Source organism: Sarcophilus harrisii, chromosome 4, assembly GCF_902635505.1.
Source record: "Sarcophilus harrisii chromosome 4, mSarHar1.11, whole genome shotgun sequence".
Lineage (NCBI taxonomy): Eukaryota > Metazoa > Chordata > Mammalia > Dasyuromorphia > Dasyuridae > Sarcophilus > Sarcophilus harrisii.
This window is the reverse complement of record NC_045429.1, coordinates 399,696,786-399,840,964: the sequence shown is the minus strand read 5'-3', so window position 1 is coordinate 399,840,964 and position 144,179 is coordinate 399,696,786. Positions and strand designations below refer to the sequence as shown.

Genomic DNA, 144,179 nt, shown 5'->3' with positions numbered 1-144,179 from the left:
TTACTTGAATTTTAATTTTTCTTTCCTTTTATTAGTCAAGTTCTCCTTCCCTTTGGACCTTTCTCTTTCTTCACTTAATTATCCATGTGGTTCTAAATCTTTTTCACTCCTCTTGAAATAATTGTTGTTGTTGTTTGTTCTTCCTTTCTGAAGAGAACTATGATATCAGGTAGGTGATTCCATGCAAATAATTTGGATTTAAGTGAGAGAGTGTTATGCAAAGTCATCAAGCTTGCTTTCTTCATCAGAGTCATCTGGTTCCAGTGGCAAGATATAGATCAGGATGACTGGAAGTTGCCCTGGATGTAGTGAGAAATGTTGACCTTTTTTTTTTTTTTTTTTTTTTTTTTTTTTTTAAACAGGTCTCAGTTTGATTGAGGAAAAGTCCAATTGGTGATTAAGGTTAGATTAGAAATGAGGCAGAAATTTTCCAATTCATAAATGATCGAAGCACATGAACAGACAAAGAAATTAGAACCATTTATAGTCATATAAAAAATACTATAAATCACTATTTATCAGTGAAATGCAAGTTAAGACAACTTTGAGACACTATTACACACTTCTCAGTTTGGTTAAAATGACAGGAAAAGACAAGAATACGTGTTGAAGGAGATGTGGGAAAACTGGGAAACTAATATATTGTTGGTGGAGTTGTAAAATGATCCAACCATTCTGGAGAACAATTTGGAACTATGCCCAAAGGGCTATCAAACTATTCCTTTGATCCAGCAGTGTCTCTATTGGGTTTGTATCCCAAAAAGATTATAAAAAAGGGAAAAGGACCCATATGTGCAAAAATGTTTGTGGCAGCCCGTTTTGTATTGGTAAGAAACTGGAAACTGAGTGGATGCCCATCAGTTGGTGAATGGCTATATAAATTATGATATATGAATATTATAGAATATTATGTTCTGTAAGAAACCATCAGCAGGATGATGTTAGAAAGGCCTGGAAACACTTACATGAACTGATGCCAAGTGAAGTGAGCAGAACCAGGAGATCATTGTACATGGCAACAAGAAGATTATATGATGATCTATTCTAATGGACTTGGCTCTTTTAAACTGTGAGGTGATTTAGGCCAATTCCAATGGTCTTGTGATGGAAAGAGCCATTTGCACCTAGAGAGAGGATTGTGGGGACAGTATGGATCACAATATACCATTTTCACTCTCTTTGTTTTTGTTTGCTTGTATTTTTCTTTCTCATTTTTTTTTCCTTTTTGATCTAATTTTTCTTGTGCAGCATGATGAATGTGAAAATATGTATTGAAGAATTGCACATGTTTAACATATATAGGAGAGAGGGTGGGGGGAAGGAAGGAAAAAAATTTGGAATACAAAGTTTTGCAAGGCTTGAAATTATCTTTGCATAAGTTTTGAAAAGAAAAAGCTTTAATAAGAATAAAGAACTAAAAAAAATAAAAGTTTGCACAAAAAAATGAGACAGATTTCTTTTACCTAATGAAAACCAAAACTAAAACCAAAACTATCTGGGAGGGAAAATTCTCAGGGTTTCTGGCCAAAACAGAAGCTATTTACATCTACTCTGAGCCTATGGTCCCTAAACAGTGATGGAGTGGGGACTGGCGTGGGACTTAGTTTTGGGCAATCAATGAGACCCAGAGTGATTTGGGCTTAGATGTGCTCCTAGACATAAATCCGAAGATATCTTGTTAGCTTTTAGTGGTCAGAATTTACACTCCTTTGGGCAGAGCAGGTAAGAATATGATGCTCTAGTGGATAGAGGGAAGGGAATGAAAAGAAGAAAAGAAAGGAAAGGAAAAAAAGAAAGGAAAAGAATTTTCCCAACTGGCCCAGTGTTGTCTAACTGGCCAGTTCCTATTGGGTCCCCAGTAAGGAAGCTCCTCCTCCTGTTCTCAGAGGTTGTGGTTTGTCCTTCATTCTAAAAAGGACCTTGACATCAGAGAGATGTAATGACATGCCCTTTGGGCTATGACCATGAAATAATTGAAATCAATCAGGTAACAAGAATTTGTTGAATACCTACTAGATGCCCTGGGGTGGTTAGATGGCTCAATGAATAGAGCACTGAGCCTGAGTCGAGAACACTTGAGTTCAAGTTACTCAGGTACTTATTAGCTTGTGACCTTGAGCAAGTAGTGACTGACCACTTGCCTTAATCCAATGGAGAAGGAAATGGCAAACCACTCCAGTATTGTTGCCAGGAAAATTCCATGGACAATATTGGCCCATAGGGTCACCAACAACCATATGTCAGATGTTGTATTAAGTAATGGGAACATGAAGACAGCAACAAAGTCAGAATCCAGACTTCTGGGCAAACTCAAATAGGGCCCAAAGGTGTTATACCTTAAGCGTGACAGATGAGTGTGTGCAAGCATCAGGATGGCATTGTGCCTCAGGAATATTTGGGAACTCATGGCAAGTACAAACCTGACCTAGTAATATTATGTCTAAGGAATTATAGTGCCCAAAAGACTGTCATCAGAGGAACTCAAGTTGAAATTTGATGGCATTAGTTTTTTTTTTTTTTTTTAATGATTCTAAGTTAATCTTCACTATAAAACACAATTTTAATTTAATGTACTTTTGGGCATCTAGATGATGCTTTAATGTTTGAAGAGTCCTTTATACATGTTATCTCATTCATTCATTGCAACACTGTAAAATAATTAGCTACAAATATCTAACCTTATTTTATGGATTAGAAAATTGAAACATTGAATTTAAGGGACTTTCTCAAGATTATACAAATAGTAATTATCAGAAGTGGGATGCAAATCCAGTTTGTTTCTGACTGCTAATCCATCACCTCAGTGCTGAGGTACATGGTACATCATGATCTCAGATCAATACAAAATTCAGGCAAACCAAAGGCTGGCAAAGTTTTAAAAACTCTATAGTGAATACAAGCAAGCGAATGCACATTACCAATGACATCTTGCACAAGTGAGGTATTATTTTTAGCATCATCAAACACACATATTATATATATATATATATATATATATATATATATATATATATATATGATGGAAAGTACTAAGATCAAAGGATATTTGAGAACTGTGACATATTAAACATATTACAAAGGAAGGTCCTCAATGTGCTGACAATAGAACTTCTAGGACATTCATGTACAAAAATTTCAAAGACTAAGAAAACAAGGATCAATTATAATATTGACTAGTAGAAGGATAACTCCTATTGATGAAACCATATATATCTATCAAAGGACTGAAATAGAAGGACTTAAAAGGTCAATATGAATATTTATATATAAGACCATTTAATAATTCACATCTGTGTTTACTTTTTTAGTTGGAATAAAAATGTGAGTTTCTAAATTTGTGACCATAACCTCTGGAATCTTAAAATATCATGTAGATGTGCTTCAATTTATATAATTGTTATGTTCATGAAATTTTATTTGCAATTCTAATTATTGCAGGTTGAATAATATTTTCTCATTGACTTAAGGGCATATTAGAAACATTTTATTTTCATTTATGATTTATATTCAATTATTAATTGCTCTTACTTTGTTTTCTTATTTCCTGGCCTCTCTAGGCTGTTTGTCAAGTAATGTTCCATAAAGCAACACTTAGAAGAACTACAGAATTTTTTACTTAGGAAAGTACTTTGGAAACTTGAAGAATCTTTTTTTTGGTAACATAATAATTTATCCCACACTTTATTCCATAAGTATGGGTTTCCCACTTTCAATAAACTGAATTCCAAATAACATTTTAAAATGGTTACTCATCTGATTTTAAAAACCTATGTTTTCAGAGACTATTTGTTTGTTAAGAGCTTATATTTTTTAAGAGTTCATAATTTGCATGTAAACTGCAAACAATTACTGACCATAGTATATTTTAGAATCTAATTTCAAAAGTGTAATTAAATAAGGTTAATATGATGTTCATAACATACTGTTGTGAATTCCATTCAAATGCAAAAGATACTCTAGTTCTAATAGATTGTACCATTGCTACAAATGTTTCTATGGCAACTGTTCTCTTTTTATCACTCTAGCAGCAGGTTATAGATCCAGAGGCCACTAGGAAACAAATGAAATATTCATGGATTTCTTACTTAACAGTATCTCCAACTACTTTATTCATTTAAGCTCACATTCTTTTATAAAATATATGAAAGAAATATTTCTTTCTGATTAATCCACATTCTGAGTGTAGTTTGATGATTATATAGACACTGGGAAGAGACTGTCTTTTCTGTTGTTTGTAAAGCATCCTGTGAATTATCAACATATTATAAATAGCAAAGAAAGTTTAATGAAATCTTGGTGTTTTATAGGGCATTTGTATTTGTTTTTTTTTAATTAAAGCTTTTTATTTTTCAATACATATGCATGGATAATTCTTCCACATTAAACCTTATAAAACCTTTTGTTCCAATTTCCCCCCTTCCCCTACCTCTTCCCCTAGATGGCAAGTAGTTCAATATATATTAAACATGATAGAAACATGTTAAATCCAATATATGCATACATATTTATACAATTATTCTGCACAAGGAAAATAAAATCAAACCAGAAAAAAATGAGAAAGAAAATATAATTCATTCAAACAACAACAAAAAGAGTGAAAACTCTATGTTGTGAACCACACTCAGTTCCCACAGTCCTCTCTCTGGGTGAGGATGGCTCTCTTCATCACAAGATCATTGGAACTAGTCTGAATCATCTCATTGTTGAAGAGAGCCATGTCCATAAGAATTGATCATCATATAGTCTTGTTATTGCCGTGTATAATGATTTCCTGGTTCTGCTCATTTCACTCAAGCATCAGTTCATGTAAGTGTCTCCAGGCGTTTCTGAAATCATCCTGCTGATATTTTCTTATAGAACAATAATATTCCATAACATTCATATACCCTAATTTATTCAGCCATTCTCCAACTGTTGGGCATCCACTCAGTTTCCAGTTTCTAGCCACTACAAAGAGGGCTGCCACAAACATTTTGGCACATGTAGGTGCCTTTCCCTCCTTTATGATCTCTTTGGGATGTAAGCCCATTAGAAACACTGCTGAATCAGAGAGTGGCATATGTTTTTGTGAAATAAATAAGGGCTACTAAGATAGGAAGATGATCAGTCAATGGATAAACTCAAGTTGAAGGATAGAAAATAAAAGAAAGGGTTGGTTAGGCATTCTCAGCAGTTATTTGGCATAAGAAATTCTACCACTTAGGAACAAAGAGGAGAGCTAGAAAGTAGAGGAGAAATGGGAAAACTATATGCTCCTAAGAAGGAATCAGTGAGAGAATGGGAAAGAATTCATCTAGATTTTCCCCTACTTCATCTCCCCCAATGCACACTGCAACCTGTGGGTAGAGGAAACCTTTGTGATCTTCAGAAGATCAGGAGCACTTTTATTATTTTCCCATTGAAATCTCAGCATCATTCCTGGGACAACAGTAGCTGGTGATCATACCTATATCATAAGATAAGTAGAATTTATGAAAAAAGGTGGATTCAAGCCTGCAAAGAATCCATCAAAAATATTGCACCATAGCTAAAGGGTATAACTTGAAGACTTTAACAAAAGTACTAGGAACTTAATTCTTCGTCACATAATAGTTTCTAAGCTTGGAATACTTCCCCCATCTCTTTCTATGCTGATGGGAGAGTATCACAGAATTTTAGGGGGCTGTTTAGTACCACCTGTTCTTTTAACATCACCTTATCTAATATACCTTTCCAAAAGTAAATTAAGTTGGGCTGACTAATTGATATCACTGATAATCAATGGAGAGAAAAGCATACCAGTGATAGTTTATGAGCTAATATATTAGAAAAACTATTTTCAATTACTCAAGATTACAGAGAGCCTTTCAGATGTAGTGCTCATGCACTAGGGATCCAACAGTGCAAATGAGAGTTAAGAGTACTCCGCATGTGCTATTTAACTATGAAGGCTGCATTTGAAAGATCTAAAATCATAAATATAGAAATGGAAGAAACATCAGAAATTATCTAATTTCCTTTTTGATAAACTAGGAAGTTGAACTTCAAGGGATTTAAATGAGTTGCCCAAGTTGGTGTTCTTTGTGAAGGTCAGGGATGGGATTTTAAATACACATTCTCTAATTCCAAATGCACCACTCTTCTGTGCTTGCATTAACTGGGTTTTGTGCAGTACTCTGCATATAGGTGCGATTTTATCCCAGATATGTCTTTTAGATTCTTGACATAATAGGAGGAGTTAAGTAAAAGGAAGGACACATAAAAAATTCTTAGCTCACCAAGATTGATTAAAAACTTATTATTCTGGGAGACATAAACTATTTAATTTATAGATGATTGATCTTTTAAGTGTGGTCTTTCCTTTTTGTCATGAATCATCTGAAACTTGCAAAGCAATTAGTCATAGATGATCAAGGAGTTGTGACACAATTATAGTTAAGCTGAGACCCCGTTTTTATGACATCTATATTTCTACTTTCACCAAAGGATTTTGCAGTGACTATATATCTTGAATTTTTAATTGAGGCATTCACTATTCCAGTTGCTGTCTCTTCATAGCTAATTCTCAGTCCAGGGAGCAGCCATAAGGTATCTTCAGGTCAAATTTGAAAGTCAAAATTTGTTTTAAAAGAGTTTGTGGAAGGGCAATAAAGACATATTTCTGATTCTTATTTATTTCTAAATTATAATATTGGAAGAATAGAGGAAGATGAGGAAAACATGACTACATTGGTTGTATACTGTTTCTGTACAAAATATCTTACTTGGTATGTACACAAGCCTGCTCATACAATCATTAGTTTTTATTCTCAAGCTGAAGGCATGAATTGGTTAAATAGAACACTATCACCTTGACTTTATTATTTCCCTGGTACATATGTACCAGTAGGCAGATTGCTTCTGGAATATTATATTTCCTTTCAAAACTAAACATGATCTCTTATGTATGCTTGAAAATGAATTGGATCTTTTCATTATCCAATATTTATGGTATTGGATGGTAGTAGTAGATGAGTAGATTTCTCATTCCTCTTGAAATCGTTTTCCTATGAGCATCAAGAGATTACTATAATAATCAACAAATAACTAGATGCTGAAGAATTGTGAAGATAAACAGCTACAGTACCAACATAAACATGTACACTTTGTTTATATTTTATGTGATAAAAGTCAGATATTTTTGTTAAAATAAAAAAGTTGTGTAATAAATACAAGAATATAAACATATATTTATACATAAAATATATATATAAATATATAAATATATAATAAATAATATAAAAATAAAAAAAAAGTATGTAGTATTCCAGTATCCCTGGAATTTGTAGAAAACAACATGTATATATATATATATATATATATATATTTTTTAAAGTATTTTGGTTTAGGATGCAAGGCCAATTTCTGTGATGTAAGGAGTAGTTGTACAGTTTGATGAGAGAAATTGGAGCTTTATGGGGAATATGAAGAAGAAATTTTCAGTTAGAAGATAAGCAAAAATTTATCAGTGCAAAATAAATCAACATATCACAACTAGAGTGTCTGAAGAAATTGAGACAATATAGTCCCAATTTTCACTCATTCACTAGTTGTTTTATTAAAAAGTATGACAATGATACTTCAAGGTTTCTAGGGCTAATCCTGTAGATTATTTTCTTAATATTATAGTAGTACATAATCCCTCCCCCTTCCAAAGCATGCCTCCCATTAACAATCAGCTAGATTAATTAACTTTTAGCAAAGGCATTTAATATGATAATATAATCAGAACAGTTGATGTGAAACATCCCTCTTACCCACATAAAAAGTTTGGGAACACATTCTCTTACAAATGTATGCAGGTTCATAGAGAGAATGGAGTACAAATATACTGAGCTCCTTCAAAGGGCAAATTACAGCTCCTTGTATTGCAGACTGTTGAGTTTGTGGCTGGCACTTCTCCCTTTCTTGAAAAATCACACTTTCTTAAATTGTCTTCTCTTTCAAGTGATTATCTTCGTCTCAGATGAAGACTTTCTCAGATATATTTCACTGATCCCCCAATTTCAATGCTTTTTGGTATAATTATAAGAGTTTGTCTTTTCTGCTTCTGAACTTGAAAACTCCTAAGCTTGGAGATTTTTAGCCTGGAGAATGCCTGAAATGACTTATTTTTTTTAATGGGCCAAAAAGGTATGACTGATTCCTTCAATTAATCATATTATGCCTTTCTCTACTGAATTAAAGAGTAGACACTATATAGAACAATTTCTTGACCCATTACAAATTAATCATGTGTGATTATATTGTGAGATTTTAAGAAAAATATTTAACATTTATTACTTTCTTGATTGATTCAGCTGAATAGTTAGGCTTTATGTGATTACAATAATATAGGTAAAAGTAGAATATCTTCCCCTTTTACATTAGTGCATTTGTTGAATTAAAAGTGTTACCGATGAGCACAATGCTGAATGCTGAATTCTGTCAGTACTTCTCAGTTAAATGGCAGAATTTCTGTTAATATGAAAGGATAAAAAACCTTTTAATTGACTAAACTGAGATCAGAATGATATTAACTTTCAGAAAGTGAATTCATAATATAAATTTATGGTTTTCTTTTTTTTTTATAAATTCGATTTATTTTATGCATTGCTCATTTAGTTTGATATGATTTTGATGATCAAGTTAACATTCATTAAGGTTATTGAGGCACTGAAAATGGAGTTAAATAGTCCTAAGGAACCTGTCTTTTCTATATTACACAAACAATAATGAAAATATGAAAAAAAAATTCCTAGAAAGTCTCAAAAGGAAATTTGAACAATAAAACATGAGAAAAACAACAAAAAAAAATTTCAACAGGATTAATAAGAAAATAAAATAATCCAGAAATATTTAAATTAGGGTGCATTTAGCAAGCAAGCATAATTCAGAGAATGCCAAATAAAAGATCTAAAAATTAAGAACAGAAATCACAGTTTCACAGTTAGATGGGAACTTATTGACTTTATAGTCCTTCCCATATCTCAAAATGAGCTCTTCTACAACATACCTTGTTTTTGCTTAAAGACTCACTTTGAGAGGAAAACAACTGCCTCATGAAGAAACTCATTGCATTTCTAAAAATCTCTAATAGATGAGATGTTTCATTATTTCAAGCCTAAATTTATGCCTTTACAATTTATACATATTGCACCTACGTAAGTTCTTTGAAGACACATGATATTACTCCAAATACTAGAAGAACTGTATAATAAGACCCATGTAAACTGGTTTCCCAATGCCCAATCAGAAAGGTAGGGAGGACGGATTTTTAGAGGGAAGTTGACTACTTTTCTCTTTATAGTTCTATTGTTGGGTAACCATGAAGGGTAGTGTTTTTCTTTTCTTTTCTTTTCTTTTTTTTTTTTTTAAATAAATTGTTATTGACAGAAGGTGTTTTTCTTAGTATCACTCATGAAAGACTGTCTAATATAGTCTCCCTCATGTCAATCAATTAGTTAATATGAATAAGCTTTTCTAAGAAAGAATTTATTTTAGAAAGGGTAACAAGAAGAGAAGTTACAATATCCCTCAAGAAGAGGGTAAACTCTTATCTCTAGAGGCACATACTAAATCCCTAGAGAAAGTAGGCTCAAAATTCTTTTTTCTTAAAAAAAGGAAGGCAAATGCATAAGGAAAATGTGGAAAGAATAGGGCATCTTAGAACTCTTGGTCCTGGAAGTGCTTTTATTCTCTTGAGAATTCTTCACCAAATTCATTTCAGGCTTAGAATTCTGATGGGCAAATTGCTCTCTACCTCAGCTAGGCTGACTCTTTCTAGGATGCTCCTGTGTCTTGGGTCAGCACTCTATCCTCTGTGCCATCTAGCTGCTCTCATATTTTTGTTTTTAAAGAACTTTTATCTATGAATCTCCATTTATAGAAATATTTACAGAAAGAGGGAGCTTGGTGTATTGAGAAAAGCTTTGAACTTGGAGATGGTAGACTCAAGTCAAATCTAGATTTGAAAACACTCACTACTTTTACATTAAAGTAAATGGATCCCTTTCTTCAGGCTTCAGTCTCACTATCTACAAAGTGAATTAATTGTGCTAGAAAATTTTCATGGTCCTCTCTTTCTCCAAGTTTGTAAACCTATGAATTTGTTTCTCTTTCTCATTTCCTTTCCCCTTTTTATATATCTCTTATTCCCTCATTTGTGGATATAAAAAAATAAAGTGTTAATGCTCCTTAATTAAAGGGAGAGTTAAATTTTCTTATCATTTTACAGCATGTAAATATTGACTTAATTGCTTATTTTTTTTACATTATATCTATAAACGATCCCTTCTCATACGTCTTTTAAAAGATCACATAAAGTTATTGCTGTTCTTTGGTTTCTTCAGATGGAATGATTTAAATTACTCCCTCTTGCTGAAAATACATGTTTTGTATTGATTGTTAAGAATAGCTTTGCAAGATATGCTATTTTGAGGCACACTGTTTACTTTTGCACTGTAAACATCATATTCCAGGTTTTTTTCCTTCATTTATAATCATCAATGAATAATCTTTCATGTTCAAACTTTTTTTCTGTTGCATGTGAACAGTGTCCTATTACCTACTTGGAAAAGAAATTGATATAATGCTGAAGCTCTGCATTGTTGTGATGATATTTCTCAATGATTTGTACTTGGGATGCTTTTTTGTCAGCATATATAGATTTTATTGATCTATATTTTGTCTTGTTTCTAATACTTCTGGATAAGTTTCCTGTATGATTTTCTTATATGTGGTATTCAGACTTTGTTTTATAATTTTTTCCTGGGAAAATAATTCTTATTTTGATTTCTGAGTCTGCTAATATTTTGCAAACTGGAAAGATTCCCCTTAGAAAACTTTGTTTAATTTTAATTTTCATCCTTATTTTTCACTTTAATAATTTTGTTGAGTTTCCAAACCTTCTAAAACCTCTGGAGGTTTTCTGTCATTCCCTTAAAATTTCTGGAAAGTTTGATGTGCTATAGTGTTATTTTTCTCTACTGGGTGGTTTTGGATTACTTTTTTAATTCCACACAATATTTTGTTAATTGCATTAGAACTTTTGAGGGGTGTTTATTCATTTATCTTCAATCTCTCTGTTGTTTTTCTTTGGGAGATTTTTCATGTCAAATTCTTTCATAGATAGACCATAGATTTAGAAATAGAAGGAAACTTAGTCCAAACCTTTCATTTAGTAGATGAGGTAACTGAGACTCAGAACAATTATGACAATTTCAAAATTACACAGGTTGTAAGAGTCAGAACTGGAATTTGAGCCTAAATTTTCCGACTCTAAATCTAGTGTTCATATCACTACATCATCTGTCTTGCTGCTTTCCTCCTCTTCCCATCTTTTTAGTTATTCTTTTACTTTATTTTGTCAACTTCTTACTATATCATCATCTTTCCTAAGATCTTTTTCTCATTAGCTGTTATCTAACAATGACTCCCATTGTATGCTTTATCATTGATTTTTAAAAATCGTACCATATGACTTTATATTTATCCTTGTTAATTTTTACTTTAGTACATTTAGTCTATTAGCCTGTTGGAAAAAAAATTCAGCATATTGCCATTTTTGCTTAACAGAAATACCAGGGATTATTTTCAAGTCTAAACATGCTGCATAATATCTAATGGAAATCCTGTCTATTTCATCCAAAGTATTATTTAGTCCTCCCAGATTTTCTCATATGCAAATATGATAAACATGCCATCTGTGCCTTCATCCAAGTAATTGATAATAAATGTTGAACAGCATATCTCCAAGGACAAATCACTGGAGAATCTATGCCCCTTCAAGTTTTATGCAAATGTGATTTGAATCTCTGTTCCTTCAACATATTGATTCATTAATTTGATAATGGATGAGTCTCATTATTCATCTTCTTCTGAATTCACCAAATTACATTATGATTTAGCCAATATCTCTTCATCTTGTCCATAAAAACAACATAAGTCTTTTTTCAAATGACTTGTTAAATTCAGGGCATACTCTACATTAGACATCTCCCAATCTACAAGTATGGTAATATTTCTATTAAATAAATTATTCTTCTAAGACTTTTTTCTTAGAAAAACTTTTATGCTTCTTAGTTACCACCTTTTAAAATCAGGGGATTAAAATTTCAATGTTCCAAAAGCAGTCCAATAATTGTCCTATTAATAACTTTTGGATTTAAAATCTTAAATATAATGTCTTTTAAATATACATGCTATTGGACTAGATTTATAGGACAATGTATTATATGAGACAAAACATCCAGTGAACTTAAAGTTGGGAAAGGAAGAGCAGAGAATAGTGTGAGTTTGTGTGTGTGTGTGTTTGTGTGTGTGTGTGTGTGTGTGTGTGTGTGTGTGTGTGTGTGTGTTGGAGGAGGTGTATGGTTTAGTGATTCCCAGATGCTGAATTCTAAGTTCTGGTAGGAGGAATAGAAAGCAGCTAGAGTGTAGGCAATATTGTTTAATAGCTTCTGCTATTGGTTAACTAAAGCTGTTGGAAGCAGAGGTAATAAATGTTTTGGGTTTTTTGGGGGTGAGCTTAATTTCCTTTAGGTCTATTTTATTAAAAAAAAAACTCTTTTAGATTCTGGATATAGAGATATTTAATGTTTTAGAAGTGTCATGTAACTCTGGTCATCAATTTGTATCAGGTTCAGTAAAATATCGTCACAGATTTACTGTTGGGAGATTACAGAGCAAGCTCAATCCATCTGGTTTTTCTTGTCAGGAGCCAAGTTTAAATGAAATACGCTTTGGAAACTCTATCTATTACTTAATTCCTGCCTGCCTTAACCTTGTGTACACCTGCCAGCATAATGAACTTGGCCTAGTTACCAGATTGCAGCCATTTGGCACAGGGCCAACTGATGAAAGCAAGTATTTCTGAGCCAACTAAGTCATCAGAGCTCAGATCACACATCTAGTCATGTTAAACAAATGATTATGTAGCTCACTTGATCCTGAATTTATTAACTCATACTTCACCACAACCTAATGACTTTAGTCAAAGGGAGGCTGTCAGTTTAACTCTTCTTCCAGGATACTTGCCTTGGGGGCTCCTATAGAATCCTCTCTAGGGCTCCCTCCTCAAACCTGCCCTCATCTTGACAATTGGAGTCTCTGTATTCTTTACTTCTCAGATTCTAGAGATAACCCTGAGGCTAAGTGGGGAATTCTAGTAGTGATACCCATGAGCTCCCATGGGAGTACTCAGGTAATGGTTATAAATCAGACTTAATTGACTTTTCTATTTTCTAAGCAGGTAATGGCAAGACAGTTATAAAAATAACATAGTTCTGTTACAGGAAGTCATTTATTTTAAAATTATTTTTAAAAATACAGTTACTTCTTTATTCTTGTTTTATTCAGTTCAATTTTTAAAATGAAGGAGATGGAATATATGGTCTCCAAGGTCCTCCCTATCTCTAAATACATGTTTCTGTGAATTTTCTACAATATACTAGGTGATTATCCAACTTTCTTTAGATTTCCAGAAAGAGGAACTGAATAAAACAGGAAGAAAGAAGTAACTGTATTTTAAAAAATAATTTTAAAATAAATGATTCTATTTTTGATCAGTTCTAATTTTGTGTAAGACTTTTTTTCAGCTTTATATCAAGCCTATGTTCACCTCTTTTCAATTTCCACTCAATATTTTCTATTTCTGCCCTCTATGGCCAAGAGTTATCTTCCTGATGACTACCTTTCAAGTATTTGAAGAAAATTTTCATGTACACCTTAAATCTTCTCTTTTTCAGTCTAAGCATTCCCAGTTCTTTGAACCAATTCTCTAATAGCATGGCCTGAAGACCCCACATCAACCTGGCTACTCCCCTAGTTCCTCCCTCTATGCTCTCTATTTTGTCAATGTCCTTTCTAAAATGTAGTACACAGAAAATGCATTCTAAGTAATGGGACTAACCCCTGGTCCCTAAAAGCTATGTTTTGTTTAATGTAGTCTAAGATCTCATTAGATTTCTTGGCTGGAATAGCATGGAATTGATTCATCTTGAGTTTATAGACTATCAAAACTTTCAGATCATTCAAAGGAATTGTCATTTAAAGAAAAATGTTCCATTTTATTCTCTGAAGTTGGCTTTTTGTGTGTCTTGCATTATATAAATACATAAAGTATAAAGCCTTGCATTAATCTCTATTACAATTTGATAGTATTTCATTAGATCTAATGTTGTGATCTACCAATAAATTTTTAATTGCTGAAATTGTCATGTAGTTGCTATGGGTTCTTCTTCAAAAGATAGTGATAGTTTTACTATCATTAAATTTATTGAACATTTTTATGCCCATATCAGAACATTGCTTCTTGTAGACGAGTAGGAAGGAAGTTTTCTGTAGACAGATTTCTCAATATTTCACAGATGAATGTTTTTATACATCACTCATCCATCTTAGTATGACTAGTATTTAAAAAGGGAAAACTAGCTACAAAATCACATAGTGAAATGAAACTATCAAGGTCATTATTTCAGCAGTCATGACAAAAGTAAAAACAAACAAACAAAAATCAAACTAAGGCTAGCATTAGAACCATAGTTTCCTCTCACTTGGAGATTTAATGACCAGTCAGAAGCTGCTTGATGTAAATTCTCTGGCAATGACTTTTCTTCTTTTTAATGTTAGTAAAACTTTGTAGGAAAATAATTTGCTTTGCAAGACAGTAAAACAACATTATTAAGTATTTTCTATGTGCTTTGCATGTGAAATGTCTACTATTTCAACCACATTTTCAAGGATATGATGTATACAGTTATCTTTGCTTTGGCAATTCTTAATGAGGTATAAAACAATCAGTCATGATTGTTTCATTAACAAGAAAATTAGCCAATTCTAACAAACTAAGTTTTCCCCTAAATTTGTGAAATTGGAGATTAAAATACAGTGAAATTATTCCTTGGATTGGACTCCTTAAAGTGCTACCTTCCCCTAATAGGAATTTATTTTCAATTTCTATTTTCATGACTCAGGTTTAGTATATTAGGAGATATCAGGCATATTAAATGGAGTATCCTGGACATATCTTTTTCCCCCTCTGTCAATTGTATTTATTTCTATCTCAGAGTATTTTTAAAATTTTTATTAAAGCTTTTTATTTACAAAACATATGCATGGGTAATTTTTCAGCATTGACCCTTGCAAAAATTTCTGTTTCAAGTTTTTCCCTCCTTTCCCCAATCACCTCACTGGATATATCTTAAATTCAACAAATAGAAAACTGAACTCATTATCTGTTCCCCCAAGCCCATATTTCCCTAAACTTCCCTATTTTTTGAAAGCATATCATCCTCTTAGTCACTAATATCTGCAATTTCAGTGGCATTGTCAATTTCTCACTTTTACTCATTCCGTATATCCAGTCAATTGCTAAGATGCTTGCTATAGCATCTCTCACATATGAATTTTTTTCTTCTATTCACTTAACCCAGGCTTTTATTACCTCTCATCTAGGTAAATCTAGATCAGTTTCTTAATTGGTTTCCTTACCCAAATTTTCCTCCCAGTCCTGTTCATCCTGCTACCAAAGCAATTTTTCTTAAACACGTGTGACCATAAGACAACCCAATTCAAGCAATTCCAGTGGCTTTTAGGATAAAATAAAAAGTCCTATGTTTTAAAGCTCTACATAAAACATATGTCTATTCTCATTGCTTATTAATTTCTCTCTCACTGTGAGATCTATCCCATCTATTTTCCCTATTTCTCATATATACAAGGCATTCCATCTTCCATATTTACAATTGTGTTCCCCTAGGCTTGCAATATACTCCTTTCTTAGATTCACTTAATAGAATTCCTTTCTTCCTTTGTCCTTGTTCCTTTTGTTCTTTTGTATGAAACCTTTCCTATTCTCCCTGAACTACCTTCTATTTAATTACTTCATAATATACTTATATCTGTGCTTATTTTATTTTTAATTATAAAGTAAATTCTTTGTGAGTAATGATTATTTCATTCCTTGTACTCATATCCCTGTCCAGTACCACATGGCTAATCAGTTGTTCTAAAGGATAAAATGATGTGAAGGGTATGGGAGTAGATGTTGTGTTGCTTTTGTCCATGTAGGTTACATGTGTCTACATTGATTTATTTACATGTGGTTTGTAGGAGAGGAAAGAAAAAAGATATTTCTAGCATTTCATCCTCCCATTTTTCTCCAAGGTATCCAGGGAAGAGAAATGGGAAGTTGGGGCTAGAGGTTTCCCACTCTCCTCTCCTCAGAAAGAGAGGAGAAACCGGGTTAGAATTATATCTATCTTCTCCTTTAAATATTGTTTGTCAAAGAGAATTAACTTTTAGGTTTAAGGTACACTCCTTTTTCATTTTAGTAGGTTTTTTCTTTTTTTAATGCACATTGCTTTATAAATCATGTTGGGAGAGAAAAATCAGAGCAAAAGGGGGAAACCATGGGAGAGAAAAAAAAAAAACAGAAACAAGAAGTGAACATAGCATGTGTTGATTTACATTCAGTTTCCTTAGTTCTTTTTCTGGATGCAAATGGCATTTTCTGTCCAAAGTATGTTCAGATTATTTCAGATCACTGACTTGCTGAGAAGAACCAAAGCTTTCATAGTTGACCATTACACATTCTTGCTGTTCTTGTGTACAATGTATTTCTAGTTCTGCTTGTTTTTTTTCAGCATCAGTTCATGTATCTAGTCTTTCGATAATTAGCTTGTTCATCATTTTTTAATAAAACAATAATATTCCCCCCTTCATGTACCACAACTTATTCAGCCATTCCCCAATTGATGGCACCCACTCTTTTTCTAATTCTTTGTTACCATGAAAAGAGCTGCTACAAACATTTTTGCATATGTGGGTCCTTTCCCCTCCTTTATGATTTCCTTGGGCTTGGGCATAGTTCCAGATTGTTCTCCAGAATGGTGGGATCATTTCACAATTCCACTTATGATGCATTAGTGTCTCAGTTTTCTCACATCCTCTCCAATATTTATCATTATCTTTTCCTGTCATCTTAGCCAATCTGAGAAATGTGAAATGGTACCTCAGAGTTGTTTTAATTTGCATTTCTTTAATCAATAGTGAATTAGAGCATTTTTTCATAAAACTATAAAAGGCTTTAATTTCATCCTCGAAAAATTGTTCATAACCTTTGACCATTTATCAATTGGAGAATGATTTATATTCTTATAAATTTGACACAATTCTTTATATATTTTAGAAATGAGACCTTTATTAGAAATACTGACTGTAAAGATTTTTCCCAGGTTTGTACTTTCCTTTTAATCTTGTTTCTGTTGGTTCTGTTTGTGCAATTGTAGAGGGTCACAGACAGTGGGGGAACTCTGGGTGAGGAATAAGACCCTTCAGCCCAGAGGGAACCTGCTGACAATGTCTGATTTGGCTTCTCATCTGCCCTAAGGGTTCTCTGCCTTCCTGAGAAGTCAGAGGGTGGTGACAACCTGTGTTATAATTAAAGTGGATGGCAAAGAGTCATCACACACAATAGCAAGTTGTTTATGTGGTCCTGCATGCGCAGTATATAGTTAGTATATGCACAGTGTGCAATAGTTATATAAGGATACTAGGGTCTATAAAGCTGAGAGAATTTGGAATAAAGACTCCATGTTTGACCATCCATGTGAGTCTTGACTCTTCATTCCTCTTCTAAGACTAAGGACTTGGGCTGATATTGAGATCTTTCAGAGAGCTAGTCTGAACACAACAACACAAAACATTTTTAATTTAATATAATCAAAATTTTCCATTTTATTTTTCATAATATTCTCTAGTTCTTCTTTGGTCCTAAATTCCTCCCTTCTCCAAAAATCTTATAGGCAAATTATCCCTTGTTTTCCCAATTTATTTATGGTGTCATTAAAGTACATTTCTGATATTTAATCCTTAATAGAAAAAGGAAGGACCCAAGATGTATATCCAACTTATTTATTTAATTTCCTTCTTGCCAAATGTGTTTCACAATGAATAAGTGAATCCAATACCTAAGTTGATAGTAAAATAGTAAGGAAAAATATATATATTTGAGAATATATACCAAATACAGATTAAATGAGTTCTCCCTTTAAGAGTGAGACAGCTCAGCTCAATCAAGAGAGAGTCCCATGTTTTACTCAATGTGGATTCTTGTATAGGATAGGGATGTTTCAGAAACTATCAGTTCCTCTTTATGCCAGTTTTTTCTGAGTTTTTCCTCCTCCAAAGTCCTGAAGAGGGGTTGGCATGGTGTGTCATCTCTCAGTGCCAGAAGCCCAAAGGCCCTGAATCTTTCTTCTCCATAGCTCTTGCCAATTTTGCCCACCCCTTATGCAGGTGTGAAGTATTGAATAATTAATCTCCATTTAGGAGAAAGTCTCCTACAATTGATTGTTTGAGCCAATAGATAAAAGTGATCTAGTTTGAGCTAAGAGAACAGGCTTTTAAAAAAAATATATTCACAAGGACTAAAAGACAAAAGGACTAAAAGGTTCAGTTTGTTTATCTTTTTTTTTTTTTTTTTGTCTACCATTGTTTGGACAGTCTCCAGACTACAATTGTCTTTCTTAAACTGTCGTATCCAGTATTTAACATAATACTTCAGATGATTGATGAGAGCAAATATAACAGGACTATAACCTTTCTGTTGCTGGAAGCTAAACCACTAAGTACAATTAAAGATCACATTCAATTTTTAGGCTGCCACATCCCTCTGATGATTCACATTGAATTTCAGCTTTCTAAAATCCTAAAATCTTACTTAGGATAATGCTAATCTAATCATCTCTTCCATCTCATATTTTTGAAGTTGGTGTTTTGTATCCAAGTGCAACACTTTACATTTATTGTCATTATTTTTTTTAAGTCTCAGACTTTGTTAATACCAAGAAAGGATAACAATGAGGACATCAAAATCTATTGTTCCATGTCTACTTTTCCTTTTTAAGAAAAATTTTATTTATGTATTTTTAAAAATATTATAAATACGTTCAGATTGCTTCCATCGCACAACAGTTTTTTTGTATCAATTGAATTTTGTATTTAGATTCAGCTTAATGTTAGCTTATCAAGATAATTTTAGATCTTGACTCTACCATTAATTATATTTAATACATTTCTCAGTTTTGCATCACTAACAAATTTAATGAGCATAATGTTATGCTTCCATCTAAGACATTGACAAAAATAGTTAATACAGGATCAAACATCCTAGGGGCATTCCACTGGAGACATTATGCCAGGTTAACTTTAAACCATTAACAATAGCTCTTTGATTTTCCCATCTGTCCCATGATCCTCTCAAAGTTTTGCCTACATTTTTTGTTTTCATCAGTACCAATCTCTAGAAGGTTTGCTTTCTTGTATAATCATGTCTTTTTATAAATATGGGAAAGTTTTTTTGGGGGGATACTCAATTGTTGGATATACAGTTTCTCTAGTTTACTGTGTAACTCACTATGTGGGTTTCTAATTCTAAATTTATAAAAAATCCCATGCAAAGTTGTAAAGGACTGAAACTCTGAGTTGATGCACTGAGGTTGGACAACCGAACACTTAAGTTGGAGAATACTCTATTAGCATATGCTTGGAAAATGGCCCTTCCTACTATTCTGTGCTGGTTCAATCTTTTGGTGTATACAGAGAATTGTGGGAAAGATTAGGGGGTGGAGTAAGACAAGCTAGAGTCACTTTGGCGGTGGAGGTGGAAAAGGAAGGTCACTGAGATCCTGTGTCCATTCCCTTCACTTCTACTCCTAAAGACCAAGAATAAAGACCAAGGACTTTTGCTTATCCTGACTCTGGCTGATTCAAAGGTATACAGGATGCTACCTTGGTCTTCACACAAAGTCTTTAGTAAATATCAAATAATCTCCAACTGCCTTGATGTATTCTGCAAATAATCTCTTTTGTGAGTTGGGAAGAACAATAATCTTAACTATGAGTGATTTTTCTTTGCTTTTCAACATTAACTTTCTTTAGAAACCCTTAAATATTAATTCAACGTATCTTAATCACACCTCTTAGAGGCAGTTAGGTGGCATATTAGATAGAGTGTTGGGTTTAGAGTCAAGAAAATCATATTTCAAAGCCTTTACAGATATAACCCCAGCAAGTCATGTAACCTCTTCTAGACTCAGTTTACTCATCTATAAAATTAAAGGATTGGACTTAATAAACTCTAATACCCCTTCCAATTCTAAATATATAGCTACATGTAAAATCTGTATTTAAATCTATTTGGTGTCACAGAAGATTTTTTTAGGTGTTAAAAATGAGATAGTCTAGAGAGTAATTATTCATTCAGGGGACTGACTATAAATAAAATGTTACCACTAGACTTTTGATTTAAATGACTTTCATGGCCAATGAGTGAAAGAAATTACTTCCTGTTTAGTAATAAATGGATATTCCTCTAATATATCTTAAGTATGAAAATAGGAAGGATAACTGGAGAATCAAACCAGTGATGAATCAAATAATTGAATGGGATCTATTCTACATTTATTTTCCTGTTAGGTAGAGTCATTCATTAAAGGCTCTTTCCAATGCCTCATTGTAGATTGCAATTATATCTGAAATTTGAAGGCTGTTTAGGATGGAAAAGACTTTAGTAGGCTCTCTCAAATTTCAACACATGGGTCAGAAAAGACTTTTGTTGTCTTGTGAGGAACATAATAGCTTATTTTCAAAATATATGCAAAGATAGTTTTCAATATTTACCCTTGCAAAACCTTATGTTCCAATGTTTCCCTCTTCCTCACCCCTCCTGTAGACAACATGTGCAATATTTCTATGTTAAACATGTGCAATTATTCTATACATATTTCCACATATATGCTTCACAAGAAAAATCAGATGAAAAAGGGTAAAAAATGAGAAAGAAAAAAAAGCAAACAACAACAAAAAGTGAAAATACTATGTTGTAATCCATATTCAGTTCCCATAGTCCTCTTTCTGAATGTAGATGGTTCTCTCCATTACAAGTCTATTGGAATTGGCCTGAATTACCTCATTGTTGAAAAGAGCCACATCCATCAGAGTTGATCATCACATAATCTTATTGTTGCTGTTTAGAATGTTCTCTTGGTTCTACTCACTTCACTTAGCATCAGTTCATATAAGTCTAGGCCTTTCTGAAACCATTCTGCTGATGGTTTCTTATAGAACAATAATATTCATGACATTCATATACTATAACTTATTCAGCCATTCTCTACCTGATGGGCATCCACTCAATTTCCAATTTTTTGCCACTGCAAAAAGGGCTGCCACAAACATTTTTGCATATGTGAGTCTCTTTCCCTTTTTTATGATCTCTTTTGGGATATAGAATCAGTAAAGACACTGCTCAATCAAAGGATATGCACAATTTGATAGCCCTTTGCCCATTGCTCAAATTGTTCTCCAGAATGGTTGGATCAGTGTACAACTCCACCAACAATATGTTAGTATCCCAGTTTCCCACATCCCTTCCTACATGTGTTGTATCTTTTCCTGTCATCTTAGCCAATCCATACACTCCATGCTCTGATTTATTAGCTGCCTTAAAGTAAAGTTTTATTACTGGTTTACAAATTAACCTTCACTTTTGTGAGAAGAACCTTGATTTTTTTTCCTTATAAATGTCCTTCTTTTTTTTGAAGAGGGATGATTGTAGTTAAACTATAATGTTTACAAATGTGATTATAGGCAACTAACACTCTTGTCATGGACTCCAGAGACTGATGAATGGTCATTTCTGTCTTTCATATTTACAAACAATCTGCATTCTTTCAGAGGACAGATTTATCACAGAACAAAACTGTTCCTGAGCTATTATCATTTCATGGACAGATATGCCCTCTACAAATGATCAGAACTGTTTCAAGCATCATTCAATTATGTTGCCATCAATACCCGATTTACTATATGATGGTTGTGGAAGAAGAGAGCTTCCCAGTTTCTTTAGGAATCACTGATCTTCATTGGTTATAGTCAATGGAAGATAATCATTGGCAGTTTGTTATTCACAAGGGAAAAAAAAAGAAATATGCTAATTTCCTAATGTGAAATTGTGGGCTAAAAAGCCAGAGAGTAAATTGTAATGAATGTAATAAGACTAATTTTCAGAGAGAGGAACAATTACAGGGAAAGAGAAAAAAGAAGATATTTTGTACTTATTTTATAGAAACTATGAAATAGAGCAACAAAGCAAAGTTACTATTCTGCAGTACAAGGACAAGGACAAGGAAATAGCTCCTTTATACACAATACCTCTTGGTATAATGATTTATGGTAATAGAGAGTTTTGCCTCTCAATAATCAATTCCCAGAATTCTCCAAGGAATACTCCAAGAAAGAATATGAAACCTATTTAATAAATTGATGATATGAATTGAGAACTATAAGTACAGTATATTCCAAATTATATAGTAAGTAAGTGGAGCTTCTGGACACCATTTTTCCCTGGCTATTTTCCATTTTTCCATTTTCCTTTCTTCTCAAGGAATTCTTCTCATTCAGGAAATAGAAGGGAAAATTACTTTCTTTCCAGTTTTACAACTTCCTGTTTTCCCAGACTCATCCCCAGCTGTGTTTCTTGCAGTGTTAGCATCCAATATGTGTATCACTCTGTTTCTTCCTAAAAGGAGTCATGTGAGGATAGTTTTTTTTTTTTAAACAGGGAGAAGGTTTCTTCTATGGCTTTTCTTTTTTATCATTTCCACGTACAGCTATGGGTAAGAGGTTTCTGAATGCCTTTAGTGAACATTCTCATTAGATTTTTTATCGCTTCAGGAACTCCTCATAAACAATAATTCTCAATAAGTCTCCTTTACCTCCAGGATCATATACATGTCTGTTGACTGCCTGCTGACCAATTGACTTCCCTAGACTGGGGCAACACATCCAGACCATGGGTTATAAACATGCCTATGAAGATAAGAAATTTTCATAGGGACTAAATGATCTTTCTTTCCAAAAATTTTCTTTGTGAATCTTTCTTAAAGTGTTAGGGAAAGGAGAGGAGAGGAAAAGTGAACTCAGACTTTTGTATTGACATATGGTCTATGTCTATAGTCCTTCATTTTTTTGGGGAGGGGGATTGGGGTAGAATAGAATCAGGATGAGTAGGGAGGTTATCACAAAGTGGAAAAATATTAAGTCCCAAAAAGATGTCACATGAGAAATAATGAGTATAAAAGATAGGAAGTCTTTGGAGAGGGCTTCTAATTTGTGGCTCATTTAGAGTCTTGAATCTTTTAGACCTTTTGATTGTGAATTTGAGTGGTCCACTAGGCCTCTTGGAAAGGTATTGTCAACTTTTATCTCCTTTTGGCATGCATGTTGTTATGAATGGGTGTTTAGAATTTGTATCAGAACTGAAACTTTCCTTAAAAATGTTTTTTCATGTTTACTTTTTTATAAGATCCAAGGATCCTCAAAATTCTTTAAATGAATAAACCTTTGAGATAATCGAGTCCAATTTCTTCATTATTTTGATGATACCATCTACTAAGAACTAAGTCATAGAGGGGTGGTGTTCTACACAGATGAGTGTCCTCATTGTTTAAAACATGGGAACTTGAAGTACTGAGATAAAAAGAAGCTGAGTCCCAGAAACAGTAAGTATATTACATAATATACTTGAAAGTTGAGATTTGAATCCAGCTCACAGACTGCAGAGAAAGACTCCTTTTTAAATTCTTTGGGTACCTGAACTATCTCATTTTTGTGTTTTTCTCACTAGCATTTACTATAAGACCCAGCACATAGGTGATTAATATATGCTTCTTGAGTTTTTGAATGATTGATTCAGAGAGAAATATGATAACTATTTTCATGGATCTGGAGGGTTATCAAGTGAAAGAGGAGTGGGGGATCCTTTGATTGTCAGAGAGCCAAATGACAAATAAAGGAAGTTCCAAAGAGACAAATTTAGGCTTGATTTTGGGAAAACAACAAATAACAATAACAACAACAAACTCCCAATAATTAGAAATAACCATAATATGATGTCTCAGGAAACACTGAATTCCCCCTCAATGGATGTCTTTAAGCAGAGGCTAGATGACTACTTGTGAGATATATTGTAAAAAACTATATTGGTTGTTTTTGGATAGTAGTTGGATCAGTTGATCACAGACTTCCTTTCCAATTCTCAATATGATGATTTTTCAACTACAACCTAAGGCTAATATAAAATTTCCCAAAATTAAATTTATCTTGATTCCAGTTCAGTGACATATGTGCTCACACATATGAAACATATATGTGCCTATACCTCTTTTTAAGAAAAATGTATATTGTGAAAATTTGATTAAGATTCATAAAAGTAATCAAATGCTATAATAATATCAAAAATACTAGATCACATAAAAAGAATACTTATAGGGAGAAGGGAGAAATCACTGACTTTTAGAAGACTTTTTTTTTTTGCTGTCAGTTGCTATGCTACAATGGCTTAAGGAGTCTCCTACGGATTGATTGAAATGGTTTAACTCAATATCTAATGCAACCCAAATTTTTTCCTTTAAAAAAATCCAAACCGGGGGCAGCTAGATGGTACAATGGATAGAGCACTAGCCCTAAAGTAAGGAGGCCCTGAGTTCAAATCTAGCTTTAAACACAACACTTCTTAGCTGAGTGACCTTGGTCATGTCACCTAACCCCAATTGCCTCGGGGGGAAAAATCAAACTGGAACAAAACTCATTTATATCTTTCCTTTTTCTATTCCTCAAATGAAAAATTCCATGTTGGTTCCTACCAAATTTATAGAACTTTATAGTTTATAAATCATCCATTTCAACTGTTTTGCTAGGTGAAGTAAAATAGCATTTTAAAATTTATAGAGCTTTTCAGATACACCGTTAGGAGTAGAACCTGAGTCTCTTGACTTGGGGCCCCAAATTCAACTCTTGACTCTATGTTTTTGTATTCTCTGGATCTGTTTTCTGACTTATAAAGTGACTTGATAGCCTACAAAGTTTCTTTCAGCTCTAGATCTGTAATAACTTATCTCGTATGCTTAATACCAATTCATCTTTTATCCTATTACCCAATTGCTACTCATATACTTTGTTTGAATTAAAAAATGACTAATTTTCAGTGAGGAATTTCAATATTTATTTCTATGATATTAACACAATAAACTCACAATAGCATCAATTTGTATTTAAAATACATTTATACCAATTTACAAACTTTTTTTTTCATTCTGGAAAACATTGCATAACATTTTATTAAACACAATACTATATGTATATATATTTTATTTAAAAACATAATTAATTTTCTTTATTCAATACTTTTTTTCTCATTAAAGCACAATCTAATGAAGGAAGACACACTCCCTTCAATAAATAAGACAAATTGAACACTGAGAAGAGATGCCACCTGTTGGTTTGAATCATTTAAATTAAGGTCCCAGTGGAATGTAAACAAAGGTTATTTTATTTTGTACAAAAGACATCTTATCAAATATACATGCAGAGGTCTGAATTCTAATTAATATCTTATTATATTTCTTTAATACTGTCATATAATTTGATAAATTATTATTAAAAACTGTAGCCTTTGGCACTTTGAGTACAAAATAATATATCAATATTTATTTAAAGAAAAAAAAACCTCTCCAATGACTACATAAGTACTTTAAAATATTCTGTTAAGAAATAGGAAAGTTTAGGAAATATTATTCTGCACCTGAAATAATGCAGTTATTTTTTAGAGTACTAAAATCAACCCACCTTCCACCCTTTTACAAGCTGTCAGAAGCTGGGTGGTGTGGGAGAGGGGAGGGAGGAAGGCAACATTTCACTCCCACTCTGAGGACTAAATTATCAGAAAGGACCTTGTTTAGTTTTTGTTTTATTGCCATTTTCCCCAGTTCTCCTCTCTTCACCATAGCATCACTGTCTCTAGGTTTTCAGCTTTCTCAGCTTACACCCCCATCTTTCTGTTTTTGAGGCTGCTAATGACTGAACGTGTCATTCTCCTTAAACAAACAAATCTTGCCTGCCCATTTCACTAGGTCACAGATTGAAGTCAAAGCCAGTAGGCCTTTTTTCCAGAGACCATCAACAAGCCATGTATTTGAATCCTTAGGAAGTGAGTAAAAAACATTTGATATTAAACACTGAGAACCAAATGGTCACTCATACTTTTAAAAAAATTGTAAATTCTTATTTGGAAAATTTTAAAAATCAGTTTATTTCTTTAAGATATATCTCTGTGGATGGGATTAATATCCCTGGATGCAGGCTTACGGCTTCATGGTTGGAAAGGGACATTGATGGGTTATTTCCTTTACAAGCAGCCCCCACATATGCTATGTCCACTCCCAGATTCTTACACCAATCTAAAGGAACTTTGTCAAATATATTAAACTGGCCAGTTCATTTCCTTTTTTTTTTAAAGATCCTGGCTTTTCAGAGTATAAGGAAAAATTTTATTTCAAAGAAGAAATACAAAAACCAACTGTTGTGGCATAAGCTAATTTCTTAAAGAATCCCAGTGTGTTCTAAGTTGAAGAATTTGGAACTAAGTTGTATTTTAGTGGGGGGACTATATGGACTGGATGCCAAGCAAAGCAGGTAGGATAGTTACTTCTAAGAATTGTCTTGAACCATTGCTATTTGGTTGTTGGCAACTACCAAGGACCAAGTTTGGGTTTGGTTACCATGGTTTCTAAGGTTATATTAGCATATATTATTCAGAATAATGTTGACAATGCTTCAGTTTTTAGAAGAAATCATGAGAAGAACCATAAAGCTGACAAGACAAAAGAAGAACATCATGAAAATGTGTCCCTTTGTGTCCCTTAAAAAAAAAACCTTGGGGGAAAAATGTTCAAAACAATCATACAAGTTTACCCACTAAGAAGGAGGGTCTTCATTAGTAGCACCTGTATTTAGATGAAGTTGAGCAGCAATGAAACTGTGCAGAAGAAGGGTTGGTCATGACATCTCAGTGAAATGCCTTTGTAGAAAGCACAATGTCAAAGAAAAAAGACACACGACCTTCTCGACCATTTAATGTGACAGATCCACTACAAGGAAGCAAGGAGGATTTCCTATTCTACAACAATGCAGCTAGCATCCTCATCATAAAGCAGTATTTCTCTACAAGGAACTGCACACCAACATGTCACAGACCAATAACAGTTTAAATGGTCAAATATGTTCACATTAGAACAGCACCACCTGGTATCAAATGTGGGGTGAAGAATAGGTGAAGTCAATATATAATAATGACATTTACATCTATCTATCTCTATATATACATATACATGTACATATATTCTTGATCCCAGGTGTAAATATAAAGCCCCTCCCCCCAAGTTGGCACATTCACAGATAAAATGTCTTTTTAAAAATTATTACTTGATGTTTCTGGGTCTGGAGAAACACATTATAGGAAAATGCTTCACATTGGTTAGGTTCTTGCATTGTGCTTTGTTCCCCCCTCCCCCATCAAAAGAAATACAAAAGCCCATGCAAACGATAGTTCCTTGCCCTTCTTTATCAACAGGTGGGCTGATGATGAACAACTTGGCGCAGTGAGTGGTTTGTTTTGTACCAGCTCAAAAAATACATTGAGAACACTAGTGATATTGACATGTGATCTTCCTGGAGTGGACCTGCTTAAAGCAATGGTCAGCAATGATCATCACTCAGTCTTTGTAAGCTCGCGTTGGGGAGGTCCCCTTATAGAAGATATTCCGAGTATTTTCTGGGCTGGTGCTTCTTTCAGGAATTAAGATGATGTTACCTTTTCTCCTCAACGTGGAATCACGACTTGAGGAGATGGACAATGTCTCAGAGCCAATTTCACTTCCTTCTACGGGAGTGACGCGGATGGTTGTGATTCCATGATGATGGTGCTCATTGCTGTCAATGTTGCTTCTCTTCCGATCTCCAGACCCAAAACTGTCTTTTAAGGACTCACAGCTCTCAGAGTCTCTGTTGAGGTCATTGAGCTCGTAGGTTTGACGAAGACTTCCTTTTTCAGGGGCTTTCCATTTCCAAGATCCACTCCCTTCTCCTTCCGAAGAGGGGATCTGGATGATTGGTCGATTGTTTTCAGGATGGGCTTCAACTCTCACAATCCCACCAGGTTCATGATCTGTCAAGGTTTTATATCGGATCGACCCAGTGCAGGTGACTGTGCTACCTTCAGTGTTCTTTGGACTACTCTGAAGGACTCCTTGTTGCTTTGACATGGCGATGACCTGCATAATACGAGGTTGACTATTGCTCCGGCTACAAGCAACACTCTTCTCAGCAGCTTTCAGCCACTTGGCTCTGGCAGAGCTAGTTTTAGGAGAAGTGTTGATGTTTTCTTGGGTCTCTTCAGGAATGTGTACCAGTTGCGATGAACCTGGTCGAGACTGAATAGACACCCTTGGTCCACCAGGCATACTATTGTTACATACTGGAACGTTTCCAGGCTGGATTTTCAGGTACTGATTTCCAGGTCCATGGTGGTCTCCATTAACCCCTACTCTTGATGGTTCAGAGCTTGACCTCATTTCTATGGATCTTGGTGGAGACTGGCCAGGCTCAGGCTCTAGGACTTGCAGGGATAATTTTCGACTTTCATTCTTGCTCTTCCACTGGGTGAGAAGCTGCTTTGATCGGGCAGAATCCATGGAGGCATGAATTGATGCATTTCTTCTCACAGGATCTTCCACTGATGGGGTATTAGCCCTGGGTAATGTGTTACTGAATGTCACCATATTTTCCTTCCCCATGGGGCTTCGTGGGGTGATGATCTCCACATCAGCATTTGCCCTTTTGAGGTTTGTCAGTGAACTTGCATCTCTTGGGTTTCGGTTTAGGATTGCTTCGGTATGAGCGATCCCATCACTATTGCTACCATTTTTACCAGATAATGCTCGGCTAGGATCTTGGTTGAGGTCAGTCAGAGATCTGAGGCCATCTCTATGCTGAAACATACTTTCTTCACTTGGCAGGAAGTTTCCTACAGCGTACAATCCCTAAAATCAAGACAAAACAATCAATCAGGAAGCAGAAATATAAAATTATTTTAGATATTGTATTATTTCTGCCGCAGTAAATAGATGATAGATACTTTCTATGGTACTTCCAAGGCAAATGCTGCTATATCAAAACCAAGGCAAATTTGTTGTCAACTTGTTAAGTATCACTAAATAAGTTAATATATTATGTTACTGTTATTCTTTTAGAAATATGCAGTACTTCATTAATAATGTTCTTTTCTTTTCTGAAAAATAATCTTTAAACTTTTATAATGCACATACTATGTATCTGATATTCAGGTATGCTCTGAGGAAATAAGGCAAAAAATGAAATTATCCTGACCATCAATAAATTTGTAATTGATTGGCAGAGACAATATGCACTATATATATATATATATATGTATATGAGGGAACATGTGTAAATTACTTTCTGTACCATATACATATGTGTATATATATATATAATATATACAAGTACTATATATATATAGTATACATAGATATATATCACTATATAGATGCTAGCTACTACTATTATTGCTATTATATGCACATATAAAATACAGGTCAAATAAATATAAAAAAAATTGAGGAGAGGGACTAGCTGATGGAAGAATCGGGGAAATCCTCTTCTTCCCCCAATCCAGGAGATTAGATTGGAGCTGAAGTTTATAGAAAACTTTTGAAGATTCAAACAGTTGAAAGTGAGAAACCACAAATTTCAGGCGTGGGAAATCATATAAGTCTTTTTTTTTTTTGGGGGGGGGAAGTAGGTTCTTTGTATCTGTTACCTTAAAAAACTGTCATTTTTCTAATTGCTTTCTTTGCAAACTCCTTAACCTAAATTTAAAGCCCTTGCACAATCTGCCTCCAACTTAACTTTCCAGTCTCAAATAATTTTACTCCTTTTCACATATTCTTCATAGCTAAGTAGCTTATTCCCTAAAATATAATTGTAGTTGAGAAGCCCTAAATTTCAATCCTGCCCTAAATACTTATTAGCCTAAGCAAGCCATTTACTTGTCCTATGCTTCAAGTCCCTCATCTGTAAAATAAAGAGAATAATAACATACAGTTTACAGGATTGTTAGGGAGATCAAATGAAATAATGTATATTAAGTGCTTTGAAAACACTAAACTGTTATATATATGTTAGCTTTCTCAGACTGCTTGCCCTACCAGTTTTCTCAAATTCAACATTCTGTATTCCACTATTATGCAATCTCACAAGATATCCCTAATTGTTATAATGTACATTTCACTTTCACTTTCACCCTCTTCTCTCCCCCAACTTCCTCAACTGTTGACTTTGTCCAATTTAGTAAACATTTAACAACTTGTTGAATTTAATTGAATTGGGGGAAGTATTTTATCCAGTGGCTCTTTAAATGGCTTAAGTATGTTTTGTACATTCCCTTTGCAACTATAATCTTATAATGAAAGCTGGATTTTGGAAATAGAGCAAATCATTAAAAAGACCCAATCTACTTGATTTCTGAACACCCTAGTTTAGTGCTTATATCCCTAGCACTTAGCAAAGTACTTGGCACATAGTGATTGTTTTAAAAAGGCTTCCTTATTGATTTATTTGGAATTGTAAGTGACACATAACAACATTTATTGAGTAGATTTTATGTGTATAGAAATGAGCTAGTTGTTCTGGAGACATACAACTAAATGCATAACTTGGATATCACTTGCTTGGAATTCAGGTCACACAACTACCATTAGTAAGAGACAATTTGTTCAGAATTTTTTAAAACTTAGATTACACAGAGGTTCCCCAAGAAACCAGAAAATGTCACATTAGATGAGTTTTATGTTTCTTCTCTGAAGTAACATTTTTCTTCAGTTGTCAAAAGAACAATGAATAAATAATTTCTTTCTGATTCAGTCAGTCAAGGACCCCAGACAAACTTGGTTCTAGGGGAAAAGCAGCCTTAAGATGCCAGAGAGTATGGCAGAAAACATATGGTCCTGAAACAAGAGATTTTCTTTCAAATTCATTATTATAACCTCAGGCAAGTTATTTTACCTCTCTGTGCTGCCCCCATTTCCTTACTTGTTAGATGAGAGATAATGATCTTTGAGGTTCTTTCTAGCTAAAGATCTATAATCCTTTGAGAATAAAGAGATGATTCTTCAAATTTTTGTTTGATCAATTCTCTCTCCAGGATTTGTTCCCTATCTATATAGTATCATTGTGAAAGTATAGTTTATGCTTTTTAAATTCATAGATTTTCCACCTAATTAAGTTATTAATTTAACCTTTTAACATTCAATTTAATAATTCAGAGGAAAAATATCAGTCCTCTAAGACATTGCCTAAGTAAGGAATCATAAAACTGATGGTTTCATGTGAGAGGAAGTGCAATTAGTAAGTTGGTCAATAAACATTTATTAATTACCTATTATGTACTATGGTTAAATGATGAAAATACAATGAAAGACCCAAATCAATACATGTTACAAAGAGATTACAGTCTAATTGGAGAGACAACATGAGAGATATACTAGCTTCTCTCAGATGTTGATACTGAAAGCTTCTAACCAAATGATGTCCATATCTATAGATAACAAAACTATACCATTCCAGATGGGAGGTGTGGTGGTGGCACCTAGATTTGGAATATGTGTGGAGGGATGATTTAGGCTGTAGAAGTATACTTTGGATTCTTTGAAAATTTTCATGCCTATCACTCTGGATTAGAGTTTCTTAAATTTATTTTTGTGGGTCTGTATTATAGTCCCTTTGACAATATGATGAAGCCCATAAATCCCTTCTAGAAAAAGTTTTTAAATGGTTAAATAAGAGATGTAGAATTTCAAAGGAAACCAATTATATTTAATTATAATTACTGAAATTAAAAAGAAAGCAAACCTCACAGATTCCAATTTAAGAAACCCTACTTTAGATAAGAATTTTTAAAAGTACTTTTCAGCCTCCCTGTTGTTACCATATGTTATATTTTCATTGGTTGTAGCCTTTCCACATATTTTTGTTGTTTTTGTTTTAATGTAAAAATACATATGTATTCAAGTTAGACTTCTGTGTAATGCTGGGAAAGTCCTATAACCTTTCATTGCCCCAGGTAGCTCTCTAAGACTATAATTTGCTAAGAAAGTGCTGAACAACATCATTAGGAAGAATTTCCTGATCTGGCTGGTCCACAAGTCTATAAACTATAGTTATATCCATAATCTCTATATTTCCACACTTTACAAACAGTCAAACAAATGCCTAAAGGTCACATTTGTAATCAAATGCATTTTATTATTCTGAGTTTTTCCCCTTGAAGGAAGGTGGGTGAGGTTATGGATAGCATACTAGATTTCAAGTCAAAACTTTGAAGTTATAAAAAAAGAAAAAAAAACCCTTGAAAAATCAATTCCTGAGTTCAAATCACAATCACATTTCCTAACTGTATGATCCTGGGCATGACACTTAACTTTTGCCTCAATTTTCTAATCTATAAAATGCAAATGACAGTAATATACATCTCACAAGGTTGCGAGAACTAGATAAGAAAATGTCTGTAAAGAACTTTGTAAATTTTGAAGTACTGTATAAATACCAGGTATTACTAAACTACACTTCTCAAGAAAAGAAATATATTTTAGGTTACAGAACTATCATATAATTATTACTGATACTGATTATGTGTAAATAATTTTTACTTAGAAAAGTTTTGATTAGCTGAAATTTTATTTCATCTTACATTTGTTTCTATCAAAAGTTCCTATTCAATATCAGTACCCTAAGTACTCAAGGCTGAGCAGATGCTAGCTTGCATTCCTAACACACAACTGAGAAACTCCTAGACTAAGATTTCTACACACTTCCCACATCCCTACTGTCCAATCTTGGCAGTAAAATATAAACCAAAATGAAAATTATATTAATTAATATGGTATCTTTCTCTCAATTAAATGAAGAGATGTATGTCTACATGATCAGCAGCATAATAATTGTAGGAATCTGGAATGATAAATTTTGGTTGGGCTGATGAGCTTGTCTCATTTTGTTGTATATTTATCTACTTATGTGGTCATTGAAGCAATGGCTACTTCTCGACGTGTGCCAATAATTTTACTTTGTGGATGAACTATAGCTGATAGATTAGTTTAAAAGTTATGGCTGGAGTACTTCTGTAATGTGTATGCTGAACAAGAAGACATAGGCTAAAGACTTTCATAGTCATCTTAGAATTCAATTAAATCATAAATCATAAACAATTGAATACTGTTGAAACTACTTGATATTTTCCTTCTTTTTGGTAAGGACTTTATTAATAGATATAAATAGAAGAAGCATTTATTAAATAGTTGCTATATCTCAAACACCATAGATGTACTGTATAATAAGAGATTATTTACCAAGTATAGAGCAATTCCTCCTCCAATTAAAAAGCCACAATAGACATCGACCGGGTGGTTCTTATACTGTGTTATCCTTGTTAGACCACAGATGATGCCACAGATGATAAATGAAAACACCAGGAGAGGTTTCAGAAGCTTAGAAGAATCCGTTAATGTAGAATTGAAGTACATCTTAAAAGAGAAAAGTGATTGGATTCAGCTGACTGAGCATAGTGATTTTATTTTATTTTAAAACATTCTCACTGTTTCAAAGTCAGAAACCCAAACTGGTCATTGTGAGACCATTGTAACAACTTTGACTTTTGGGGAAGGAAAGGTGAAGTAGAAAACTGAGGCAATTGTCTTTAGAGCAGAAGTAATTTATCATACTAGACTTGAAGTCAAGAAAATCTGATTTCAAATCCTGCTTTAAGACTTACAAGCTACCTTTGTGCAAATTATTTTCCTGCTTAGAGTCAGTTTTCTCCTCTGTAGAACATCACTCAAAACAAGCAGTACTACAGATAATTACCTTTCCAGGAACTTTCTCACAGGGACAGCAACTTAAATGGGATAATATATGTACAGTCGTCTACTACAAAATGCCAAATAATGAATTCCAAGTGAGAGAAAAAAATACTCATTTGTTCCAGTTATACAGATATGCCATGCCAGATTATTATTATTATTATTCAACACATGAACTGTCATAAAATGGAATTCAGTTTTTAAAGTATATCAAAAGAAATATTATTGTTATGTACATAGAATAACTATGATTTCATAGTAACAGAAAATGTTTCAAATACTTGGCATGGCACTGATGATCTGAGAGTAATCCTTTTACACTGTGAAAGTTCTCTATGATTTTATTTCATGGCTATATGATATAGACAATACCTAATAGAAATGGAACTTGTCTCTCACTTTTCTGTAGTACACATAATAAACATAGTCTTTGAGCACTCCTTCTACCTCCTACTAATATGTTGGTAACTGTGTTCGTTTTATAGATTATTTTCTTGTTGTTCAGGAGTTTCAGTTATGTCCAACTCCTTATTACCCATTTGGGGTTTTCTTGGTAAAGATTTTGGAGTCTTTTACCATTTTCTTCTCCAGCATTTTTTTTTTTACAGTTGAGGAAACTGAAGCAGAGTTAAGTGACATGCCTAGGGTCACACTGCTAAAAAAAAAAGCGTCTAAGCCTGGATTTGATCTCACACCTTCCTGATTCCAAGCCTAAAGCTCCATCCATTGTGCCATCTAGCTGCCCTTATGTAGGTCATGAAATAGCTTTTATTAATAGCAGTGGGAAACCAAATAGACATTGTAGATAATATTTTGTACTATATGACACAGGATTAGAGAGGCCTGTGATTTCATGGTGAGGAAAATTTCCCTACCAATATGGGTTGCAGTTTTACTGCAAATTAATAGTTTTGAAGTATCACCTAGACTAGAATTGAGCTTCTTAAATTATGGGTCACAACTCCATATGAGTTCCCATAATTGAATGTAGGGGTCAGAATGATGTTATCAGCAAATTTTGATTTTTATACCTATTTTACTGCCTATATGTAAATATTTCTCTGGTGAAAAGGGTTGACAAGTGGAAGAAGTTAAGCCCTGTATCAGAGCAATGAGAAGATAAATGCATTGCCTATATGTATCACATAATCTATATGTATCAAAGGCAAAATCAGAATCAAATTTTTCCTATCTTCAAGGGTAGCTCTCTTTTCATAATATCTTGCTGGATCTCTATTGTATAACAAAATGGAAAACAATTATAAGGTTTTTTTTTAAACACATATGTTATTCAACACATGAACTAAGTCATGGAATAGGATTCAGTTTTAAAGGTATGTCAAAGAAAACATTACTGTTACATATGTAGAATAACTACATTATATTTATTTTTTCCTGTGATTTTATTTCATGGCTATAGATGAAGACAATCCCTTGTAGATAGTGAACTTCTCTCTCACTTTTCTGTAGTACATATAGTAAAGAAATGACATAGTTACTTACTGAAATGTACACAGCTGCAAAGGCTGCTAGGGTGGCATGTTGAGAAGGGAATGACTTTCTGCCAAAGAAAGACAGTTAAATTATGATACCTTTTAATTCAAATATACAGTTATTATTCATCTTAAAAGACACAGGGTGGTGAAAGTCAGTCTTAAAAGCCATAAACTAATAATCAATAACGTTAATTTCAATTATGTTTTCTGATGAGAGAAGAAAATAAAATTGTGTTGATAAAAATAAATGCTGATAATCATCTTTGATTTGAAAGATAATTTTTTTTCTTGTTACATAAAGTTTGGAAGTGCCAGTAAAGTACCTAATATGGTTGATTGAGAAATGTATGTAATATATATTTACATACTATTAGTAAATAATTAGAAAGCTGAAACTTGTGACATTGTATCATTGAGAATATATTGAAATTATTTTCACTTTAGGTAAATGTTTCTAAAAATTGAGTTTTATAAAACATCCTATAATATATCCAAAATTATAATTTTCTATGAAATAATAAAATAATTTTCTCTCCTTATAATTAAAGATCTAAATGCTAGTATTTTATTTCTCAGATATCCCCCAATTTATCTTCAGAGTAAAGCTGAGTGTTATTATCCTGTTTGTCAATACTTGCCATAACAGGAATTTTGGAATATTCTAACATGACGAAAATTAAAAAAAAAAAAACCTCGAAATGATAAGGGATAGCCAGAGGAAAAAAAGATTTAAAAAATTGATTTTTCAAAACATAGGCTAGGTGGATCATGAAATTACAAAACCACCATCCTGACTCCCTGGAATGATAAAAGAAATTCTCATGTAATAGGAAGAAGACTTTAAGAGGATTGGGGAAAGTCTGGCCTTAAATTTTGAAAAAGAAAAGAACAAAGATCTGTGAAGTGGGTACATCTTAAAAGCAAATACATGCATCATGATGGAAACTAGACAATCTAATCCTTTCTGAAAAGTTCTTAGTGAGCATCTACCTTACACAAAGTATATATATACTTTATATTACCAATGTTTTGATGTTTGTATAACCTTCAGCATAAATTTTATTCTTATATTTATAATTTAAATTTGCTGGATGAAAAAAAGAATTATCCAAGAATTGTTATTGCTACTATCCTCTGATCCTTTTCTTTCATTTTAATCTTGTTTTTGAAATTTGATTTGATTTTATTAAAAAAAAACAAATCTTGATTTGACTGGCAATAGTATTTTTTTGGTATCATCAAAGATTTTTAGTTCAGTTTCCCAAGAGGGGATCTTAAAGGTCCCCTGGATTTATTCAAATGGGGCCTATTAATTCTCAGGCTACTGATCTCTCTTCTTTTGTACTTTATCTCAAGAGATCTGAGGTCCTTGTTAGATAACCCTCTCAAAGTGATTTTTTAGTGCAATGTGACAGCTAGAAAAAGTCAATGGGATTCACCATTGAGAGGTAGGTAGAGTTTCTAGACATATGTAGATGACGTCTCTGTATTCTTTTCTGTTCAGACCATATTTAGATTTACAGAATTCAGCCCTGAGTGTTACCATTTAAGAAAGACATTGACAAGTTGGACAAGGCTTAGAGGAGGAAAATCAGACAGGAGAATCAGTGGAATGACAAAGGGAACTGAGGAACAAAAGAAGCATGATAACTTTTTTCAATTGTAATCCTCCATTGAAATCTGCAACCCTGCTGCCTTCTCCCTTTCCCAATCCCAGCCATGTAGATGCAAAATATTTCTCAAGAATCCTATTGATTGCTGGAATTATGAACATATGTGATGAATTCTGGAATTGTTCACAGGCGCTGGGTGGGAGGGGGAAGGAGAATAAAAAGGAATGAATTCAAAACCATGGCTTTTCTTCCATCTTGGGAACATATGGGGAAGTGCCAGGGCTCAGGATTTCTCCCCCCAAATTTTTGATTCAGAGATAATTTGAGGAATACATGCTATAACAGGTTCCAAGAACAAACACCATAGTTTTAAAAAGACTTACTTTGGTGAGATTGCCCCTTCAGAGACATTACTAACTTCACCCTCCATCCCCTACCTTCCTATAACTCTTATTAGGGAAGAAATCATTTGGCTAGATGCCCTTTTTCAAGGCTCTAATCAAGAAAGCTGTGCCCTGCTTTTGCTATCAGAAGTTTAGCATCAACTGTGATATATCCAATGGACTAGTCTAGCCAGCAATAATTTAGTCATCAAGCACTTATTAAATGGGCCAGTATTCCTCACTCTTCTTTCTTTCTGGTTATTCTTTCTTTATTGTTGGATTGTTTGTCTTTGAGATGTCATCTAGGCAAAGAAAATTGGAAGATAAAGTCTGGAACCAGAGCAAGAGGAATGTTTAGGCCGCTCATCCTGATCTTTTCTCCTATCCCAGGAGGAATCTTGATTGCAATATCTGAACAATTGGTTCTCCCAGAAAACATAAACTTTGTGAAGCTAGCTGGGACTGCAACTTAAGCCTGGATAAAGTGAAAAACTGGGAGAAACAAATAAATGAAAAGCAGAGAAAGGGAAAGATCCATAACCTAAACCTTTATTTTCCTAAACTACACATGTATATTTATAGATATAAATAAAAGCTATATATCTTTTGTTTTCAAAGGGAATCAGGTATATTATGGGTGATGTCTTGACTTTGTATGTGAATTAGATTTAAGTGAGGCAGAGTTGCACAAAGTCATCAGCCTTGCTCTCTTCCAGAGTCACTGAAGTTCAGTGGCAAGAAAAAAGTTGAGATAACTGATAATGGTCTGGAATGTAGATGATCTTGGCATCTTTGATGGCCAACTAATCTCCAAGAGCTCCATAGCACCTGCTTCAGCTGCCTTCATGGATATTGGAACAAATTGTTCTCATCCGCCCATTCTGTTGGGGATAGTCTTCCCATGTAGGGAGTAGACTTTCCCCTAACTCACAAATGGATCTGAAGTCTATCAGTTACCCTCAGTCTGTTCTGTTCTGTACATTGAAATGGTTTTTACTGGATTGTGGTTGCTGTGCATGCTGCACCTTCTTGGAGTCACAGGTGAAACTTAGGTGTCAAGTGGACAACAAAGGTATATGAGTAGCCCTGAAAAAGGCTCAGCAAGCCTTCATAACAAAATTGTTAGTCCTCCCTGAACACTCCATACATCTTACTATATGGGTAGTCCATATCTATAATGTATATATATGGAGTTGGTATTAATCCGTCTAATGTAGTAATATATACATTTGTGTATAGACATATAACCACATATGTGTTGTTGTGTGTGTTTGCACATACATATATAGGGGGAAATTGGAAGGGAGTGAGGAGGAGAGAGAGAGGTCTATGCTGTGTTTTCCAAGGTTCCTCTGCTCCTGGTACCTGATCCTGTTGTAATAGAGTTTACCCATCATTTTGATGGTATGTTCAAAATGCTAGATGAGAAAATGAAAACTGGTCCTTGGCACTCAATTTCCCACTTGATTTTTGTTTTTTATTTAAGTATTTGAAGATTTATTCATGGAGAAGTCATGGAAGATTTGCTCTATTTAGCCCCAGGGGGCAGCATCAGAAGCAATGAATAAAAGTATCAAAAGGGGCAAATTTAGGTTTAATGGCATGAAAAAACACTTCATGACAATTAGGCAGTGATAGATATTGTTGTTTGATTCCATTGATCTTAGAGTTATATAGAGACTGGGAGATCACACTGAGTGACTTGCCCATGCTCACCCTATCTGTACATGTCAGAGATGGTACTCAAATCTTGCTATTCTTAGTTCCAAGCCTAACTCTCTATCCATTCTGCCAAGCTACTTTATGAAAGCAGAATTAAATGTCTCAGTATTAAGTGGTTTAAGGAAAATTCTCAAGGAGAGAAAGAATGAACATATTGGGATTATGTCACAACTTGGAATAATAGTTTGCTGCAGAAGTCTTTTTTAACTTTAAAATCCTTAAAATTGTGAACTATTTAAAAAATCCACTAAAGAAACCTGAGAGAAAAATTTGAGGAATGGCCAGTCAAGAAATAATTCAGCTTCATAAATGAATCTTTTAAACTTTTCCTGAAATAAACAGAAATCCATACCCAAAAGGAATCTTTCCTCTCATATTCCCATGGAAGGGATTTTAGAGAAGCTATCTAAAATGATACCATGACTAATATGAGGATTTTGTTTTTAGTATAGACATTCATAGGTAACTAAATTGACTAAAGATACTCAGACTTATTTTCAAGGAGGTTTTTTTAAAAAGGGAAAATATACAAGTAAAAATGTTGTAATTTCACTGCTACATGGGTTCACTTACAAGGCTCACATGGAGAAAGATGAGGAATGTTTTTGATTAGCAATAGAGATGGATACACAAAGATAAAGATGTTCTCCAATGGCATTTTAAATATAAGATGATGGTAAAATGAAGAGGGAAGGGGATGAAGAACTTTAACAGCAAATACATACAGACTTAGGAAATAAATTTACTCCTCAGAATGATTTGCTGAGTACAAATATGTGAATCACTAAAAAAAAGTTATTTGAAACAAACTTTTCTGAAGACAACAATAACTATGCTCTTGATTTTTATAAGAACAGAGAAAGTATGAAAAATAAATATGGTCTTAGAGGAAAATGGCAAAAAATGATTAAATAGTCAAGGAGGAGAGAGAGACATCGAGAACTTAAACATAAATAATGAAGCATCTTTGAACAAAATGCTTGATAAAGTAAAGTCTTTGAAACATTAATTTCAAGGGAGTGAACAAAATACTAGATTATCAATGCAGGAAATAGTAAATTCAGTAAGCTATTTATTGCTTTAGGAATAATTTGTGAATGCAATGCCAGAAATATCAAAACAACTTCTGGGACATGATGAATGTAAAATAGAAGTCATTCACAATTACATCAGAATATCTCTGAAAAAAAAATCATCATTTAAGTTCCAGAGCTTCTACCTAAGAATTCTGAACATGACTCCAGAAGTTATTAGATAGCAAGAGATTTCTGACAGACTATAAAAACAGTGAATATAAACACACACACACACACACACACACACACACACAAACACATTCTTAAATTTTAAAAGAGAAGAGATGGGTTGTCAAACTTGACCATGTCATCTACTAGCCTGCCTCAGGGGAAAAAAAACATCATAAAAGTCTCAAGAAATAGAAGCAAATATAATTTTATGGGACCATGGTTCAATAAAAAAGATATATGGTCCTAAAATATATTTAGAGTATTTAGAGAAGATAAGTTAAAAATTGGGAAAGGATAAAATAGGGGACATGGACTGCTTCAGATTTTGAAAATGAGTCTTTAACCAATAGAATTTCATAAACACAAACACATTATAAATTAAGTAGAAGAAAATAATAGAATAGTCTTTGGTGGTATCAGCAAGAGAACCCTGCATGGAATTAATTTTTTAAAAAGTTAAAAACAAAAACAGCCTTGCAAATAACTAGAGGAATTCCCAAGTAGAATGGGCCATCAGAGCAGATATTAGATTTCTCTATAACCAGATGTCTTTAGTCAAAGCTGATTTTTAGGTATGACTTGGATTAGGTGTTCAATGAGGACTCTTCTAGCTCAGAAATTCTACAATTCTGTGAAATAGTCACCAAGGGCAAATAACTATTTATGTCACATAATATCAAAGAATGAGCATGATTAAGTTTTACTAGCTAAATATCCTCTAGAGGGACATAAAATACTAACCAGCCCATGGAGATGTTTTCCTCCTGACTTTATATATTGATAATGTAGGCCACAATTTGCAAAAGATCAAAGTTGTATAAAGTTGTATGGATCAGAGATCCATAGATTGATTCTCCTTCTAAAGTAGAATGGGTCACCTTATTTAAGACAAACTGCCATCATGACGGAGCACAGACCTTTAAGTATGAGCTATCATTGATTTTAAACTATCCCAATTAGGCAAATTATATCAGCCAAATCAAACCATGGAATAGGATGATGTGACTCACTGAATGATTTCCAAAGACTGGGAATGAGCCACCAAAAACTGTAAGGATTGTGATCTTTGATTGTTGGATTCTGTTCTTGTAATTCAATGACTATTGGAATCTCTGAGTAAAAGAAATGCAAAGCATCACACTAATATAAATTAGTATGTTTAAGATAAAATATTAAACATATATATATATATATATTTATATATACATACACACACACACACAGAAAGAGAAAGAGAGAGAGAGAGCGAGAGAGAGAGCTCTTCTTTAGATCTCAATGTTTCTAACCTTCCACTGTTAATGACTGTGAGGTCAGATCCTGAGCAGATGTCTTCTACAATGTAGGAATTTTCTTTGCAAGATACATTCAGAGATGTATAATTTGGCTTGCATACAGTCAAAAAATATGGTGCTTGGTATCCTGTTGATAGTTGTATGATATCAGTGATAAGAGCAGTAGAACAAAGTCCAAATACATGAACCCCTATAAAGAAAAAGAAACACAAAATAAAGACTGTTAGCTGCTCAGTGCTTATCTTGCTCCTTTATTATTTATCATGTTTAATAACATTTAGAAATGATCCCCAAATTGCTTGTAATACATAATATAAATATTTACTCTAAGGTGGTCATTTATCCTGGGATTATTTATTTCAGAAACTATCCTCTTTAGAGAATTCTTAATCTTGCAGTGCAGCTAATTAAAAGTATAGAAGCTCAATTAATCCTCTTAAAGTCTATCAATATTTGTGATTTTGCTGTAACATCAAGGGCTTTGTGGAGGTTCCAGAATATTACTAATGGCATAAAAAGATGTTCTCAAGAATGTTCATAGCCAAAAAAGAAGGTGATCAGGTAATGCAATACAAACAACAAATAACAGACGGTTGTTTGGGTTATACCTTCAATCTTGTCATTACCTGCAATTGTTCCTTTTTTATATTCATGAATTGTGAAATAACTTTATCTGATCATAATCTTTGGTCATTCTAATCTTTTCTCTGCCTTGATAATCAACTTTGTTCTTTGTCCTCATTGTGATCTCCAATTACTTTATCTCACAATTCCTTTTTAGGCCATCATCATCCTTGCACTGACTATATTCTCCTCCCTTCCCCACCTGGATTTATTGATGAACCAGTTCAACTGTGTTCTGTCTTCTGGTCAAGTCCCTTGTGCCCTTTTCTCATCACCAATCTTGCCTTGTCTGGCTTCTATCTTAAATAATGCCAAACCTCTACTACTTATTCACTACTACTTATTTACTATTGAATCAAGCTGGAGATAATCATGAAGTTGTGCTGGACTGAGTCTACTACAAATTTATGTTATATAATCTTAACTAGGTCCTTACTCTATAGCAAGGCAGTTATTTTACATGCCATTAATCAATTCACTATCCTACTTATCACAGTGTCTTTTCATTTCTACCCAACCTTCTCATAGCTTCCCCTCCCTTGCTCCATCCACCATATCAGCTGAGGATCTTGGCCATATTTCATTGAAAAAAAACTGAGGCCATCCATCAAGAACTCCCTATTTTTTTTTTTTCCTTAGGTCTCTCCCTCCTTTTCATTCTCGTTTTACTTCAATAAGATACTTTTTTTGTTTTATCATCTCCTCTTTTACTCCATCTCACATGAAGAAGTAGTCCATCTCAAGATAAATGCTTCTAGATGGAAAAATCATCTCATTCTAATCCTGTTTTCTTAACAGATTGAGTTTATCATCCTCACTCTCATTGATCTTCAATCTCTTCCTATCTACTGGCTACTTCTTTTCTGCTTATTAATCACCCTTTTACAGGGTCAAAAAACCTCAGACCCTTATGTTATTCATGAACTAGCATTCTATAACTCTCCTCTTTTTCACAGCTAAACTCCTTGAGAACCATAATAGATGCACCCATTTCCTTTTTTCACACACTTTTTTTTAACTCTCAGAAGTCTAGCTTCCATCCTTTTTGATTTCTTTTTAGAATTTTGGCATTTTGAATCACCTTTTTCTCCTTCATAATCTTTTCTTTCTAGCATTTTGTGGCACTTCTATATCCTATCAGGCTGCTTCTTCTCATTTTCCTGTAGTGTTTTCTTCTCTAAAATATAATCATTCTCTGGGAGCAGATTTCTTAGGGGGCTTCTGGATGCAGCCTTTGTTTCAGTTCAGAGTAATAATCACCTCAAATGCAGCCAGGAATTAAAGTCCAATCCTTTATTGTTTCTTTTCCAAGTCTTGTCCTTCCTTGGGCCTAGTTAGCTTTCTTAGAAGCATATCTCTCTCCTTGGTTTCTGAGAGTTCTTGCTGCTAGTCTTTTGTCTCTTCAAGCTTCAGCCTCTAACTCCTCCAAATCTAAAGCCTCCAGCCAGCACAAAAGTGGAAGTTGGAATGAATCTTGACTCCTCCTCCGAGAGTGGGCTTGTGGGCTTCTGACTTGTGAATCTCCCAAAGTCTCTCTTGGGCTGTGGGAGCTCCTCCTTATGTATGCTCTCTAAAGGTGTGAATTCTAATTTGTGAACTCTCGTGAAAGTGTGAACTCTAATGTGTGAACTAATGTGTGAACTCTCTTAAAGGTATGAACTCTAAAGGTGTGAACTGAATACATAAGCATTGTCTGTATCAATTGTAGTGACTTAGCTCCTTGTTTCAAGTTCTGGCTCATAACATTTTCCTTTACTGGATCTTTATCCTGGGTTCTGTATTGATCTATCTTTTCTTCTAATTTTATATGCTTTTCCTTGATGATCTCACCAGCTCCCATAGATTCAACTTTCCTCTTATATTGGTGATTATGTTGTATCTACTTAGCTAATCTTAACTTCTTTCTTGACTTTGAGTTCTGCATCTTAAACTGCCTATTGGACATCTCAAACTAGATATCCTGTAGACATCTTGAACTAAACATGTCTAAAACTTAATCTGTTATCTCTGCCCTGCCTCTTCCTAATCTCCTGATCACTGTTTAGGACACTACCAATTTCCAGTAATTCAAATTTTCAATCTAGGCGTGATCTTTGAGTGTTATCTTCTCTTACCTCTTATGACCGATCAGTTCCAAAATCCTTTCAGTTTTGCCTTTACAACATCTTTCATATATGTTGCCTTCTCTGCTCTGACACTGCCACTGTCCTAGTGCAGACCCTCATCACCTCATCCCTGGAATATTGTAATGGCCTTCTTGTTAGTCTTCCTGCCTCAAGTCTCTCTCAATTGTACTCTCTAGGAAGAGTCTCCCTAGAGCAAGAGGAGTTCCTGAGTTATTCACCTTACATCTAGGTCATTCCCATATGTGCCCACTTTTCTATTGCATTTAAAACTATGCCAAATTAAGTCAATAATCTATAAAATAAGATAGTTGGACTAGATAACCTTTAATATTTCTTTTTTAGCTAGAGTCGTAAGATTCTTTGACTCTGAAATTTGATCACAATCTCCCGTTTTACTCAAACATTTCTGATTCTGATTTCTTCATCTTTAGGATTTATACTGCTGCATGATTCCTTTCTATGAGAACAGGTCATGACTTTTAAGTCTCATTCCATTTGACTAGCCTAGTTCTGAATTGTATCCCCTTCTGTAAAGTCCTTGCCCTGTGGTCTCCCATATCTGAGTACTGATGGAATATGAAATGGAGAAGCTCCAGGAATGCTAAAAATTGGGCATTCTAAGAAGATTCTCCCTAGAGCAAGAAGAGTTACTGAGTTATTCACCTCATCGTTGGATTGTTCCCATATTATCTGCCCACTTCTCTATTGCATTTTAAACCTATGACACATCAAATTTACAAACCTCTATTAATGGTTACTATGTATAGCAGGCTAATGCCTATTCTGTGTCTGGTACTGTGTTAAGCACTGACATTAAGAGATATTTTTTCTTTTAGAAAAAATAATTCAATTCTAGATATCATATCTGCTCTTCCTAGTTTCTGACCTTTTGAGAAATTTTTCTGTTCTCTTCCCACTAGCTTAAGTTGCTTCCTCAGGATTTCAAATCTCCTAAGACAATGCATAACTGAATTCTTTTTTCTTTTTTTGTTTGGGAGGTGGAAGAGGGTGGAAGTGAGTCATGTTGAATAAATAATGTATTAAGAAAAATGCCTTGGTAGTATAAAAGTGATGCATTTAATTTGGTATTTCATAGAAAAAGATCTTTTTCCTGACTATTTTAGAGGTAAAATAGGTAACTTGGTAGTTATTTATTATTACTATTATTATCTTACATTTACATAGTGTTTAAGGTTTGCAAAATCCTTTGCATATATTATTAAATTTTATTAAGTTTTTATTGATCAAAGTAAATCATATAATCCCATCATGTCATACCATCTTTTGTATTCACAGCCTTGCTACACAGAAATGCCAGCTGCATTGTTCACATAGTATTGGGGCTTCTTAAACCAATCTGACTGCCTAAAGGTTTCAAGTCTGGTCTAATTTCATTGCTTCTTAGTCTAAGCCATTGCTTACTTAGACTTAGACTAAGTATCTTAGTCAAATTGGCTAAAGTTTATCCAATCAGTAGCAAATCTAGATGATAAAGACTAATTCTTTGGAAAGGGACAATCCTTTCCTTCAATGAGCCCAACTACCAAATAATGTTAAAGCAAAAAGTACTCAAAAGTTATTACCTGTGAATCTTGCTAATAGGGAAAATGGAAACTGTAAATACTACATTTTAAGTGCTAACTCTAGGATTTTGGGCTAACTAATGGCTTCTTGCTCAAGAACTATTTTATACTTGAAATTATACAACTTAATTATAGCTTCAAAACTTAGAATCTGTAATTAAATAAAACATTCTCTTTGAAAAAGCATTCCTTTTTTTTTTTTTTTTTTTTTTTTAACAGTTAGTTCTCTAACCCACCAACAAATCTGACGGCTCTTCTAAGGAAAGAGTTGAAGTTGCAGCCTCCTGCATTTATATTGGGCTCCATTCCAATCCCATTTCTCCTTTTGGACAGGCAACAGTAGAGAATTCCTTCTCCTACCATTATCTGCAATGACAAAAGGGCGTTCATAGTGAATTTAACAGTTACAAATGAATTCAATAGGGCATGAAGAGAGTAGATATAATTTAACAGGGTAAAATGTAAAATGTTGCTGGCTTAAATGTACTTGCATTTAAAAGCTTTCAATTGGTAAGCAATTTTCCCTGAGTACCTGAACCCAGGAAGAAAGAAGAGGGTGAATGGGGTCATTACAAATAGTATTAGGAGATTTTGGATTCCTACTTAATGGTCAAGAGTTTAAGGTACATCTTGGCATTTGCCAGAGGTGGAAACACTCAGCCTTTGGCCTCTTGCCCAGCAACACCCTGTGATGTCTAATTGATAAATTGCATGGTGATCCAGGCTGCCCTACAACTGTTAGAGTCTTGGCATTTTATCACTATTACTATGAAAAAAAGATGAGTGAGAGCTAGAGGATGCAAGTTCTCTATTAGTTAGATTGGGAACATTTTACTGACTGGTTAATGCAGTGAACCAGATGGTCATTCTAACTCCTGGTGCCACTTGAAATCTTTGTCTTGTCTTTTAATTTTTGTTTTGCCTTCTCTTTTATTACAATTATGGGAGAGAAATTTCCAGTCCAGCAATGCTTGTTTCCTAGCTAGGTAGTCTAATTGTGACACAGATGTGGAAAAAGTAGAACAATATTTGGAACTGAGTTATATTTGAGGATTTTTTCCCTGTAGAGCTGTAATATGGGATTTTTTACCTTATAGAGGAAGAAGGTATGTGGTGATGTCATAGAGACAGTTTGACCATAGTCAGAAGGGGTAGCTTGTAATCCAGATAATGTCCTGTACCATGAAAGGTTAGAGGAAAAGCATCCCATTTGAGGATTACCAAGATAATGGAAGCCAGATGTCATTTGTAGAGATAAGGTAAAAGGATAGATAATATCAGGGGTCCTCAAACTACTGCCACGGGCCAGATGCAGCAGCTGAGGATGTTTATCCCCCTCATCCAGGGCTATGAAGTTTCTTTATTTAAAGGCCCACAAAACAAAGTTTTTGTTTTTACTATAGTCTGGCCCTCTAACAGTCTGAGTGATAGTGAACTGGCCCCCTATTTAAAAAGTTTGAGGACCCTGGTCAATTCTCTGACTTCTTTGATTCTCTTATAGTAATTATAGGCATAATAATATTAGCATAATACATTACTTGAAAGTGATATAAGTATCAGTATGTATAGGAATGAAGAGGGAAAAAAGGACATGATGACATATTTGCTTGCTAGATTTGTAGCATTCTTCTAGGAGAAAAGAAGTTTATCCTTGTTACTTTCCCTTTACCAAATATTATCTGGACCTTTCATTTCATCAGTATGGGGCACAGTTGTTGCAGAAATCACCTCCACTGATTTAAGTCAGCAATGAGTTCATAAATTCTTACATTAGAGAAGAGCATCATGGTTATAATGGTGGATAGGAAGCTTGGAGTCAGAAATACTTGGGTTCAAGTCCTACTTCAGACACACAATAGGTCTGTGACCATGCATAAGGCCTTTTAACTTCTCAGTATATTTCAACACAACATGCTAAAAATTAGTATAGGTATAGGTATAGATAATATAAGGACCCAAGTTTTATATTTTGCTTCATTCTAAAACAAATTGAGTACTTCCTTGTCCTGTTTTTTAGGAGGAGAATGATATGGTTAAGTATTTACTTGACTTTCTTCTTCTCTTGATCTTGATCTAGAAGCCAAGGCATGAACTTTGCAAATTATTTCAGTTGCTTTAGTATAGACCTCTCTCTGGGGACGAGCAGTGTTTGCCAGTTTATTTTCTAATACTACTGATATTCCCCCCTTAGTAAAATTGTTGTTGTTATTTGTCTTTCATTCTCAAAGTGGACCATGACACCAGGAAGGTCTTATCATGACTTGCAAGTAATTTGGTTTTAAGTGAGGGACAGCTCTGCAAAGTCACCAACTTTACTATCTCTTCCAGAACCACCTGAGTCCAGTGGCAATATATAGATCAGGATAACTGGCAATGGCCCCCTCAGTGAGATAACAGCAGGATTGCAGTGTGTTTCCAGGATCAGGGATTAATTGCCACTTGCCATATGAAAGTGAAAAGCATTTAATTTCCAATAAGGAGAGCAGCAGAGCAAAATTGCTGTCATGGAAAATATCTATATGTTGGCTTTGGTAGGATATTAAACAGTGACTAATTTTAAGGGAGCTATTGTGCTAAATTTCTTCTGTAAAGCAGGATTGCAGCATTTGAATATGGCTTCTGCCACAGCAAGGAGAACTTTCCCTTTCCAAATGCTTTGTGAACAATTATTATAATATCTCCTGGGTTTCAAATTGCAATGAGGTCTCAGCAAACTTGAATATACTTATGGTCCAACATTCTGATTATATAAGCTTCTAAAGCTACGATTATCACCACAGGAGCTATAGACAAATCCAGACAAGGTTTGCTTTTTCTGCATAATAAATGGATTAATTATGCTGAGACATGCAAAAATGAAGATTTGCTAAAGAATGTATCTCTCTTTCCTATATGAATTCAGGGGAAAAAAACTATATGGTGAGCACAACCTTGCTAAGATTTTTTTTTTGAGATTGCTATCCTCATTGGATCTAAACAAATCGGTTCCCCTTCCTCCTTCTCCATCCCATACTTGACTCTGAGCTTATTTTTTTCTCTCTTTAGATTATACTTGGGGGTGGTAGTGGAGAGAAATCTAATGGGTTGAGAGTAACAAAGAATAGAGGGAAACATGCTAGTTATAAGATCTGAATCTGATTTAATGTGTCACTAAAGAACTGCCTGTTATTAGTCAGTTATAGAATCATGCATTTAGAGCTGAAAGGGATTTTAGAAGCCAATAAGTGCAACCCTTAAATTATAGATAGGAAATTGAGTCATAGAAAGGTTAAATGTTTTGTCCAGGGTTATATAATTATTAAATGTTGAGACAGGATTTGAAATCATGTCTTCTTTTAGGTACAGTTCTCTATTCTCTCTACTACTTTGCTTCTTTTATTTAACTTCTCTGAGCCTCAGTTTACTTATCTGTATAATAGTGATGATAAAAGCAATTGATATTCATATAACACTTTTAAGTTTTGCAACATGAAGCAGAATAGCATAGTTGGAAGCAAGCCTCCAAATCAGAAAGATATGGCTACAAGTTGTATTCTATCTTAAGCAATGGCCCTATGAATATAGAAAATCATTTAAGTTTCAGGAATTCAGGCAGGTCTCTAAAACTATAAATTGCATAGTTATTTCCAATATGCAGTAGTAGAGGGAATTTCCCCATTGGGAGTTCTCTAAACCAATTAAATCACAAGTCTCTCCTAAACAATTGCAAAGAACTTCACATTCATCTGAGAGTCAATAAACTCTTGGAACAACTTTGTAAGATAGTTACTATAATTGCTGGTAACTTTGGTTGGCCTTTATATAATTCTTTATGTGGATTTATTTAATGTGGAATGAGCTAAGAATTATGTAGCTTAGAAAAGGGGGTCATTGCAGAGGATCTACGCAACAAATTATCTCAGGCAAGCATTCTAGTTCCCAGGATTGTTTTGGGGATAAAATATATTTTAAATGCTTAGCACAGTTGCTGACACAAAGTAGGTACTATAAAAATAATAGTTATTGTTAGTTAGTATTATCTTATTGTGACTGTGATTCTGAGTGGCTCAAGGGCAGAGTTTCTTAATCTGAGCACCATACTTTAAAAAAAATATATACTTTGGGGGGGGGGAGGTAGCTAAGTGTCACAGCCCTGAAGTCAGGAGGACATGAGTTCAAATTTGACCTCAGACACTACACTTCCTAGCTGTGTGACTCTGGGCAAATCACTTAACCCCAATTGCCTCAGCAAAAAACAAAAAAAACAAACAAAAACTTTGATAACTATTTCAATGTAATTTGTTTTTTCTCTAAACTCATCTATCTTATTTTATACATTTTAAACCATCATTCTTGCAAAAATGATTGAATGAACTATGATATCTATATATCTATAAGTAATGGAATACTGTTAAACTATAATAAATAATAAAAGGTTTAATTTTTAGAAAAGGTTTAATTTTCTTTCTACCCAGGAAGACTTGCAAGAAATGATGCAGAGTAAAGTGAGCAGAACTAGAAGAACAATTTTTACAATAACAATAATATTGAAAAAAAATCACCTTCTATATGCTTAGAAACTCTGATAATCAGATAATAAACCATGATTCCAGAAATAGGCAGCTCAAAACCTGACAGAGAGTGATAAAGTTGGAGTGCAGATTGATACTTTTTCTTTTTTTGTTGTTTTTGGTCATGTACAATGCAGGCATCTGTCTTACTACACATATTTCTAAATAATGCCTTCTCTATTGGGAGATGGAGGTGGAAAGGGCTGAAGGTAGACCTTCATTTAAAAATATTTATTTAAAACAAAAAAAAAAAATCATTCTGAGAATGGGTCTATAGACAACCAAACTGCCAAGAGGTTCATGACCCTCAAAAGGTTAAGAACCCTCTCAAGGATTAGAATACCTCAATTACTTCTTCCCACAAATTGCAATTTAAAGCTAATTCAAAGAAGTGTGATTCACATGGGCAACAATTCGGTATTGAAATTACAAGCCTAATTAAAATACTAAGACATATAAGCAATGTTAAGAGAGAAAGCAATGACATCAGCTGTACTGAGAAAATTCTCCCTCTCAGCTATATCAATGGCAGTTGTGATAGAAGAAGAATTGTGAATGTTCACAAAGCCAAATCTTTAAATTCTCAAAATGTGAGATGGTAATTACAGCAACGTTAAACTCATTAAAAAAAAATCTCAAGTTTTGTTTATTTATTTAAATTAAAATCAATATCGGCACTTTAGCCTTGGGGGGTGATTTTTATTTTGTTAAATGTTAAAAGTACTTTCTGTCTCTCGAATGTTAAACTCTCTATTAGAGAGTTTGAGAAAAGAGACATGGGATTCTGTGCATAATAGTACATACCTGTAATTGCTGCTATTGGGAAAGCTGAAGTAAGTGAATTACTGGAGGATCAGGAATTCATATTGGAGCAGGGTTAAAGGCAGATTGGAGATATATATAAAACACAAATCTGGCATCAGGAATTGGGGATTATGAAAGGCATATAAGAGTGAAGTACCTGAACCACATAAGGAGGGACACAATGACCTACATTAGAAAAATGAAGTAGTTTTCAGCTTCTATGATGAACATTAGTAGGACTGACTTGTGAATGGTTGTACTTCCAACAAAGGTGAGATTGGAGGACCCAGTTTCAGAAAAATAAGAGGCAAGAAAATATTTTATTATTCTGGGCCACAGTAATCTCTTTAAAAGTGAATATTTGCATATGTGTACAGATAAGTACACACAAGCCTATGTGGTATTTATGCATATAACTGCATTTTTTTGAATGTAGTCTGAACTACTTTCAAATACAATGTTACTGTTCTAATCACTTCCACTCATTGTAGTAGGAGTAACATTAATTTGGAAAGCCTTTTGAGATCCCCTGAATATGAGAAGTATAATGGAAAATTAAATTCCAATTTCAGCTTTTGATTCTATTAGTAAACTCCAAAAGGCTCTGTATAATGTATTTTAATTACTCAAAATGAATTATATCTATTTAGCATTAAGGGAAAGATTTATGAAGAAAAGCCTATGCTAAATATTGGCTATAGAAACATTTTATTCTGAAATCTTTGTTTCTAAAAATGAAGACTCCTAAAACCCCTAGACTCAGAGTTAGAAAGAACCTTAGAGACTGCCTAGCCCAACCAACTTCTTTATCCAAACAAAAAATCCCTTCCACAAAGTCGCTGACAAGAGATCATCAAACCCATATGCTTAAAAACTTTCATTAACAAGCCACTCATTAGATTCTAAAGAGAGTTGTGATGATCTGATGACATTATAAGTAGATCATTTTGCAAACTCTAAGTTCAAATTAGTGTTAAGCTTCTTGAACACGGGGGACTTTTTTCCTTATTGTCTTTATTCCAAATATTTAGCCCAGTATGCTAGATGTATATTTTCACTTGAGGAAATTCTTTCCTCCAAAGCAGATCAGCAATTTTTCAACAGCCTAATGTCTTAGAGAGGGCTCTGGATCATTGAGAGGTTAGATGACTTTCCCTTAGTCACACAGTCAGAAGCTGTTAGCTAGACTTTATTCCAAGTTTTTAATGGCTTAAAGAAAACCTGGCTCTCTATGCAGTTTGCTACAATGCCTTTCTCCTTCCATGTAAGACACTGTCAAACTGAATTAAATTGAATGGAATAGAAAGTATTCCATTCCATTTTTGGATTGTCCTAATTACTAGAAAGATTTTCTTTTGAGATGATCCAATTTTCTTCCCTTCCATTCCCTCACTCTTTTATTTCCTTTCTTTTTTGTTGCCTTCTCCCATTTAAAAAAGTAAGGTGAATCTTTCAGGAGAGACTATCTTATCTGTGTGTTTGTCTGTGTGCTCCCCAGAGTTTATCACAACACCTGAAAATACTAAGAATTTAATATTAATTCAATCAATCTATCAACATCTGCTTACCACTTTACTCTTTAGAACTACTTCAAATAAGTTTAATACTTTTTTACATGGCATTCCCTTAAATATTTGAAGATAAATAAATCATATCCTCTTTAAGTTTTTTTCCCATCCAACTAAATCCTATTCATTCTTTGAGGTCTGTTTCAAGCCTTTTCTTATGGTCTTTCCTGATTGCTCCAGCCCACATTGATCTTCTTTGGAGACCCCATGGCATTATTTTGTTGGTAGGTATACATATTCATTGATTTTTCTCATAATTTTTATTTCAGCAACAAAGAAGAAAATCCTTCACTAGATGAATGATGCTTATCTTCTTTTTCTTAGGAGTATACCTTGCTGACAATAAATATGGCTTTTCCCCAGGAGAAAGCGGTTTCAAAAATGGTAACGGGAGTAAGTCAATTCATAAGTGAGTTTTATTAAAAACCTGGTTTAAATATAACTTTAATTAACTGAGTCAATATCTACTGACTTTAATGAGAAGTAAGGAGGCCAAGAAGGAAAATGCTTTTTGTGATGTGAATGTAAATTATTTATCCTTGAAACTCAAATTTCTTTACTGCTAGGTACTTTATGGATACAAATTGGTGATCTTTATCAAATTCTTATAGATGCTATTGAAGAATAGTCACTATAAGCTCTGCCTGTGTTTGCTCATCTGAGATGCAATGAAAAGTTAAGTTTATTGCCCAGGGTTACATATTTAGTACATGTCTGAAGCTAGTTTTGAACTCATGAGGATGAGTTTCTTGATTTCAGGCCTGCCACTCTACTCACTGCCCTTGTCCTAAAGTTAAAACTGTCTAAAAATAAAATGGATTGCTCCACTGAGTTATCTTTCACTGGAATTCTTCATGTAGAAATTAGATGGACGACACTTTGGGAATATTATTGGTTGGATACATACTTTTGATGGGATTCATATTTCACAAGTTTTCAGTCATCTTTTTTCCAACTCTGGAATTCTGTGCCTGAAAGAATATAATTGGAAGTCTTTTCAAGGTAACATTTAAGGAAGTCCCAGTCTGGCCAAGTTTTGTTATCAGTGTTCTAAGCTTCAAATGCTACAAGAAATGATATAGCACTCTAGGAGTTAGTGTGGAATCTTGGACCCAGGTGACCTTGGATGTAACCTCAGATACTTTCATGTGACCCAAGAAAATTAATTTGATTTCCCAGAAACTCAGTTTGCTTATTTTTAAAATGCAGATGATAACATTGGTAGTACCTACCTCAGTGTTATGATGAGGAAAATGTTTAGATAATCTTAAAACACTAAAATTGCGACGTGTTATTATTAAACGAAAATGAAATAGGCTTTGAAAGACTGGGAAACATTTTCCAAACTGAATTATTCTGTGAACTAAAAGCAACCCTTTCTAATGAAATTCAACAACTTTTTTCAAAAAGGGAGAACAATGAATTTGCTAAAGTGTTTTTAGAATGTATGATTAGACAGTTCTTGTGAAAGCAAATTATAATCTGTCCCCTTTCAGTAAAGTGTATTTGGTAGCACCATTAAAACTTACTTAACCTTTCCATGCCTGATGCAATGATAAGCAGTATTTAGTCAGATTGCTTGCTTTTGGGGGAAAGGAAAAGCTAAGGAAATGGTGGAGGAAAAATTGAGAACTCAGAATCTTTTGAAAATGAATATTGAAAATTATTACAGGTAATTGGAAAAGTAAAATATTATTGAATAAAAAATGAATCACTAAAAAGCAGTATATAGAATTATAATATTTGTGATCTTGAGGGTCACTTTTAAAAAGTGCTTCTATCTAGGACTGTTTTTATTCTTGTAGATAGCTCCCCAATATGCATCAGTAAATGTTCTACAATTTATCCTCTGAGAAAATAGTTGCTAGGGGCATTGAGAAATTTACTTAAGGGATTTGCCCAGAGTTTTATGGGCAGACTATTTCAAAAGTGGAGATTTGAATCCTGGACTTCCTGATTCTGAGGTTGGTTCTCAAACCACTACATCAATCAACTTCTTTAAAAATTTCTTATAATCATAAATAAGAGGCAAGTAGGTGATAAAGTGGATAGAAGGCTAGACTTGGAATCAGGAAAAACTGGCAAGTAATTTTTTTCGCCTCATTTCCTCATCTTTAAAATAAGAATAACAGTAGCACCTATGTCAGAAGGATCAAATGAGATAACATGAAAAGAACTTTGCAAGATTTAAAGTGCTAGAAAAGTTAAATAGGATTAGGATGCTGTTGCTGCTGTTGTTCATTTTGTTTCATTTTTAAGAACCAAGCATAGATGGAGTGGAAATGACAAGGAAAACATCGCATCTTCTTACCGTAATTGCAGGTCCAGCAAAAGCTAAGCTAAGCAACATGAGGAATGGGATAGCTTCCTGGGTGGGCTCAATGTAGGGCATGCTGAGACTCCGGTCATAGCAGCTGAATCCCGAGTGCACCGGCTTGAAGACATCTGTGAGCTCCAGGAAGTAGAGACTGACCACAGAGGAAGCCAAGATGGGCAGCTGTGAAGGGAGGGAAAACACTCACTTCAGTCAGGTGAATTTTCGCTTTAATTCAGAGAACATGGAAAGTCAGTGGGCAGGAAAAAGGCCTATGGAGAGAGCTTTCTTTATTCATCTGCAGATCGTTTTACAGAGAGAACCTGTGTACATTTATTCTACACTTAAGTGAGGATATTTAATCAAGGGACTGAGCCTGGAGTCAGGAAGATTTCAAGGTAAATCCACATCCAGATATTTAGTAGCTGTAGGGCTCTGGGGCTTAATTTCTGCCTCTCAGTTTTCTCAACTGTAAATTGGATATTATAATATGCAGGATTATTATATAGAGAAAACATTTATAAAGTACTTAGCACACAGGAGGCACTTAATAAATGACTCCTACCTCCCCTTTTCCCTCTCTTCCTTCTTCCCTCCCTCCTATGCTTACTCCTTCCTTCCTTCCTTCCTTCCTTCCTTCCTTCCTTCCTTCCTTCCTTCCTTCCTTCCTCCTTCCTTCCTTTCTTCTCCTTCCTTCCTTCCTTCCTTCCTTCCTTCCTTCCTTCCTTCCTTCCTTCCTTCCTTCCTTCCTTCCTTCCTTCCTTCCTTCCTTCCCTCCCTTCTAGCAAGGCAATTAGGTAATCCAGTGTTGAAGAAAGAGGGATTTGCTTGTTCATCCAATTTCTGTGACTTTGTACAAATTGCCCCAATATCTTCAGTGTCTAGTTCATGAGCCATTATTATTTCTCAATTCCCTTAATTATTTTAAAATTTTTTTGTTAAAATTTTCTTTTTATAATTATGAATTTCATAACTCCTAACAAACATGGACTTCTTCATGAAAAAAGAGCAGAACAAGAAGAACAATGAATTTATATTATACAGTTTTTTAAAGCATATATTTATTTAGCACATGATATGTAACATTTCCTTACCTGGAACTTTCCTTTTGAAATTCCTTATGTTTTCTTTTTCTTAAAAACATTTATTCTTTAATTCTTAACTTATCATTAATTTATTATTTTTATTTATAGAAATTATATCCAAATATATCTAATTAAATATATAATGTATTTATATATTATATATAAATAAATATATCAAATATCTAAATAAATAAATAAAACATAAAATATATGTATATGTATATATATATATATAAATATATTTAAATTATTCCTTAAAAATTATCACCACTTTTTTTTTCTTTCTGGTATCATTATCAGTATCCCACTTACTCTGGATAATCCACCTATTCCACCAAAAAAAAATCATTTTCATATAACAATTTAGGATAGTCATGAAAAACAAATCAATACATAGTTTATGTCTGAAAATATTTGTCTTGTTCTATATCTGTCAATAAATGTACATTCAAGAGATGCAGTATATTATGTGAAGAGCAGCAGGATGTCAGTATTCTTGGATTGCATAGGATATGGAGAATAGTAAAGTGTGAGAATACTGGAAAAATAGAAAGGGGCCATATTATGAAAGATTTTGGAGGCCAGACAGAGGATTTTACATTTGATCTAGAAGATGATGGGATGTCACTTGGATTTATTGACTCTATTTACATATCTGTTTGTTTGGGGGAAGAGAAGGTGTTTGACATGGTCATGCCTGAGATTTAGGAGGTTCACTTTGATAACTGAATTAGGAAAATACTTGAGACAGGATGATCAGAAGATTACTATACCCAAAAGACTATTGTAATAGACGAGGTATCTGGTGAGGAGGGCCTGGATCAGGATAATAGCGGGGTTAGAGGAGCGAAGGAGTCATACACAGGAGATGAAACAAAGATAGAATTAATAAGAATAAGGCAACAGCTTAGATGTGGAAGGTTGGAAAGTCTGAAGAGTTGAGGATGAACTCAGGTTGTAAGTTTAGGTGACAGCTCTTAGAGGAAGAAGATATTTTCAAATACCAAGATCTTGTAAATGCCAAATTTCAATTCCTCCCATATCCTGGAACTGCTGAATTATATAACATAAAAAAGATTGATTTAAGGTGTTGTCATATGTGGAGGACAGTAGCTTTTATATAACTAAAGAGGATATTTTTGACTTCTTTTTATGTCAATTCACTGTTGGAAGTGAAAATTCTACCTAGTAGAAGAAATTCAAATTCCTGACTCTTTACAGCATTTTGGAAGATACCATGCTTCAAAATCGTTCTCCTAAAAAGTTCTTATACATTGAATTCTGAAAGACTTCCTTTCTTTCATAAAAAAAAGATTATTCTTCATTTAAGATATCTGGCAGTACAGGGAGGTTATTTCATTCTCTATCTATTTTCTTTTCATTTATAATTTTCTTAGTTTCCACAAAGGGGAATATAGATTTTAGTAAAAATGTCCTGCAAAATGACTGGGGAACATTTACTACTAAGAAGGACTTAGGACATAATAAACTCTGGCTGAATTTATCTGAACAATTATGAAAAGATTGAACCATAAATATTCAGGGAGTGATTCTTTTTTTTTTTAAATAGACTAATTTGAACTAGCTTACCAAATGTTGAAAATATAATTAAGTTCAATTAGCAGGCTTTGACAAACTACCAAATGAATGGCAATATACCATTCACATTATGAAAATAAGTACAAATCTGTATACATAAAGGCCAAAAGAAATGAGAATGAGTCGAAAATTGGATATCGACTTAAATGGTTATATAAAGTCACAGTCACAATCATGTACCTCTGCCACCTATGAGCCTAGAACTTGATCAGGCTTCCGGGGGGAGAGGGTAACATTTAAGGCTTTTGTATCAGATATGTGAAGTTATTGATTCTGATGCACATCTTCATCATAGTTTTTCTTTTTTGGTTCGATTATCTCCAAACTTGTAGGTAATAGGAAAGCATATCTTTCACTAACAAGACAGTAAGTGGGAGATGGGACAAAAAATATGGAAAAGGAAGAAATATACCCATCATTCCTTTTCTATCCCAGATCCCTTGAGGGATTTTCTAACTAACAAGACACCTTAGACACCAAACAAATGAAAATATCCAAATAATCAGCCCTACCTCCCCTTAAGTTAGTATCCTACCAGAGTCTGTCATATTCTGTTCTCTCAAATAATGCCTTTGCATCAACAAGGTGCCATGTAATCGTATCATTCAGTCATTAAGTTCAATCATTGCTTCCATTTTTAAAGTATCTTGACCGAATGCATCTCTGATCTCAATAGAAAAGTCAATTTATTCATCCAAGAAATGACTCCAGCTATTCTCTTCTTATCTCTGAAGACAAGATGATACCCCACCTCCCATGATGTGTGGATAGTTTTTCCTCTCAAACTCTTCATTTATATCTAAGAAAATGTATGCACTTTTCTTTGCACTCAGTAGTTATAGATATTTTCTGAATTGAAGTGACTGTCCACAGATAGTCTCTTGAATTCTTCACAATTCAAAGCATATGCATTGAGAACACATGCTATTACACTAGTGAGGTGAGAGGCAGTGACTGGAAATGAGAATATTTGATAAGAATGTACTTAGAAATTGTGGGAGGTAGATCCAAGAATCAGTATATAATTTCTTAGAGAAAAATAAAATTTTGATTACCTGAGTAATTTTGGAAAATTCTACACAAAATTATATGTGTTCTTATTAATTCCATAAACATTTTCCCTAGAATTATGTAGAAAAGAGTAGAGATGTTGTAACCTGGAATTTTTATTCTACTCTTAAATCATAAGATGTGGTATTTCCAGGAAATAGTAAAATTGTTACAATTCACTAAGTTGGAATTTTAAAAATTTGGACTTTTTCAGATGTCTGATTCTTTTCCATGAGTCAAAGAGTGATACTATAGATAGTATCCTTGGAATTGGGGAGAACTGAGTTCAAATTTTGTCTCTGGCACTATCTGTCATGGCAGGCAAGTCATTGAACCACTTTTGACTACAGTTTCCTCATCATGAAAATTATAATTGCAATAACTATATTACAAAGGATTTATGAAGTTCAAGTAGTTTAACATATGCAAAGTGCTTTACAAAAATTAAAGCAATATATAAATGTCAGTTATTATTACTATTCTTATTTCCATATTGAAGAAGATATAGTAACAGTCCTTATTAGGTATTCTAGATTTCCTAGGCAATATCAATATGGATAATAATAAATTTATTTTAAGTCACATTTCAGTGTATATATGAAGTTGGGTTGTATTGTATAGTAAAATATACCCATTTAATTGGGATAATTAGTTCCTACACATAATAAATAAATGCTTATTGAGCAGTGAATAGAATGGGATGATATAGTTAACTAAGAGATCAAAATCATCATAATTTAACATTTTCTGAATGTTTCTGCTTGCCTTTTTATTTTAATTTCAATAAAGTATACAAACCATGACTCAGCATAGCACCTTCAGATTTACATGCCAGAACTATATCATAGGAACATCTCACATAAATCTTATTTTTTTCTTATAGCATAGCACCACAGGTACCTCAGAATTTGATTTGTTTTGTTTAGTTTCCCTAGGGAAAACAGGAATTTATTTGAATCTCTCTCTCTCTTCATCACAAAAAAAAAATAAATAAAGCACTCAGTTCCCATAGAATAATAACATATTACACAAATCAAGGTTTTAGTTCATCTGATTAAAAATACAAAGGGACTCATGTTCAAAACTACTCTCGTTCCATTTTGGTGAACCATCTTTCTTGGAGATAAAACTAAGTATTCCTTCTCAATTTATATTACTACTATATCCAGATCACAAGGCAAAAGGAAAAATACTCAAGAATTTGTAGCAAGTCAATCTCTATAGTCAGCGCCTTTATAGGGACCTTTATAACATCCTGACATATGTTTTGAGTTTCTGTCACAGATTTCCTCATTTAAATAACCTAAATCCAAGACACATAAAAAGAAAGTTCTAACTTCCTTCTATATACTTTAAAAAGCAGTGACATTGGTAACCTTATTATTTCTTAAGCATAACAAACCATTTCCCAACTCTGGGCATTTTCCTGGCTCTACTCCATGCTTGGAATTCTGTCCTTCTCATTTCTATTTCCATGGTTTCCTTCAAGTCCAAGTTAAAGTCCCACTTTCTTTAAGAAACCTTTCCCAATTGCCCTTAAATCCAGTGCCTTTCCTTTGAGATTGTCTTTAAATTTGCTTATATGCACACATATATGTATACACACATATACACATACATATATATAATGTGCATATGTGTATATAATGTAAATGTTGTCCATCCCTATTAGAATGTGAGTTGCTTGAACCAGGAATCATTTTTACCTTTGTGTTCCCAGCACTATGCATTCTCTGTCTTGCACATAGTAAATGCTTAAAAAATGCTTATTGACTTGACTTGACTTGATTTCACTTATCAGAAACTCAAGCAAGAGCTAGGTAATCATTTGTTGACCTATATTGGAGGAGGGACTTTTGTCCAGATATAGGGCAATCTTGGTTTTGTTCCAACTTTGTGATCTTGTGAAATGATTTTAATTTAATGAGCTCCAGTTTTCTCATCTATAAAATAGGGATAAAAATATTTGTATCAGTCTCACAGAGACATGATGATGAACCATGATGAATCATTCATGGTGATGAATTTTTATAAAGCATTATAAATATAAACTATTATTAAGAAAAAATTTGAAGCCAGATAAATGCTCTATATCCATCAAAGCAATAGAAACTTCATTTCCTACTTATTATACAGAAATGAATTGTGGGAGCAAAATTATGAAATTGTGGTAATAAATTAACATTATAGATGGAGTGTTAATCCTGGTGTCAGGAAGACCTGAATTCAGATTTTGCCTCAGAAATTTACTGTATGAACCTGTATTAACTTCATTCAATCTCAGTTTTTTATATATAAAAGGGGGATGATAATAGCACCTACATTCTAGGGTTGTGAGGACCAAAAGAGATTATATAGAGATATATGTGTATATATTTATATATATATAATATATATACATATGTATCACATATATATATATAGTATTTTGCAAACCTTCAGTAATACATAAATGCTAGCTGAACATTTGATCATTAGAAAGACACCGTTTATAAGAAATGATGAGTAGATGCTTTTAGAGAAAAGACTGGAAAGATTTACATGAACTGATGCCAAATGAAGTGATTAGAAGCAGGAGAACATTTTGCATAGTAACACAATATTGTATAATGATCAAGTGTGAATCTATTCTCAACAAAACATGATCTAGGACAATTTCAAAGCATATATGATGAAAAATGCTAATCACTTCAAGAGAAAGAACTGATGGAGTCTGAATGAAGATCAAAGCATACTGTTTAAAAACTTCATTTTTATTTTCTTTTATGAGAGAGGCTGCCTATATTTTCTTTTACAGCATGACTAAGATGGAAATATGTTTTGCATAATTTCATCTGTATATAAGCTATATCAGATTGCTTACTATCTTAGGAAAGAGGTATAGGAGACAGGAAAGGAGAGAATTTGAATTCAAATTTTAAAAAAATGTTAAAGTGTTTTACATGTAATCAAAAAAAATTATGTATATGTACAGGCATATTATATCTTTGATTTTAAAAAAAGAAAGCTTTCAAAAAGGAAAAAATAACAATTAAAATAACAGCTCTAAAGTCAATATTCAAGAAAATAAGAACACAATTATTAGGAAAGGAAACAAAAATTTATAAATATCTAGATAACAATGTAAACATGGAAAAAAAAAAGTTCTATTCCAAAGTCCTTTTATGGTGCATTATATTTCTCAGATTGTACATAGGACTTTGTGTGTGTGTGTGTGTGTGTGTGTGTGTGTGTGTATGTTTGAAGACAAGCTTAGTTATGTGTACAGTCTTATTATTATGTTAGTCACTGAGTAATATGTAATTTTTGACCACAGAAAATCAGGAAGATTGTCAACAAATGCATCAAGGGTTTTAAGACTTACATTGGTTGCAGTATTCACAATGGTGAAATTGTAAATCTGTTGAAGTGTGATTTTTTTCTAACCAAAATTGAAGAAAAGTCTTAAATACAAGATGAGTTTGACCTTCAGTAATTCATTTTATTTAATTTACTTTGGTCTGTACTTTTAATGTATCTATGCTTGTAAAGCTCTGAAAACTTATTCAGTTAGTACCATAAATATAAACAATATAGTGCCTGTTCTGTGCCTGGTACTGTTAAGCCATGGATTAGTAGGACTACAGTATAGTATGTTCTTAACCCTAGTTGACCTTCTGCAAAGTGATGACCTTAATCACAAGGGCATACAAGAAAGAGAGTATGGATTGTCTGTATACATATTGCCACTACCAAAATACACACAAACTATATCCCCTGTTTCTGATGTAGTACAATGGGCAATGATAATTTTCATTTATATGGTGCTTTACATATCATAATAATACTTTAGATTCTCTATAATAATAATCTAAATTCTCTCATTTGAGTTTTGATATAATTCTTTGAATTTGGGATTGCATATGACATTATGCTCTTTTTCTCAATGTGAACACCAAATAATCTTTTCTTATTTCATCAATATGTTTGTATTCTAAATGGATATATGGATATGTATAAACATGTCCATAGGATTATATAATATGTGATCTAGAAAGGATTTTGGAGGTCATTCAGTCTAAGCTCTTCCTTTCAAAAATAAGCAAACTGAGGTCTGGGAAGGCTGGAATTTTTTCAGGATCATACTGATGATAAGTTACAGAGTAAGAATTGATCCCAATGCCTCCAACTCTTAATTTATGTGAGTAGTGTGTCATACTATATAGTCTTTTGGATTTGTGGCTGGAAGGAAGGGTTTACTTTTTGCATCTGCCACTTGTGACTAACTATGAAGAAATCATGATACGCCTCTGAGCTTTGACTCTTCATCTGGAAAATGGGCCAATAATTCAAAGAATATCACACAGAGTTGTTCTGAGGTTTAAATGATATAATCTATGAGAAGTACTCTACCATTTAAAAGCACAATATAAATGTCAATAGGAGAGGAATTGGTATTGGACCTGTGATTCCACTGGCATAGGAAACTCCTATATGAGAAATTTCCTCTATTGATAAAGATTGGCATGTGGTAGGTAACTTATAGCTATTTACCTAAGGCACTGAGAAGTTATGTGACTTGCCTAGGATCACCATAGCCAGTATGTATCAGAGGTATACTTCAATCCAAGTCTCTGATTCTAAGATTGGATCTCTCTATATATTATGTGACATTGCCTCTCATCAATAACACTAATTATTTTTAGTTTCATTATAACACAACTGTTTTTTCCCATTTTTCTTTGTCTCTTATCCATGATAAAGGCTTTCTCATCTAAATGTTTATCATCACTAACAGTGTTTTAAACACAGTAGGTGCTCAGAAAAATGTCACATGGAAATGAAGTAGGAGAATCAAAATTCATAGAGGTCTTATGATGTTAAAAAATGCCCAATGTTGTTTTTGCTTGCTGTGCTTATAGAAGAAACATGACACATTTTAATGAAATTTCAGAATTAAATTACCTTGGTGTTGACATAATCCTGTTAGACAGAGAATGATCTTCAAGCAAGCAAAAGTGGCATGTGGTTATGTGCATTCACATATTCACAGGGATTGTATAAAAGGAATTGGCATGATACTGTCAAAGTCACCAGAGAAGAAGGAAATTGTGAAATCTGCCAAAGTATTCATCTGGGAGATTGGAATAAACTAATAAATGCTATAATATAAACACTGGAAGCAAAATATTAACAAAATATTTCAAAATAAAATTCTAATGGAAAGAATCAAGTGGGGCATATCAAAACAAACTTTGTAGGGATAAATTAAGGGCCATTGCTGCTAAAACAACTATTGAGGATCCACTCTACATGTTAAATTTTTCTTCTCTCCTCATCTCAATTTCCCATTTCCATTCCACTATCAATCCCCACTGGCAATGCACACTAAGAGAAATTGAGCACCCAAGCATAGCTGTGAAGTTGGAAGAAAACTTAAAAGCTTTCTAGTTGAATTATTTCATTTTATAGTTAAGGAATTATAATTCTGGAGAATCAAATGACTCATTCAAGGTCATATAGATATCGTATAGCTAAGTGTTGAACCTAGGTCTTTTGACTCCAAACACATTGCACTTGTCATAGGTATAAATTCATATGTCACTGCAGAGAAGGCAACATTGAGGGAAAGGTGCAGAAGTTCCTTTAAATTAACCAGGCTAGGAGGATGTAACAATAACTCTGATGTGGCCTCTCTGATGTAAATTGTTAATTATTAAGAGTTTTCCTAATTTTTTTGTGAGGGCAGTTAGGTAGCACAGTGGATAGTGCCTGAAGTCAAGAAGACTCATCTATGAGAATTAAAATTTGGCTTCAGGAATTATTAGCTGGGGAACCAAGGGCAAATCAATTAATTCTGTTTGCCTCAGTTTAGCCATATGTAAAATGATTTGGAGAAAAAAAATAGCAAATCAGTATCTTTGCCAAGAAAACCCCAAATGGAGTCATAAAGTGTCAGACATGACTGATATGACTCAATAAGAACAAAAGTTACAAAAATCTGTTGATATAAACTTAAAAAAGTAACTTCTTTCCAGAATGCATCTAGACCTATGTCCTTCTCTTGTAAAATTTATAATGAACAAGATCACTTGCTTAAAAATTGAATTTGTCTTATCAGAGATTAAAAAAATGCCATTAAAATGAAAATGTTTAAATTGTCCATCTATGGTTGCAGAAAAAAAAACTTCAACTAAACAGAGACTTAAACTCAAAACTTTGGATTAAAAATCTTATGTTCAAACAGACGCTGAATAGAAAAGAACAGGAATAATATCCTATGTAGTAACAGCAACATTGTGCAATGATCAACTATAACAGACTTAGCTCTTCTCACCAACACAATGATCCAAGGGAATTTCAAGACCTGTGCTAGAAAATACCATATACATTCAGAGAAAGAATTGATGGAGTCTGAATGCAGGTGGAAGCCCACTATTTTTGCTTTTTTGCTGGTTTTTTTTTTTTTTTTTTTACTTTCTCATACTTTCTGGTTTTTGCTCTCATTCTTCTTTCACAACATGACAAATGTGGATCTATGATTAATATAATTATACATGTATAACCTATATCAGATTGCTTTCTGTCTTGGTGGAGGAAATGGGAAAAATTTAGAATTCAGAATTTTGTAAAAGTGAATGTTGAAAATTACCTTTACATATTATTGTGAAAAAATAAAATACTAGTAAGTGGGGAAAATAAAAATCTCATGTTCAACAAATCGAATCCCTGGGCTTCAGAAACAAATATAACTTTATACATGTCAATCTAAGAAATTTTACATTGATACAATGTATCTATTATACTGCCCATAGTCTATCAATAATCAACAAATATTTGCTTAGCCTATTTTTATAATAGCTTTTTATTTTTAAAAATATGTACAAAGATAATTTTCAACATTCACTTTTGAAAAACCTTGAGTTCCAAATTTTGCTTTCTCCCTCTTCCTTCTCCCCCTTTCCCTAGATAGCAAGTAATCCAATATAGGTTAAACTTGCGCAATTCTTCTAAACATATTTCCACATTTATCATGTTGCACAAGAAAAATCATTTCAAAAGGGAAAAAAGTGAGAAAAGAAGCTAGCAGACAACAACAACAAAAAAAACGAGTGAAAATAGTATGTTGTGTTCCACATTCAGTCCCTATAATCTTTTCTCTGAATCCAGATGACTTTCTCCATCATAGAAGCATGGAACTGGCCTGAATCACCTTGCTGTTGAAAAGAGCCACGACCATCAGAGTTAATCATTGTGTAATCTTGCTGTTAACTATGTACAATGTTCTCCTGGTTCTGCTCACTCAGCATCAGTTCATGTAAATCTCTCTAAGCCCCTGTAAAATCATCCTCCTGATCATTTCTTACAGAACAATAATATTCCATAATATTTATAAACCATAACTTATTCAGCCATTCTCCAAGGTGCTCACTCAGTTTTTAGTTCCTTGTCACTACAAAAAGAGCTGCCACAAACATTTTTGCACATGTGAATCATTTTCCCCTTTTTAAGATCTCTTTTGGATACAGAGCCTGAAGAGACACTGTTGGATCAAAGGGTATGCAGAGTTTGGTAGCATAGTTTCAAATTGCTCTCCAGAAGGGTTGGATTACTTTACTGTACCAACAATGTATTAGCACCCCAGTTTTCCCACATTTCTTTTATCATTTTCCTACATCTCCACATTACTATTTGCTATCATCTTAGCCAATCTGAGAGGTGTGTAGTGGTACCTCAGAGTTGTCTTAATTTTCATTTCTCTAATCATTAGTGATGTAGAGCATTTTTTTCATATGATTAGAAATGGCTTTAATTTCTTCATCTGAAAATTATCTGTTCCTGTCCTTTGACTATTTATCAGTTGGAGAATGGCTCGTATTCTTATAAATTTGAGTCAGTTCTCTATGTATTTTATAAATGAGGCCTTTATCAGAAACCTTGGATGTAAAAACTTTTTACCAGTTTTCTGCTTCCCTTCTAATCTTGTCTGCATTGGTTTTGTTTGTGCAAAACCTTTTAAATTTAATATAATCAAAATTATTTGTTTTGTATTTTATAATGTTCTCTAGTTCTTTTTAGGCCATAAATTCCTTCCTTCTCCAAAGATCTGAGAGATAGGCTATTCCTTGTTGTCCTAATTTGCTTATAGTATCATCGTTTGTATCTAAATCATGAACCCATTTCAAGTTTATCTTGGTATATGATGTTAGGTGTTGGTCAATAACTCATTTCTGCTATACTATTTTACAATTTTCCCAGCAATTTTTGTCAAATAGGGAGTTCTTATCCCAAAAACTGGAGTCTTTGGATTTATCAAACATTAGATTACTATAATCATTGGCTACTGAGTCTTGTGAACTTAACCTATTCCATCAATCCATTACTTTATTTCTTAGCCAGTATCAGATGGTTTTGATGACTGCTGCTTTACAATATAGTTTTTAGGTCTGGTAGCTAGACCACCTTTTTTGCACTTTTCATTAATTCCCTTGACTTTTTTCCTTCCAAATGAATTTTGTTATTATTTTTAACTCTATAAAATAATTTCTTGGCAGTTTGATTGGTATGGCACTGAATAAGTATGTTAATTTAAGTAGAATTGTCATTTTTGCTATATTAGCTCGGCCTACCTATGAGCACTTGATATTGTTCTAGTTGTTTAGGTCTCACTTTATTTGTATGAAAAACATTTTGTAATTGTGTTCATATAGTTACTGGGTTTGTATTCTTGGGTAGAATCCCACATATTTTATATTATCTAAAGTTATTTTAAATAGAATTTCTCTTTCTATCTCTTACTGCTGGACTTTGTTGGCAACACATAGAAATGCAGATGACTTACATGGGTTTATTTTATATCCTGCAACTTTGCTAAAGTTGTTAATTGTTTCATAGTTTTTTTGTTGATTGTCTAGGATTCTATAAGGATACCATTATATTATCTATAAAGTGATAATTTCGTTTCCTTATTGTCTACTCTAATTCTTTCTATTTACTTGTCTTCTCTTATTGCTAAAACTAACACATCTAATACAATATTGGGTTATATTTACTTAATCTAATCTGTTTAAGGTGCTGTGCTAAATTCTAGAAATACTGACAAAAGGAAAAACTGTCTCTCTCCCCAGGGAACTTACATTCTAATGGGGAGGTAAAATATAAATAAATAAATATATAAAGATGTAAGAAGGAGATGTAAGATGTAAATATAAATAAATGTAAGATATAAGATGTAAATAAATAAATATATAAAAGATGTAAGGAGAAGAAGTTGCTGACTCATCATTTACCACTCAAACGCAAATTCAACAACAATTCATTATGTTTCCGTTGTTTATAGAGCCCTCTGCCAGGCCAGGGAAATGGCTAAATTTCAATATAACATGGAACTTAGATTCTAATATCAGGATCAAACACAAACTGAATAAATAATGAAGAATAAAACAGTGCACTGAATTACATGATAAATACATTATAGATGTCTAAAATACAGTGTAATATGAGCTCCTGAAAGTAGTCACTACTTATCAGGAAAGAAGTCATGGCATATGACATTTGATTGAGACTTTAAAAAAGGATTTCACCAGGTTAAGGGGACAAGGAAGATGTTTTATATATATATTACAAATTATAATTCATCTTTAGATAGTTCATTAAATTTAAATACAACTTTAAACAGTTGTTTTATTATCCCCATTTTACAGATGAAGAAAGTGAGGGTGAGAGAAATTAAGTGACCCAGCTAGATTCACAGAGCTGTTGTTTATCCTTCATTTTTGACGGGGACTAATGACATTAAGAGGGAAATGTTTTGATTTGCCTGTGAATTTTGACTAAATGATGTACTGCTGGGCAAAGTCATCAGTCTCATTCTTTCCTCCAGAGATATTGGAATCCAGTGACAAGAAAAAAGTGAAGATGACTGATGATAGCCCAGAGGTCACAAAGCTAATCAGCATCTGAAGCAGGATTTGAACTGAAGTTTTTCCATTTCCAAATATTCTTGTCCACTCTACCACTTTGGTGCCTAGATGTATGAAAAAAGTAGGTAATGCAATTTCCTTCACCATGCTCAGTTTCTTTTCTAAAAAGGAAGTTACTCTGATTTTGTGTTTGGTGGTGTTTATTTTCAATTCACTTCTATCCTGACTAAATAATTAACTTTCAAGATACAGGAAGCTTCAAGTCTGTGTGTGTGTGTGTGTGTGTGTGTGTGTGTGTATTATTGTACTAAGCTTTGGCAGAAATAATATTTTTTCATGTATTTCTGTAATTAACATTATTCACAGTAAACTTTTAAAAATAAAACTCCACTGTGCAAGCTTCATTATATATTTCTACCACAAGCAAGATGCTTCCTAATTTGGGTTCCTAGCATTCTCATGATTCTTGTTAACATCAGGGAACACAAAAGACTCTAATTGGTCCTAAAAATAGCATTGGTAATTAATAGGTAATAGCTAGTAGGCATAATATGTATGTTAGGTCTAATGGGGCAAGAAAAATCTGTGCTCTTATCTCTTTATGCCAGGAATACGAACTACATTTACTACATCAAAAAGACTAAAGAAAAAAAATCAAACACTGATCTAATAATGAAATCTAAAATTTAAAGTTGGTTCATATGATTATAACAGACCATATTATACATGTAATAATAACTGATATTGCTTTTGCATTATATTTTATACTATATTTGCGAAAAAAAACCCTTTCTATTCACTATCTTATTTGAACTTTTACAAGAGACATGTGAAATAAGTAATCCAGACATTGACATGAATATTTTGCAGATGAGTAAATGGAGGTCTAGAGATCTTCAAATTTGTCTTTGGTCGCAGAGTTAGTGAATATCTAAGGTTGAATTTTACAAAAGTATAATTATTCATTTTCTAAAAAAATTAATAACTATATTTCAATATAATTGGTTTCTTTTATAATTCTACATTTTTATGCATTTAAAAACCTTCTGAGAAGCATTTTTTGGTTTTGCCAGACTGACAAAGAGGATATATGACTGTCAAAGAGTTAAGAATCCCTGTTGTTGTTCTGGCTCTATGTGACCCTATTGTTTTCTAAATAAAGATACTGGAGTGATTTGGCATTTTATTCTCTGTGTCACCATTTTACAGATATAGAGCTAAGGTAAATAGGAATAAAGTCACTTGCTCAGGATCACACAACTAATAAGTGTCTGAGGCCAGATTTCAACTTAGATCTCCCTGAGTTCAGACTGGGTGATCTATCCACCATACCACCTAGCTGCCTGGCTTAGAGTAACATTAACCACATAATTGTTAATTATTACTTCAGATATTAAGACCATATAATAGTACAGTTTGTTACCAAGTATTTGGAAGGATATCATATGAAAGAAAAATAAGAATTATTCCATGTAATTCCAGAGAGCAGAACCAAAAACCTACAGAAGAAAGCAGGTTTTAACTCAATATGCAGAATACCTTCTTAACAATAAGAATTTTCTTTTAGAACATATATAGGACAGGGAACACTTTTTCTTTCACCATTTTATCACTACAACTTAACTCACTTCAAAAAACCTATTAGTCACTTAATAAATGCTTGATGGATTTAGTGATTGAAAATGACATGGACTATCACATTGGATAGCGAGGTCTCCATCACTGGAGGTATTCAAGTCGAAGCTAGATGTACTTGTCAAATATGCTGTAAAAGATGATTACTTCATCAAACAAGGAATAGCAAGATGGTTGTTTAAATCTCTTCCAACCTGAGCTTTTCTGATTCTAACCTTCCTTGATTTTTCCATACCACAACTCAAAATATTCTCTCCATTTTCGCATTTTTCTAGAGCCATGTTTGAAGGTCTTTGTCTCCATCATTTCCTCCATCATACACTTTTTGTATTATATTTGTCTGTGTTTATACCATATCCTTCTGTCCCTCCCCAGTAAAATCTATTTATTGAGAGCAAAGATTGCACCATTTATTATTTTTCTTTTGTATCCTTGGTCTCTAGCATTGTACATGTTTTATAAATATCGTTGAATAAATGATAATCAGACACTAAAATAGATACTTTCTTTTAAATAAGAATTATTGTTAGAGGAAAGACTTTCCTCCTACGTTTTCCCCCCTTCTTTGTAACTTCAGCATTATTCTGGGCATATAGTAGGTACTTCAAAATTCTAGCTGGCTGACTAACTTTACTGATGAATGCAACCTGAGATACACTGTTTATTTAATTTGTAAATGATAGCAATCTTTAAATCCTTTCTTCATATGGAATTTTTTTTTTCAATGAGCACATAGAAATGATTCATTTACCATGGTACTGGGGTGTATGTATAACTTGAAAGCCTCATTTGAACTCAGTTTCAACATAATTTTTCATCACACATTTCCACAAAGATTTTAGGAAGTAAAAAAAGATAAATCTACCTACTTACAAAAATTCCATTGGAAAGAAATCTTACACATAGTCTAGTTCAACCTTTTAATCATCTTCATTTTGCAGATGAAGGTATTGTGGCCTAGGGAAGTTCAGTAACTACACAAAATTGATACAAGTCAAAGGTTTAAATGCTGCAAGGGAATTTGTAGCCAGATCCTCTGTTTTCAAATTTAAACTCTTTTCATTGAATAGTGCTACTCAAATTAATCACTATTTTTTTTCCTCCTTCAATTTGTGCCATGGTACTTTAGGTGGAAACCTCTTTTTCTATTAAGTCAACAGCCACTTATTAAACATCAACACTGTGTTTAGTTCTATTTTAATTTTTTCAGACAATTTTCATATTTTAAATTTAATTCATACACCAAGTAGCTACTGTGATAATAAGAAACTATATTTTACAGATATTCACATAAAGATAATGTGACACCCTATCAGTGAACTCAATGTAATGAAGGACAGGAGCATAAGTAGTTGTGACATAAAGGAGAACGTAATATGTGCAAAGGGAAAATATTATAAGAATGTTGAAGAAGATGGTGGTGTAGTCTTAGATAGTTTCATGGAGATGAGAATATCTCAGTTGAGCACTTAATGAAGGGATAAACTAGATGGATTTTTGGATGGAAGAGAGATGGAGTCAATCCCATTCTGGATACATGAGAGAGCCTAAGCAAAGGCATAGAGATAATAGATGATTAGGTAAGAACAGAAGATAAGAAATATATTAGTTTGGCTGGATTGTAGAATATGGGAAGTGGAAGTGAGTTACAAAGACAAATATCAGAACCAGATTATGAAAGATCTTTAATAATAAGAATCAGAATTAAAATTGTCATTTGGAAATCAATGTATTAATCATTGATGGCTATTGAGCAGAGGAATAACATGATCAGAGTGGCAAAACAAAAAAAAAAGTTATTCACTGTCAAGAGAGGAATGTTTTTTTTTTCTTTTTATTTACAAGATATATGCATGGGTAATTTTTCAGCATTGACCTTTGCAAAATGTTCTGTTCTAACTTTTCCTCTCCTTCCCCCCAACCCCTCCCCTAAATGGCAGGTAGACTAATACATGTTAAATATGTTAAAGTATATGTTAAATACAATATATGTATACATATTCATATAGTTATTTTGTGGCACACTAAAAATCAGACTTAAAAATAAAATAAAAATAAACTGAGAAGGAAATCAAAAATGCAAGCAGACAAAAACAGAGGGAGTGGAAGTGCTATGTTGTAGTTCATACTCATTTCCCTTAGCTCTTTTGCTGGGTGTAGCTGGTTCTCTTCATTATTGAACAAATGGAACTGATTTGGTTCATCTCATTGTTGAAAAGAGCCATGTGCATCAGAATTGATCATCATATAGTCTTGTTGTTGAAGTATATAATGGTTTCCTGGTTCTGCTCATTTCACTCAACATCAGTTCATGTAAGTCTCAAAGAGAGGAATTAATAACAAAATATCCATTAGGTCAGATGTGATAAGAAGGACATAAAATATGAATATAAGGATTCCTTTGTAGCCCTGAGAGCCCAGGAGAGGTCAGATGACATGAATTTTCAGTAGATCCATTTATTAGGATTTGATCATTTCCAGGAACTTGGAAATAGAAATGGCTCTTTTTATCTCTGCAACAGCATAAATAGACAAAAGAGATGCTATTGGCTTGGTTTTATAGGTGAGAACACTGAAATTCAGGTTAAGTGAATCCACAAAGTGACACTTTCTTAGGATTTCTAACTCTTTGTCTCATGTTCCTTCCACTTTTTTTTAGTCCAGACATATGGTGGTATCCTATGTGGAAATTCTCTCCACCAAAGCAAACAGACAATAATGTTGCAATTCATTTTTTTTTAACTGTGTTATCTGCCATCCTGAGAGTTTAAAATCATTCAGTCAAGGAAGGGAACATACAGTAAGGAGCAAACTCAAGCTTTCTGACTAAAAATTCTGCTTCTTAGAAAAAGGTTAGTCTTTAGCTATTTGATTAACATGTGAAAAATTTTGGTTGTGGCCATCTTGAATTAGTTCTGAAAAAGTTCAGTTCTCCTGAAACAGAGAAGCTATTCTTTTTTTTTTTTTTAAAGAGCCTGTTATGTCTTTTATTCAGCTTTTTGTATTTTTATATATATTTTTATTATAGTTTTTTATTTACAAGAAATATGCATAGGTAATTTGACATTTGCAAATTGACAGTTGCAAATCCTTTTGTTCCAGTTTTTTCCCTCCTTCGCCCCACCCTTTCTCCCAGATGGTAGGTTAACCAATGCATGTTAAATAAGTTAAATACAATATATGTATACATGTCCAAACAGTTATTTTGCTGTACAAAAAGAGTCAGACTTTGAAATAGTGTACAATTAGCCTGTGAAGAAAATAAAAAATGCAGGTGGACAAAAATAGAGGGATTGGGAATTCTATGTAGTGGTTCATAGTCATCTCCCAGAGTTCTTTCCCTGGGTGTAGCTGGTTCAATTCATTACTGCTCTATTGGAACTGATTTGATTCATCACATCAGAATTGATCATCATACAGTATTGTTGTTGAAGTATATAATGATCTCCTGGTCCTGCTCATTTCACTCATGTAAGTCTCTCCAGGCCTTTCTGAAATCATCCTGCTGGTCATTTCTTACAGAAAAATAATATTCCATAATATTCATATATCACAATTTATTCAGCCATTCTCCAATTGATGGACATCCACTCAGTTTCCAGTTTCTGGCCATTACAAAGAGGGCTGCCACAAACATTCTTGCACATACAGGTCCCTTTCCCCAGAGAAGCTATTCTTAACTGGTAGAGGCATTTTTCTTTCAAGCTTCCTCAGTATGCTTTTATGATACTTCTGAACACTCAATATACCCTTCATTGCAGTGTCATGTAGTAGATAGGGAGTAGGCTTAGGAGCTACATAGACAGGAACCCAAGTTCTTGTTTGAGATTTACTTTATGTGACTGTGCAAGTCCTTTAGTATCTCAGCACTGTACATATCTCTCTAAAATTATAAATTGCAGAGAAAGGGTCAATTTTCATTAGAAGAGAGAATTTCTCATGTGAGATCTTTCTATGCTAATGAAATTACAGGTCCAGTCCCTATCCTAAATATTTAATGGTCAGAATTAGATTTTTTTTCCACAAAAACTTCTGAAAAGTGGAAATCATGAAAAAACCCTACCCAAATAGAAAGTCTCCAGAACAATATCAATAACTAGGGTTATACTGAAATAAACAGGCTGATGAATGAAGAGACCAAACAGATAATAATTGTCTTTTTCTTTGAAGGGTCAAACAAAAATGAAACATTAACCTGACAAAGTTTCAATTCAAAATATAAACATTTTTCCTAGGATTTTAATCCTATATTCTATCTAGCCCTGTCATACTATGTATCTGTCTTTGTCTTTCTTGCCTATGTAGTTATCTGTCATTGTCTCTCTGTCTCTGTCTCCCTGTCTCTGTTTCTCTCTCAATTTGTCTCTCTCCCTCTCTTTTTCTCTCTCTGTCTCTGTCTCTTGGCTTAATATGGAAATTTTTGTTTTTCATTAAGAGTGTATTACTCTGAAGACATAAGTCTCCAGTGATTCAGATAATCCATGGATCTTAAACATGGAGCAGGCAAGATTAAGAGAGAAGGCACAAGGATTGATGAAACCTTTTGTAGCTCAGCGATCCAGCAAACAAAATGAAGTGCTTCATAGAGCATTCATCAAAAAGCCACCAGGCTTGAAAATGTCCTCATCTTTGAAAAAAAGAAAAATGTTCATGATTACTAGTAATGGTTTGCTCCCAGGTAATGTTTCTATGCTACTTCCATTAATTGAGTAACAGAAATGTGAATGCAAAAGACCTTAAAGTGACAGTGAAACCTCAGCTATATCTTACCCTTCACTAGAAAACAGAATTCATTATGAATGGATCTGTCTTGGACTCTATCCAAGAATACTTAGGTTTTGAAGTACTAGCAATACCTTATTAAAAAGTGATCTGCCCTCTAGCATAGTCCAATAGCAATGACTCCAAAAATGGATTTATATTCTGGAAGGGCTCTCATGTAGCCTGTATTCAGTAAAGGGCTTGATAAAATATCATTCCTGATTTCAAGGAGTTCATCATGTTGGGGGAGAGGGGAGGATGTCTTCTTCCTCCCATAAGAAAGTAAATTCCTTGAGGATAGGTACTATATTTTATCCAAACTTTGTCTCTGCCTTATCCACCCCAAGTACAATGCTCTTTTTACAGTAAGTTGTTAACACTTTTTTTTTTGCATATTTATTAACATATTTATTTGATGTTTATTTCTTTTTCTTCTAACCATTAATTTCTTGACTAAAAAAGTAATTTTCTCTTCTTAAATTTTTTCTGTATAATAGCTAGTTTCTTTCTTAACCCATAATCCTACTCCAGAATGCACATTTATAATCTATTAAAATAGTGACTTAAGTCTGGGAGGATACAGGAGGCTGGTGTGAATAAGATATAGATAAACTCCCCTCTGCCAAAAGAGTCTATATTTTTCCTAAAAGTTATAGAGAGATACTGGAGTTTATTGAATAATTTATTGAATTCAAATTAGGAAAAATAGTTTATCAGTTGTATTGAAGTAGGGCAAGACTTGAATTTGCCAATCTAATTAGAAAGCTAATGAAATAGTTTTATGATAATATTGCATCATGGAAGTTTATGAACATGAACTAAAATGGTAACTGTGGTATAAAGAAGGTGGGCTGTAAGATATGCTTTTTGGGCTAGAAACAATAAGATTTTGGCAACATTGGCTTTATGGAGTTAATAAAAGGGAGGCCTGTAGATACTATGACTGCTCACTTGAATGAATGGAAAGATGCTGCTATCTGCATTTGAGAAAAAGCATATATTTGGAGATCAAAATGAAATATTTTATGTTAAAAACAACATAATTATCATCCAAAGTACTTCTGACAATTTAGGGATTTTGAATAAGAGATTTATCAAATACTTAAGAGTCTCAACAATTACTATCTCACATTATAGTTCATTTTCTGTTTTCTCAAGCTTTCTTTCCCAAAACTGACTCATATTCTCTAAGCCTGCCCTTTTCCCATTTCTTTAATTTTAACTTGATCCTCTCTACTTTTCCCTCTGGTATCATGAAAGCCTCTTCTGGTTGCTTCTCTTGGCTTCACCTGTTTCCCTTCTCTGCATTGTTTCCTATCCCACCCACTCATTCCACCCACCTCAATTCTACAACACATTTCAAGGTACAATCAATACCTTCCAAAAGCTAGCATCTTTTCAGGTATACAGCCATTATCTGTTTTGCAAACTCAATACAGAATGAAGCCAGTTAACTTAATTAGACCATGGTGCTAGTAAAATCCAAGGCCAGATTCCCATAAGAGACATTTAACTTTACTGAGCAAATAGCTGTATTCCATTGCCCACACATTGTACCTTTAACTAAACAAATGATCTTGATCATAAAAAAGGTCAATACATTAGTGATAGGATCAGAATCAGTATCTCCAATTCCTAGCTTGGAGTTCAAAATTCTTCCCACTATAATCCCATCATTTATTTTAATATCATTTTATATCTCTTTTTTCCAACTTTAAAGAGAAAATCAAAACAGGGAAGAACTGGGTGACATAGACATTAATACACATTGGCTTAGTTGATGGATCTAAAGTAGAAGATACCTCTTAAGAAGCACAGTGGTTTGGCAATTAGAACACATTCAATAAATTTGTTTTGATTGATTAATAATGAATAGAACCTTGGTCTTAAAGTCATGAAAGCCTACATTCAAATTCTATTTCTGATACTAGTTACATGAACATTTACAAATCATTCAACTTCCCTATGCCTAAGTTTCCTCATCTGTAAAACAGATATGATAATATTTATAGTATTTGCCTTGTAGGGGTGTGTGAAGATTAAATAAAATAATACATGGGAGGTATGATAAAGTATCGGCTACTATTATTTCCTTACAGCAAAGGGTGTATTTTCTATTCTTGACTCTATGATCTGTAGACAAAACCCTGAACCTTAATTTAGGTTTGGAAACCAAGATTTCATAGTTGGAAGGAACCTCAGCTGATATCTCATCCATATCTGAACTGGAATAGTTCTCTCTCTCTAGTCTCCTTGTTTTGTAAGGACTTAAAGTCCATTATTTCCTCCATTTTCTTCTTTATTTGCTTCAAAGGCTGCTGAAACCTGTGACATTTACAAAAGATAAAAGAAATATTTTTTGGGATCAGATCCTGAATAGAATGCTTATTTTGTAGAAACTCCTTTATGCTATATGAATGAAGGGCAAAATAATTAAGAGCCATTATACTAGAGCAAACTTAAAACATTAAATGACTGTGTATTTATTACTAATCTTAAAGTCATAGAAAAGGGAAAATCTTAGGATACATTTTGTAGTGAAGGGGTAAAATATTTGTTTTTAAAGAAAAGCCAGTAAAATGAATGTAGCTAAAATTTAGAAAGTACATAGAATTTGGGAAAATTGTTTTTGTAGTAAATTTCTGTCATAAACATCTTTTAACATTTTTAAAACATATTTAGGGAACTGATTTAAATTTAAATTTAAAGAAATAAGAGCTATACCCTGATTAATAAATGATCAAAAGATATGAGCAATTTTCAGAAAAAGAAATCCAAGTTATCAAATGCTACATGGAAAAAAGTGCTCCAAATCACTATTAATTAGAAAAATATAAATGAAAGAAGGTCTATAGTTCTACCTCACACTCATCAGATTGGCAAAGCTGATAACAAAAGGAAAATGGCCAATGTGGAAAAACATGGGAAAGCAATAATTTGAATGTACTCTTGGTGGAATTGCAAATCAGCCCAACCATTCTAGAAAACAGTTTGGATCTACATGGAAAAATTCCCCCAAATGTGTATATCTTTTGATCCAGTGTTTCATGAAAGAAAAAAGATAAGAATTCATATGTGAAAAAAATATTTAAATAGATCTTTTTTTGTGGTATCAAAGGTTCTTATTCAATAGAGAATAGTTGAACAAATTATGATGTACCAATGTGATGGAATATAATGACAATATAGGAAGCTATGTGTTGCAAAGAGAAAAGTAGGTGGCTCAGTAGATGGAAAGCTGGGCCCCAAACCAGGAAAACTTGATTTCAAATCCAGCCTCAGATATTTATTAGTGGTGTGAACCTGGCCAAATCACTTAAGCTTTCTTTGCTTTCATACTGGAGGAGAAAATGGCAAACAGCTCCAGTATCTGCTTAGAAAATCCAATGGGTAGCATGGTCCATGGGGTCATTAAGAGTTGCATATAATGAACAACTGAACAACAACAACTTGTTGCAATAGATAGCATATGGAGTTAGAAAGTAGACCTGGAATAAACCTGAAACCAAGAAGACCAGAGTTCAAATGTAGCCTTAGGGACTTACTAGATATATGACCATGAACTAGTCACTTAACCTCTATTCAGCTAAGTTTCCTCATTTGTAAAATGGGAATGTTAATAGTAGGGTTGTTGTGAGGACCAAATAAAATAACACTGGTAAAATATTTATTTGATTGTAGATATTATATAAATGCTAGCTACTATTTTTGTTATCATTGCTATTTATATTGTTATTTAGCATTTTTCTTCCTTAATTTTTATCTGTAAAAATGGGAATAATAATAATATTCAAATCTCAGAGTTTTTTTGAATATAAAATAAGATTATATTTGAAAAGTTTTGAAAACTTTAAAACACTAAATATATGTTAGCTAGATTATTATTGTTGTTACTACTGCTGTGGCTGCTACTACTACTACTACTATTACTAGTGTTACTACTACTAGTGCTATTACTACTACTACCACTACTGTGACTGCTAGCACTACCATCACCACCACTGTTGCACCATAAGAAATTATGAAAAGGAAACCTTAGTAGACTTGCAAAAGTTGATATAAAGTGTTGTGTGCAGAACCAAGAGAAAAATTCATACTCTAACAATACCATTTTGATGATAACTTGGAAACTCTAATAAATGCAAGGGCTAACCAAGATACTAGAAGATTCATAATGAAACATACACTCCATCTTCAGAAAATGTGCAATGGATTCATATTGCAGAATGATACATATATTTTTGGATATTGTCAATGAGTTAATTTGTTTTATTTAACTATGCATATTTGTTTCAAAGGATTTGTTCTTTTTACCCCTTCCAATTGTGGGTGGGAAAGTGGGAGAGAGAGAAGATTTTTTTAAGTAAAAAATTACTTAAAAAAAAGAAAAGAAAAAGAATTTTCAGCTTTAATCTTCATAAAAATAAATTATGTGATAAAAAAGAGACAGTGTTACATCATGGATAAAAACAAAAATGACTGGGGAGGAAAAGTATGTGTATTATAGTTTGGCTCTGACACATACATAGCCCATCTTTGTTCCTTGGAAAATAAACTTTTAATGCCACATGGAAATTCTTTAAGACCACACCATTTATAACAGCTGATAATCAACATTGTAGAGGAAATTTCCTTACCAAGCAATTTCTATATCATTGAAATTACAGGTTCCCACAAAAAAAAACATACATATTTATCAGACATAGCAATATGACTTCTTGGGATATATGTGTATATATATATATATATATATATATATATACATAAATACACACATATTTAATCTGACACATATATACTTATAGATATACAATGTCTCAAAATCCTAGTGCAGTTTTAAGTTTTAATAGTTACTATTAACATTTTAATAGGGCAGTTAATAATTTAAAAGCTTAAAATTTTATTCATACATTTTGGAGACCAAGGTTTGCAAAAGGCCTCATATACATCATTATATTTAATCATCACGGTATTATTATGTTCCCTGTTTTACAGACAGGTTAATTGAAAGTCAGAGAGCTTTAATGATTTGCCCATTATCATATAGCTAATAAGCATCCAATTTTAGATTTGAACCTGGCTCTTTTTAAAGTCCTAGTGCACTATCCTTTCCCCTTTACTTCATGGTCTCTCAGTCTTTAGAATATAAATTCCATAAGCAGTTACTCTTATTAAGTATTTTCTGTTGGACAGAACTTTCAATTTATTCACTCCATAAAAAAAATTGAGTTTCTATTATTCAAGGCTTTGTGCTAAGTGCATCAGAAAATATTGGAAGGGAAGAAACATTAAGAATCTGCTATGTAGTAGGTACTATACTAAGCTGCTTTTTACAAATCTTATCTCAGTTGATCTTACTACAATCCAATGACATAGGTGCTATTTTTTTTTTCATTTTACAACCAAGACATACAGACTTAAGTGACTTGCACGGGGTCACAAAGCCTTTAGGTATCTAAGGCTAAATTTGTTTCAAAGTCTTCCTGCCTCTGGGCCCAAAGCACCATCTACTGAGCCACCTAGCCCCTGTTCCCTCCTGATCTTCTGGGAACTAACAGTCTGGTAGTTGCACAAAAAAAATAAGAGTTCAATGATACTTAGTGAAGTGAGTAGAACCAGAACAACCTTATACACAGAAACAACAAAATTATGTGATGATCAACTGTGATGGACTTGGCTCTTCTCAGCAATGTTCAATTCAAGACAATTTCAATAGACTTGGGATGGAAAATGCAATCTGCATCCAGAAAGACAACTATGGAGACTGAATGTGGATTGAAGTACAGTTTTTTCACCTTTTTTATTTGTTTGCTTTTTCTTTCTCAGGTTCCTTCCTTCTAATTTTTCTTGTACAATGGAATGAATATGGAAATATGTTTAAAAGGATTGTATATATTTAACTTATATCAGATTGTAATCTTTGGAAAGGGGAGAAGTAAGGAAGGGAGGAAGAAACATTTGGAACACAAAGTCCTACAAAAATGTTGAAAACTATCTTTACAGGTACTGGAAAAATAAAATACTATTAGGAAAAAAGAGAAATAGAGTGCAAGGTAGATATTTGAGAGAGAGAGAAACAGAGAGAGAGAGACAGAGAGAGAGAGAAAGAGAGACAGAGACAGACAGATAGAGATAGAGAGAGAGACAGAGACAGAGAGAGAGAGAGAGACAGAGACAGACAGATAGAGATAGAGAGAGAGAGAGAGAGACAGAGAGACAGAGAGAGAGACAGAGACAGAGAGAGAGAGAGAAAGAGAGAGAGAGAGAGAGAGAGAGAGAGAGAGAGACAGAAGACAAAAGGGAGAATGAAAACTGACCTATTTATCATCTTTGATGTGTCTGTCCAAAGACATGGGGAATCTTAATAAGGTGCTTTAGAAACCAACAAAACAAAAACAAAAACAAAACAGCTATTCTTCTACCATCCCACTCCACATTTTTCTAGGCAAGGAAACTAATGCCCAGAGACAACTCTGGGCTACCCAGAGTTAATACTCAGAAATGACTACCCAAGTTTACACATTCAGTAAGTAGCAGGGAAGGCAAAGGTTCAAACTTATCTTTTCTGATTCTAAATCCAGTACCCTTTCTGTTATGCCACAGTATATCCTAGAGTGAGGGAGCCTGAGTTCAAATTTTAATCCTGACTTATTATCTTGTCCACTTGTGACACTGAGAAAATCACTTCACACTCCTGTGCCTCAGTTTCCTCAACTAGTAAATGAAGGGAATTAGATGCCCACTGAGATTTCTTCAATCTTACCTAAGCACCTTGGCCACTTTGATTCTTATATCATACTTGGACAAAAGAAGAAGTTACTTCACCATTTTATATATCTCTTCAGACAGGTACTCCATCATCCCTACTCCTGGAGTGTAGTTCATGTCCTTTAAAGGAAAGATTTGAGATCTACTCATTTTTCAAGGAGGTTTATGTACTAAGGATGAACTCAGACAATCCTCTATCCAATTAGGCTTCCTAAGATTAAGTAGCTATGTGTCAGCCTCTGTGGAGAGGGGATAGGGTTGAATTTTCTTGCCATCATCTGGTTTAGATTTAATCTTTGTTTCTTTTTGTCCCCATTTTGGGAAATCACGATACTTGCTTTCTATCTTCAGATACCCTGAAGAACAATTTCAAACCATGTGAGGCACCATGTGAGGAGAGGACTTAAATTAAGATTCTCACCAACTTTCACATGGAATGTCTTTTTTCCTATTTTCTTTAGGTTATTTTTTAAAATCTTGATCAAGGCTGAAGAAAAATAAAGTGGTTGACATTTTTAATATGGATTATAGGATCAAGGGTGTAAAGTTGGAAAGAATTTCATAGGTCATCTTGTTCTATTTCCCTAAGATTAGAGACAAGAAAACTTAGGCTCAGAGTTTTAAATGATCTTTACCTGCCCAAGGTCAAAAGGTAGTAAGTGTCTGGGTAGATGCTACAGATTCAGTGCTCTTTCCATCATATCACATGAGAAATAAAAATTAATTTTTATTTTGTATTTTTAAATCATTAAACCTTGGGGAAATTAACTTTGTCAAAGCATCATTAGTCTCAGAAATTTGCCTTCTTTTTTAATCTATGATTATTCACCCTCAAAAGGAAAAAAAATGAATGCTATTTTCATTGTATGGAAATTCTATAATATTCCAAAAGAGTTCATTTTTATAAAGCATTGTATAGCCTACAGAACTTTCTTTATAAAACCTCGGGGGTAGAACCTACCAATATTATGTTCCCAATTTTAGGCAAAGTTAAACTGAAGCAAAGAGAAATGGGGAAAAAAACTGTTCAAAGAAGTTCAATTAATAAGGGGTAGAGCCAAGGCTTGAAGCCATGTTTCCCAACTTGGGCTCACTGTACTATAGCATAGCTCTAAAGGGTTTTCCTCTATATGCCTTTAGTGTGAGAATATATATTCTGTTGCCATATACAGAATTACATCTTATGTTCAGATTTGTGGCTTTCCTGTATGAAGCTGACCCATCTATATAGATATAATGCATAGCATTGGCTTCTAAATCTCTTGATATCTGAATGTCCTTAAAATAAAACATCTTCTAGCACTGACTGATATTAAATATTTTAGAGCTAACAGAGGGCATCAGAAGAGACCAAGATGAATGTATTAAACACTAGCTTCTTTTTTGGACATTTCTAAACACATTCAAATATATGGGGAAAGAAGGATATTTTAAGATATTATTATTGATTGTCAAAGCAAAATAACTCCTTATATATATGAGGTACTAACATGATGTTCATTGCATTTGAGTGTAAGAAGTAATGGATCTAGATATTCTGAGTATTTTCACTTTTGGTATACATTCATTAGGAATACACACTTTTGGCAAGCACATGAAAATTTTTATAAGACAGTTCCCTATTCTCCTTGTTTATCTCTCACTTTTTTTCCCAATGACAGTACCATTTCTGAAGTATTCAGCTAATACATCCACATTAAAGTTTGAGCTTACTATTCTAAATCAGCTTCAGATATATTTCCTCATGGGAGTATCAGAATCATTCTATTGCTTCTTAACCCTGGACAAAATATAATAACTATTAAGGGAAAAGCCATCAACCTTTAATGTGAGATGAAAACTATATTAGTACAGTATATAGAGATTTTGGAACCTAAGCTAAGGAATAATAAAATATCTTCTGATAGTATCTGACTCAATCTATTTTTAATCTCATTTTCCCCATCATGTATGGCCATCAAGCTAATGAGCTTTAGGAGCAAAGTGCTACATTTGTAGTCAGAAGATATGGGTTCAAATCCTAGCTCTGCCACCTGTGTAACTTGGGGAAATTCAGTTTCCCTCTAGGCCTCAGCTTTCTAGCCTGTGAAATGAGGGGCTGGATTAAATGACAACTAAAATTCCTCTCAGCTATATAGCTATACATTTTTGACAAGACTTTTTGATATTCAACCAAACCAAGTAAATAGGACTAAAGAATTTTTGAGGGGGTATGAGGTGGTAATAGAGTCGAAGGGCATAAGGTGAATTTGATATGCCTGAATTGATGATTCATTCCTTTATTAGCTACAAATTATACAAACCACCAAATAATGATGTTTTTATTTGTCACTTCCAAAACAAACTTCAGTGCATACTGTCAGTTGCAAAAAAAAAAGTCTGAAATCATTCCTCAGCTTCAAGGGAGTGATCATTCCTGATGTCTTGTATTTTTAAATGTAAAGCCTCCATATTGGGCTAGATAGCCAAAGAAAGAAATTAATAATACAGGCACATTTATTAGCATTTCTTTAAATTACCTGAATTTGGATTACATAGAAGGTATTTTCCATTTTTTATCTTTTCTCTCCAAAGAGTTAATCCAACAAGTTTTTTTGCCTGCACCAATTCTTAGCTATGATTTAATAAACCTTTTGCTCAAACATGTCTTCCTATTGCAATGAACCACAGTGCATGGAATCCCCTTAGCTGTCAGTCTCTCAAAACCTTCTATAAATTATTCCTCCTCTAAATTCTGCATTTTTCCAAGTGAAAAGTTAATTTCAAATCCTCCTACATGTCAACTGCTCTTCCATATAGCTTTTACTCTCTATAGAATAAATATGCATATATCAATCATTAAAAATCAGCTGATGTAAATTATTAGCACCATTTTCTCTATCGAAAAGGGCCAGTGAATTATTACCCAGATGGTGCAGACCCAATTTTAGAAGTAGACGTGAGCATCATCTTAATCAGGACATAAGGAAAGCTCAAAACAACATCAACAACAACAACAACAACAACAACAACAACAACAACAACAACACCCGATCCAAATAAATCTGATAATATGCATTATTCAGCTACTGTACCCAAATGGTACATACCTACTAACCCTTATGTACCCGCAATTCTGACTAGAAGAAAATAGGGTCTTCTAGAATCCTAGATGCCTAGTGAGTGGACGGAATGTACTTGAAATACTGGTATACTGACAGCTAGGAGGCATAGGTAACGCTCTCAACAGACATGATCACCAACTGACTTAGCGGCTCTCTCACGACCCTGAGAAGTCTCCACTCACACAGGTATCCCTCCTATACAGGCCACCTCGGCTCATACAACCGTGGAATCTCCCGAGTGTGCAGACATAGATACCCAGACTCTCTTACATAGAAATGAGAACGGAGGTAAACTCGCCCAGGCTAAGCCAGGCATCTGGTGGGGGTGAGGGGGGCGGGGAGGCTCAAGCAGCCTTGCTTTCCGCCAGAGTGTACTTCAGCGCTGCGCTGTCCAAGTGCTGAATTCTATGGACAGCTCTTGCAATACGCTCTCTCCCTGGGCTGGAGATCTCCCCAGAGTCTGGGGCCCTTCACTCACCTCCACGAAATAAAAGCAAGGTAGTAAGGTGACGCTGTCCTTGGTCACTTTGCTCTTTGGCCTTTCCTTGGCCGACATGCCTGCCTTGGGCAAGGGTCGGGGGTCTTCTCCAGGGGGCGCCGAGCTGGAGGTACTTCCGAGGAGAGCTGCCGCCGCTGCTGCCTCTTTCAGCCGCCAGCGCCCGGCGCTGATGTCACATTCCCCCTGGACGCTTTGGGAGTCAGCGCGCTGCATGCATGCAGCAGCTTCCTCTCACCTCTCCCCACCCCCTCTTTGCAGCACTGCTGCCACAGGGCTGTCAGTTTCGAGCTGCAGGGTCCTTTCTGACCCCTTCACTCCGTTCCCCAATCAGCTGCCCCCTTTTGCTTCTCCTCTAGCTCTGCCGCTACCCACCTAACCTCCAAAGCTGTTGCTACAATGGCTCCTTCCCCTTCTCCCAGATTCCCTCTCCCTCAGCTCTCTCCAGCTCTAGCGATGCCAAAGCGCTTTACAGCATTTCTGAGGCTTGACGTCAAGAAACCTACTACTCCCAGAAAAAGGAGGGGAAGGACCCTGGCTTTTCTGCAGTAATAGAGCTGAGGGCTCCGGAGCTTATTCTCTCCTGAAGAATCAACATCTGTCACTCTAGGAACTCTATACTTGGCACATTGAGCCTCAGAGGAAGAAAACTGCCTTGTCCTAATTCTCTTTCCCCAAAATTAAATCATGATTTCCATTCCTAGAAAAAACCCCAAGAAATAATTACATTGGTTCCATCCACTACCCTCTTAATTAAATGCCTCTGATGGGTGTCCATTACAGCATGGTCTAGTATTTATCATAAAGTAGTTCGTTTTATGCAATGTCCAATCTCGTGTAGTAAGACATGGACTCTTGATTTGTGCAATTGACAGTGGTATTGGCCCTAGTACTGCTGCTGGTGATGGTGATGATGGTGAAGGAGGTTTTGAAGGAAGGTATAGAAAACTAGATGATGACCATCATTGGGGTATCAAAGTTCTTGTTCTGTATTTCTTCAGTCAATGTTTTAGTGACAAGTCAGAGAAATTTACCATAAAATAAAATATTAAATTCTTCAACTTGTTAAGGACTATGGCTGGGTGAGGGGGCAGATCAATTCTTTGAGAGCTTCCACAGCTGTGGATTGTGTCTCTTGAGGGAGTTATGGGGTAGCATTTACTGACACAGGTGTTGCTTGTGGACTGGGAATGAAATAAATTGGAGGCAGAGGGAAGAGGAGAGAGGTTCAGACAACATAAGTGCCTTTCAGTCTCCTTGTATCATCATCCTCCTCTCATGGGAAGAGATCCATTCTATAGGTCTGAATTAGCCCTCCAACAGTCACTGGCAGGTGGCTCCTGTATTCCAACATCAACTCTTGGTTGAAAATGTCCTATTTAAAATATTTATTACAATTATTTCATAGTGGAAAAAACAAACAAATTTGGAAATTAAGAGGGCACCCATCAATTAAGAAATAGATTAACAAACCATATTGACAGCATCATTTTTTTTCCTTGCAGAGGTGGGGTTCCAGAAGTGGTTGGAAGACTCTCTAGAAGGAAAAGCATCTTGCTTTTTAATGAAAGAAGTATTTTTATTGATAGACATTTTGATGACTGAGTAGTCTGTTATCTGTTTGTGGAATTTGTCAAGAATCTTTTTTCATCAAACATGGTAAGTCTTGCTTTTTGTTAGCATCTTCACTTAACAAATTGTAAAGGAAAATATGGAATCTCTCAAGGAATAATTATGGAAAGTTTAAAATTTTATTATCAATGAGGAATAGAAAAAAAAGTTTGCTTATGTTTTCTCCCATTATCAGAGTGATATGTATGTTTTGGACAAATTATAGCCCCATATTAGCAGAAGATGCTATTATCTTGAAATAACAACATTAAAAAATGAGAGAGTATTTCTTTGCCTTGTTTAACTTATCACTTTACCATCTTTATTATCAATACTATCAGAAATTATGATCTTTTCCATGTTTCAAAGCCTATTTTCAGTTCTTTAACTTAGGTATTCCAGGGGCATATCACAAAACTAGCTTGGCCATCTGTTGAGTTAGTTCTTTCTTCCTTAAGGGAGAAGAGGGGGTATCTTTTTTTTTTTTTTTTTTTTTGGCTGAGGCAATTGTAGTTAAGTGACTTGCCCAGAGTCACACAGTCAGGAAGTGTTGAGTGTCTGAGGCCAGAATTGAATTTAGTTCTTCCTGATTTCAGGGCTGGTGCTCTAACCACTACATCAACTAGCTGCCCCCAAGAGGGAATATCAACCTTTTTCTGTCCCCTAGGTCCTTCTAAATTAGACAAATAAATTAACAAGCATTTATTAAGTGCCTATTGTATTGCAGACATGTGTTAAGTACTGGGGATATAAAGATAAAAATAAAATAGCCCTTATCATCAAGGAGATTGCCTTTTAATAGGAGAGACAGCATATAAATCTCCTCAATTAAATTAAATTAAATTCTTCAATTAACAAATATGTAAAAATATGAACAGAAGGTTCTCAAGAAAAAAACCAAGGTGAGCAACAGGTATATAAAAATACTGCAAATTGCTAACAGTGAGATAAATGCAAATAAAAGTAATTCTGAGGTTCCATTTCATATCCATCGGCAATATGATAAAAATGACAAAAATTTTCAAAACTGATAAAAAATGAAAATGGCAGGTGTCAGTAGGACTGTGAGGAAAGAGGCACATTGTTCTGTTTTGTGGGCCTGAGAATGGACACAATCATTCTTGGAAGCAACATGGAATTAAACACACACACACAAATTTCTAAACAATGCATGTCATTTGACAAAGCTATACACTAGTAGGCCTACACCCCAAAGAGATTAAAGAAAGTAGGAAGAAGAAAGAAAGAGAAACAGAAAGAAGAAAATGTCTATGTAAAAGTGTTTATAGCAATTATTTTGTGGTGGAGAAAAAAACAAACTTAGAAACTAAGAGGATACCCATGAATTAGGCAATGGCTTAACAAACCATAGCATATAGTTGTGAGAATACTATTATGCTATCAGAAATGAAATAGAACTTCCCTTCCCTGCTGGGCCACTAGGTCTGGCCCTGTACCCTTTCATCTGACTTTCTTGACTCTTTCCTTCTTTTCCTCCTATACTCAGAGGATGTTGGACCTCCACATTAGCAAAGAACTAATTAGTAGTGAATTAGTAACTTTAATTCACTTCATTAAGATTCTCCAGTGGGTTGTTCCATTTTTTTCTTTTGCCACTTTTGGAGGTTTTAAGAATAAAACAAGTTCCCAAATTTCCTGACCATCAGAGTACTCCTAATAAAGAGACAAGTGAAGCTATCTTTGTCTACCCATTCAGGTTGAATCAGGCTTCACTTAATGCAATACTGAAGTCTCAATGTAATAGAACTTGGAGCAATTGTTTTTATAGGAGATTTTTTTTTCTGTTCAGTTTTATGATACATTTGCAGCCTTTGTCTTCCTATACTGTATTGCTGCACTGATACTTTATATCAGAAGAGTCAAAAATCTACTTTATCAACTTCCTGACTACTCTTATTGCTACTTTCTTGTTGAACATTTGAGCCTTGGCTAAGGCTCTGACAGACATTAAAGTGACTACAGATGAAAAATCTTTTTGGTTAGATTGACTCTAAAGATAAACCGCTACTATGCCTTTGTAACCTATATGCATTATATGAATATATCAGTGATCTTTGGTTTTCTGAACAAGATACATTAGGAATGAAATGCTTGATTTGTATATAAGGAGACCCTTTGCACAGTCACTCAAATGTTTCTATTCAGTGCAAAAACAGTTGCACCCCCTACAGGAATGTAAGGAGAGAACTACACTGTGTAAAATAAGAATCCATTCTACAATGCATTTTTGGAGACAGTGCAATTTGTTCCTAATAAAAGTAATAGCTAGTTTTTACATGAATATATGCCTTAGATACAAATTCTGGATACAAATGTTTCAATTTTTAAATTCAAAGATCTAGGGATTCATTATAAAATTGTAGAAGTAAAAATTAATGTTCAGTTTCTTCACTATTTTTTGCATAGCAAAAGTGTTTACCCCTAAGGCCTTAACACATGCATCTATTCAGGAAGGGTATGTATTATCCTATTTTTAAAAAGGAAGAAATTGCATTTGAATTATACACTATTGTAAATCTGTACAGTTCATATGCCTTAAGACTAGTTTTGATTTTTAAAAGGTTTATTACATCATAAATATAATATAGCAAAAAAGTGTTTAGTTCAGAATTTAAATCTAAATATTAAACAAAATTCCTGAATAAAGATGTGGGTTTTAATATAAATGACTTTCAATACTTTATAGTGGTAGAAAAAATTTTTTTAGAGAATGGGGATTGGAAATTTCAGCATATCTAAATGTTCTTTGATGTAGTTGGTACGATAATTCTACAATTCAGGGTACTTATATCGTGCTGGTTGGTTTCACAAGTAAGTATACTCTAAATATGGTTCATCTAGACACTTTGAAAACTGCAGGCATATTCTTATTAATATTTATTCTCTTTGTTACTTATATCAGAAAACCCCCAAAAAGACGGAGTAGAACATTTTCCAGTCTAAGACAACTTAGAAGATCAACAGGAAAGGTCTGTTGACCCAGGGTGGGAGCCCTACACACAATCTCAGTGCAGGCTGATCTAGTGCAGCCTGGGTTTGGCCCAAGCTTTGGCCCAAGCTTCAGCCCTCACCTTAGCAAAGCAGGACCTCTAAATAAGTGGCAGTACGGGAGCATCTAGATCTTTCTTCCCAGAGATGCCAGAGTATACTTGTGAGGCCAGCAGAAAAGGTCTGTAGCAACAAAGTGGGAGTCCAGTGTCCAATCCCAATGTGAGCTGCACTAGTGCAGCCCCAGTGCCAGTTCTGGTCCCAGCTCTCACTAAGCAGGACTCTGTTACTTTGGCACATTAGGTCTTCCAACTATAGTAGGGCAAGGACATTCCTAACAGTTCTAGGGTTGAAAAGAGGGATTGCAGTCAGATCTTTAGAAGAATCTCTGAAATAATCTTGGGACAGTGCATCCTCCACTCTGGAGACAGAGCCCTACTTTAACAACAAGTTAAAAGCAGAGTAATAGGATAGGAAAATGGGCAGACAACAGAAAAAATTTCTGACCATTGATAGTTACTATGATTTCAAGGAAGATCAAAACACACACTCAGGAAATAACAGAGCCAAAGCTCTCCTAGATCCAAAGCCTCCATGAAAAATAAGAATTGGTCTCAGGCTATGAAAGAACTCAAAAAGGATTTTGAAAATCAAATAAGAGAGATAGAGAAAAAATTAGGAAGAGAATTGAGAGTGGTGCAAAAGGAAATACAAAAAAAACACTAATGAAAAGAATGCTTAAAAAAGCAAAACTGGTCAAGTGGGAAGGAAGGTACAAAAGCTCACTAAGGAAAATAATTCCTCAAAAATTAGAATTGAGCAAATGGAAGCTAATGCCTTTATGAGTAATCAAGATACAATAAAGCAAAACCAAAAGAATTTTAAAAATAGAAAAAAATACGAAATATCTCAATAGAAAAACAACTGACTTGGAAAATAGATCCAGTTGAGATATTTAGAATTATTGGCCTAACTGAAAGTCATGAAAGAACCTGGACATCATCTTTAAAGAAGTGATCAAGGAAAACTGCCCTGATATGTAGAACCAGAGGATAAAATAGAAACTGGAAGAATCTACTTATCACCCTCTGAAAGAGATACCAAATGAAAGCTCCCAGGAATATTATAGTCAAAATTCCTGAACTCCCAGGTCAATGAGAAAATGTTGAAAGCATCCAGAAAGCAACAATACAAGCATATTGGAGTCACACTCAGAACAGCACAAGATTTAGCATTTTCTATATTAAAGGACTGGAGGACTTGGAATATGATATTCTGTAATGTAATGGAGTAATGGAGCTAGGACCATAACCAATAATCACCTGCCCAGCAAAACTGAGTATAATCCTTCAGGGTAAAAGGTGAAAATTAAATGAAGAAGAGGATTTTCAAGTATTCATGATGAAAAGACTAGAGCTGAATAGAAAATATGATTTTTTATGTTTTCAATATAGGGCTCTAGAGAAGCATAAGCTGGTAATCAGGAAAGTTATCATAAGGGACTTAATAAGGTTTATCTATTTACATTCCTTCATGGGATGATGATACTTGTAACTCATTAGAACTTTCTCATTATTATGGCAGTTAGAAGAAGTATATATAGATAGAAGGCACAGGTGTGAGTTGATTATGAAGGGATAATATTTAAAAAGATTAAATTAAGGGTTGAACAAGAAATATATTTGGAGAAAGAAAGGAAGAAGTGGAATGGTGTAAATTATCTGCCATAAAAAGAGGGGAAAAAGAAGCTTTTTACAGGGAGGAGAAGGAGAGTGAACCTTACTCTCATCAAAATTGACTCAAAGAGGAAGTAACATGCACATCAGTATGGGTATAGAAATCTATCTTATCCTGCAGGAAAATAGGAGGGGAAAGGGAAATAGAAAGGTGGGATAGGTGAAAAAAGAAAGAGCATATTGGGGGAGGGACTGGTTAGTAGCTAAATAATTTTGAGGAGGTACAGGATAAGAGAGAATATAATAAGTAGGGGGAAGTATAGCTAGCAATAATAACTGCAGAAAGAATTTTGAAGCCACGTTTCTTTGATAAGAACTCATTTCTCAAACATAAAGGGAACTGAGTCAAATTAATAAAAAATAAGAGCCATGTCCCAGTGATAAGTGATTAAAAGATATGAACTGATGCATATCCTTTGATTTAACAAAACCACCAATTCGGCATGAATCCCAAAATAAATTTTTTAAAAAGTAAAGACCTATATGTACAATTTCATAGCTGTTCTCAGGACAAAAGATTGAAAATTGAGGGTATATCCCTTGATTGGGAAATGGCTGAATAATTTGTGGTGTTGTGATTACAATTAAATATTATTGTCCTGTGGAAAAGGAAACTTGTAAAGTCCTCCATGAACTCAAGCAAAGTAAAATGTACTGTTTACAAAGTAATAAGTTCAAGGATGATCAGGTATGAATGATTTTTCTATCCTTAGCAATACAGTAATCTACAACTACTCTGAAGGACATGAAAAAAAATCTGTCCCTCAAAATCTCCCTCAAATTCCCATTCTTTATCATTTCAAAAACAGCTACCCATTTTAAAAAATATATCATTACTATTTGTTTAGGAATGGTCCTTCCATTTTAATTTTCCTTCCTTATTTCTTCTAGTTCCTTGTTTCCCTGTTAAGTGAAATTTATTTCTCTACCCCCCACTCTGTCTCTGTCTCTTTCCCTCTCTTTCCCTCTCTCTCCTTTTCCTTCTTGTGACTAATTCAGATCACAGTGAAGTTCACGTGTCATCCATTCCCTTCATCTTTCCTTTTTGTTTATATAGATGTGTACTTGCTGCACCTTGATTGAGCAAATATTTCCTAATCTTTCTTTCCATTAAATTCAGGTATATTCTCCTCTTTTTCCATTTTTAAGTTCATAAAGACATACCAGAACTGCTCCCAGGCCTTTTCTAATTGGACTCTCTTCTGATAGTGTTTAAGATTCAGAGAGGAAGCATATATCACATTTTAAATATAAGCAGTATATAATTTAGTCCTTTGTCATTTTGTTTATCTTCATTTTATGTTTCAAAGTTTCTTTTTAAAAATAATATTTTATTTCCCCCCTAACTATATGGTAAAACAATTTTAACATTCTTAATTTTTTTTGAATTCAATATCCTTTCCCTTCTTCCCTTTCTTTGCCCCTCTCTCAAATGGTAAGATGATATGGTTTATACATGTGTTATGTAACACAAATTGTTCTACTATGCCCCAATTGATGGACATTTCAATTTCTAATTTTTTGCCACCACAGCAAAAGAACTACCATAAATACCTTATAAATGAGTCCTTCCATCCTACTTTTAAAATCTCTTTGGGATATAGATTGAATAGTGGTATTGCTGGATCAAAGGCATGCCCTTTGGGTATAGTTCCAAATTGCTCTCCAGAATGATTGGATCATAAACTTTAGAGTATATGTGAAGTTTTGGTCTTTTAATTAGGAATGCTTAGAAGTAGTTTATTTCCTTAAAGATGTATATTTTTCCTTTTTAGCATCATACTCAGTTTTGTTCAGTTATTCTTTGCTGTTTCTCAATATTCTTTGTCTTCTGGAATATCATATTCCAAGATTTCCACTTTTTATAGTGGTGGCTGCTAAATTATGTATAATCTTGACTGTGTTTCCTCAATATTTACTTTCTAGCTGCTTGCTTCTTTGACTTGGAAGCTCTGAATATTGGCTGTGATGTTGCTGATACATTTCATTTTGGTGTTTCTTTTAGGAAGTAAATTCCTTTCATGTCCTCTTTGCCCTCTAGTTCTTTTTTTTTTATTTTTTTATTTAATAGCCTTTTATTTACAGGATATATACATGGGTAACTTTACAGCATTAACAATTGCCAAACCTCTTGTTCCAATTTTTCACCTCTTACCCCCCCCCCACCCCCTCCCCTAGATGGCAGGATGACCAGTAGATGTTAAATATATTAAAATATAAATTAGATACACAATAAGTATACCTGACCAAAACATTATTTTGCTGTAGAAAAAGAATCAGACTCTGAAATATTGTACAATTAGCTTGTGAATTTGCCCTCTAGTTCTAAAACTTCTCAAATCTTCAGGATAGAATCTGGTGTGTTTTCTAGATTCATTTTGAGGCATTTTTTGGAAGGGAGTTCATTTTGTTGCTTATCACTCTATCATCTTGATTCTACCATATTAAGCAATCAGTCTAGCTCTTTATTTTGTAGATGTGGAAACTGAGGCTTATTAAAGTAAAATGACTAACATTATATAACTATATAATAGTTGAGAAAAAAACCAGAATTACTAGTGTGCTGGTAAATGTTTCACAACTGGCTCTCTAAAAATGTGTGTATGATCCATTTTAAAATCTATTTAAAAATTTTAACAATTTAAAAAAAATTGAGCTCTAAGTTCTCTTCTATCTACACCACCCATTGAGAAGGTAAGCAATATGATATCAATCATATTTGTGATTTATATTGGCTCTTTTTGTAGTGTCTAAGAATTGGAAATTGAGAGGATTCCCATCAATTAGAAAATGGCCAAACAAATTGTGGTATATGGTTGTGATGAAATGTTATTATGCTATAAAGAAATGATAAGCAGGATGATTTCAGAAAAACTGCAAAATACTTAAAATGGAGTGAAGTGAGGAGGACAAGAAGAACTTTGTACACAGTTAATAGCAATATTGTATCATCAACAACTATGAATAATAGCCATTTTTCAGCAATGCAATGGTTCAAACCAGTCCCAAGCAACTCAGATGAAAAATGCTATTTCCAGAGAAAGAACTTATTGTATCTCAATACAAACCAAAATATGATATTTTTACTTTCTCTCTATTTTTTCAGTTTGAGTTTTCTTCCACAAAATCTTACAACAAATAATGGTTCCTTAGTGATATAATGATTGGCTTATACTCACTATGAGGAATTCATTTAATTGTAAAAGAGTATATAAACTGGAGGCAAACTCGGCCACAAAGGAAAGAAGACTTGACTAGCCTCGTGGTGGCTCTCCTACCTTCATCACTTCTTCACTAAAACCAAAGACTCGGGCTGGTCCTGAGATTCTCCAAAGAGCTAGTCTGGACACCATATTTAAATTTACTCTGGTGTGGGGGCTCTAGAAAGCAATGATACATTTGTCACCCCAACTTGGGGGCTCTAGAAAGCAGGGCATTACATTGAAATGTGCAGATAGCTGACTGGCTGATTGGTTGAGACTGCTGACGAAGACTGTCATATTGAAGGAGATAGTAAAGACTTTGAACTTTATCTCTTACTATTCTCATGGTGATTATTCTGCTGAGTCCAAGACTGGTCTGAAGGCCCTTCAGAAAGCTAGACGGAACATTACAATATGGAAATATTTTACATGATTGCACATGTATATTCTATATGTTTGCTTATTGCCTGAGTAAGTGGTTAAAGGAGAAATGACCAGAGAGAATTTTGAACTCAAAACTTAAAAGCAACTCTGGTTTTATATGTAATTGGGGAAGTAAAATATTATTATTAAAAAATCACACATGTAAAATCATACAAAACCTATGCCCATATTACCCATGTTGAAAAAAAAAAGAAATAAATATAAAGGAAGTGAAAAAAACCCTTTATGCTTCAATGCATACTCAGAATTCACCATCTAGAAGTAGAGAGTATTTTTATTGTGGGTTCTTTGAAATTGTTTAGATCACTGAATTAATTAGGATAACAGTCTTCCATGCTTGATCATCACTACAATATTGCTAGTATTTTCCATAATATTCCATTGATTTTGCTCACTTAACTGTGCATCAGTTCATATAAGTCTTCGGTTTTTTCTAAAAATCATCCTGCTCATCATTTTTATGACACAAAAACATTCCTAAAGAACAATATAATTCCTTCATGATTATATATCACAATTTGTTCAGCCATTGCCTAACTGATGTATGGATATCCCCTCAATTTCCAATCCTTTGCCACTACAAAAAAATCTGCTATAAATATTTTTGCACATATAGGTCCTTTTTGCTTTTCTTTAATCTCTTTGGTATACAGACATAATAGTGATATTTTTTGGTTAAAGGTTAAAAGATTAAAGTTAAAAGATATACCTTTTGAGGAAAGTTCTAAATTGTTCTACATTGTGATTAAAGCTATTCACAATTCTACCAACAGTGTCTCAGTTTTTTGACATCACTTGCAGAATTTGTTACTTTCTTTGTGTCATGTTAATCAACATGATAGATGACATCTCAGAGTTGTATTTTTTCATGTGACTATTGATTGCTTTGTGTGTGTATGTGTGTAAAACATTTGATTCAGTTCCTTATAGATTTGAGAGCAACTTGTAAACTTTCCCCCACTTTCTTGCTTTCCTTTAAATTTTGGTTGCATTGGTTTTGTGTAAAACCTTTCTAATTTCATGTACTCAAAAGTGGCCATTTTATTTCTTATAATGCTTTCTGTCTCCTGTTTGGTTGTAAATTCTTTCCTTACTCATTGATCTGGCAGATTAAATTTTCCATGTTCCCCTAATTTTCTTATTCTATCAAACTTCATGTACTGTGTGACTTCTTTCCTTCACATTTCCTCTCCATTGATTTCCATGTTATTTTTGACTTTTTGTTCTTACAAATGAATTTTTGTAATTTTTTTTGTTGGCTCTATAAAATATATTTTTGGTAATTTGATTGGTATGACAGTGAAGAAGTAAATTTTTGTCATTTAAAATAGTCATTTTTCTCATATTACTTAAAAGCAACTAATATTTCTCCAATTGTTTAGATCTATCTTTATAAAGTATGGGCTAGCTCCCTGGAGGGCCTCAGGATCAGCCAGAGTCAGAATAAATCAAAGTCCTTGGTCTTTATGGGGAGAAGTGAAGGAGGCAGGCAAGCTGCCACTCGGTTTGCCAAAGATGTATCCTGCATTCTGGATCCTGGAGTCTCCAGTCCCTCTCCTCCTCGTCCTGCTGCCAAATGATTTTAACTTCTCTCTCCCAGCCTTCCAATCCTTACCTATGATTATCTCAACACCAAATATTCAGCTAACACCAACGGTGAGGAGAGCCATCCCATCACATCTAAATAACTATATAGAGCCATTATCTCACACTAAATAGGTAATTAGCCTTACGTGCTCAGTTGTCTGATGCAAGCGTACCTTTTTGGAGTTTCAGCCCTCTACATATCTTTATTTATGTAAAAAGTGTTTTGTAATTTCTGAGTTTTCTTGGCAGATAGATGCCCAAGCACTTTATAATGTATATCGGCACTAATTTTAAATGTAAGTAATTTTCCATAGAATCCAGATTCTATGCTGTTTGGTACATATGTGTTTAATTTTGATATTACTTCATTGTTTATGGTGTCTTTCAGCAATATGTAACTTCCCTGCTTATTTCTATTAATTAGATTTATTTCTGCTTTTGTTTTTTCTGAGAACATGATACCCCTGTCTTTTTTTCATACTTCAGTTGAAAAATATCTGATCCTGTTCCAGCCCTTTATTTTAGTTATGTTTCTCTCTTTGTGAAGTGTGTTTCTTGTAAACAACATATTGTTGGATTCTAGTTTCTAAATTCTATTATCAGTTTTCATTTTATGGGTGAATTCATCTCTTTCCCATTCCAAATATAATTACTAACTGTGCATTTCTCTCCATTTTTTTCTGTTTTAGCCTTTTCTTTCTTTTTTTCATTCTGTATTCATTTAAAAATGGGTTTTCCTTCTGACCATTACATCTCTTATCTGTTTCTATTTTATCACTCACACCTCTTCTTTTATTTCCTTCTCCTTCCTGTAATATCCTCTCTTTGAATTAATTCAGACATGAGTGAGGTTTAAATATTGCCTGACCATCATTTTCCCTCCACTATTATAGCTCTTCCTTAAAGCTTTCTCTGATATAATTTCCCCTATTTTTTGTCTCCCTTCCTCCTTCTTCCAATGCATCCCTCCTCCTCACCTATGCATTTTTAAAGAGATCCTCCCAACATAATTGACTCACTTCCATGTCCTCTTTGTGTATTCCTTCTAATTTCCCCAATAATGATAGAAGTTTTTAGGGGTTACATATAGAAATACAGTGTAACATTATTGATTGTCTTATGATTTATCTTTCATTTTTACCTTTTAATCCTGTATATGAAGGTCAAATTTCTATTCATCTTTTTAAAAATATATATATTGTTTGAAAGCCTTCTGGTTCACTAAATACCCATTTTCTTTCTTGAAGTATTATACTCAGTTCCATTGGATAAGTGACTCTTGTTTGTAATTCTTTTCTTCTTATCCTCTAAAATATTTTATTCTAAACCCACTGCTCCTTTATTTTTTATTTTTTTTTTAATTTTTTTTCCCCACTGCTCCTTTAATGTGATAGCTGCCAAATCTTATGTGATCTTGGATGAATCTCCATAATATTTGAATTGTTTCTTTATGAATATTTGAAGTTTTTTTTTTCTGGGAGCTCTACAATTTGACTATAGCACTCTTGGAGAGGGGGTCTTTGTTTTGAGATTTCTTTCAAGAAGTGATTTGTGTTTTCTTCAGAGAAGTTTTCCTTGAAAATTTCTTGAAATATGATATCTATATTCTTTCTTTAATCATAGCTTTCTATAGCAGTCCAGTTAAGTTTATATCTCTCATTTTCTTCCATTTTAAACTCTTGATTGCTTCAGTGTTTTTTATGTCTCATGGAGTTATTAACTTCTAATTTTGTGAGCTTTTGTATACTTCTTTTCATTTGGTTAATTCTACTTTTTAACTTTACTTTTTGAAGCTTTGTATTTCCTTGTCCATTTGATAATGTTTTATGTTTTTGTTTTTTACTTTTCTTTGTCAACATTTTTTGTTTCTTTAAGCAAGCTATTCATTGTCTTTTTGTAATTTCCTTGCATCACTCACTTATTTATCTATTTTTCCTCTATTACTTTTATTCAATTTTAAAAATCACTTTTAGTTCTTTTAGGAATTTTTTATAGGCATGTATAATATTTACATTTGATGCAGAGGCCTTTTTTATAGCTGCCTTGACACTTTATCCTCTTTCAAATTTGTGTCTTTATCTTCCCTTTTACCATAGTAGCTTTTTATGGTCAGATTTTAAAAAATTTATTATTATTTTTGTTGTTATTATGCATTTTCATAGGCTATTTTTTGACTTGAGAATTTGTTTTAAATTTCAGATCTCTTTTGTAATGTCCAGGTTAGCTTTCTGGAGGTCCTCTGGATGGGCCTTGGTCTCAGCAGGATAGTCATCATGAGGATAATCAGGAATAGAGTCTAAAGTCTTTATTCTCACAGTCTGTCTCCTTCACAGTCTGTGTCTTTTATACTCTGACCCAGTCTTGATCTTAGTGGAGGAGTATAGGAGGCAGGAAAGCCACCAGGAGGATGATCAAAGATGGAATGTCTCTTCTCTAGTCCTCTCAGCCCTTATATACCTTACTGTAATTACATACTCATTACAGTATACTGAGTATGTGTGAACTAGTGCTCCATTATATCACCATACTAAGTACTAAGTATATATGAAATAGAGAACCATTATCTCATCAATTACACTGAGGTAGCACCTTGTAAGTATCCCTGTTTCAAGTATACTTCTCCAGAGTTCAAGCCTTCTACATTCTCCTTAGAGTAGGGATGAAAGAGTATTGTCCCAAAATTCAGGCTTCTTTACATTGTCATTTTCAGTATTAGTTTTGGGGATTTGGAAGTTTTCCATGCTTGGAAGATAAGTGGGGAAAGCTATGATCAGTGCTCTTTTGAGATCAAAAGTGATACTGTTCCCCAGGGATCCTTCTGACTTCTTGTGACTGCAAATGAAACTGCTTCTTAAGAGGCCTTATTCTCTTAGGACAGTGAGTGCTCCTTTTTGCCTTTGAACTATGACCAGGAAGTAGATATATATATGTCCATTCTAGCACAGAGATTCCTTTTAAGTTGTTTCTGAGCAATTGCCTGCTCCCTTTTCCATTTCTTGTTTGAGACCTCTTGAAGCTGCTAATGCTGTTCTTCCCTCTGCTCTTGTTGTTGCCACTATGGGCTCTGGACTAGCCTCTAGCCCAGATTCAATAACCTCTCCTTTTGATCTCCTAAATTACCTCAGACTGGAAAAATCTTTCAACTTGATTTTTTATTGGCTTTACCATTCCAGTACTTGATTTGAAATTTTATTTGTTTGAAATTTGTTTGAAAGGTTATTGAGAATTCTGCTGTTTATTCCACCATTTTAGTTCTACCCTTGGAAGTTAGTGTATGATATACTTTTAAGTTTAATCTGTACTATTAACATTTTTCTTTATCATTTTTAAAGTCTAGATAATCCACAAATAATAAATCAAGCCTTGCTTTATAGGCATTTACTGATTTCCAAGGTGTAAATGCTCAAATGGACAATTAAACAATGGTACCTCCTTATCCTCTATAAGCAGGCTCTAACATATCCCTTACAAGAATTAAGTATCTTGACTTATTTCAGTTATGTTTCTGTTAAGTTACAATGCCTTATGGACATCAAACAAGAGCCACAAATGATGCTGGAATGAGGGCGATTTCAGTTCTTGAGTGATATAAGCAATAATCTAAAAAGTACATTGCTTTACTCTCAAAGAAACAATTTCCCATCAGTGTTTTTCAGAGCATTGCATAGAAATTCTGCAGACTTTCCCATGACATTAATGAAAATGGCTCATGCTACATCAATTAATCAAGTCTAGGAAGAGTTTGTAACTTAAATAAATAAACATGAATAGTTGGAATAAAAGATCTTCATTTGAATCCTGACTTTTTATATATTTCCTCTGTAATCTTGGTGAAATAAATACATACTTCTGAGCTCCCTTTTCCTCATCTTTAAAATGAGAAGGTGGGATAAGAAACTTCTGAGATCTCTTTCTCTACAAATCTATCGAGATGAGATTATCCAAGTTCACAGTATCTTTTCTTTTCATTATTTTTTTTACATTGATGCCCAAATGACCTTCTTAATGTGCAGGTATCCTTATGTAACTTCTCTAATTAAAAATCTTCAATAGTTCCTTATTACTTATAAATTAAATTGCAAACACCTTAGCCTGATACTTAAATCTTCCACAATTTGACTCCAATTTACCTTTCTGACCTTAATACTAATTTCATTCAATTTTCTTACTGAGATTCCTGCCATTAAAGTCATAAGTGTGAGTTTTTGACACTTTGGAATAAATTTTACTCTTATGGGAAATAGAGATCTTTGGATTTACAAACAACCTTTTATGTCTCCATTACCACAGTTAGTGGACCAAAAGGTGCTTGGTTAATACACCTATTTGGATACAGTCCTGGTGGGTGTCACCATCCATAGGGAGGGAAGAGATAAGGAAATTTTTATTAATTTACTGCTAGTGAGCAGCTTCCATGTTCTCTGATCCTTTGGTGGATGGACCCTTGTCACCATAGAAAGTAACCATACCTCATGATATTTTCCTTGGAGGAGGAGGCTAACCCCAATTTAGAAACTGAGGCAAAGGCCAGAAAGTCCTGTGTTTGTTATGGCTCTCTTTTACAAGGTTCTATTAGCTACTCTCTCACTCTGTCCTTCATTCTCCTATTTTGTGTGTGTGTGTGTGTGTGTGTGCATGTATAATCCCCATCCCTGAAACATACTCTAATCTCATCTATGTTTATTGGAATTTTTTTTCATTATGACCCAATTAAGGTTACAATTCTGTCATGAAATTTTTACAGATAAAAATATTCCCTTCCCTTTCAAATCGTCCTGAGTCCCCTATAATTCTCCCCTAAGCATGTCACATTATCTGGTATCATTTTTTAAGTGAAAATATCTATATTTTCTCTTCTTTATGGTTTCATAAGTTCCCTGTGGGAAGGTACTGTCATTTTTTTAATGTTTCTATCTCTAGCACTTGGTATGGTGCTTTACTCATAGTAAATATTTGTTTTATTGAATTGTTAATGGTGGTACCTTGTAAAGGCTTTAGTGAAGACTGGATTGAACATAATTGATTTGCAGTGCCTTAAAAAGAAGCCACATTAGGAATCCTTTCCTATACCTGTCCCTTCTCAAGAAGGATTTAACATTTCTAGTATGGGGCTTGTTCCTATATATTCAAAGGGTAATGGTGCCAACTTGAAGCATAGTACAGTGACATTTCATAAGATAAAGTACTTCACAGCCCAAATAAACTCAAGAAAACAATATGCCTGAAAAAAATGCATTTGACATAATCATTAAAACTGTCAGATTTCTGTGATAAGCAAGAAACACTTTTTTGCTTTTATTTGTTTTGTGTGATCACAGATGAATATAAACAACTTCTCTTCTTTGACAATATATGTTTCTCCTCTCAAGGGATTTTCATCTTACAACATTGAAAACATGAAAATAATAGCATGTTTGCTCATGTTCCCACTACTATGACAACCCACCATCCCAAATATTGAGGAATTAGAACAAGAGTTTTTCTTCCCTCTTACATTAAAGTTTTGTGAAATGAAATGACCTATAAAAACTAGATTCAGCCTGATTAATAGAAAGAATAAAGGCCTGAGAATCAAGAAATTTGTATTCTAGTCCTCTTTCTTAGTGTGTGACCCTTGATATGTCACTTACATGAACTGAGATTAAATTTCTATATTTATGAAATAAGAGATTTGAACTAGACGACCTCAAAGATATTTCCAATCTGAAAGTCCTATGATTTTATGTTTTCTGAGGAAAACCTATTAAAATGAGGCTTCCTAACTAGTGATTTAATTTAATTGGGTACAAATTAAATGAATTCATTAGAAGTATCAAAACGTCAAATGTAATTTGTTTTTCAAAAATCGTTTTCTCTTTCTTAGACTCATTGATTTTTCTCCATTTTGGCTTTTGATATTACAAGGCAACAGTGGAACCATGAACTCCATTATTTTATTCAATACCCCAAAGTAATTAATTTCCATTCATACTCATAAACAGTTGAATAATGAATAAAAAACCATGGAATAAAGTTATTTCTCTGTATCAGGTATCCATGATTTCAACAAAGTGGGCACGCCTTCCACACATACAGGAAACAAAAGAGACTAAAATCATATATATATATTATTCAATATCTTTTGTTCTGCTATCATATTTGTCCCATGAGAAAACTTGTTGCAATATTCTTGTTACATTACTAATTGTAGCTAGTAAATTGGACCTAGGATAGAGGAATGCCCCAGTCACCAAAACAGAAAAGCTTCCCAAAATCTTTTATTATATGCTTGCTGGTTTACAAATAGCTTTTCTAGGCATTGAATCACATATTATCTCATACACTAACTTGTAAACAGACTACTATGCTGGGGACTCTAGAGAAATACAAAGTTTAGATAAGATCTATCCTGTCTTAATGGTCCTTATTGTCTTGAGGTGGAATCGGGTATATGCCTTATATATGTTTTTTTTTTTTTTCTATTTCCATTGTTGTCACCCAAGTACATACATTTGTCACCTCATTTCTATACTAAACTCACAGTTGATCTTCTAGTTGGCTTCCTTTACTATAGAACTTTCTTCCTAATGGAAGAGTCCATGTAATATTTGAATTCCAGAGCTATTACTCCTTATTGGCAGTGTGAGCTGAAGCAAATCACTTAACTTATGCTTTCCTCAGTTTACTCAACTGTAAAATGGGAATAGTAACAACCCCTACATTTCTAGGTTGTTATTAGAATCAAACAAGATAATATTTGTATAGTACTTAGCATAGTGTTGGGCACATAGAGGGTGTTTTTTTTTTTTAATGTTTATTTCCTTCCCTCTTCCCCTTCAGTGGGTTCCTATTTTCTTTCATATTAATTCTTTCAGATTGAGCCCATTCTAGTGATATAATTAAATATATCAGGTACAATATATTTCTCTCCACTTTTCCCAGTTGAGTGACTGCACAGAATGACTGGTATATATCAGAAAGTATGTATAACAATGTAAAACTGAAGAATACACAGGAAAAAGAAACCAGAAGTGGGAGACCAGTAGCACCATGAATAAAGTAAATGACTTTGCATGCTTTGTCCCTTGCCAAAAAAGGAACTAAAAGTTTGGAGAACTTTAAAAATTCATGCTTCAATTGTTTGATAAAGGGCCCCTGAGAGAAGTAGAAAGATAAAGAGAAATAGAAAAAAAGTATATCCTACCAGTATCCCAAGAAACTCAGAGCAACCTACAGATACTATACTTGCTGGGCATTCTGTAATAGGTATTTATATTGTAGTGACTTTGGGATTTTATACATATTTTATATTGAAAATAAGAAGATAATACTTTTCTTCTATTTTTCTCTCCTCCTGCATTGGAGCTGAGACTCTCCAGAGCCTTCATTGCAAGGCAGCTGGAGGGGTATAGTTGAAATAGCACTGGAATCAGGAAGACATATGTTCAAAATCTGTACCAAACATATTAGCTGTATGAATCTGGAAAGTTACTTAACCTCTGTTTCTTGGTTCTTTCACTTATAAAATGGGGATAACAATAAATATCTCCCAAGATAATTGTGAGGATAAAATTTTTTTAAAAATTGTAAAGTTTTAATTATAAATCCTTAAAGAACTCTATAAATACTGATGATCTTTAATATCCTATTTATGTTAATGGATCTATCTATCTATCTGTGTTTTAGGACCATTGTTAAGAAATATGTCTACAATAAAGAGTGATACTATAAGCAAATTAGGAGAACAAAGGATATTCTACCTCTTAGATGTGGAGAGAAGGAAGGAATTTGTGGCCAAAAAGGGGGACCTAAAGTACATTCTGAAATGCTAAATGGATAGTTTTGATTATATTAAGTTAAAAAGTTTGTTTTTTTTTTTACAAACAAAAACAATGTAGAGAAGATTAGAAGGGAAGCGGTAAACTGGGGGGAAATTTTACATCCAAGGGTTCTGATAAAGGCCTCATTTCTAAAATATATAGAGAATTGAGGCAAATTTATAAGAATATAATACATTCTCCAATTAATAAATGATCAAAGGATATAAAGATGAAAAAATTAAAACCATTTCTAGTCATATGAAAAAATGCTCTAAATGACTATTGGTCAGACAAATACAATTTAAGACAACACACCTCTCAGATTGGCTAAGATGACAGGAAAAGATATTGATGGATGTTGGAGGGGTTGTGGGAAAACAGGTTGGGGGAGTTGTGAACTGAGCTAACCATTCTGGTGAGCAGAACTATGAAACTATGCCCAAAGGGCTTTCAAACTGTGCATACTCTTTGATCCAGCAGTGTCTTTACTGAGCCTATGTTCCAAAAAGATCATCAAAACTGGAAAAGGTCCCATTTGTGCAAAATATTTGTAGCAACCATTTTTGTAGTGGCAAGGAATTAGAAGCTGCGTGTTTGCCTATCAGTTGGAAAATGACTGAATAAGTTATATGAAAGTTATGGAATATTATTGTTCTTTAAGAAATGATCATGGGTTAGCTAGGTGGTGCAGTTGATCAAACACCAACCCTGAAGTCAGAAAGATCTGAGTTCAAGTCTAATCTCAGACACTTAACACTTCCTAGCTGTATGACCTTGGGCAAGTCACTTAACCCCAATTGACTCAGGAAAAAAAAAGAAATTATCAGTAGGATGAGTTCAGTAGGATAATAGATAGGATAATAGACTTGGATCTAGAAGGAAACTCAAAGGTCATTCTATCCAATCAATTCATTTTAAAGGTGTTGAAAGTGAGACCTAAAGAGTAAAGTAACTCCCATGGTCCAACACTCTCAGTCACTTGACATAACTGAGTAACAGAAAGATGGATTTTTTCCAATTTTTTTTGCTTCACTTGATATTTATGATCAAAGGGCCATTAAAAATGATTATTAGGAAATTTTGATTTAGTTATGTGTGTGAATTAAAGACATTTTGCTAAAAATAGTTTTTAAAGTGGTTTTTTACTCCACTAAAGAATTTTAAAAAATAATCAACAAATAGTTCTCTCTAGTCTTTTTCCTTTAGTAAAATGCCTGAAAATGGTTGGAGCAGTTATATGGACCAATGGAAAAAGTGCTTTTTCTGGAATTAGAAAAACTTGTATTTAAATCTGGTATTAGACATGTACTAGCCGTATCATCCATAGAAAATCACTTAACCATGTTTGCCTCAGCTTCTTTTTCTGTAAAATAAGCTGGAGAAGAAAATGTCAAATCCACTCCAGAATCTTTGCCAGAAAATCCACAAATAAGGTCATAAAGAGTTGAATACCAGAGAAATGAACAAAAATAAATACAAAAAGATTAAGAATAAAAACTAAATCCTGGGGAAATGGAATAGGCTGAATCATTATCTTTCAAGTACTGATAATTACTAAATAATACAAATTTTTAAAATAAGCTGCATTATGGAGTAAATGAATGAATGAGTGAATAAACGAAAAAAAAAACATGCATTAACTATTTGTGAAAATTACTGCAATGAGGCTTGAGGATACAAATACAAACACAGAGAAAATCTATAAAAGAAGTTTTCATTTTAATGGGAGGAAATAGATTAGGGCAACAGTGGTCATGAAAAGATGTTTTGATCATAGGGATAATAAGTAGAGCCACTGGGGAGTTTAATTATCACATCCTTTCCAGAAGTAAAGGGTAGTATTAATTTGATTATACTGTAGTTTTCGGAATAAGAGGTGGAAAATACAAGGGAAAAAAAGTATGATACGGTAAATGGCAAGAAGATGACTGGGAAATGCATGGCCTAGATGGTCTGGCCTGGCACTAACTAGTAGTTGACTTTGTTAGTTGCACTCATTTATTCATTCATCAATTCAGATAGTTCAAATCATGTTAGCATCTTTAAAACTAAGTTGTCAGATATGATGTCTGAAAATCATATAATCCACAGAGTACAATGAACAACAGATAGTTTGGGTGGATGATTAAATAGAAGGTGAAGCATGACATGATCCCAAGAGTTACTCAGATAGTGAAAGACTCAGAGGAAAGTGAAATTTCTATTCATCAGTTCCACAAAGAACTTTGACTTGGAGGTGAAATATAATGAATGTAATGGTCTAAGTGAGGTTTATAAACTATATTGTTTTCTATATGACCTAATGCACATCTATAATTTTCAGAAAATTATATGCAGGTTCTGTAACAGGGGAAATGAATTGCTAGGTCTTGTTAAACATAGAATACAAAGAAGCATTATTAAAAAACAAATCAAAAAGAAGCAGCACCATTTATTTTATCAGACAATTCTAATCTCAGAAACTTCTTACTTAGACTGAATTGTAAGCAAACCATTTATAGTTTTCATTTATTCATCCTAGGTTTATGATAATAATAATAACTAATATTTCTATAATACTTTGGCTTGCAAAGCACTTTAGTCATATTACCAATAATCCTGAAAGGTAAGAGCTACTGTTCTCATTTTGCAAACAGGAGAACTGAGATTGAGGTACAATAAATGACTTGTCCAGGATAACAGACTTACCATTTGTGACAGTGTTTGAATCCAGATTTTCCTTATTTTGAACTCAACATTATGAAAGCACCTTTTAGAACAATGCAATTTACCTAGAACTTTTACCTAATTTATCTAAATGTATATAAGCTTGGCCTGTGCCTTGAAGAGAGTATATGTTAATGAATGCTTGTTGACTTAATGACAAGTTTTGGGTATCTCAGAAGTCTTAGTGCATTTTTAACCTTTCATAACTTAATATATCACTGAGACTTAGATGACATTTTGTATTTCAGGACAGTTCTCATTACTTGGTAAATATTACCTTCTTCAGGTCAAAATTCTGTTTGCTCAACTATTATTCGTATGAAACAATTTCAAAAACTATAAAAAACCTAACTACTTTTCTCTGGACAAGCAATAATTTATCCCTCTTAATATGTTTATACATCTGAACATATATAACTCCACATGTGATTTTACTACACAGAGGAGAAAGGGACTCTTTCAACTGAATACTTCATTTTCATTCATCTAGTTAAAAATTGAATCAGATTTTTGGCAGCTGTGTCATATTCTTGACTCATATTGCATTTGGAATTCAATGATGCTAAGAATTTTTCATGTGAGGTGTTGCCACTCAATCAATATCAATCCCATTTATTTTGTATTTGTCCAATGTATTTTTGAATAACATCTATCTACACATAGCTAGATTTTTATGTATATATACACATTCACACATGCATATATTACATATATATATTTGTGTGTATATTCTTAAACATGATTTGTTGGTTTTATCTCACACTGCTAATCTATCAAGATTTTAATAATCTCAACTTTATCATTAAGATGCATCGGCATTTCCTCCATGATTTATGGCATTTGTAATTCTAATAAAAATATACCAATTATTTGAAATTCTTAAGAATTATTATGTGGGGGCAGCTAGGTGGCACAGTGGATAGAACACCAGTCCTGAAGTCAGGAGGACCTGGGTTCAAATTTGGGCTCAGATACTTAACACCTCCTGGCTGTGTGATCCTGGGCAAGTCAATTAACCCCAATTGCCTCAACCAAAAAAAAAAAAATCAGTATGTGCATGACATTACACTAGATCCTGAAAGTACAAAGGTGAAAAAGATGTTTGCTTCAATGAATTTTAGTTCCAATTGGAAAATTAGCACAGTATGCACATAATTGCAATAGAAGTTAAAATTAGTTACAGATGGTAGAAGTCAAAGAGATTCATGAGATTTTTAACAGGAAAAAATTTAAGGGAGTCCATATCAGATATGTGAGACATCATAGACAAATGATTGGAGGTAGAAAATGGAGATATGAGGAGAATGTTTGTTAAATGTAAAAGAAGGTGGTAAATAGTAAGTTTGGAAGAAGTAGAATGCAGAAGGTATTGAGGGCCAAGTTAATATTTCCTTTTATATGGAATTGGGAGTCACTGAAAGTTTTTGAGTTATCAATTTATAAGTTTTTTTTGTTGTTTGTCCTTAATTCTCAAAGAGGAACATGACATCAGAGGTGATGCCGTGATGTACAAGTGAATTGGTTTTAAGTAAGGGTGGACTGTGCAAAGTCACCATCCTTCAAAGCTATCTGGATCTAGTGTGAAAATATAATCAGGATAACTAGAGATAGCCCTTATCAGCTCATATAGTTAGAACTGAGCATTAGAATTGTTTTTGGGAATTTGGATGGATTAAACAGTGAGTGAAAACATGATTCAACAGAAACTGTATTAGTTCTTCCATCAGACAGCCTGGATTTTGTCTGTTTTCTGCACTGATGAGTTATTTTCCAATAATCCATTTTGAAGGAAACCTCAGGCCTGCCAACCTTCATTTCTTTTCTGCTTCTTTTTGTCTCTCTGTTCTTAACTACCAATGTCCCTGCATGGGAAGACTTTTTAACTTCTCTTTTATGTGTTGTCTTCTTCCATTAGAATATAAACTCTTTGAGGGCAGGAACTGTATTTTTGCTTGTTTTTATATGCTCAGCACTTAACACAGTGCCCGACTCATAGTAAGAATTTAATGCATGCTTGTTGACTGAATAACATCCTTAGGCTTTAGTTTTCTCATCTGCAAAATAAGGGGTTTGTATTAGATATCTTCTGATGTCCTTTCCAATTTTATTTCTATGATACTAATATGAAAACCAGAAAGATCAATTTGGAAGCCATTTTAAAAGTGCAGGCAAAAGGTGATGAAGGTCTGAACTAGATTGGTAGAAATATATGTAGATGGAATGGAATGAATTTCAGGGATATTGTAGTCATTTATTCATTAGTATTTTACAAGTTTTTGAACAGGAATTGGGATAAGGAACAGCCAAAGATGATTTCAAATTTTCAAGCTTTAGTGGGTAGAAAGATGATGGTGCTGTCAACAGAAATATGTTTTCATTTAAATTATTCACCAATATATGGAATCATATAGGTCAGAATGCCAAATGACATCAGAATTTTGATTTGGAATGAATGGGAGGTTAGTGTGCTCTGTAACTCTGTAATGTCATTAAAGATGTCCCTGCAAAGAAATGGAAATTTAGATGAAGTTTATCAACTGACCAAGTTATATTTTCATGTAATGGAATACTATAGGAAATATTTCTACAAGAAAGGATGAGAAGATAGATTTCAGAAAAACCTCACACGAACTGATGCTGAGTGAAATGAACAGAACCAAGAGAACATTGTACACAGGAACAGCAAGATTGTGTGAAGATCAATTATAATAGACCTAGCTCTTCTCAGCAATATAGTGATCTAAAATAATTTCAATAGACTTATGATCATACATGTGTACAAACAGAACAATGGAATCTGAATGCAAATTGAAGCAACCCTTTTGTTTGATTCTTCATTCACAAGACTAATATGGAAATATGTTTAATATGATTGTTATATCTATATATAACATATCAGATTGCTTGCAGATGTTGGAGTGGGGGAGGAGGAAAGGAAGGGATGAGAAAAATTTGGAACTACGAATCTTACAAAAATGAATGTTGAAAACTATCTTCACATGCAAAATACTATTAAGTGAAAAAAGGACAAAAGATGTCTCTCTATGTTGACAACATTCTATTATGACTTTGACAAATTATGAGAACTGGAATGTTATGGTCTTATCATAACTTTTTACATAAGTACAATTGATTGATTTCAATAAAGAAATCCATATGCAAGATTGTACATTAAGTGTTTTTTTGGGGGATCCAAAAATATAACATCCTGATCAAAGAAAATGCTTTTCAAGTAACAATGAATTCTCTGGATGAATTCTTGTCAAAGAACATGATAGTCAGAAAATCTGGGTTCAAGACTGTGGTCAAGCCATTTAGGCTGCTGAGTCTCAGTTAGCTAATTTATAGAATAATGGACTTAGGACAGATGGCTTCTCAGGTCCATTCAATTCTAGATCCATGATCCTATGACTCTTTCTGGAAGTTGTAGAGGGTATTGGTATGTAACTCAGGTTAGAGTACATTCCATTTCAATGCTAAGATTATCTTATTCTATGAAATACTCCCTTAAAGATAGGGAGGGGAGAGTGAAGAATTGTGCCAGGTTCCATTCCCTGCCTCTAATATGCTGCCATAATAAATCTCTGAAGCAAAGTACCGTATATGACTAGAATATACTTATTTATTATCCTACCTGCCAAAACAGAGATACATGAAGTAACTCTGGTTTCATCAGAATGGATAATTCTTAGTGTGGGAATACGATCTACAGAAGGTAAATTGTAAACTTTTGTGACTTAGAATATAGATCCTCTGCACATGGAGATAAGGAACTTTGCATAGTCATTTGTCTATTAAGTATTAGGAAATATAATTTGAGCTCAGAATTCTATCTACTGTCATATTGCCTCAAATTTACCAGAATTACTTCCAAAAATATCTGTACAGTGTGTTAGGGCACTGGGTCTCAAGAAGATTTGATTTCAAATATGGCTTCAGACATTTACTAGTTATTTAATCTGTGACTCAGTTTATTCAACTATAAAATGAGGATAATAATAGCGGATCATTGTTTAGCCCTGTCTTACTTACTGATCCTATGTGGGGTTTTCTAGGCTAAGATATTGACTATCTTTTTTTGGATCATTTTAAAGATGAAAAAACTGAGACAAAAAGGTTGAAGTGACTTGTATCATGTGGCCAGTAATTATCTGAGGTCAGATTTGAGCTCAGGTCTTCCTGAATCCAATCTTATTGCTAGATAGAGCACTGTGCCACATACCTGCTCAAAAATTGTTAAGATTAAATGAGATAACTATTTCTAAAGCTAGTGCCTTCCACATAATAGATGCTTAATAAATGTTTATTTCCTTCTTCCTTACATTTAAAGCAGACTGGTGAATAATTTTTCATTTATGTTTATTCAACATCCTTATAAAGGGACATGGCATCATAATCATAACCTGTATTGAGAATGAGACAGATGGCATTTTGTTTTCTAGAGACTAAGCAAGTCCCATGGTAAACTGTCTGAGAAATACAATCACTGAGCAGAAAATAGCTCTGGTTGACAAAAACTAATTCACAGGATTGTTGTGAGGAATATCTTTTGTGAACCTTAACATTCTGTAGAAATATAAGCTGTTATTATTAGAGAAAATGGTAAAGATAATAGCTCCTTTCTCAAGAAATATTGTGAAGATTAAATGAGATAAAATTTGTAAAGCACTTTGCAAACTTTAAAATCCAATACAAATGCTAGCTATGACATTATTACTATTATTATCATTATTATGCAAAATCAATTAACTAGCAAGTATTTATTAAGTGCCTACTATATGCCAGGTACTGAGTTAGGTGTGAAGTATTTAAGTGCAAAGGTTGAAATAACATTTACTACTGTGAAGTTTATACTCTAATGAGGGAAGGACAAAAGTAAATATATAAAGTATAAATATTAATTGAATCAATCCAAATATATTGAAAATTATGAAATATAAAGTAGTTTGAGATAGAGGAAAATAGTATCATCTAGGTAGTGAGAATAGAATTTGTAAAGTACAGAATTATTCTTTCATTTTCACTTTAGTTTGATTTCTACCACTGTATGTTACTGTTTATTGCTTATTTTTATATTTTGCTAGAGCATAACTATTATTAGGCAAACCTAGCTTTGACTTAATGTGCTAAAAATGTAAAGGTTTTTGACAATGTTCTTTTTTTCAGTGTAGAAAGGACTGATCTTGGCATAAAATTAAGATAAACAATTAGGTAAAATAGGAAGATACCAAAGACTTTAGAGATGTGATCCTGTACTAGGGTGGTACTTATGTGAGTGGAGAGAAGCAGAAACTTTCTCCCCCCATCCTTCATCAAGGTATACTTTAACTCCTGCAGGATGTTGGGGGCTGAAAACTGACTTCTCTGCTCTCCTCAGAGAGAAGGAGTAAAAGGCTAGAATTATATATTTTTGTCCCTTAAATAGTGTAAGTCTAGGTGAAGTAAACATAAGGTATGAACTTCATTTCTGATGACTATGTTTTAACTGGGAAGGAGGGCCCCAAGTTATTTATCCAAGATTTGATTCTCTTTCCACTATATGCCAATTTCACAAGGAGCATACATATAAATAACAAATAAACTCATTTATGCAAGCTGATAGTAAGCTGATTTATCCAAATACTAAATAGAAGTCACATAAATTATACATATAAAATTATATACTAGACAATACAGAGAGTGAATGATTTTTCCCTTTGGGCGTGAGATAACAGATCAACTGAGAGAGTCTCAGATCTCACTCAAAAAGAAATTCACTGAAATCTTTCATATAGAAAGTTGGCAATATGGATATGAAAAAGATTTTCACTTCATCTTTATGTTGTTGTTTCTTTCCAAAGTTTTTCCTCTTGCTTCAGGGACCTGAAGACAGACTGAAATACTGTATTTTCTTTCTTAAAAATGGAAGCCAGAAGACTCTGGAACTCTCTTTTCTCTAGCTTTCATCAACTACACCCTCCCCTTATATAAGCATGAATGTATGTGTGTGTATGCGCGTGTGTGTGTGTGTGTGTGTGTATGTATATGAAGAGAGGAACTAAAAAGTCAAAGATAATAACATGCTTGGGAACCTGTGTGACTGAAAGGATGGTGGTACCCTAAAAAAAATAAAAAAAGAAAGATAGGAAGAGAGTTGGACTTAGTATATATGATTATCATTCTCTTTAGAACATGTTGAATTTAAAATACTTATGAGTTTCCCTAGAAAAACCACATGAAGCCAAGCCTTTGAACAGAGTATGATGGAATGAAACCATTCTCCAGCTCAAGATAACCCTGCAAAAACTTCAACAAAGGTCATTCTCACTGGGATGAAAAGAATATTCCAGATAGACTCTGGGAAAACCAGTGAGAGGATCTTAATCACAGAAAATCAGGAAATAAGACCCTCAGTCCTGGCTCAGTAGAGGATCAAACCAGTGGAGACATTTTCCAGTACCAGTTCAGAAGGCAAACTTTGGGAAACCAGCATGTTTCCTGAATAGAGCAGGCAAAGCTACCCCCTATAAAGACAAGGGGCCCCTATGCTTGAAGCCAAGGCTCAGAAGAAACACAGGAAGCTTGGGACAGCACAATTTTTACTCCAGGTGGATAGCTCTATTTTAAAAGTTTTAAAAAAGAGGAAATATCAAAAGAAAATGATAGAAAATGAGCAAGAAACAGAAAAAGATCCCTGACCATAGGAAAGTACTATGGTGACAGGGTGGACTAAAACTCAGGTGAGGACAAAATGTCTACAAATGAAAACTCAAAGAGTGCTATAAATTGGTCTCAAGCCCAAAAAATTTTCTTAGAGGTACTCATAAAGGATTTTAAAAGGCAAATAGAAGAGAAGAAAAATGAACAAGAAAATGAGAGATATGCATGAAAGAGACAAGAGCTTGGAAAAGGAAAGAAAAAAAATTCTTAAGAAAATAACTGCTTAAACAGTAGAATTAACCAAATGGAAAAAGAGATACAAAACTAACTGAAGAAAATTACACATTAAAACTTGGACAGAACAAATGTAGGCTAATGGCTTTGTAAGATAGCAGGAATCAGTCAAACAAACTAAAAAGAATGAAAAAAAAATAGAAGAAAATATGAAATACTTCATTGGCAAAACAGCCAAACTGTGAAGTCTGGGCTAGCTCCCTGAAGGCTTCAGGATCTGCCAGAGTCAAGATAAGCAAAAGTTCTTTTTCTTTAGGAGGAGTAGTGAAGCAGATGGACAAAACTGCCAGGAGTTTTTGCCAAGGATCCCTCCTTGATTCTAGAGTCCAAAATCTCCACACTTTTCTCCTCCTTGTCCTGAGGCCAAGTGGAGTTCTCTGCCTCTCTCACTCCATCCCTTAATCTTTACCTACAATTCTCTTAATCCCAAGCATTGAGCTAGCATTAACTGTCAGAAGAGAAATTCCAAACATATTCTAATAGAGTTATTGTCCAATAGGTAATTAGCCTTAAGTGCTCCATTGTCTAATTCAAGCACACCTTTTAAGAGTTTCAGCCCTTTATGCATACTTAGAAAATAGATCAAAGGAGACAATTTAAAAATTAATGGCCTGCTTCAAGGCCATGACCAAAAAAAGAGCCTGGATAGCATTTTATGAGAGATCTTTAAGGAAAACTGTCCCAATATTTTAGATAAAGAGAGGAAAATGCTTATTAAATGAATCCATTGATCAGTTCTGGAAAGAAATCCCACAAGGAAAACCGAAAGGAACATTGTTGTGAAAATTCCAAAACTATAGTCTGAAGGAAAAATACTGGAAGTTGCCAGACAAAAACAATTGAAATATCAAGGAGTCAGGATTGCAACAGTAAGAATTACCCAGGATCTGGCAGCTTCTACAATAAAAGAAGAGAAGACTTGTAATATCATTTTTTGCTAAGGCAAAGGACCTGGGGTTACAACCAAAAATTAACTACCCACAGAGGCTCAGCATTATCTTCCAAGACAGAAGAGGGATCTTCAATGAAGTAAGAAACTTTCAATCATTTATTTTGAAAAAAAGATAAAAAAAAAAAAAAACAGAACTGAACTGAACAGAAAATTTAATCTACAAACAAGGACACAAGAACCATAAAAAGGTAAATAGGGAAAATCTATGAATCTATCTATCTATCTAGATATAGATAATTTATATCTCTATATTTAAAAATTAAACTGTTTATATCTCTAGATGGGAAAACAATATCTGTAACTCTTGAGAATTATTTCTGTCACTGGGCAGAAAGAGGTGGGAATCATATGGACTGAGGTTGCGGTTGTGAATGGTCCTGATGTGATTACATCAAAGAAAAAAAAACATTAAGGGGTGAGAAAAGGTCTAGAGAAAAGGGGAATTATAATAGGCAATTAGTTCACATGAAGAGGGGCAAAAGACCTACTACAATCCAGGGAAAGAAAGGAGGGAAATGAGCATTATCTGAAGGCTGATCTCATCAGTTTTGGCTCTAATATGGAATAACTTAATTGTAAATTGGGCAAAGAAATTAACATAACTCCATATATAAGTAGGAGGAGAAAGAGAAAAAGAAAAGGAGAGCTAGGATAAAAGGGAGGGCAGAAATACTAGGGGAAAAGGTAAGAGAAGAGGGGAAGGATTGCTAGAATATAAGATAATGGTTGGAGTGGGTTAAAAATACATTACTAATAGAAGTGGGGAAAATTATAAGAGATAATGTGGTGGGTGGGGTGAGTAAAAAAATAATAAGAGAAAGGGGAGTGATAATGAGAGATAAAGTAGTAGGTGGTATGGGTAAAAAAAAAACACATGACTAAGGACAGGATGGAAAGAAAGAACAAAAGTATATATAGGGGAGAAAATAGGATGGAGGGGGAAATACAGAGCTGGTAATCATAACTGTGAATGTGAATGGGATGAACTCTCCCAGAAAAAAGGAAGCAAATATCAGAGATGATTAAAAAACAGAATCCTACAATATGTTATTTACAAGAAACAAATTTGACAGAGACACAGAGTAAAGGTAAAAGGCTGGAACAGAATTTATTTTGCTTCAGATGAAGTAAAAAAAAAAGCAGAGGTAGCAATTCTGATCTCAGATAAAGAAAAAGTAAAAATAGATCTTATTAAAAGAAGTAAGGAAGGAAAACACATCTTGATAAAAGGTACAGTAAATAATGAAGTAGACATATATACACCAAGTAGTAGAACAGGGCAATTACTAGAGAAAATTTTAAACCAGTTACAGGAAGAAATAGTAAAACCAATCCAGTTGGGGACCTCAATCTTCCCCTCTCAGATTCAGACAAATATAACCACAGAATAAACAAGAAAGAAATTAGGGAGATTAATATGATCCTAGAAAACCTAGATATGATAGGCTACTGGAGGAAATTAAATAAGTACAGAAAGAAATCACCTATTTCTTGGTAGAACATGGCACCTACCCACAAAAATTGAGCATGTATTAGGACATAAAAACCTTATAATCAAATGCAAAAGGGCAGAAATAGTAAATGCTTCCTTTTCAGACCATAATGAAATAAAAATTATATTCAATAAATGTGCAGGGGAAGATCAGCTAAGAACCAATTGAAAATTAAATGATCTAATTATAAAAAAAATTGTTTAAAAATTATTCTTAAAAAAATTCAAACCACAGAAACAATCCTTAATTTCATTGAAGAAAATGACAATAACATGACAACTTTCCAAAACCTATAAGATGCAGCTAAAGTAGTTCTTAGGGCAAATTATATACCTCTATTTACATAAAGAAATTACAGAGATCAATGAATTAGGCATGCAACTAAAAAATCTAGAAAAAGAACAAATTAAAACCTCCAATTAAATATCAAATTAGAAATTTTGAAGCTCAAAGGATAGATTAATAAAGTAGAGACTAAGAAAACTATTGAACTAATAAATAAAATTAAGAATTGGTTTTATGAAAAAAAACTAACAAAATTAACCTCTGGTTAATTTCATCAGAAAAAGGAAAGAAAAAACTAAATCACCAGCTTCAAAAATGAAAGGGATGAAATTACCACCAATGACAAAGTTTCAGGATATAAATACACCCACACAAATATATATTACTGACAAATTCTATCAGCAAGAGAAAGAAAGAGAAATTCTGTGAAATCCGGGTTAGCTCCCTGGAGACCTCAGGATCAGCCAGAGTTAGGTTAAGCAAAAGTCCTTGGTCTTTAGAGGGAGAAGTGAAGGGGATGGACAAAACTGTCAGGAATTTTGCCAAGAATCCCTCCTTGATTCTAGAGTCCAGAATCTCCACACTTTTCTCCTCTCTGTCCTGCAGCCAAGTAAAGTTCTCTCACCTCTCTCATTTGACCCCCTAATCCTTACTTACAATTCTCTTAACCTCAAACATTGAACCATCATTAACTGAGAGAAGAGAAATTACAAACATATGCTAATAGAGTTATTGTCCAATAGGTAATTAGCCTTAAGTGTTCCTTGTCTGATTCAAGCACACCTTTTAAGAGTTTCAGGCCTTTACAAAATTCCATTTAAAATTACTATAGATAAAATACTTGGGGGTCTACCTGCCAAAACAAATCAAAAACTCTATGAACACAATTAGAAAACACTTCTCACACACAAAACATCAGATCTAAACAATTGGGAAAAGATCAATTGTTCATGACTAGGCTGAGCTAATATAATAAAATTTTAATTCTGCTTAAAGTAATGCTTGTTCAGTGCCATACCAGTTCAAATCGCCAAAACATTGTTTTATAGAATTAGAAAAAATAATAAAAATATTCATCTGGAAGAACATAAGGTCAAGAATATCAAGGGAATTAATGAAAAAAATTACAAGGGATGGTGGCTTAGCAGTACCAAATCTAACACTATTATTATAAAGCAGAAGTATTCAAAAGCATTTGGTACTGGCTAAGAAATAGATGGGTGGATCAGTGAAATACAGTAGATACCTATGACATAATAATCAAAGCCTATAGCAATCTAGTATTTGATAAATCCCCAAACTCCAACTTATGGAATAAGTTATTTGACTATTTGACAAAAATTACTGGGAAAACTGGAAAATAATGTCAGTAACACGGCATACATCTACATCTCACACACCATACCAAATTAAGGTTGAAATGTATATATAATTTGGACATAAAAGATGATATCATAAAAAAATTAACAGAAGAAGGGATAATTTACCTACCAGATCTTTGGAGAAGGGAAGAATTTATGACTTAAGAAGAACTAGAGAACATTATGAAAGGCACAATGGACAACTTTGATTACATTAAATTAAAAAGTTTTTGCACAAACAAAACCAAGAGAAATAAGGTTAAAAAGGAAGCACAAAGTTGGGAAAAATCTTTGCAGAAATTATTTCTGATAAAGGTCTCATTTCTAAAATATATAAAGAACTATGTCAAATTTTTAAGAATCCAAGTCATTCCCCAATTGACAACTGGCCAAAGGATATGAAAAGACAATTTTCATATGATGAAATTAAGCCATTTATAATCATATGAAAAAATGCTCTAAATCAATATTGATTAGAGAAATGCAGATTAAAACAACTCTGAGGTATCACCTCATACCTCACAGATTGGCTAAGATAACAGGAAAATATAATGATAAATGATGAAAGGGATGTGGGAAAACTGTACACTTATGCATTGTTGGTAGAGTTGCGAAATGATCCAACCATTCTGGGGAACAATCTGGAACTATACCCAACAGGGTATACAATTGTGCATACCCTTTGACCCAGCAGTGCCATTACTGTATCTGTATTCCAAGGAAATCATAAAGGAGAGAAAAGGAACCATATGTGCAAAAATGTTTGTAGCAATTCTTTCTGTGGTAACAAAGAATTGGAAAAGGTCATCAATTGGGGAATGGATGAATGTGTTGTGGTACATGAAGGTATTGGAATATTATTATTCTATAAAAAATGATGAGCAAGCTGATATAGAATGCCTGAAAAGATTTACATGGACTGATGCTGAGCAAAACAAGTAGAACCAGGAATATATTGTACACCATAACAGCAAGAATGTGTGATAGTCAACTATGAAAGGCTTGGTTTTTCTCCGTGGTTCAGTGATCCAAAACAATCCCAATAAACTTTGGATAGAAAATTCCATCTGTCACCAGTAAAAGAACTAAAGAGACTGAATGTAAATCAACATATGTTATGTTCACTTCTTTTTTCTGGTTTTTTTTTTTTTAATTTCTCCCATTTGGTTTTCCCTTTTGCTCTGATTTTTCTCTCCCAATATGATTCACAAAGCAATGTTTATTAAACATACACTTACTAGAATAAAAAAGAACAATAACATACTCATAAGGCACATAGATGGAAATTTGTAGCTGTCAGTTGGTGAAACAGGACTAGAAATCAGAAGAAATGTGAACATTGGATGTATAGATTTGGGAATCATTTGCATAGATATGTTAATTTAGCTTATGAGATATGGAAAACACTTAAAGAGAGAAAACAGAAAGCCTAAGACAGAATTCTGAGGTATATATACACAAGATATGAGACATAAATGATGATCCATCAACCGAAACTTAAATGTATCCATCAGACAGGCAGGAGGAGAACCAAGAGAATCACAATATGGCAACCTAAGGGGAAAGAAAATCTTAAAAGAGTAAGTGGTTGACAGTTCCAAATGATGCAGAGATCAGGAAGGACTTGAGAAATAGATATTGAATCTGGTAATCAAGAGATTTTCAGTTGAATTATGGGGTCCAAAGCTATATCATAAGGTGTTTAAAAGATAATGGGGAGTGAGGAAGCATAAGTAACAATTAGAGTCTTTTTAGGAGTTTGACTGCAAAGTAGATGATAGACATAGGAACATGGCTTGAGAAGAATAATTTAAGAGAAAACAGAGTCAGATGAAGAGTTTGGTTGTTTTATAGGCTGAAAAGGAGTAAGTAATGGACAAAGAGAGATAAAACATTAGAGAACAAGAATGGGTAAACCATGTTACAAACTTCTGCATTAGACAGAAGTCTGGGTTATGGATACGACCTGAAGGATTGGTTTACGTAAAGAGAAACAAGAGTGGAGCAAAGAGGAAAAGGAAGGAATGACATTTGAGAGGTGTGAATTCTAGATTTAGAGAAGAAGGAATTCTTGATGTGACCCTTGCCTTCCCATCAAAGTATAGAGAATATGTGATAAGGAGGAGATGTAGGTTTAGGTAATCTATCAGGTTAGTCTAAAAAATTTTTATATAGCCGTGAGATTCCAGATTGTAGGGGACCTAGACAGGATAGTGTGTGATTTCCTTCAGTGGGTTTTAAAGCATAACAACAGAAGTGGAGAAGATAGGTTGTGGTGATACCTCAGGTCTACAGTTTAGAAAGGCTTCTATGACTAAAGGACAAGGTTGGATCCATTGTGTCCATGGATCTGGTAAAGTGTTTGGATAAAGCCTTTGGACCTTAGAATAATATATTTAAAATACTTGCATGAAATGATAGATTTAACATTAGTAGAGATTAGCATAGAGACTAGTAAAAATAAACATATATTTTTTCCCATTCAGGTTCAAATTGGATTCTTTCCATGGATTCCAAGTTAAAAACTCTTGCTGTAAAACATTTGAAAGTAGAGAACAGTGCATAATTGAATTGATTAAGTATAAAGTCAAGGTTGTGAAGGAGTGAAAGGAAAGATAGGAAGTGAGATAGTTAAAAAAAGCTTAAAAAAAGGAAAAGTAGGAGAAAGTAGAATCGCTAAAGGGCAGAATGAATAGGAAGAAGTTTTGTATGGGAGAAGCAGAGGAAGTTAAAAATACAAATTACTAGAATCTGACAGACACAGTAATACACTTTTGGTACATACATGAATAGTTCTGGAATTGGAATGTCTCTTTCCCCAACCCCAGCCTATTTATAGAGGATTGACAATTTATTTATTAGTTGCCTCACTAATCAGCATGCCCTTGGCTTGCATGTTGATGTGATTTTCTCTTATAAGGGAATAGTTTGGGAGCTCTGAACACTAGAATAGAAAATAGCTTAAATCAGGAGGAGGTAGAAGAAAAGAAAATGCATTTAAAGATATTGACAACAATGTTTGACTTTCCTCAATAAGGCTTTGGGCTGGGTTCATTAAAGACCCTTTGATCTCCTTGCCATTTGAACTCAGAGGCCATGCTTTTGAGTTTTAAGCCTTTCATCTGAGGAAGTTTCACTGTAGGACCCAACTATGCAGAATAATGAATGTTTTCCTTAGCCCACTATTTCAGGTAGGCTCCAGGCATTCTTCATTTTACTCCTTACTCTCATCTTTTTGCTGATCCCCTAGACCAAAAAGCAGGTTCTATAAGATTTCCTCCTCTAATTTTTCTATTCCCAACTCTTCAGTTCTGAAAACATAATCAAATCAACTTGCCCTTGCGCCTAGAATGGATATCACAATTACTCTTCACATTCTTGTGACTTTCCATAACAAAGTACTCTTCCCTGGCCATTTCTATGTGTTTTGGATCCTTCTATTGGAAGGTAAACTCCTTAGAGGTCAGCACAGTACCTTGTGTATAGTAAAGATTTAATAAATATTTAATGGGATTGGAAAAACACTCACATATCCCTTCTTTTTCCAGAAGACTAAAGGAGAAATAGGTTGAAGTTGTAAGATAGAAAGAAAATAGAAGTTTTCTGACAGGAAAAAATCCAAACAATTCAATTTGTCTAAAAATGGAACCAACTTCCCAAATATGTGGTACAGCCCCCATCTTTAGAGGATTTTCATACAAAAGCAACATAATTACTTTATTCAATTTAATTCAATATTAGGGATTTCTTTTTTGTATGGGCATTACCTGGTCAATATAATTTCACAGTATTAAATTCATTTTTTTGTTTTTTTTAATTTATAATATTGTAGTAATTGTTTGTTTCTATATCTATAATTACTATTTTCCAGGCTTTGTTTACCCATTTATATAAGTCTTTCCATACTTTTGGATATTTATCTTATTCATTATTTCTTACAGTGTAGAAAAATCTGTTACATTCACATACCATAATTTGTTTAAGCATTTTCCAATGGATGGATATTTATTTTGGTTCCATTTTTTGATACTGTAAAAAAATCTATTTACTTATCATAAATTAAATGTCATTTAAAGCTGAAGAGATCATTAATGTTGATGGAAAATGGGGGCTAAGAAAAAAATTGGATGCTATTTGTAAAATCATGTGGTAAAAATTATAAGAAACAACCATTAGTTAAATGAACATTTGAAAAAAGTCAGTTTCAAGAAGATGATGTGGGTCAACCTGCTCCAGTTAGATTTATATTTTTCTTGAATGATTAAGGTGATAGTTATTTCCAAAATCTATTTCAAATCAGAAGAAACAAATCAATTTGGAGGTTTTGAAAGCAGAGATCAGCCACTTTAACTCTGATTTAGAAGTACTTCTTCTTAGCCTTTCAACTTCAATTTTTCTAATCAATGTTCTGAGTTAGAATCAAGTATAGGTACTATTTCAAAGCACTGTCCTGAATGATTTCTTTAGATGATGGTTAATAACTAGGATATACTGACTGATGCCAATGTCAGCATGGCAAATATAGCAGCAATATTTAGGGATTGTCATTGCTGTGTGATTTTAGTTAGAACCTTATCCTGTCTTACTGGATACACAGACTTTAGTGCCTATGTGCATGAAGATACAAAATCATAGAATGTTATCTGAAAAGATCCTTAGAGATTGTCTGATCCCCTAGAAATATTTCAGCCTGCTAGTCATTGAACCAAAATGATATACTGAGAGCATAAGAAGTTAAATAAATATTGTATGACACTCTTAAGTCTTGTTTTCTGTCACTTTAATATCATTTTTCTGAAAGCAGACAGAGACTTTTATGTATTTGCATCATTAGGGAATGAGACCCAGTAGGTATGTCTGTCTATTTCAGAGATGACTATAGGCAAAAAAAAATCTCCATCACCTTACTTGGCTGAGGATTTTAAAGATGAACTTGTCTACATCTACCTAGGTTCAAATTATCTTAATAGACCTATGCTAAAAAGTTTCCTCCTGTGAATAGTAGCTATTGGAGACTGCTTATTTTGTATAACTGTTAACCACTCATTCTACAGTGAGACATTAGAAATAGGCTTCTAGTGCAATTCATCTATTGCTCCAATTTTACAGATGAGAGAATTGAAGCTTATAGAAATTACTCATAATCACATAGCTAGTTAATAGGATCCAAATTAGAGCTAAGATGTTAGAATGAAGGCTTGGATTTATAACATAACATAATTTAAAATGAGTTGACCTCAGAATCATGAGGATCTAGATTCAAATTCTGTCAAGCATTTCAAAGGACTGCAAAGGAGAAGAAACATTAGACTTGTTCCATTTTGGCCCTATAGGACAGATTAGGTGATTATGTGAAAAAGCCAAAAAAGGAAAATTTAAGTTTTTTAGTGTTTAAGAAAAAACTAACAAGTTATCAAAAATGTAATGTGTTGCCAAGAAACGGCCTAGATTTTCAAACAGAGGCTACTTGTCAGGGATATAACAATGGAAATTTCTTTCATATATGCGTTAGACTAGTGGAACTCCTTTCTAGCTTTCAAATTCAAATTCCTCTTCATGACCCCTAAAATCCCATTGAAATCGAAACCTATGATCATATGATTCATATATCATATGAAAAATGATCATATCATATAAGGTACTTTTCTCATATAATCATACATTATATCTTAGAATGGTTGGATCAATTAGCAGTTGCACTAGTTGTAAGTTAGTGCTGAGGATATCTGTCTTTATTTGAAGACCTCTATTAAAGGCAACTCATTAATTCTAGAGGCAGCTCATTCTACTTTTGATCAGTTCTAATGGTTAGAATGTTTTCCTTTGCAAAAAGTCTAGACTTACTATGGTGGATTTTCACATGTGGAAGAGAGATTAGAATTATTCTGAGATACAATCTTTCCATTTTGAAGAAACCATATGGAAACCAATTGACAGGAGGAGAGAGTTTATGATGAAGAGCTAGGAGAAAAGAGCAAATAGGGAAATGTATAGTTGATGGCAAGTTTTGATTGCCATGTTGAGAACTTTGAACTTGAGATTGTAAAGGAAAGGGCTTAGCTTCTTTTTCTTTTTTTTTTTCTTTTTTATTTTTAATAGCCTTTTATTTACAGGTTATATTCATGGGTAACTTTACAGCATTAACAATTGCCAAATCTCTTGTTCCAATTTTTCACCTCTTACCCCTCCACCCCCTCCCCCAGATGGCAGGATGACTAGTAGATGTTAAATATATTAAAATATAAATTAGATACACAATAAGTATACATGACCAAACCGTTATTTGGAATTCAATGTAATGGTTTTTAGTCATCACCCAGAGTTCTTTCTCTGGGCGTAGCTGGTTCAGTTCATTACTGCTCCATTGGAAATGATTTGGTTGATCTCGTTGCTGAGGATGGCCAGGTCCATCAGAACTGGTCATCATATAGTATTGTTGTTGAAGTATATAATGATCTCCTGGTCCTTTAGCTTCTTTTTCAATCAATCAATAGACAAATAGAACATTTATTAAACATTTGTTGTTCAGTTATATTAATCATATCTGATTCTTTGTGACCCTGGTTGGAGATTTCCTGGCAAAAATACTAGAGTGCTTTGCCAGTTATTTCTCCTATTTATTTTATATATGAAGAAATTGAGGCAAATAGGGATAAATGGTTTGTTCACAGTCACACAATTACTAAGTGTCTGAGGCTGGATTTGAACTCAGGTCTTCCTGATTCCAGGGCCAGAACGCTAACCATTGAGCCACTTAGTTGATTCTAATAAACAGTTATTATGTGCCAATTATTTTGTTACCTTCTGCAGGACACCATTACCATTCACCTTCTAAGCTAAGATGCTGGCGCCTTCCTTTCTAAGTTTTTGTTATTTAGTTATTTCAGTAGTGTCTGCCTCTTTGGGACTCCACTTGGAGTTTTCTCAGAAATTGTTTTTTACAGTGCTTCTTATTTTGTATTTATTTTGTATATACCTTGTATATTTGAAGTTGTCTCTTCCATCAGAATGTAAAAACTTTAAAAGAAGGACTCTTCATTACTTTGTATCTCCAGTATTTTGCATAATATAAGTATAAATACTTTACACCTGGTAAGTACTTAATAAATGTTTGTTGAATAGTTGAATTGTGTCTATTTTCCTACTTCATCTTTCCACTAAAATTGCTCTCCATCACAGTTAGGCCATCTTTCATTTTCAAGAAAAGAGGGAGTGGTTAACTGTTAAATTGTACTGAAAAGGTAGAAAACATGAAGACTGATAATAGGCTATAGAATTTTTTCCAGAAGGTGATATTAGAATCTTTAGAGAACAATTTTAGTAGAATGATGGGGACAAGAAGACAGATGGTGGGTGATTATGAAGGAATTGCTAGTGAGAAAATGGACACATTGGATTAGATCACACATGTCATTCAAGAAATTTAACAGACATAGGAGAGTAATGGGGCACTATTTTGAAGTGGCTACAAGGACAAATGAAGAATTATTTAACTATTCAACAACTAGAACCATAAATTAGTGAACAAAACAAGCATTTCATAAATGCTCTATCATCTCTTTCTTTTCTCTGTCTCTCTCTTTCTCTTTCTTTGTTTCTTTTTATCTTTGTATCTGTGTCTCTGTCCCTGTCTGCCTATCTGTCTCTTTTTCTCTCTCAGTGGAAGCCAGAGATTTCAAAATCTCTGGAAAGATCTTTTGGAAAGTAGAAGGAAGAGAGCCAATGGTGAGGATAAAATTCAAGATGATGGAAGTGAAGGAACAAGGATGGGTGTCATACAGTGTTATAAGGTTTGTAAAATAGGCTATATTCACATATAATAGTGAGATAGATATTATGGATATTATCTCCATTTTACAAATGAGGAAATTGAAGATGAGAGATCTTAAATTATTTGCCTTTTTTTTTTTTTTTTTAAAAAAAAGGACTACTGTGGACCCAGTACTTAAAAGTCAGATATGATGTATTACCCCACTCCTCCAGGTTTTTCACCATACTTACCAAAGTTTGCTTGTGTCTAATATTTATATAATTGACTCAAGTTTCCATAAATGATGTTTCCCCAATTTTAGGGATATCCTGCATCCCAATTCCACTTAGGTACTTAATACTCAGCTTAGCTTTTATAAAAGAATATTTACTTTGAAGATTTATCGAGAACAAATTTTAAAACACAGCCCCTCCCCCCCAACATATGAAGTAGCTATAATCCTCCCTTAAAAACCTCAATCAATGGGAAGAGGAAAGAAGTTCATTTATTGCTTAATAAAAATAAGCTCTGTGTAGCATTTCCTGTGTAGCATCAGTCTCACCATGTTCCAAGTTCTAAGCCTCTTTGGACTTGTGTGGCTTCTAGGACTTTACTGCTAACCTAGCAAAAACAATCAGCATGGAATACTGCCTCTAAAGTTTTCATGACTCCAGTTTTCAGGTCTGGATATTCTACTGCCTCCTCCCATAGAACTGAAAAGGACAAATGGAAGAGACCAAAATCCATGTCCGTTTTTCAGAGCCATAGGGCCTAAAGTTTACAGCATGGGATGTGGATAAATAGAATTCAACTCAGATCTTCCTAACTCCAATCTACCATTCTATCATTGCTCTCAGACTCCTTTGCTGAATCATCATCCTTCTCCTGTCCTCTAAGTCCTAGTTCACTCAAAGTTTAGATCCTGGGTGCTATTGTCTCATCACACTCTCTTCCTCTAGGATGAGGACCAGATACAGTCCTAAATAGAGAGAATACAAATAGAAGCAAAAAAAGTTCCTGCCTTCAAGGATTTTACATTCTCATGAAAGAAAATAATACATAAGAGGAAAAAGCCATAGAACAGGAAAAAAGTCATCATAGACCTGGACCTTTTATTAAAATGAAGGTTATATTATTCTGTACAATTTGGAACTATGTCCAAAGGGCATAAAACTGTGTATACCTCTGATTCAGCTGTTTCTGTTCTGGGCACAAATCCCAAAGAGATGATAAAAGAGGGAAAAAGAGTCATATGTGCAAAAATGTTTGTAGCAGCCTTTTTTGTAGTGGCAAAGAAACTAGAAATTGAATGGATGATTGGGGAATGGCTAAATGACTTATGGTATATGAATGTAATGGAATATCATTGTTCTATAAGAAATGATGAGCAGGTTGGTTTCAGAAAAGCCTGGAAAGACATATGAATTGATGCTAAGTAAAGTGAGCAGAACCAAGAAAATGTTGTATACAGTAACAATAAGATTAGGTGATGATCAATTGTGATGTACTTGGTTCTTTTCAACAATGAGGTAATTCAGGACAATTCAATAGACTTGGGATGGAAAGTGCCAGCTGCATTCAGAGAGAGAATTATGGAGACTGAATGTAGATCAAACCATAGTATTTTCACTTTTATTGTTTGCTTGCTTTTTCTTTGTTGTGGTTTTTTACTCTTTTGGCTTTGTTGTGCAGCATGATGAATTGCATGTTTAACACATTTAGTATTGCTTGCTATCTTGGAGAGGGGGTAGGAGAAGGGAGAGAGAAAAAATTGGAACACAAGATTTTGCAAATGTGAATGTTGGAAAATGTCTTTGCATGTGTTTGGAAAAATAAAATTCCATTAAAAAAAGATAAAATGGAGGTTATATAATTGACTAATAAGAATAAGAAATCACAGGTATGTAGGGTGAAGAGTTTTCCAAGGTGAGAAGGCTATAGGACTATTTTTTTTCAGTTATTGATGCTTTTAGCTTTTTTTTTTATCTTCAGAACTTAGCAGTCAGAGTGCACAGTAAATGATTAGTAGATGCTTATTTACTGCCTTCCAATTGTGAAATAATGTAATTTTGCAACTCAAGTGAGTCAGTTGTCATTGAAGGGTAACTGGTAGTAGGCATATATATTAGCATGTTGTAGGCCATGCCATATCAATTATGGGATTTTATCCAACTGATGTTTACTCATACATCAACACAATACACATGCCAAAAACTTAATATGTATATGCTGAATAGAGTGATCAGCAAATTAGCAGAGATGGAATGCAGTGATGCAATATACCATTTCTAATTCTGATGGTTCCTTAGCCTGTTCTTACTGGTAAGATTTTTTAAAAATTATTTTTAAACCACTTCAAAATGGTATTAACAATTCAACAAATTAGTCTTGGTAGAAAAAACTAAGCACAGGCACAAACACAATCTGTTAGTTTTGATAAACATTTTTTTGCATGTTTGAACAGCATATAATGAGGACACTGAACTGCCATAAGCTCATTCTGTTATTTTGAAAAGTTATGCTGGGAATAGTTAGACTTTTTTTCTAATTTGTAGTCCTAATTTACTTCTCTCAGAGGAACACTGATTAGTAATAATAGGCACCTTGATTCAATGAAAAGTCATTAGACTTCAAGATCTGGATTTTAGTCATGAGTCAACTATATTAACTGCATAATCTGGAAAAAAATTCTTTCTCTTCTGAGAGCCTTTGTTTATTCAGCTGTATAATGGAGGATAATAATGCTATCTACCTTGCAGCATTGTGAGAATTTCTATATCATATATGCCAGGCACATATTTTCATTGTTTTAACGGCTATATGAACAAAAGCTGTTACTTAGTTATAGCATTTACAAATATGTTCTTTGAAATCATTTCTAAAGGTTCAGCAATTTAACAAAATCAAGTTATTATTGAGGAATTTCATGGTGTTATACTGGGAAATAAAAGCTATGGAAATAATAAAAATTCATTCAATCACATAAAATATTAGTATTTGTTTTGCTTGATTGCAGTATTATCTTCATTTTAAAGATTCTTTAAAAAAAACAATCTTTTGTATTAAAGCTTTTTATTTTCAAAACACATGGGTAGATAATTTTTCAACATTGACCCTTGTAAAAAATTTTTTGTTCCAAAAGTTTTTGTTCCAAAAGTTGTTCCATTTCCACAATATCATGCTGCACAAGAAAAATCAGATCAAAAAAGAAAAAATGAGAAAGAAAATAAAATGCAAGCAAACAAAAATAAAAAATGGAAATACTATGTTGTGAACCACACTCAGTTCCTACAGTCCTCTGGGTGCAGATGACTCTCTTCATGACAAGATCATTGGAAGTGGCCTAAATCACCTTGCTATTGAAAAGAGCCACATCTATTAGAATTGATCATTGTATAATCTTCTTGTTGCTGTGTACAATATTCTCTTGGTTCTACTCCCTTCACTTAGCATCAGTTCCTGTAAGTTTCTCCAAGCCTCTTTGAAATTATCCTGCTGATTGTTTCTTTTAGAAAAATAATATTCCATAATATTCATATACCATAACTTATTCAGTTATTCTCCAACCAAACTCCAAGTTCAGTCAGTTTCCAGTCTCTTGCAACTACAAAAATGGTTGCTACAAACATTTTTGCACATGTGAGTTTTTCCCCCCTTTTATGATCTCTTTGCAATACAGCCCCATTAAAGACATTGTTGGATCAAAAGATATGAAGAGTTTGATTGCCCTTTAGGCATAGTTCCAAATTGTTCTCCAGACTGGTTGAATCAGTTCTATTGTGTCTATTTTTATGGGATCATTTTCCCTTTAATACAAGGGTTACAGTTTTCAGCAGTATTTGTAGCTTATAGCAAGGGATGCTCCCTAAATAACACAGCTGAGGTAGACTGTCTAGTGGAAATTCATTTGATTTCCATGAACTGAAACAGAAATGAGATTTCTACCTTAAAATAAAGATCATTTCAATGTAGCATGAGTCAGATAGGTTACTCTCTACCTTAATAACCCATTTTAGTAAATTGGTCATTTCTGGGGCTGTCTTCTATTCTCAAGAAATATAGGTTAGGACTTCAAGCAGAAATTTCTAGTAAAATTTACATTATTTTATTTTTTTACTATTCTTATGTAGTATGTCTGCAGATTGCAAGGCCTAGTAGCAAATTTAGGATATTGCAATTGACCTTACTGAAATAAAGAATTTTTTATGTAATCATTACCTTTGTGAAATCAGCTGTTTTTATATAATCAGTACTCTAGAAAAGGGTCTTACTTATATGGTTATATATAATGCAATAATGTCATTTAAAAAAATGAATGAAAAGTCAGTTTTCATAGCCAAGTGAGATCTATGAAATATTGTAATTCTTGTGGTATAATGTAATGGGACAAATATGTGGACTTGGAGCCAAGAAGTTCACAGATGGAATCCTCCCTCTCACATCTACTGGTTGTGTGACCTTTGACAAATCACTGTATCTCTGAATCTCAGTGTCAACATCTATAAAATGGGGATATTTACATCTACTTTGCAGATTGTAATGATGCTTACATGAGATAATACATGTAAAGCACTTTGTGAATTTTAATGCTTTATATAAATGGCAGTGATTATTATTCCTTTGGGGATTTAAAGGAATAGATGAGTTTATAATATAAGACAAATTGACCAGTAATAGGTTCAGGGTTGGTCCTCTGTGGAAATATGAAGAAAAATTTACCACAGGCATTTTTTTCTATTTCCTATTCCTATACAGTACTTCTGCCAACTCAAGCACTTCACCCACTCAAGATATGTTAGTCTTTGGCAGATTTTTATACAGTAATTCACAGTAAGATGTAAATGACTTTTTCTCCTTCCAGGACTATTTGCCTTTAGACAAAAGACCGTATAGAGGGTAATGCTTAACCTAAATGAATTAATCCTTACTAATTGATTTTCAGGCACTATAACATATAATTGGAAGATATATATCTTTGGGAAAGGGGCTAGATAGTTCTAAAATCAGACTTTTAATTAATGATTTGTCCCTGAATACACATATGACTAACCCAGCCTGAGGGACAATATGTTTTTCTATCCAAAAGACTATTTGTTATTTGCATTGGGAACTTCTAAATTGATTCCCTGAGCTAGATATCTTCTTTCATTCTACCTCCCTTTTATATGTTGTCTTCTTCATTAGAATGAAAGTCCTTTTCTGCTTGTATGTACCTAGCACATAAATATTTAATAAATGCACATTGACAGATCTTTTTTCCCTTATATAACGATATCCCATTTTAATTTATTATGCAGTTATAGAAATAACATAAAGTAAACCTTCATTTAACAAACATTTATCATATGCTTATAATAAGTAAAGTAGAAGGCAGATTGAAAAACTGGATTTGAAGTTGAAAAAACTTAAGTTTGACTTTTGCCTCTTGCTGACTGATTATGTGACTCTGGAAATATCACTTTGCTTTCTCAGTGTCCCAAGCAACTCTCAAAAACTCTTAAGTTGCAGATTTGTTAGAGATCTATTTGTAGATGGAATTTCTTCACTGGAAATTCCTTATACCATTAAAATCACTGCTCAGTATTCCTTCCTATTCTTTTCCCCAGAAAACTTTCTGTATGTTGTGCAGGGTGCTCAGGAGGACTAGCAGCTCTGATATGCGGGTTTATCAAGCCCTTTTCAAGGTTATCTCTTTTCAGGATACTTTTTGGTGTCACCCTGATTCACCTAGTTCTCACCCGTGGTTCCAAGAAATTATAGCATGTTTGTGAAGCAGCAGTCATCAAAACCAAAACCCATTTGGTATTGGCTAAGAAATAGAGTGGTGAATAGATTAGATATACTTGACACAAGCAATCTAGTGCTTAATAAATCCCCAAACTTCAGTTTCTGGAATAGGAACTCATTACTTGACAAAAATTGTTGGGATAACTGGAAAATAATATATCAGTAACTCGGCATACACCTACATGACATGTCATACCCCATACCAAATTAAGGTCAAAATGAATATATGATCTTTGGAGAAGGGAGAAATTTATAACCAAAGAAGAACTAGAGAACATTAGGAAAAGCATGATGGACAATTTTGATTACATTAAATTAAAGTTTTTACACAAAGAAAATCAAGAGAAAAAAATTAAAATGGAAACACAAAGCTGGAAAAAACTCTTTACAGTCAATATTTCTGATAATGGTCTCATTTCTAAAATATATAAAGAATTGTCTCAAATTTATAAGAATATAAGTCATTCCCCACTTGATAAATGGTCAAAGGATATGAACAAACAATTTTCAGATGAAGAAATTAAAAGCATCTATAGTTATATGAAAAAATGCTCTAAATCAGTATTGATTAGAGAAATGCAAATTAAAACAACTCTGAGATCCCACCTCATACCTCTCAGATTGGCTAAGATGACAGGAAAATATAATGATAAATGCTAGAGAGGATGTGAGAATTCTGGGACACTACTGTATTGTTGGTGGAGTTGTGAAATTATCCCTCCATTGTGGGGAACAATCTGGAACTCTTCCCAATAGGCTATAAAATTGTGCATACCCTTTGACCCAGCAGTGCCATTACTGGGTCTGTATCCCAAGGAAATCATAAAGGAAGGAAAATGTTTGTGTACAAAAATGTTTGTAGCAATTCTTTTTGTGGTAGCAAAGAATTGGAAAATGAATAGCTGCATATTAATTGGGGAATGGCTGAACAAGTTGTGGTATATGAAGGTAATGGAATATTATTGTTTTATAAAAATGATAAACAAGATGATTTTAGAAAGGCCTGTAAAGATTTATATCAACTGATGCTAAGCAAAACAAGAAGAACCAGGAATACATTGTACACAATACCAGCAAGAATTTGCTATAATAAACTATGAAAGATTTGGTTTTACTCAGTAGTTCAGTGATATAAAGCAATCCCAATAGATTTTGGATAGAAAATGCCATCTGCATCCAGAAAAACAAAAACAAAAACTAAGGAGACTGAATGTAAATTAACACATGCTAATGTGTACTTCTTTTTTTCTGTTTTTTATCTGTCCCATGGTTTTTTCTTTTTGCTCTGATTTTTCTCTCCCAATATGATTCATAAAGCAATGTGTGTTAAAATGAGTTAATTCAAAAAAGAAAAAGAAAAAAAAAACAAAAAAAGAAATTATAGTATGTGCAGTGGACACAGTCAAGTAAACCAACTTGGCAAACATGATAGATAAACCAGCTTGAGGGTAATCAACAGACCTCAGAGTTGTTGGTGAATTGTGGAGGTGTTTATCACATGCATGTGAAAACTGAGGATAAATGAAAGGTTGAGAATAATTTATTCCAATAGCCATACTGTGGAGTGCCTAGACTTGTTCAAGAATTGCAGACACCATCCACTGTATCCAGAGCCATCATCAGTCATTCTGATTTTTGCCCTTCTACTGGAATTCAATGTTTCAGGAAGAGAGAATGAGACTGATGACTGTGTAATTCTGCTTCACTTAAATCCAATTCACATGCTAGTTAAGACATCACCTCAAGATGTCATTGGTCCTCCTCAAAAGATGTTTTTGATTTTAAAAAGACACAAAAATATCAATTATCTATAATTTTCAATGGGAAAAAATGAACCTTCAATAAACTTGCACATTTTCAGGATTTTCTATCAATCAAATCCAAACTTAATAGAAAATTTAGCATATAAGAGGCAATATAAAAGATCAGTTTAAAGGAATTTAACATGGAAAAATGTTTATATATTTTATATATGTATATATGTATACTTTATGTTTAAGATTCACATCAAAAATAAAGTAGATTAAACGAAAGATTGTCAGAGTTAAGGTAAAATAGTAATCATATTATACAAATGAGGTACAGAAGAATAGACAAAAAGGTATTAGAAGTGGGATAAGGGCCTGTAGTTCTAAAAACCTACTCACATCGGAAAAGGGTTCAATAGGCAATACTACATATATACCATGAAGGGTAAAGCACCTCCAAAATGTAAAAAGAAATAAGGTAAGAGAGAGAGGTGAAGCAAAGGGTGAGGAAAGAAGACAAGGATGTAATTCTTGGGTGGGGGAGGTTAACTAATAACAAGGCAAGTTATACAGTAAAATTTAATTAAAGAGGCAGCAGGGATAAGAAAGACATGTGTGTGAGAGGGGTGTTAATAGGTGTACATATCTATATATGTATACATAAATATCTTTTCTTAACTGTAGTTTGCTTGGGGGAGGTAGGAGGGATGAAAGGGGAAAAAAAGAATAAAGTAAATAAGGTGCACAGCAGAGAACCAAAGAACAATTTATAAGGAAGTAAAGAAAAATGGATATTCATGAATATAATTTCTTCTACTTATATACTTTCTTGAGCTGGTAATTTGTTGTTACATATTTTGATTCCTTCCTGACGTTCTGTTGGGCACATACAATGTTCTCTTTTGTTTTGTTTTATTTTGTTTTATATTTCTTTTCTGTTATTCTTTTTTTCTTACTCTGTTTTTGCAAATAAAATAAATTTAAAAAAAAAACAAAGACCAACAATATAAGGCACTATAGATATAAAGACAAAAAAAAAAAAGAAATCTTGGCCATCAAGGATCTTTCATTTAACTAAAAGAAGCAAATCAAGTTTTTATTCTTGGTTCAGTTAAAAAAGAAAAAAAGAAAGGAAGGAAGGAAGGAAGGAAGGAAGGAAGGAAGGAAGGAAGGAAGGAAGGAAGGAAGGAAGGAAGAAAGAAAGAAAGAAAGAAGAAGGAAGGAAAAAGAAAGGCTCAGGAATCAAAGAACCTGTATTCAAATTCTGCTTCAGATATTTACTACTAATGTAACCTTGAATAAACCTTTACTAGTCTTCAGTTTCCTTATTTGCAAAATGAAGAGACTGCTATATATGAAGTTTTCCCAACCTTCAATCAATGATCCTTTTAAATTCCTTGAAATGGATGTTATGTACACTAAGGAAATGAAATAACTTCGTAGTCCTTTAATATAGGTGTTATGTCTTGGCCCTGAAACAAGCACTATGTAGGATGGAGTCCAATAAGGTCAGCAAAATCAGCTCCTTTCCCCACTTCCCAAAACCCACATCCAATTTAGATAAAATTCCATGACTTCGTGTAGCCATCACTGCATCCCTGTCAAGGATAATGAAAGGGCTCTTATTTACCAGTTTACTCTAGCAGAAAGTTTCCTCTCATGCAGACATGACCTAAATGTGCAGTCATTCACAGAGATTCTAAATTGCTTATTTAGAGAAACAAGGCATGCACAAGTGCTTTACTGGTATACATTTAAATATGTGCTTGCTTTTTTTTTTTTCTTCATCAGTTTAAGCATACTTTGATAGAATTAAAGAATTAAAAGAAAACTAGTTCAAAATCCTATCCAATGTAGATATCCCCATTATAACATTTCTGGAAGATTTTTATTTACCACAGCTTGAACATTTTCAGTGATGGAGAATTTACTACTATTGGAAGCATTCTACTCTATTATTGAATAGTCATTGGACAGATAAGAAGGCTGTGTGCTTTTGGAAGTATAGTGGATTTAGAAACTTCCTTCACTATCACAGTTGTAGAACCATTGATGCCTTAGTTCAGGATAAATTTATTCCCAAGGAGTATGAGAAACTTTTCAAAAAAGATATGTAGAATTTTTGGTAAAGAACTGTATTGCCATTAAAAAAATATATTGCCCTATTGAAATTAATCATATATATGTATGTATAGTAATATATCATTTAGTTCCTCTGAAATTGAATGAAGAGGGGCAGTTTGGGGACTTAAACAGGTTGGAAATCCCTGCCTTAGTAAGTAAATCCTATGGAATTGTCTGAATTATAAAGGCTAAGCCACTGCCTCAAGTGACAGGATTAGCAAAGATCAAAAGGGGATTTTAAACCTAACTGTTCTACACTTCCATATCATCTACTCCTCCATATTGCCTCTTTAGTCATTAGAAAGTTCTTCCTTATAATGAAGCAAAATCTTCCTCCCTGAAACTTTCCTCTATTGATTATCCATTGTAAAATCTGCAAAAACACAGCTCTCTCATTTAAAAAAAATTTTTTTTTCAGATATACAAAGACATCTATCATGTTTTTAATGATCCTATTTCCCAGGCTGTTCCTCAAGTTCTATCAATTATTGTTCACTTGACATAAGACTTCTCAGTATTCTGATTGCCCTCTTTAAGTGGACCTGACCATTGAAAACCCATTGAATTAGTTTTTTTAATTTGTATTGTTTATTCATGTCACACCATTGGTATTCACTGCATTGATAACTCACTAAAATCCCCAAGCATTTTTTCACATGAACAGCTATTGAGATAGTTCTGTCCCATATTATCCTTTTGTAATTGACTTGTTGGACTTAAACATGTTAGTTTGTTGGTAAATTTGATAGGTTTGAGTCCATAGTTTTAGTTAGTAATAATTTTTTTGAATCCTGGTTCTTTCCAACACTTCATTTCATCTCTTTAAGGATAACATCTATGTTTTTAATTGCTTATAAAATGTTGGCTAAGAGTGACTCAAGGACAGCATACATTCTTCCAAAATGTCATTTATTCATTAATCAAAATATTTTGGTGATGGCTACTTAACTTAATAAAATATAGTGAACAATATATATAATACAAAACATAGTATGGTTAAACACACATTTTTCTGTCTTGTACATAAATATATCATGGTAGACCTTATTAAATACTTTTCCCAAATCTTGAAATGTTAGGCTTGCGGTATTTCTTATGTGTTTATTTTATTTTTTTGACTTACTAGTATGGAAAGCATATTGGACGTGAGAGTTGAATGTGGATCCTACATGTGAAATTTATCAGCTATGGGATCATAGACAAGTACTTTCTGGGCCTCATTTTTTAAATGAAAATATCTTAAATATTTTCTTACATTACAGATATGAAGATCCAATGATTTGATGTGTATAAACAAACACACATATATGCATGTATGCTTATACATACATATATATGTAAATACAGACACACACACACACACACACACACACATATATATATATATATATATATGAGAGAGGGGGAGAGAGAGAGAGAGAAAGAGAAAGCTTGGTAAACTTTAGTGTTACATAAATGTCAGTGCTATTCAAAACATTTGATTTATTGGAACAAAATTTAGTCTTGAAGGCTCTCATCCAACTAAATGTCTCCCGTGCCCATGTGAAGATCATACTAGAATACATGATAGATGGGACTACAGAGAACATTTTGTTAAGTGATACTCTGTATATCAGCATTACACAAAGTATTAAACAAGTAGACTTAGAGTACCCAAAGGAATTTGCCACTGTCATGTATAGATGATAAACTGTACAGAGACCAACTAAAAGAGGAATTCCCTCCAGAGTATAAAATGTGCCAGGTACTGTGTGCTAATTGTAGCACACCTCACAAGACTAAAGGTCCTCCTGATTACTTGTGTGATGATTGACCCTCATGAGAGCTTGGCTTAATAAAGGAACCAAAAGAAAGCAAAGGGTTGAAGAATGTCTATTGCCAAGATTATGACCCAGTGTGATAGACCCATACATAAGTCTGTCGTGATAACAATAGTAGCTAAAATTTATATACTATATTAGATTAACTAAGTACCTCATATATATATTAACTCATTTGAGCTTTACAATTACTTTTGAGATAATTACTACTATAAAGCCCATTTTGCAGGTGAGGGAACCCAGGTTCAGCAATGCTAAGGGTTATGTTTTGTTGTTGTTAGAGAGTCATTTTTAGTCCTGTCCAACTTTTCTTCCTCCCATTTGAGATTTTCTTGACAAAAATATTGAAGTAGTTTGCTATTTTCTTCTATAGCTCATTTTACAAATGAGGAAATTGAGGCAAACAGGGTTAAATGACATGCCGAGGGCCACAATGCTAGTAAATGTCTGAAGTTATATTCGAACCTAGGAAGATGAGGGTTCTTGAGCTCAAGACTGATATTCTATCCATTGTGCCACCAGGATCATAGAGGAGGGATTTAAACATAGGTCTTCCTGACCCCAATCTCACTGTCCTTTGCCACATTCCCTTTCTATCAGTATATACAATTTGAAAAGAGATTCAAGATGCAAATGGAGCTGGTCCCAAATTTGAATGAGAGAGGGGGAGGAGGGGGAAATGGGGAGAGAGGGGAGTGAAAGAGGGAGTGGGAGAAGATGAGGGAGAGACATGGGAAATCAGAATGTGCTTTCAATCTCAAGTTGTTTGGTATGCTGAGATCGCCTATCTTGAAAACATCAAGATTTCCCTGACTGTAAATCATGGGATATTACAATCTCAGAAGAATCAAAATTTCCAGATTCAAACCACAATGGAAAGACACATGATGCATTCAGGTAGGTTTCTGTATATTTTAAAAATAATCAACATACTTTTTAAAAAGTGTTTGCTATATGACAGACACTGTGCTGAGGTCTGATTGATAATTAATTATAGAAACTGCCCCCGTCCTCCATAAACTTGTATACTAATGGAACACTTAGTATATTCCAATATTATCCATGTTGACTTGAATATAGGAAATGACATAAAAACTAAGGACAAGGGATATGAGGCTGGTAATGAAGCAAAAGTGAAAATAGGTATTCTGAGTTTTTTTCATATCCATAAAGCAAATGACAATGACATGTACAACAATAACAGCAACAGCAACAATAACAACAAAAAAAACAGAGGAAGTTCTCCAGTCTCTTGGGTTGATCTGGGCAATTTATGAATCTTATCAGGTGAAAAAACATAGATATACTGTAATTTGTGCTGATGGAAGGGATAGATATTTGTAGGTAGGAACACAAATACTATGAAATTTTGAAATACAAAATAACTCTTGCCTTGAATAGAGTAAGGAAATAGGGCATACAGTGGGACAAATAAAGTTTAATGAGTTAATTGGGTCAAGGAATCAGTGCAATAGTGCCTAAGAATTAGAGCTCTCTAAGCTGTAACTAGGAATTTGTATGCTAAAGACAAATGCCACAAACTATTTGGGGAAAACACACACACACACACACACACACACACACATATACACACTCCATCTCTCATTAGAGATGGAGATGGAGGTGGGGGACATAACAGGGTAGTTTGTTCCAGCCCACCATCTTCGAGCTTCATATTTTAATAAATTATGCTTACACACTAAGTACTAAGGTTTGCTGCTTATGGCCTGATGGACTGCAAGTCCTGTCAGTACCCACTAAATTCTGTGTCATGTAGGATGAAGCCCCAGATTTCCTACCCTAGTTACATCTCTGAGAGTAAAAAAAAGAAATTATGGTGACCTACCAAAGTTAAATTAAATCCATTTCACCTTTTTTCCCTCTCTAGTATGTCCTGACTAGAAATTGAAGTTGGCAAGTAGTAGAGTTCAAAATAGATGTCATCAGTACTTTAATGTTTTTAAAAAAGAAAAACATGCACTAGACTGAATTGACAATACATTTTTTGTTGTTGAATGGAGAATTGCTATATGGGATACAATACTGTGTGTGAGGATTTTAGAAGCATTAACAATTTTTTATATTTCACATTACCAATTGCATTTTTGGGGAGAATTGAAGTGTTTGTTGCTATTTCTCCCTAGGGTCTCTGTGCATTCCACAGTTAACAGCTGTACCAATCCAAGCCTAAGAGAACCCTGGATGGGGTGAGTCAGGCGGTAAGAGTTCTGCTGAAAACGTCTCACCTGGAAGTTGTTCTCTGGATGTCTTACAGAAATACTCAACCTGCATATAAATGCTACATGAATAACAATGCATGTAACAGCCTAGAGAAGAGAATTCCCTGGTGCAGAAATGGCTCCATGGAAAACGGCAGCATCCACTCCTTAAGTGCTCACTCCAGGCACACAATGCTTCTGCCTCTCTAGAAATACTTATAAATCATTACTGTATATTTGATGATTGCTTCTTTCATTCTCCTCTTCTTTTTAATAAAATAAAAAAATAAATGAAAATGCTTTGGGGATTTTTTTTAAGCCTTATAGTAGATCAGAATGGAAATGGTTATGAATATGTTTTTGGAAAAGACCACACAGACCAACCCCAATTCATCCCTGTGCTATTTATTCTTTACTTGAAGATTAGGTAAATTGAAGCAGCTGTATCCATGGTCATCCTCTCTGAAGATACTAACATGACTCTTAATAATACAGCACTTAGCTCAATGCTTGTTGATGAAATGTCTTTCGTGAAAGCAGCAGACATTTTCCAGATATGTTATTTCATGGGTGAAGTGCTAAACTTGGAGTTAGTAAGACCAATGTTTTCATCCTATCTCAGGCACTTACTATATTATAGTTATATTTCCATGTTCATTTAGTTATAATGCCATAAAAATCACATATCCTGACTCAGTTTCTTCATTTTTAAAATGGGGGTGATAGTAGTTATTTTACAAGGTTGCTGTAAGGAATAAATGTAGTTCTGAATGTAAAACATTAATAATAATCTTACTCTGATTCGTTTTAGATGGAATTCAGATTGAAACGATCCTTGGATAAGAAACTATCTTGCTATTTTTAATAGTTAATATTAAAACTGCCTTTTATCCTTTTCCTCATTATTTTGCTTTTATTCTTTTTGATGGAATTCAGACACGGATATTCTTATAATGAGACACTACCCTTTGAATATATATATATATATATATATATATATATTTAGTATTCCATTAAACTTTTTCCACCCGCAAAACCTTTTCTCTGAAAGAAATTTTTACATGATCCTGAATATGTAGGTATATAAAATAAGTATGCAAATCAAACATTTACTGATAATAAATCATAATTTCACAACACTTACATTCAGTTATGTGAACTCATATGGGGTTGGGACACCTAATTTATGAAGCTTTGCTATATACCACCAAATAGAGGACCAAAACGTTTTTCTGCAGTTGGAAAAAAATATTAGCTTATAAATCCACCCCCAAAAGCTCACTAAGAGCACCCTCAGTACAATTTCAATAGGAGATGACAGGAATATTGTGTATATTATCTTCCTCCCACAGAACTTTTGTTTCTTCTAAGTATCTATAATTTGAAAGATTTTGTGTATATGAGTGTTCCTTGTAGCACTACCTTTAAATTTGTTATGATGACTGTTAAAAGCACTGTTTTAAAATGTTTATGGATTAATGTCACGTCTAGATAATGTTGTCAATATCCATTCAGTATGGAATAATTATCTGTTTCAAATGTGGCTTATTTGTAAAATTCTCAAGTACATTTCAAGATTTGGATTTGAAGTTCCTGGTCCTGGATTGACATTATAATACTTTCTATTTCTACAAATTCACATGACTTAACCATTTGTTCTTTGTTTTTTAATCAACATAAGTTGTCTAAGTTTGTGTAGCTCTCTAACACAGAAGGCTTTCTTATTCTTTTTTGGATCTTGTTCATTTCATAGTGTCTTCTCAGAAGTAAATAATTTTCAGTTGCATTAATCTAGTGGTTAAACTTATTATAAGATATTGTTGTGGCTCACTGAAGTGATGTCTTTGTTGCAAAAGTATTTCTATAGGTTTTTCACATATTTATCATGTGTACTAAGAATGTCTATTAATTTTCCTTTTTGAGGAAGTGATTACTTTTGTATAAATTAACAGGGAAATGGATCCCATGTTGTTATTGTTTTTATATTGTATGCATTTAAAAATGAATAACAATATCTTGTTTTTCTAAATACATGTAAAAATATTTATCAATATTCATTTTTCTAAGACATTGTATGGCACATGTTTCTCCTTCCCTCTTTTATCTCCTCCCAAGATATCAAGTACCCTGATATAAATATATGTGATGCTTTTAAAAATATTTCCATATTCAAGAAAAAAAATCAGATCAAAAAGGGAAAAAAAGCATGATCAAGGAAAAAAAATAAATTGTATGCATTTTTGAAAATACTTTCTAAATGTATAATAATGCATTTTATAATTCCAGTATATGCTGAATGATTTTACATGTGTGTTAATTGTCCTAATAAGTTCAATTTCAGGATACCAGTAAATTTCTTCTTAATGTTCTTATTTTTGTGTGCTAACTGTTCCTTATATCTTGTTTGGAAAAGACCAAGCTATTAGTATCCCCTTCATCCCTTGATTTAATAAAACATTGATTAGATTTCAAAGACTTCAGTCTTGCTTTTTTTTTTTGACTTATGGTATGAAATGTAATCATTATCATTATTGTTGTCATTGGACACACAGAGTACACTTTAATAAACATAATATCTTATAGTAGCCAATACTGTACACCAGGATTAATACTAGATTTGGAGTCAAGGGCTCTGTATTAAAATCCTAGCTCATCCTCTTATTTTCATGTGACCTTGGGCAAGCCACTTAAATTCACAAGTCCTTAGTTTTCTCATTTGTAAAATGAGAGTGTTGGATAACCTCTAAGTTCTCATGAGTCTAAGTATCCAAACTATTAAAATCAAATTTAATATCTAATCTTTAAAAAATAATTCAAAATCTTAATGGTAAAATTAGAATAATATAGCTTTTAGCATTGTACAATGTAGAACATTTAAAAAAGCTAAAAAGGACTGATCTTCCTTCTCAATTTACAATATAAAGGAAATTATACGGTGCTAGATTTTTTAAAGGAGACTTAAAATCAGAGTTGAATTTTGACAACATCATTGTGAGAGCTGCTGAAAAATACAATTGTATCTACTATATGTGGTTTTATTTGGACATATGTATATAGGTTAAGACTATTACAATTTAGCTTGGATATTTACAAGAAAAAAATCAAAGTCCACATTTTCATGTTGGTTTGAAATTGTCCTTGCCAGCGGCAACCTCTTGGTTAGTGGCAAGAAATCAAGTTTCAAACTGGCCAAGGATATTACTGTGATCAGAATATTGAGTATTTAGCTTGGTCTGTGCTGTAATAAAATCCTTTCCAATCATTTTGTTGGCATATGTTGGGTTAATTACACACAGGCCTTGGCGGTAGGACAGTTTAAGTGAAATTTTGTCATGAGATTTGTGTGCACACATCTTGAGTAGGAGGAGTAAATGGTTCATAGTACATTATGTGCTTCCATAACCATCTGGTGTTCTGAATGAAGGGAAAGCAGACAGGTCTACAATGTGCTCACTTGGACAACAGGAGAAGAGAAACTCAATAGACAATATATATTCAAATCATGTATTTTAGGATATTCTTTCTCACCAAAGGTTGCAAAATGAAATAAGGCTGTGACTTTTCTGTGCATTGAATACTTTATTTTTCATTTTTGGACAACTCTTCTCCTTCTAAGTAGATTTTTCAGACCATGGATTAATAGTTGGAAGGACTATCTAAGAGCAACAACACTAACAATTATGAGAACAATCAGGATGACAATGATGATTATACCATTATTTATCTAGGATTTAAGGTTTACAAAGCACTTTGCAAATTTCATCTCATTTGATGGTCATAATAATTATTACTCCAATTTTGCAGATAGGAAAATCAGATTTGTGAAAGGATAAGTGACTTACTCATGGTCAAGTCACTTTGAATTTTGTTGCTTCTTATTCTACTTACTCTACTTATTATATTGCCTAACTGCTTTATATATTTCAACACTCTCATTTTACAAATAAGGAAATTAAGAACCAGGTAAGTAAATAAATCCCAGTGTCACCCATATAGTTAGTGTTAGAGGTGGTGCCTAAATTCAGGTCTGAAAAGAAAGAGAAAGAGAAAGAGAAAG

General features: G+C 33.6%; 1 protein-coding gene and 1 long non-coding RNA gene across 2 annotated transcripts; one reads left to right on the top strand and one right to left on the bottom strand.

The window, feature by feature from the left end:
* Positions 1 to 25,207: 25,207 nt before the first annotated feature.
* PLPPR4 (phospholipid phosphatase related 4) lies at positions 25,208 to 86,098 on the bottom strand. Its single transcript, XM_003769679.2, has 7 exons — positions 85,538 to 86,098; positions 55,153 to 55,338; positions 46,156 to 46,285; positions 41,581 to 41,776; positions 35,337 to 35,394; positions 33,324 to 33,497; positions 25,208 to 28,940 (listed from the first exon to the last, which is right to left on the bottom strand). The coding sequence occupies exons 1-7, from the start codon at positions 85,769 to 85,771 to the stop codon at positions 27,615 to 27,617; spliced, it is 2,304 nt and encodes a 767-aa protein (XP_003769727.1). The 5' UTR covers positions 85,772 to 86,098; the 3' UTR covers positions 25,208 to 27,614.
* LOC116423391 lies at positions 85,111 to 140,819 on the top strand. Its single transcript, XR_004233989.1, has 3 exons — positions 85,111 to 85,245; positions 87,061 to 87,214; positions 140,048 to 140,819. It is a non-coding gene; the product is annotated as an uncharacterized LOC116423391 (long non-coding RNA).
* The last annotated feature ends 3,360 nt before the right edge of the window (positions 140,820 to 144,179 follow it).

Bases quoted from the DNA above. Each gene is read 5' to 3' on its own strand.
- PLPPR4 (XM_003769679.2), bottom strand. From the start codon at position 85,771: ATGCAGCGCGCTGACTCCCAAAGCGTCCAGGGGGAATGTGACATCAGC. The intron at 33,498-35,336 runs GTAAGTAACTAT...TTCTCTTTTAAG, and splicing joins TTGCAGCTGTGTACATTTCA to ATGTACTTCAATTCTACATT. The intron at 28,941-33,323 runs GTAAATAATCTC...TCTTGATTTTAG, and splicing joins GAGGAATTGCTCTATACTTG to GGATTGTACGCTGTAGGAAA.